Source organism: Cetorhinus maximus, chromosome 6 (genome assembly GCF_964194155.1).
Source record: "Cetorhinus maximus chromosome 6, sCetMax3.hap1.1, whole genome shotgun sequence".
In the NCBI taxonomy this organism is placed as follows: Eukaryota; Metazoa; Chordata; class Chondrichthyes; order Lamniformes; family Cetorhinidae; genus Cetorhinus; species Cetorhinus maximus.
The window spans coordinates 102,719,402-102,863,580 of record NC_135884.1 but is presented as its reverse complement, the minus strand read 5'-3'; positions in this window follow the sequence as shown (position 1 = coordinate 102,863,580).

The window sequence follows — 144,179 nt, the reverse complement described above, 5'->3', positions numbered from 1 at the left end:
ATGTCTGAGGTCCAGTGCCGAAGGAGACTCCGTCTCTCAAGGGAGACAGTCACCTCCATCTGTCAGATGATAGGCCCTGAGATCTCTGCAAACTGTGTGGGTGGACACCCCATGGCAGTGGCTCTAAAAGTCACAGTTGCCCTCAACTTCTATGCCTCAGGCTCTTTCCAGGGGTCGGTGGGTGATCTTTGTGGAGTCTCCCAATCAGTCTGTGCAAGGTACCCAGGCAGCTCCCACGACGCCTACATACTCAGACACTCCCAGGTGCCGAGGATCTTCAGTTCTCCAGCCCGGCTGGAGTACTGTGCACAGTTTTGGTCCCCTTACTTGAGGAAGGATGTAGTTGCACTGGAGGTGGTTCAGAGGAGATTCACTAGATTGATTCCAGAGATGCGGGGCTTGTCTTATGAGGAGAGATTGAGCAGTTTAGGCCTTTACTCGCTAGAGTTTAGAAGGATGAGAGGCGATCTAATTGAGGTATATAAGATGCTAAAGGAGATAGACGAAGTAGACGTGGAGCGGATGGTTCCCCTTCTGGGACATTCTAGAACGAGAGGCCATAGTTTTAGGATAAGGGGTGGTAGATTTAAATCAGAGATGAGGAGGAATTACTTTTCCCAAAGGGCCGTGAATCTGTGGAATTCACTACCTCAGAGTGCAGTGGATGCCGGGACACTGAATAAATTTATGGAGGAGATAGACAAATTTTTAATTAGTAACGGGTTGAAAGGTTATGGGGAGAGGGCGGGAAATTGGAGTTGAGGCCAAAATGAGATCAGCCATGATCGTATTGAATGGCGGGGCAGGCTCGAGGGGCTGAATTGCCTACTCCTGCTCCTAGTTCTTATGTTCTTATGATGGATGGGTGCTGGGTGACAAGGGCTATCCCCTCAAAAGGTGACTCATGATGCCTCTTTGCCATCCAAGAACAGAAGCTGAGCAGCGGTACAATAGGAGCTACGGCTCCACAAGGGCTGTGATGGAGAGAACCATTGGTCTTCTCAAGATGCGCTTCCGATGCCTGGACCGCTTGGGGGCGCACTCCAGTACCCACTAGATTGTATGTCGGTGATAGTGGTTGCATGCTGCACTCTCCACAATCTGGCGTTGGAAAGGGGCGACACAGTGGATGAGGAAGACGTAGACACAGTTGCTCCAGATGCACATGATGAGCCCAGCAGTGAGTCCGAGGATGAGCACGCACAGGAGAATGCTGAGGGGGCAGACGCTGACCTGGGCATACTCCAGGGAGGCAGGGACACCCAGGAGGCTTTAATCCAAAGAACCTTCAGCTAGCACACCACAGAGGGACCTTCAACACACGCCAGGGCTGCAGACTCCACGCCCAATACCTGAGTGCTAAATCAGCCTGGATACTAATATTAACTAAGGCCTTTGTCAATAAAGCTCAATATTAAACAACTCACTCATAACATCATGGCTCTCTGTCCACTTGCAGAAGTAAGGAATCACCTTGAGGCATGGCAACATGTCAAAATTTATTGAGTGAACAAATGTAACTTCATAAAGCAAAAAAAAACGGTGTTGGACATCACACCAAGTCTCCCAGAAACTACTGTGGGCCAACATAAAAGCACCAGTGAGAAACCCTCAGTGTGTCTAATTTGCCTTAAATTTATGCTAACAGGTGCTATGTCTAGGTGCTGTCCCCTCGCTGGCACTGGCATCTGAGACAGCCTGCTCACTGTGCTGTCCTGTTGGCCTCGGTGGATGTCCTCTGGCCCATGGAGCATTTGATGGCCCTGCCTGGGAGGGAGCGGCCAGTTCCACAGCTGGCTTCTCCCCAGTCGTTGCAGCCTCATTGGATACCACGGTCACTGGCAGAGGGGGGGAGGAGCTGCTGCCCTCATCCGGAGTGCCCTGAAAGGAGCCCGCAGAGACAACAGGCAGCTGCTGCGCTGATGTGAGGTCGCTTTGGACCTCCCTGCTCACCATAGATGGATGGGCACGGAGCTGGGATAGTTGGTGCCCCAACCATCTCCTGCACTGGCACTGACCAGCTGAGGTCATTGCTGCTGTGAGGGCTTGCAGGTCCCAGCGCAACCCCAGGAGGCCCTGATTGGTCCCTTGGAGGATCCTCTCCATGCAAGGCTCCACTCTCTCCATGGAGGAAGCATGGCACTCAGCCATGAGGCTCATTGCATTGGTGATGCTTCATGTGGACTCCTCAATCATGGGCACCATGCCACATATAGTCTCATGTATCTCTGCCAGATCATCCTGCATGCCCGGCTGCACTTCCATCGTTCGCTGCCTCACGGATAACTCCAGAGGCACACCATCAGCCACCGACCGAGCATGTGCCTGGTCCCCAGCAGTCCTCTGACTGCCGGTGCCCTTGGGCACTCTCTATCTCTGCCCGTTGCTCAAGCGAGTGTGCAATCCCCTCACCACTGTGCCCCAGGACACTAGCCAAAGATCTAATTCCCACCGAGGTGCTAGTATCTGTGCTGGTGCCTGCCTGGCAGAGATGGTGTGACGCTGGTGAGTGGATTTGCTCTGGGGTTTCTGGGGTGAGAGATGGGCCCTCTGCCTCCTCCTCCCAGCCCTGCTCTGGTGATGCTGAAAGGAAGAAAAATGACATTTGATTATTTCTAGTGCAGACAATGTCAACTTGCAAGCTGCTCCCCGGATCATTATGCGCTCATCCTTCCACAATCAATGAACAACCCATGTTGCTAACTTCAATCACTGAGCATTCAGCAGTGTCATGACTTCTATGTCACACATGGTGACCTGATTACTCGCCAAACTTACCTCCCCATGGCACGCCAGCCTCACCACTACCAGTGGACCTGGGGGTATGGTGCCTCTCCAGATCCATGGTCTGCTGCTCGTAAGCCATTAGGATGGCCAACTGAGCCTGCCCTCCGCCAGTCCACATTCGTTCTGCAGAATTGTGCACAGGCTTCTCCTGAAAAGGAGAGAGGAGCATTGATTAGTCCAGCCTGCACCTGAATTCCCATCGCATCCCTGCCACCCCAGCCAGAGTGAGACATTGCAGGACTCCAGCTCTTCGCAGCTGCTGCACACTCACCCAAAGAAGCCAGAGCTTACCCCCCCTCACCACCCGATTGCCCAAATGCTGCCTCCTTCACATGTGGGACCACAAGGTGTCATTTTGCTAAGCAAGGAGGCACAAGCACATGGAGCGCAAAGACCAGCAGATGGATTGGAGCTCCCCTCCCAGCATGTTAGCACCCTGACTATATCATGTTTCCCAGTACCAGCACTCTGCCTAGGTGCAGATCTTTGACTTTCACCCCTATTCTATACTCTGGGTGTCAGTGTCACACATGCTGCTGATGCTGAACACATCCTAGCTTAACCCTCTCAGGGTGAACTAGACGTGGGCATTATCTGCTGGCACACCCAGTGAGGGATACATGCCATGAAGGATTCAATGCCTTTACTGTGCTCAGAGTTGCCAGGGTGTGCGGGGGTTTGGGGGGAAAGGTTGAAGGCTGCATTAAGGTACTTGAGGCACCATGGTGATCACCCTTCCTGAGCGCAGGAGATGGTTGAATTTATTGCGGCACTGGACCCATGTGCACTGCACCACATCATGGGAGCTGACACTCTCGGCCACCTCCTCCCATACACGACCCTCCGGACTTGCGTCAGGCACATTACCCCTCTGATGTGCTCTTCTCCCAGCCATTGTGAGCAGCCTTGCAATGGCTGCCAGGCCTTTATTTAAACAGACTGCCAGGTCGCCATTGGACCCGGTGCTCTGTGCACGCCCACCGCCGCCCGTCCATCCCCGCTATCCACAGGAATCGTGAATTACGCTGGTCGGGTCTTAATTGACCTTGATCGCGGCGCTGATCGGGTCTGCACCCACCTGCGCCTGCTCCGGCACGGCCCGCCTGACAGGGGAAAATTTCTCCCCTAGGTGGCAGCCTTGACATCGTGTGTTGACATGTGCAGACACGAGGTGCTGAACAGCTGCTTTTGATGGTCTGCTATTCTATAATTCTATTAATGAGTAGGTTTGCACCAGGGCGAGTTTGACTTCAGCAGCGAGCGGGTGTGAAGCACAAAATATTTGGATCTTTTGGCTACAATTCAGGGGTCTACCTATACACAAGATATATGAAAAATGAATGTTTTTTTTGGACAAAAGTTGGGGGTCTACTTATACACAAGATTGACCATTACTTGAGTATATACAGTATATCACAGCAGTCTGAAAGAGGGGTTTTGATCGGAGGCGTGTGTCTCTGTGAATCAAAGCTTGTAAGTAAATAAAGACCAGCTCCAGTGTTCTATCCTTCACTGCCTGGCTATCCAGGTTTTGAAGCTGTTTTATTTGCAAACAGCAAGAATGGTCAGTTGAGAATAGCGTTTCAAAACTGGCCAACCGTACTAAAAATGTTTCTCTGCTCTTCCAGAAATGCAATATTGGACTTTAAAACTTTTATTAGCAAAGTAGCTTTACTGTAGAAATTGATGTGGGGTAGGCTTTCCTATTGGCTCAGGTCAGAAAGATTCTAGACTTGATCCTCACTTTGTGCTCAACTTGCCAATCTCAAGCAGGTTTGGAAGTTTAGCTAATCCCACTGGTTTTAATATGCCCCTTGGTCAGGGAGAGGACAGGTCTGCCAGTGGCCCTGCTCCAGGTCATTCTCCACTGGCCTTTGCTTGGCAGTGCACTAGTATGAGTATTTGATGAGGGCAGAATTGATGCCCATAGGCATTCACCACTTGGACCCGAACACATTGGGTGCTTGTTGGAGCGAGGTAGCCAAATCACAGTGTTCATGGAAACAGACACTGGTTTGACCAAGACTTCAGATCAGGAGGCGAAAAAATGGAAAATGACCATCACTGGACTTCTCGCCTTTGCCATGTTGTGTTATGAAATTAATAATATTGGTGGGACAGCAGTTTGGATTGTATTACCGAGACTGATATCAGGCTGTAACCCTTACCTCCTGTAGCAAGGCAAACATCCATAAAAGATGATTGAAGATTTTGCTATTCACAAGAAAAGGTTGCATTCCTTAGTAAATATGTGGGTTGAATGCAGATTGACAATTCTAATTTACATTTCCATGAAAAATTGTGGTTCTACATAGTAAAAAGTTAGAAATAAAAGATATTACCCCAAACATTTTAATGTGCTGACGTCCCCGTGTACACTGCAACCACTGACTGCACCTCAGCTGGACAGCCTGGCACACCTGGCACAAATCATTTGTGCCATGCTTTGCACTGCAGGCTAGCTACTGGCACTAAGCTATATCATGCCTGGGTAATTAGCTCGAATGGCTGACTCAATATTCTGAAATAGCGGTGACTACACCCTACAGCTGTATCGAACCAGTGCTGAGTTCACATCTCTGTCTTCCTTGCTCTCCCAAGATTATGTGACCGAGGGGATGAAAAGGAAGAGATTTCAAAAGAAAAACAGAGATAAATAGGAAATAGATCCCAATAACGCAACAAGAATTCTGTGGGAATTTGTGGCAAATTCAAAGTCTGTCCTAATTATTGTTATAGAACTTCATATTTTATAATATGCAAAATCCTTGGGAGAAAAGAATTGTTTAAACCTTTTCTCCGTGCTTCCCACATGAAAAATGCACACTTAAGCTTGTGTGAACGTAGCATGACTCAATGGTAGTACTCTCAACTCTGAGTCAGAGGGGTGTAGGTCAAGTCCCAGTCCAAAGGCCTGAACACAAAAAACTGCAGTACTGACAGCGTTCTGCCCTGTCAGAGATGTCATCTTTCATATGAGACATTGTACTGAAGCCCTGTCTGCCTTCTCATATAACATCCCATGGGATTATTTGAAGAAGAGCTGGGGAATTCTCCCCAGAATCCTGGTCAATATTTATCTTCCAACCAACATCATTAAAACAAACAATCTGGTTATTATCACAATGTCATTTGTGGGGCCTTGCTGTCTACAGATTGGCTGCTGCATTTCCTACATTGCAACAGTAACTACACCTCAGAGGTTCATTGGCTCAATAAAGCATTTTGGAACATCCTAAGATCATAGGAGGTGCTATATAAGTACAACTTCTTTCTATCTTTCTTCCTAACTGGTTAAATGAACAGGCTTATTTCTGTTAAAGGAAGGGAGGATAGAAATTGTGGATTTTCTGGCCATAATCTTTCAATCCTCCTTAGATAGAGGGGTGGTGCCAGAGGACTGGAGAATTGCAAATGTTACATCTTTGTTTAGATAAGGGTGTAAGGATAAAGCCAACAACTACACGCCAGTCAGTTTAACCTCAGTGGTGGGGAAGCTTTTAAAAATGATTATTCAGGACAAAATTAACAGTTACAAATTTGGATTAATTAAGGAAAGCCATCACAGATTTGTTAAGGGCAATGTTATGATTCCTATAGAGGCTGATCATTTTTAAAAAGAAATTCAAAGTTCCAGTGAAAGGAAAAGATCACACGTCAAGATTTGAAATGTTATGGCTTTCACTGTAACAAACAAACTAAAAGTAACATTAACTAAACACTATTTCAGTGGGCAATTTATGCTTGAGACTATATAAAGATTTCCCCATTTAACATTTAAAATGACTGAAAATTCCCGTCTGTGGCATAGAGTGTATTCAGGACAGTTTTCTAGAACAATATGTTGTGGATCCAACCAGGGATCAAGCTATTTTGGATCTGGTAATGTGTAATGAGGCAGGCTTAATAAATTATCTCAGAGCAAAAGATCCCCTAGGAAACAGTGACCATAACATGGTAAAATTTAACATTCAGTTTGAGAGCGAGAAACTTGGGGTTGGAAACATCTGTGCTAAACTTAAATAAGGGTAATTACAAAGGAATAAGGGCAGAGTTGGCTGGAGTGGGCTGGGAAAGGAGTTTAGCAGAAAAGACAGCTGATGAACAGTGGCAGGCCTTTCAGGAAATAGTTCATGACTCACAACAAAGATATATCCCAGTGAGGAAGAAGGATTCTAGGAAGAGGATAAACCAACCATGGTTAACCAAAGAAGTTAAGGATAGTATCAATTGAAAGAAAAAACATACAATGTGGCAAAGATTAGTGGTAAGACAGAGGATTGGGAAAGTTTTAAAAACCAACAAAAAATGACCAAAAATAATAAAGAGGGAGAAAAACTTTGAGGGTAAACTAGCAAGTAATATAAAAACAGACAGTAAGAGTTTCTTTGAATATATAAAAAAGGAAGAGAGAGGCCAAAGTGAGCATAAGCCCCTTAGAGAATGAGGCTAGGGAAATAATAATGGTGAGCCAGGAAATGGCAGAGGAGTTGAATAAATACTTTGCATCAGTCTTCACGGTAGTAGGGGCAAAAGTGGGGGGTGAGGGGGAGGAAATATATACAATAACTATCGTTAGAGAAAAAGTACTAGAGAAAGTAATGGGACTAGAGGCTGATAAGTCCCCTGGACTTGATGGATTGCATCCTAGATAATAAAGGAAGTAGCTACAGAGATAGTGGATGCACTGGTAGTAATCTTCCAAGAATCCTTAGATTCTGGAAAAGCCCCAGAGAATTAGAAAACTGCCAATGTAACACCCTTATTGAAAAAGGGAGGAGACAAAAAACAGGTAACTATAGGCCAGTTAGCTTAACATCTGTCATTGGGAAAATGTTGGAGTCTATTATAAAGGATGTAATAACAGAGCATTTAGAAATGCATAGTATAATCAAGCAGAGTCAGCATGGCTTCATAAAGGGGAAATCGTGCCTGACAAATTTACTAGAATTCTTTGAGGAGGTAACAAGCAGGATAGATAAAGGTTAACCAGTAGGTGTAATATATTTGGATTTCCGAAAGCTGTTCGATAAGGTACCACACATAAGGATACTTAATAAGATAAGAGCCCACGGCATTGGGGATAGTATACTAGAATGGATAGAAGGTTGGCTAACTAATAGAAGACAGAGAGTTAGGATAAGGGGGGCATTTTCGGGATGGCAACCTGTAACTAGTGGAGTGGCCACTGGGATCAGTGCTGAGGCCTCAATTATTTACAATACCTATTAATGATTTGGATGAGGGAAGTGAATGTACTATTGCCAAGTTTGAGGATGACACAAAATAGGTAGGTAGGCAATTGGTGAGGATGACACAAAGAGTCTGCAGAGGGACATAGACAGGTTAAGTGAGTAGGAAAAAATTTGGCAGATGGAATATAATGTGGGAAAATGTCAGGTTATGCACTTTGGCAGGAAGAATAGAGGAAGTGAATATTATTTAAATGGAGACAGACTGCAGAAATCTGTAGCACAGAGGGATTTGGGAGTCCTTGTGCATGAATCACAGAAAGCTAGCATATAAGTTCAGCAGGTAATAGGGGAGGCAAATGGAATGTTGGCCTTTATTTCAAAGAGAATGGAGTGTAAAAATAGGGAAGTATTGCTAAAACTATACAAGGCACTAGTTAGACCACACCTAGAATACTGTGAACAATTTTGGTCTCCTTACCTAAGGAAAGATATACTGGCATTGGAGGAAGTCCAGAGAAGGTTCACTAGGTTGATCCCGGGTATGGAGCGATTTTTTTTATGAGGAGAGGTTGAGTATGTTGGGCCTGTACTCATTAGAGTTTAGAAAAATGAGAGGCGACCTAATTGAAACATATGGGGCAGAATTTTTCCGTCGGCGTGCGGGGGGCGTGGGCCCCGTATGCCAACATGTAAAATGACGCACAGTGACATCGGACGTGTGTCCCGATGTCACTGTGCGCCATCGCGATATTTTGGTGGGCGGGCGCATGATGATGTCCACTGCGCGACCGCCATTACTTAACAGGCCACTTAAGACCCTTGAGGCTCCATTTGACCTGGGTTTTGCACGGGCAAAACGGGCAGGCGGGTATCAGAAATTTGCATGAAGCTCATCCACGGGCGGGAGAAGAGGGCTCAGTGGGTTCACGAATCCACGCATTTAAAAGTTACTGCTCAGAAGTTATTGAAACTTGCCTGTGTGAGGTGGAAAAGTTGCAAACGCATAGCAGCTACTTGGACTGGACTCATAACCTTCAGGTCAGCACTTTTCAGTGAGGATTTGTTTTGGGGCCTGTAGGTTTCAGGATGCCTCACTGATCCTGGGAAAGGGAGGTGATCTCTCCACTGGAGGCACCTCATCTGAGGAGGAATGGAGAACTAGAAGTGGGAGGAGGTCAGGAATGCACATTCAGCCTGCAGGGGGGGCCACCTTTGGGAGGACAGGCACAGGCACAAGGGTCGCAGGGCCAAGAGGTAGTCCAAGGTGCAAGGGGCCACAGAAGACGCCACTATCCTGCTGCCAGGGTGCCAGGGTATACAGAGCGCGAAGCACCTACCTCAATATGTCTGAGGTGCAGTGCCGAAGGAGGCTCCGTCTGCCAAGGGAGACAGTTGACACTATCTGTCGGATAATTGGTCCAGAGATCTCAGCTAACTGTGTGGGTGGACACCCCATGCTAGTGGCTCTGAAGGTCACAGCTGCCCTCAACTTCTATGCCTCTGGCTCCTTCCAGGGCTTGGTGAGTGATCTTCGCGGTGTCTCCCAATCAGCTGCCCACATTTGTGTCAAGCAGGTCGCAGACGCTCTGTTCAGGCATGGATTGACCTTCATCCATTACCTTTGGCACAAGGCCAGCCAGACAGAGTGAGCCAGAGGCTTCATGGCCATTGCTGGCTTCCCCCGCGTCCAGGGTGCTATAGACTGCACACATGTGGCCATCAAAGCGTCAGCAGGTGAGCCCAGTGCCTTCGTCAACAGGAAGGGCTTCCACTCCATGAATGTGCAGATAGTGTGTGGTCACAGGATGCTGATTTTACAAGTCTGTGCAAGGTACCCAGGCAGGTTGCATGTTCAGACACTCCCAGGTGCTGGGGCTCTTCGGTGCTCCAGCCCGGCTGGATGGATGGCTGCTGGGTGACAAGGGCTATCCCCTTAGCAGGTGGCTCATGACGCCTCTCCGCCATCCAAGAACAGAGGCTGAGCAGCGGTATAATAGAAGTCATGCCTCCACAAGGGCTGTGGTGGAGAGAGCCATTGGTCTTCTCAAAATGCGCTTCAGATGCCTGGCACGTTCCAGGGGCGCTCTCCAATACCCCCCAGATCGAGTGTTGCTTATAGTGGTTGCATACTGCGCTCTGCACATTCTAGCTCTGCAAAGGGGGGACGCTGTGGATGAAGAAGATGTAGACGGAGTGGCTACGGCTGAGCACGATGAGTCCAGCAGTGAGTCCGAGGATGAGCACACACAGGGAAATGATGAGGGGGCACAGGCTGACCCGGGCATGCTCCAGGGAGGCAGGGACACCCGGGAGGCTTTAATCCAAGAAACCTTCAGCTAGCACACCACATATGGACCTGCAACACAAGCTTGGCATGTATCCTCCATCCTGGAGACCTTAGTGCAAAATCAAGGAGCATTGATAATGGGCCCAGTCAATACTGGCATTGGAGGAAGTCCAGACACACAAATCACTCATCAAATCTCAGGAATCCATCCACCTGCCCAAGAGGGACTGCCAGCCATTTTAGACAACATAAATTTAATGCTATAACAAAAGCTTCTTGACATAACAGAAATAAAATGGTGTTGCACTTCACAGACAATCAGAAGGAACTCAAAGGAGGGCCAACAGAAAACCACCAGTGATGAACCCGGGGTATGCCTAAGGTGCCTTCATTTTACGTTTGCGGGTGCTACGTGTTTGTAGTGCCCCCTCGCTGGCACTGGCATCTGGAGCAGCCTCTCCATGAGAGTTACCGCTCTCTCAATGGAGGAAGCTTGGCGCTCAGCCATGATGCTCAATGCATCGGCTACAATCCACATCGACTCCTCCACCACTGACACCAAGCAAAGCAGAGCCTTATGTATTTCCACCAGATGTTCCCGCACACCCGGCTGCATCTCATCAGTTGGCTGCATTGCCGACAACTCCAGAGGCTCATCATCAGCGATGGCCTGAGCATGTGCTTGGGTCCCTGCAGTCCTCCGACTGCAGGCGTCATGGGCACTCTCTGTCTCCGCCAGCTGCTCTAGCGACTGTGAAGTGGCCTCACCGCTGTGACCCGGGACACTAGCCGAAGATATGATGCCCACTGAGGTGCCAGTATCTGCGAGGTGCCTGCCTGGCAGAGATGGTGTGATGCTTATGATGGTGACACTTCATGACCCTCAAGTGTCAGAGGGGACGCCTGCTGCTCCTGCTCCTGGCCGTGCACCGATGATGCTGAAAGGAAGAGTAAATTCGATCAGTTAGCCTGTGGGCAATGTCAATGTACATGCCTGTCCCCCAGATCATCATGCGCTCATCATTCCACACGCACTGGGCAAGCCATGTTGGTTACATCACTCACTCAACAATCAGCATTGGCATAGATGTTGGGAGACTACTGGGGACGTGAGCGCTGGCCATACATACCTGCCTGTGGAACACCAGCCTCTCCGGCTACAGTGGACCTGGGCGCATGCCGCCTCTCCAGGTTGAGGGCCTCCTGCTCAAAACGGCTAAGCAGCAAAATCTGGCCTGGCCCACCGCCAGTCCTCAGCAGCTCAGCGCTGCTATGAGAATTCTTCTCCTGGAAATGAAAAAAATAGCATTGCTAAGTGATACTTGTACCGTCAATCTCCTGACAGCCAGCCCACCCCAAGCCCAGTTGGCCATTGCAGGTCTGCAGTGCATCCTTCCCCCGCTGCTGGCCAGCACTCACACAAATATGCCTGGTGCGTCCTTCCTCCCAGCCCCCCCCACCCCACATGCTGCTTTCATCACAGTTGGGAACACACAGTTGTACCAGCCATTGCAAGGAGGCACAATGACGTGGAGCACAGAGGGCAGCAGATCCATCTGTGCCACAGCACCTTGAACATCCCCTCCCACCATGTCATCACCCTGACTTCCACATGCCCTGGACTTCGAGCAATGCACCTGGGTGCAGATCCTCCAGGTTTCCCCCCCCACAGTCATTGGGTGTCTGTCCACCACATGCTGCGGGTGCAGAACCCATCTCATCACCACCCTCTCTGGCTGACTAATGTATAAGGAATATCTTCTGGGCCGCCCAGCAAAGAACGCATGCTGCCAATGACTCAATGCACTCAGGCCACTCAGACATGGGTGGGGCGCCAGCGGGAGAGAAGCTTACGTGATGGGTGAAGTGAACAATGCCAACATGCTACTCACCCTTCCCGTGTGCAGCAGGTCGTTGAAATGCTTACGGTACTGGGTCCATGAGCGCTGCACCATGTCATGGGAGCTCACGACTTTCGCCAACTCCTCCCACGCACTTTTGGTCAAGTGAGGTGGTCTCCTCCTCCCGTCCTTGGGGACAGGCACATCCCACCATGCTGCCACCTCCTCAAGGAGGGCTGCAAGGCACTTGTCTGAAAACCTGGGCGCACATGGATGACCCGCCTTACCCTCCTGCACGGCTAGCCACAATGTGCCTTGGCCCCGTCCTCTGGCCATGCAAAGCAACCTGGGAGCGGCTGCAGCTTGGCCTTTAAACAGGCCACAGGGTTGTCATTCGACCTGGCGGCAATTGCCAACCTGCCTCCGCCTGCCCACTCCCGCCGTCCCCGGGAGTCGCCAAACACGCTGTTTTGAGCAGGAGGCCCTCGACCTGGAGAGGTGCCACACGTAAAATGGCGGTGCAGTTCCTATCACCAGCGGCGATCAGGTCCACGACCGCCCGCGCCCGCGCCCACTTCTGCACGCCCCGCCTGACATGGGGAAAATTCTCCCCATAAGATTCTTAGGGGGTTTGACAGGATAGATGCTGAGAGGTTGTTTCCCCTTGTGGGACCGTCTAGGACCAGGGAGCATAATCTCAGAGTAAGATGTCACCCGTTTAAGACAGAGATGAGGAGGAATTTCTTCTCTCAGAGGGTAGTCAATCTGTGGAATTCTTTACCACAGAGGGCTGTAGAGGCTGAGTCATTAAGTATATTCAAGGCTGAGATAGATAGATTTTTAATCAGTAAGGGAATGAAGGGTTCTGAGGAAAAGGCAGGAAAGTGGAGTTGAGGATTGTCAGATCAGCCATGATCTCATTGATTGGCGGAGCAGACTCGATAGACCTAATGGCCTACTTCTGCTCCTACGTCTTATGGTCTTATGGTTATACTTTACACTGTCCCTTCAGTGGACACTTCATTCTCCAGGAGCCAGTCCAAAGCTATTATCATCTCCCAATGACTTGCTTACTTTTTCCCTTTCCAGCTGGGTAGCTTCTAATCTCTGAGCTGACTTTCACGGTGACAGCGGCCCTGGAGATCCCGCTCTCTCACCAAAGCACTTCCAGTCTCATTTAAATCCTCACAAACTTGGTCTCTTCAATCTGAGCATGAGCTCTCACTTGCGTTCTGTGTAGTGAACAGTAGAGCCTGGCTGACTCTATACCTGCTCTCTCTCTCCCTCTCTCTCAGATTCTTGCAGACTGACCAGCTTGTGAGATTCAGGGATATCTTAAAAAAACTCTATAAGTCAGTGCTACATAGCCTTCTATAGCCTGTTCCCCTCTCTGAGCCCATCTCCATGACAAGGTGAATCACATGGGCTTTGTATCCAGGTAGAAATGCTGATTAACCATCTTCTAAACCCCCAACTTCATTCTATCTTGGAATTTAATAGGCCGTTTAAAGCATAACAATTTATAAAGCCTGACATTCCTAACACCTGCCCGTGAGTCTTGGAGATTAACAGTCTAACCAAAGTTAGCACAAATTGTCTTCCTATAGTCTACAGATGTGAACATCTTGCACCTTCTTCCCAGTAAAATAACCAGGCCCTCACTGTCCCCATAGCAACCAAGCTACCCAAGCTTGTTGTCAAACAGGATTTTGAGCAGATCACATGATGTCCTTTACTACTCTATTTTACATTAAATTAAATAAGACAGTGCTATAATATGACAAACTTGTAAACTTCATATTTGTAACAGCAAATCATGTTAACTAACTTGCTTGAGTTTTTTTGATGAAGTAACAGAGAGGGTAGATGAGGCTAAAGGATTTCACATGGTGTACATAGACTTCCAAAAGGAATTTGATAAAGTGATGCAAAACAGGCCTGTAAGCAAAATTCAAGGTCATTGAATAAACGGGACAGTAGCAACATGGATACAAAATTGGTTACGTGACAGGAAACACAGAGCACAGTTAATAGTTTTTTTTTGGACTGGAAGAAGGTTTAGAGCAGGATTCTTCAGGGATCAGTGTTAGGATCCCTGCTCTTCTTGATCTATATTAATGACCTAGACTTAGGTGTACAGTGCACAATTTCAAAATTTTCAGATGATACAAAGCTTGAAAATATTGTGAACTATGAGGAGGATAGTGCTAAGCTTCAATAGGTCATAGACTGATGAATGGTCGGAGAAGTAGCAGATGAAATTAAATGCAGAGAAGTGTGAAACGATTCATTTTGGTTGGAGGAATGAGGAGAGGAAATATAAAACAAAGGGTACAATTCTAGAGGGGGTTCAGGAACAGAGGGACCTGGGGGGCATATGCACACAAATCATTGAAGGTTGCAGGGTAGGTTGAGAGACCGGTTAATAAAGCATACAGGATCCTGGGCTTTGCAAATCAGGGCTTAGACTACAAAAGCAAGGTAGTTATGATTAACTTGTATAAAACACTGTTTCAGCTTCAACTGGAGTATTGCATCCAGTACCGGGCATCACACTTTAGGAAGGATATGAAAGCATTAGAGAAGATGCAGAAAAGATTCTCGAGAATGGTTCCCCAGATGAGGAACTTCAGTTACATAGATAGATTGGATAAGCTGGGGCTTTTCTCTGTGGAGAAGAAAAGATTGAGAGGAGATTTGATAGAGATGTTCAAAACCATGAAGGGTCTGGACAGAGTAGATGGGTAGAAACTGTTCCCATTGATGGAAGGATTGAGAACCAGAAGGCACAGGTTTAAGGTGATTGACAAAAGAAGCAATGGTGACATGAGGAAAATCTATTTTATGCTGTGAGTGGTTAAGATCTGAAATGCACTGTCTGAGAGTGCGGTCAAGGAAGATTCAATCATGGCTTTCAAAAGACAATTGGATCATTATCTGAAGAGGAAAAATTTTCAGGTCTGCAGGGAAAAGGCAGGGGAGTGGGACTAGGTGAAGAGCTGTTACACAGAGCCAGCAATTGGCCAAATGGCCTCCTTCTGTGTTGTAACCATTCTAAGATACTATGATTCCTTGAGATTCTGCAGAGGAAGATTACTTGCTTTATTCTGAATGTATTCAATTAAAGGCACTTGGATTTGAGTATGACATCTGAGTGGAATTCAGGTAACCACCATTTTTATTTTGCTGAGCTTTGTATGCTGTGGGTAGACATCATTTGGTTTTCTGCTTCTAAACCTTAAACTTCAAAGAAATCAAGCAATCACATCCTTCCTGAAGTGTGGTGCCCAGAACTGGATGCAATGCTCCAGTTGAGGTTGAACCAGCATTTATACAGGTTAAACATAACTTCCTTGCTTTTGTACTCTATACACCTATTAATAAAGGTCAGGATGCTGTATGCTTTATTTACTTCTCTCTCAATCTGTCCTTCAATGATTTGTGCACATATACACCCAGGTCCCTCTGCTCCTGCACTCTATTTAGAACTGCACCCTTTATTCTGTCTCTCTGCATTCTTCCTATCAAAATGAATCACTTCATGTAACTCTGCATTAAATTTCATCTGCCACTTGTCTGCCATTCCACCAACTGTCTATGTTCTTTGAAGTTCTCCACTAACCTCCTCATGGTTCACAATACTTGCAAGTTACATATCACAGAATCACAGAATTTTACTGGCACAGAAGGAGGCCATTTAGCCCATCATGTCTGCACCGGCTCTCAAAGTGAGCATTATGACATAGTGCCATTGCCCTGCCTTTTCCCCGTACTCCTGCACATTGTTTCTATTCAAATAATCATCTAATGCCCCCTTGAATGCCTCAATTGAACCTGCCTCCACGACACTTCCAGGCAGTACATTCCAGACCTGAACCACTTGTTGTTTGAAAAAGTTTCTTCTCACATCACATTTGCTTCTTTTGCAAATCACTTTAAATCTGTGCCCTCTTGTTCTTGATCCTTTTATGAGCGGGAACAACTTCTCCCGATCTACTCTGCCCAGTCTCCTCATGATTTTGAACATCTCTATCAAATCTCCTCTTAGCCTTCTTCTCTCCAAGGAGAACAGTCCCAACCTTTCCATTCAATCCTCATAGCTGAAGTTCCTCATCCCTGGAAAAATTCTTGTAAGCCTCTTCTGCACTCTCTCCAATGTATTCACATCCTTCCCATAATGTGGCACCCAGAACTGTACACAATACTCCAGCTGAGGTCTAATGAGTGTCTTATATAAATTCAGCATAACCTCTTTGTTCTTGTACTCTATGCCCCTATTAATAAAGCCCAGAATACTATATGCTTTATTAACTGCCCTCTCCACCTGTCCTGCCAGCTCCTATGATCTACGTATATATACACCCAAGTTTTTCTGCTCCTTCAAAATTTCACCCCTTATTTTATATTGTCTGTCCATGTTCTTTGCACCATAATGCATCACCTCACACGTCTCCACATTGAACTTCATCTGCCACCTATCTGCCCACTCCACCAACTTGTATATGTCCTTTTGAAGCTCTACGTTGTCCTCCTCACATTTTACAACACTCACAAGCTTCATATTATCCGCAAACTCTGAAATTGTCCCCTGTACACCAAGATCTAGATCATTAATATATATCAGGAAAAGCAAGGGTGCCAATACCGACCCTTGGGGAACTCCACTACAAACCTTCCTCCAGCCTGAAAAATATCCATTGACCATTACTCTCTGCTTCCCATTTTTTAGCCAATTTTGTATCCACGTTGCTACTGTCCCTTTTATTCCATGAGCAATAATTTTCTCACAAGTCTGTTGTGTGGCACTGTATCAAATGCCTTTTGAAAGTCCGTGTATACCACATCAACAGCATTACCCTCATCTACCCTTTCTGTTACCTCTTCAAAAATTCCTGCACGTTAGTTAAACACAATTTCTCCTTTAGAAATCTATGCTGGCTCTTCCTTCCATATTTTTCCATGTGCCTACTAATTCTATCCTGAATAATTGTCTCTAGAATCTTGCACACCACTGAAGTTAAACTGACTGGTCTGTAATTGCTGGGCTTATCCTTACAACCTTTTTGGAACAAGGGCGTGATGTTTACAATTCTGCAGTCTCTGGCACCTCCCCTGAGTCTAGGGAAGACTAAAAGATTATGGCCAGTGCCCCTTCAATTTCTACCCTCACTTCCTTCAATATCCTTGGATGCATCTCATCTGGTCCTGGTGCCTTGGCAACTTTAAGTACCGCCAGCCTATTCAACACTTTCTCCTTATCAATTTTGAACCCTTCTAGTGACAGAGTTTCCTCATCTGTCACCATGGCCTGGGTAGCATCTACCTCCTTGGTAAAGATGGATGCGAAGTATTTATTTAATACCTCAGCCATAGCCCCTTCATCCATGTGTAAATTCCCTTTTAGGTCACTAATTTTCTCTACTCCTCCTTTTACCACCGTTTTACTATTTATAGAAGACTTTGGGATTCCCCTTTGTGTTGGCTGCCAGTCTTTTCTCATAATCCCTCTTTGCTTCTCATCCTCAAATTTTGAAATTGTGCCCTGTACACCGAAGTCAAGGTTGTTAATATATATCCGGAAGAGCAGGATCCTACCACCAACCCCCTGGGGAACTATGACTACACTTAAAAAGTACTTCATTGGCTGTAAAGCACTTTGCAACATTCTGAGGTTATAGAAACGCAAGCTCTTTCTTTCTTATGTAAAGTCATATTCCGAACTGTAAGAGGCGAGGGTGATTTACTAGAGTGACCTTTGGCATTAGGCCCAAGGGAAATATTCTGTGAGAGTCTAAAATCATAAACCATGACTGTCATAACACAATGAGTATTCCAAGATGATGCTCATGATACCAAATTATACACACTAAAGAAACTTTAAATAGATTTCCTAGATCATGTGAAAAACCTGCAATTCTTGGCTAATACCATAAACAAAGTTCAATATGGTGCCTTCTATCACACAATTACATTATGGGTATGGTTAGAGAAGGGCCTACTTAGCTGAACTTATTGCTAACCCTGTAGTGTACCTGCCCTGGGAGCGTTTGATGGGACAGGGTAGAGGGATCTTTGCTCTGAGTCTAACCTTTGCTGTACCTGCCTTGGGAATGTTTGATGGGACAGCTTTGCTCTGAGTCTAACCTGTGCTGTACCTGTCCTGGGGTGCACATCAGAAATTTGAATATGCACTGCTCATGGTTTTCTGACCATAATGCCTACTATTGTCTGAATATATAATTCAGTATTATGATTAACAGACATTTGATCAATGTTTCTATTAGGACCAGACAGATATAATATTTCCAGTGTTATGTTACTTGTCACCTCCATTCTCCCTGATTGCTGGTGGCTTATGATAAAGCAGCTAAGTGTTACATTAGGAACCATTGTACCTTTTCTCTTTGGCTTGTGTTTGTTAAACAATATTGCTTTTTGAGTTTTTTTTCACACAGACACTGCAGTAAGCGTGTTCTTTCTCTGTAATACAAAGGCGCAGAGATAATTATAGAAAGTTCACTACATGATTTTAAACAACTCATAACTTTGTATCATGTTACACCAGGTACTGAGTAGCTCTGCGTGTTATGCATTCCTCCCTTTCCTCACATTTCTGCCAAAGGTTTTTGATAGGAAGCTACATTTTACATAGGTAACGTTGTGATTGAGAACAAGTTACCAGTGTTCCCAGGTTACAATAGTGCTGCATTATAATGCTCATGTTGGAACACATAAGCATAGTCTTAAAATTAGAGCAAAACTGTTCAGGAATAATGTTAGAAAACACTGCTTCACACAAAGGGTAGTGGAAATGTGGAGCTCTCTCCCCAAAAAGCTGTTGAGTCTGGGGGCCAATTGAAAAGTTCAAAACTGAGGAGGTTAGATTTTTATTCAGCAAGGGTATTAAAGTTTATGAGACCAAAATGGGTAGATGAAGTTAAGATGGATCGGCCATTATCTAATTGAATGGTGAGACAACCTTGAGGGGGCAAATAGCCAATTCCTATTCCTATGTTCCTATGAAGCCTGAAAATAAACTTGAACTAGGACAGAAATTAATTAGTGAAACGATGTTGACTTGATGGGCATGATGCTGGAGTATCTCAATGCCTGTCATACTGTTTTGGCTGCCAGTGGATTTTATTATTGGCTGAAATCTGAGGCCTGCTCAGCACATGACATTGCATGCTAGAAATGCTTTGAGCACTTAGAAACTATGCTTGGAGTGTGCAAGACTCATAAGTCTACCTAAATGAGGGAAAAGGACCATATGAGCCTGGTGCAGCTGACTAGCATTACAAACACTCTAAAGAAGCCATGTTAGGGAGCCCTGGTCAAAAATGGCACTCTTCATTGCTGTGGTATCACTAACAGCAGATTGACACCTGATTTATGAATGGTCCATTGTAGCCCGGGCAATTTTTAAAGAAAGAGTATTAGCGTGGCTTTAAGGGCAGTGAAATAAACCATGACCTCTTCTCACTTCCAGCATGCCTTGCAATAACTGTACCAATCCTCCATTAATACTCCCCTCTCCACTAGGGGCATCAGATATTCTACAGTTAAGACTTGGGTAGTTACGTCCTGTTTCAAGTGCATGCATCCGGATGTTTGCTGATGATAGTACTGGGGTTAGCTATGATTGTCCCCATGGTTGATTAACCTGGCACTTGGGCTTGGGGGGTAATTTTAACTAACCCAGCCAGCCGGAAATTGACACTATCAGATCCAAACCCTGTTTTACATTCTGCCACAATTTGCTTTCTATTCACTTCAGGAGAGAATGAAAAATTACTAAGTAACTTTGTTGTAATGGTTATAGCAGAGACAGCATTTCATCACTATCCACCTGCCATTATGGATTGAGGTGGCACATGGAAATGCTGGGAAAAACACACAGACAACAGTAAGAGTCAATGGAAGAGAAAACGCCGTCCATTTGTGAAATTTTGGGGAGAAACAGTAAGATATTCAGTAAGAAGCATGCAGAATCAGCGCTGTGCAACTGTTAAAACATGGATTCTTTTTTATTTTTTTCTAGACTCCATCTGCTGGTACATGTACGTATGTAGCCTTAAATGGACAAATTGCACAATGCAATTTTCAATACACTACACCCTTCCCCTTCAAACTAAGTGGGAGGCATAGCATGTTTCAATGGTTTGTTTCCAAAAGTGTAAATAATAAACTTAAGCAAAACTTGAACATAAAACTTCACCAGTAATACTATTATATATGCAAACTTTTGTATTAGTTTAACAATCCATTCAGTCATATACAATGAGATATAAGATTTGTTCACCAAATGAAAATTGTTCATTTCATAATGTAATCACTTAAATATGATGGACATTTTCTCTCAGGAGTAGGATATCATCTGACATCAGGTATAGTTTTATTTAACTCATGTTCTTCATCCGCGGCGTCAATGCCAGTATCGGATTCAATGCTTACAAATGGTGTTTTCAGTGCTTTGAAGAATGACGAGTTTCATGCAATGATTTGCAAACCGCGCTCAGCAGTCATCATTGATCCTTTTTGTGTTGGTCACACCAAATGTCTGGATGTCATGGGGGTTGTTTGCTTTCCAACATGACCATCATGTTTCACAAGCACTTTATCTCCTGGCTTTAGTGGTGCAGCTTTAAATTTCATGCCCTGAATTTTACGCTGGGTGTCTGTGCCAAGCTGGTGGGCCCGGAAGGGGACGTATACTCCGCTCCCAGACGAGATCACGTTTCCAACGTGATTTCATGCTGGGTGGCCAATTAAGGGCTGTCCAGCGTGAAACGCGCCTGCTCAATGGCCGAAAGGGCTGAGCGGGGGAGGGAGCATGTCAGGCGCCGGGTCCAATGGCGACCCAGTGGAGGATTTAAAAGCAGCAGAGGGCTGCCAGGGGATAATTTGTAGCTTTGGAGTTGTTTGGCGAAACATTTCCTTTGAACTGCAATGGCATCTGCACCTGCTGGACACGCCAGGTGGGAGGGCAAGTCCTTTCAGCACTCGGCCCCCTGGTTCTCGGATGAGTGCCTGGGAATCATTGTGGAAGAGGTCAGTGCTTGGCAGGGCATCCTCATCCCCAAGGATGGCAAGAGGAGGCCACCGCACCTGACCAAGAAAGCATGGGCAGAAGTGGCAGCCCAGGTCAGCGGCCATGATGCTGTGCGGCGCACATGGGTGCAGTGCCGCAAAAGGTTCAATGATTTGCTGCTCTCGGCAAGGGTGAGTACCGTGTTGACATGGATCTGTGTGGGGAAGTATTAATGGCTGGCCATCCCCCCATGGTGCACAGGGGCGTAAGAGTCTGAGTGCCAACTATCAATGACATCAGCAGCGGCCAAGGCAATGGCAATCTGGCAGCTTAGCCTAATTGATTTGCGGGCTGTGGGTTGAGGGCTATGACTCGAATGTGCTCTCGAATGTTCCTCAAGTGGGTTGACCAGGCTGCAATGGCACTGCAGGTAAAGAGTGGACTAATCAATGCTCCTCTGGAGAAGAGAAGCCATAACAACATTCAGAGGTCAAGGACAGGTGGAGGCCCCCCAAACCTGCTCATATTGTCAAAGTACGAGATAGATGCCTTAGAAATGGAGTGCCAGTGCCCAGCTCGGTCCACTGGTTGTGGAGAGGCAGGGGTCTCTGACAAATGTAAGAGTGCAGCGCACACATGCGAGAGTGTCGGAGTGTGCAAACATTGTTCTCTCCTCTGAAATGGAAACCTCAAAGCTAGGGTCCCCATTGTTCATTGAAAGACGATGGCACCACGATGCATGTCTCCATTGTCTCACCAGCCAGCCTAGCATGCACAGTGACAGTGTCTTGACTAATATTAATGTCATTTTTCTCTCCTAGAATTACCATCCAGCCAACGAGTGCATGACCCCGATGAGCATCTCCTTGACACCGGAGGACCAGTGGCCGTCAGACGCACCTGCATCACACCCACTCTCTCCACCAGGCACCAGCGCAGATACCAGCACCTTGGTGGGCATTAGATCGTTGGCTACAATGTCGGTGCACAGCGGTGAGGGCACAGCGCTCTCGCATGAGGAGCAGGCGGAGGCAGAGAGTGCCCAGGGCGCCGGCAGTCAGAGGACTGCTGGAGACCAGGACCATGTTGAATCCGAGGCAGATGATGAGCCTTTGGATTCCTCCATTAGGTGGCAGATGCTGGATGTCAGTGGGATGCACAGGAGGATCTGGTGGAGATCCATGAGGGTATGTGTGCAATGGTCTTTGTTGTGGAGGAGTCCATGTGGAGCATGAGTACTGCATTGGCCATCAGCACACTGCCTCTTCCATTGAGAGACTGGCGACTCTCATGGAGAGGCAGCTTCAGGAACAGAATCAGGGCTTCCTGGGGTTGCACTCAGACCTGAAAGCCCTCACACAGGCAATGACCTCAGAAGGTCTCTGCCATTGTGAGAGATGGATGAGGCACCTAGTATTTCTGCTAGGTCCCCGTCCAAGGTGGTCCACACCGACCTCACATTGGTGCACGAGCTGCTTGTTGTCTCTGTGGGCTCCTCTCAGGGTGCTCTGGATGATGGCCGTAGCTCCTCCGCCCCTCTGCCAGTGACTGTGGCATCTGTTGAAGCTGCGATGACTGGGGAGATGCCAGCCATGGCACTAGCTGCTCCCTCCCAGGCAGGGCCAGCACAGGCTCCATTGGCCAGAGGGCAACCACCAAGGTCATCAAGGCCAGCAGGACAGCAGAGTGAGCAGGCTGCCTCCCATGCCACTGCAGCGAGGGCGGAATCACCAAGATGCAGCATTCACATGCGTACGTTTAAGGCACCGTGAGCCCAAGAGGGACTGTTCATGAGTGATCTTCTGTTCTGTCATGTTTTGTTAATTTGTTTACTGGTGTGGCCATTAACACCATATATTGTTATGCTCATTTGATGTGAGTGTCAACATTATATAAATCCTGTTTTTGTGTTAATGGCCTGAATTGCTTCACTTGTTTTGTAGGTGCAGGGCACGCCAATATGTCATGCTGGATGTGAGTGGCTCTAAACGTTATTGCACAGGTAGTGAGTGAAATTTGGGTTCAATGGAATGGGTCATTTCAAACATCCGGTAAGGAGGCGGCACCCCTGGCATGAGATGAAAGCAGTGCCTTGGTGGCCAGCTGAAGGAGCGATGAATCAAGGCCTCCCTGGTGTCCCTGCCTCCCTGAACGTTCCAGAGTTCTGCTTCCACGTCCTCACCATGTTCTTCCCAGGCTCCTCTTCTGATCCACCACTGGAGTCATCATCTGTAGCCTGTGGAACTCCCTCAAGATCCTCTTCCTCCAGTGAGTCCCCCGTTGCCAGAGCCAGATTGTGGAGAATGCAGCATACAATCACTATCAGAGACACATGCTCTGGAGGGCAATGTAGTGCACGGTCCAGGCACCTGAATCACATCTTCAGCAGACCCATGGTCCTCTCAATCACCGCCCTTGTGGAGGCATGACTCCTATTATACCTCAGCTGTGGTTCTGTTCTTGGGTGCCAGAGGTGTCATAAGCGACCTTTTCAATGGATAGTCCTTGTCACCCAGCAGCCATCCACCCAGTCAAGCTGGAGCCATGAACAGCCTTGGCACCTGGGAGTGTCTGAGGATGCATGCATCATGGGAGCTGCCAGGGTACCTTGCACAGACTTGCAGAATCTGCATCCTGTGGTCACACACTATCTGCACGTTCATGGAGTGGAATCCCTTCCTGTTGACGAAGGCACCCAGCTGACCTGCTGGCGCCTTGATGGCCACATGTGTGCAGTCGATGGCACCCTGGATGGGGGGATCCCAGGAATCACTGCAAACCCTCTGGTTCGCTCTGCCTGGCTGGCCTCGTCCATATGGTAGTGAATGAAAGTCAATGCACACCTGAACAGAGCGTCTGTCACCAGCTTGACGCAACTGTGGACAGCTGATTGGGAGACTCCACACAGACCTTCCACTGAGCCCTGCAAAGAGCTGGAGGCATAGAAGTTGAGGGCCACTGTGACCAGAGCCACTGGCATGGGAAGTCCACCCACACAGTCGGAGCTGATCTCAGGCCCGATCATCTGACAAATGGAGGTCACTGTCTCCCTTGAGAGGCAGAGTCTCCTTCGGCATTGCACCTCAGACATATTGAGGTAGCTACATCACTGCCTGTAAACCCTGGCAGCAGGATAGTGGCGTCTTCTGCAGCCCCTTCTACCTTGGACTTCCTGCTGGTTCTGTGCCCCTTGTGCCTGCGCCTCTCCTCCCACAGGTCCCTCCCCTGGAAGCTGCATTGGGACACATGGGCTCCTCCCCCTTCTGCCCCTCTCTTCCTCCTCAGAGGAGGTGCCTTTAGTGGAGACCACAATTCCCACTACCAAGGTGAGGAGGGAAGGCTGTCCGATACCTGGAAGGGTCCACATTGTCTGAACCCTCAGGGGGCCTGGAAGACACCAATTAGCCCTGAAAAGAAGTCTGGAAGTGCTAAGAACGAAGCCCCGATTAGAGATTAAGCTGACAAGTACCAATAAGCCACCAGCAGCAAGTTATCTCCAAAACTCCTCACTACTCACATTGACAATGCTGCTGACCCTTTTTATCCCGCCCGTGGATGAGGTTTTGCAAATTGTGGGCTGCCTGCCTGCCCGTTTTGCCTGTGCAGCGAGCGAAAAATTCACACGGGCAATGTTAAATCACCGTCAGTTGGGTTGTCAAGGGCTTTAACTGGCCTCTTAATTTATGGGGGGCTCCCGACTCCTGCATGCGCCCGCTGACTGAAATATCGTGCAAGTGTGCGATGACGTCGGGACACTCGCACGATTTCATCATGTGTCATTTTACGCTTGTTCGGGTCGGGCAAGCCCCATCCGACGAGTAGGAAATCCTGCTCTATGTTAAACCAAGTTCCCCTTCAGCGGCCATGCTAAGTGAATGTTTTGCTGCTGAAACACAGTTCAGATACTCCATTAACTCCAAATGCAGCTAGACCTGGACAATATCCAGGCTTGGGCTGGCAAGTGGCAAGTAACATTCACACCACACAAGTGCCAGGCAATGACCATCTCCAACAAGAGAGAATCCATCGCCCCTTGATGTTCAATGGCATTACCATCACTGAATCCCCCACTGTCAACATCCTGGAGGTTACCATTAACCAGAAACTAAGCTGGACTAGCCATATAAATACAGTGGTTAAAAAAGAGCAGGTCAGAGGCTAGGAAGCCTGCGGCGAGTAACTCACCTCCTGACTCCCTGAAGCCTATCCACAAGGCACAAGTCAGGAGTGTAATGGCATACTCCCCACTTGCCTGGAAGTAGGAAGCTTGACACCATCCAGGACAAAGTGGCCCGCTTGATTGGCACCACATCCACAAACATTCACTTCCTCCACCACTGATGCACAGTAGCAGCAGTGTGTACCATCTATAAGATGCACTGCAGGTAATCACCAATGTTCCTTAGTCAGCGCCTTCCAAACCCACAATCACTACCATCTAGAAGGACAAGGGCAGCAGATAGATGGGAACACCACCACCTGGAAGTTCCCCTCCAAGTCGCTCACCATCCTGATTTGGAAATATATCACTGTTTCTTCACTGTCAGTGGGTCAAAATCCTGGAACCTTCCTAACAGCACTGTGGGTATACCTACACCACATGGACTGCAGCGGTTCAAATAGGCAGCTATTTGCTGTACTCCTTCAAAAGGACAACTAGGGATGGGCATTAAATGCTGGCCCAGCCAGCGAAGCCCACATCCCATGAATGAATAAAAAAAAGCTCTGAATATAAGTTGGGTACCAATGAGTTTCATGCATCAGCTGCCAACCCCTTTGCACTGGCTACTTTCAAGGATTTCCAGCATCTAGAACTAAAAGGCTCAATTGAACTGAGGCAGTCAGTCTGCTTGAGAATTATATAAGCAATTCTAAACTTTAAAGGACTCCTGTCTCTGTTCCAAGTGTTCGGCACAAGGCGGTTTTGCATGTTTGGTGTTAAAAAGGGAGCCCTGCTATATTCCCAGTTTTAAACACAGCCCTTATATTATCTGTTCAATTTGAGCAATATCCAACAGGGATATTGTATACTGACTTTTACACTTTTTACATTATTGGCTAGGATACCAGGGAGAACTTCCGTGCTCTTTTTTGAATAGTGCCATGGGATCTTTTAGGACCACCCGAGAGGGCAGACATGGCCCCGGTTTAATATCTCATCCAAAATGTGGCACTTCCAATAGTGTATCACTCTCTCAGTACTGCACTGAAGTGTCAGCCTAAGAATGTGTTCAAAATCCCTGGAGTGGGGCTTGAATCCACAGCCTTCTGACTCAAAGCAGAGTGTGCTGCTACTGAGCCATGGTCGACAATTCAAACACACCTCAAAAGGCAGGTGCCTGAGATTCATCCAAATAATCCAGAAACAATATATGTTAACCAAATGCATTCCCAAGAAGTGGATAAATCAAGGCTAAGTCTGTTATTCAGTTCTTCACAAGCCTCATGCAAGTAGCATTGGGAAAGATCTAAGGGCAAGGTCAATTGGCGTGCTTTCGAATAATATTGGGGTCCTTAAAATGCAGAAGGAAGTAAAAATTAACTTAGTATTGCAAAATGCATTAACCTAAATTGCAGGACATATTAACAGACAAATGATTCATGTATTTATCTGACATTTGTCTGTCTGTTTGTTTGGCAGAGGGTAAACCCGTTTAAGTTCAAAAACATGTTTATGGATCTATTAACACAACTAAATTTATTGTTACACAAGATTTATTGCGTCATGCATAGCTAGGTCCTCCCTGACACACCCAAAGACCAGTTAAACAAGCCCACCTTATTGCACATTTAAAGAATAGAGCTCAACCTTACAAGTTAATGTTCTAAACTGCTCCTTTAACCCTTTAGAATGCAGCAAACCCAGAAAGCACAAGAGATTCAGTAGTTTCTATTATTTTCACACAACAATATTGTTAAAATTAAATTAGATTTGGTTTATTTCAGATAAGGGGTGTGGAGAACAGATATACGGGGAAGGCACCTTGGCAATGCTCTTGAAACCACACGGAGATGATTGATGTTAATGTGGGAATACCACAGGAGTGTCACAGAGTAGTCACTGGGAAATAAATAGCTGACGGACATCTTTATCCACACATGATCCTGGTGGAACAGTACAGACCTAGAAACCTTGCAATGTTTGATGTATGCAAGTGGAGACTGTTAATAGTTTGTTGATTATGTTGTTAAAGATAAACAGGTGATGGGCTTTGTTTGATTAAGGACTGGAATCACATATAAAGAGAGTCAACTCTCTACGTGGGATTCTACCCCTTTTCCACTGGGGATTTGGCGTTGAGGATGTTGCATGCAGCAGGCCCGTACAACTGGAAATTAAGATGTTCACAGACTCCCAAGCCACCTATATTTTCTATGGCCTCAAGGAGTCCATATTCCATGTGTACAAAAATTGTGGGAGGTTGCACTCCCTTTTCAGTTACCTGAGGGACCTATTCCTCAAGCTTTGGCTGCCCTTCTTCCGCGGTTATGTTCACAGCCGGGTGTCCCTGGAGAAGGAGCACGCGGTGTATTCCGTGGCCAGTAGGCACCGTGGGGGCTGGAGTGCATTATCAGTCCCCAAAACGATATTTGATTTGGAAAGTTTCATTTAAATCCCTCCCTTAGCTATAGTCCCCCTTAGGGGCTGTCAATTTGATCAAATCAGTTTACTCTTTAGCTTAATTTGCTAATTGTTTTATTTTTCCCTTGTTAATTTGATCTACCAAAAGAGTATAAGGAGAGTCAACTCCCTATGTGGGAATCCACCCCTTTTCTATTGGGGATTTGGCATTGAGGATGTTGCATGCAGCAATCCTGTACAACTGTAGATTAAGATGTTCATGGACACCCAGGGTGCCTCTATTTTCTGAGATCTCAAGGAGTCCGTGTTCCATGTGTACATAGATTGTGGGAGGTCGCACTCCCATTCCAATTACCCAATGGACCTATTTCTCAAGTTCTATTTGCACTTCAGCCCCACGCTCCTGATTTTTGGCCACCCCGTGTGGAGGCGGGCAGGCAGTGAGGAGGACCTCTTTGTAAGCCTGCTCCTGGGCCTGGCCAAGTTGGCCAGGCAGCGGGTGGTCAAGGGAATTACCTGGCCTGACTGCCCCTTTTCTGTGGCTATGTTTGTGGCCAGGTGTCCTTGGAAAGGGAGCACGCGGTGTCAGCTGTCATGCTTCAGCCCTTCGGCGACTGGTGGGAATCGCAGGGACTGCAGTACATTATCAGCCCCCAAAATAACATTCCCATTCAATTATGTGAGATTCCTTTAAATTTTCTTTTAGTTACAGTGCCCATTAAAGGGCTAATAATTGATTTAATTGGCTTTTCTTTATTGGCTAATTAGTTTTTGTTTCCACCGGTATTCAAAAGAGTATAAAGAGAGTCAACTCTCTACATGGGAGTCCTCCCCTTTTCCATCGGGGATGTGATGTGGAGGATGTTGCATGCAGCAATCCTGTACAACTGTAAGATTAAGATGGTTCATGGACTCCCAGGCCACCTATATTTTCTGCAGCCTCAAAGAGTCTGTGTTCCATGTGTACAGAGATTGCTGAAGGTTGCACTCCCTTTTTAGTTATCTGAAGGAGTTGGTCTTCAGGTTTTGGCTGCACTTCAGCCCCACGCTCCTGACCTTCGGCTACCTGGTGAGGAAAGGAGGAGGACTTCCTTGTTAGCCTGCTCCTGGGCCTGACCAATGGGGCTATCAGTAGGTCCAGGCAGTGAGTGGTTGAGGAGTTCATCTGACCCGACTGTCTGTGTCATGAAAGTATAATAATTTTTATAATATTATTGTGATTTATTGTAAAAGTGGGTTAATAGTGGGGTTTGGATAATTTCTTTGTGTGTATGTGGGGGATTTAATTGAATTGGAGACAGCTGGTCTAGAGGCTTTGACATATCAAAAAGAAGCTAGGTTTGAAATGCTAAACATATAAACATGGCTGAAAGTTTTAGAATGTGAGGTGTTAGCAAAATTTGCAGTTTTAGATAAATTAGGTTAGTTTGAGTTTCAAAGGGATGGTCGGATGTTACCCCTAGTCAGAAGAAGCTAAGCCAAACAGTGTGTTTTCTCAAAGGTTACTGATAAAATTAGTACAAAAAGATTTATATTATGAGAAAAGTAAAGTTGCAAAAACATATCGGAACAATGGAATTTGCATTAAAAAGGGAAAACATGTATAAAGGAGAGAGGGCTATGTGTAAGAGGGGAAGGAATTCTAAGATCTAACAAGTGTGAAAAGCATCCAGCCTCTGTGCATCAAGTTGCTGTCTACAGGAACTGAAGCTGAGAAAACCCATTTGTGATTCTCCTTTCCAGGGTTTTGTGTTGCTTTGCCTGGGTCAGTTTAAATCTATCTGTTTTTACTGTTGCCTTAATGGATGCGTAACTGGAAGCCAGGTTAATTAGGGGTTTTAGGACTTATTATAATAGTAATTTGTAGACATATATATGCTTGAAATCTTTTCTTTTGTTAATAAATGTTTAATTTAGTTTTCTAAAAACCTCTGAAGTTATGGTGGTCTTATTACTTCTGAATTCAGGGCACACATCTCGAAATAAAATACAAATTGCAAAACAGTTGTGACCATGTGATTAAGTTTCCCTCGTGGATTTGATCTGCCTGCCACACATCAGCTGCCACTTCATAACAAATTGGGGGCTCTTTGCGGGATATATTTGAAATTCCTTGATTAGTTAGGAATTGGTGAATCTTAAGGTTATGAGTACAAGAAGCATTTTGAATTCAGGAGTTGGTGTGAGGTGTTTTTAAATGGGTGAGACTGCAAAAATGGCTGTATCCATGGCTAAAAGTTTTTTTGGAAGTAGAAGATATAACTCTGTTTGGGTCACAAAAGGTATCTAAGGTTAAGTTAACAGAGATAGCAGTAGAGGTTACCTGTGGGTGCAAAGAAAGCCGACATAGTTGAAGTGATAGCACAGCATTTGAAGTTGGAATGGATACCTGCCACTAGTGAGTCACAGCTGGAGGTAGTGAAACTTCAGTTAGAAATGAAGAGGCTTGAATTTGAATAAGCAATGGAAATAAAAAGACTTGAACTAGAGGCCACAGAAAAAGAAGGAGCAGAGAAAGGAAAAAAGAAAAGGAAAGAGAAAGGGCATTCCAAAGGGAACTGGCAGAAAGGCAGGAGAAAGGAAAAAGACAGGAAAGGGAATTTGAAATGGTGAAGTTAGAAAAGGAAGAAAGAGAGAAGGAAAGGAACAGAGAGTACTGGCTTAAAAAGCTGGATTTTAAGAAGGAGACATCAGATGCTGAGGAAATTTCTCATGATGAAAAAACCTTTAATCTAAAACCTGGTGGGGATATGTGTAAATTTGTGCAAAGAGATTTTGAGAACATTGAGAGCATTTGAGAAAAGAGATGTGGAGGGAGTTTTTATTTCATTTGAGAAGACAGCTAAACCAATGAAATGACAACAAGAAAACTAGACATTGTTGTTACAATCCAGGTTAGTGGGTAGGGCACATGAGGTTTATGCTTCCCTGTCAGAAGAAATGTCAGCGGACTACGATGTGGTTAAAAAAAACTATTTTGAGTGCATGTGAGTTGGTTTCTGAGGCATACAGGTGGAAATTTAGGAATATGAGAAAACAGCATGGGCAAACTTACATTGAGTTTGAGAGAGTAAAACCAAGTAACTTTGAATGGTAGATATGGGCATTTAAGATGGAGACGGCATATGCAGTTCTTAGCGAAATAGCTCTTTTAGAAGAATTTAAAGATTCAATTCCTTCAGTAGTGAGAACTCATGTGGAGGACCAGAAGGTTAAAATGGTAAGACAAGCAGCTGAGCTAGCTGATGGTTATGAGTTAGTTCATAGATCTAAACCTTTTTTTCATCACCCTTTTAAATCAGAGAAGGATAGAAAGTGGGAAAGTGAAAGGAAGATGGGTAGTCAGGGAAGAGAAGGAGTAGGTGGAAATTCCCAGCAAGTTTTTTTCTCAGGATAAAAAGGTGCTAGGGTAGAAGTGACACTCGAAAATTGAGGTGCTTTCATTGTAATTAAGTTGAACACAGGAAGTCAGTGTGTTGGAAATTACAGGGAAAATCTGTTGGGATTATTGAGATGCAGAAAAGTTCTGAAGGCAAAAGCACTGTGGGTTCTGAGGTTCAGGGGCAGGATAAAACAATGGTTTGTGTACAGGTAAAACAGGAAGAATTGGTGATAGGTAAAGAAGTGGGAATATGTTCACAATTTATTCAAGGGAATTCTGAGGAGCAGGTTGCAGGAATGTTTAAAGATTTTGTATGTGAAGGGAAAGTCTTTCCATGTGTACAGGGTGGAGTAGGTAAAGATATTAAATTTAAAGAGACACAGACGCTAGTCAATTCTTAATGTTGTGGGGTTAGTGATGTTTGTTGTTCAGATGGAGTATTGCAGGAACAGGTGATAATAAGTGGGGTTCATGTAGATTCTAAACCTATTCCATTGTGGAAGGTAAAATTAATGAGTAAGTGGAAAACAGGTGAGGTGATTGTTGGAGTAGTGGAAAAATACCCATTGCAGGGGTTCAATTTACTTTAGGTAATGAAATAGCTGGGTCACATTTGTGGGTGATGTCTATGGTAGTTGAGCTGTTTTCAACAGAAGTGTTGCAGAAAGAGCATCCTGGATTGTTTCCAGGTTGTGTGGTAATAAGATCACAAGCTCACATGTTGAAACAGAAAGAACAGGAAGTTAAAAGGCGGGAAGAAGTTGTTGAAGTTCAATTAGCTGACATTGTTTTTGATAAGATTGTTCAGGAAGAAAGAAGGGCAGATAATTCAGCTTAGGTATTTAGCTTAAGGCAGTTGGTAGAGTTACAGAAAAAGGATACGCAAATAAAACAGTTATATCAGACAGCTTAATAGGAAACAGAGGCAGAATGTATTCCAAAATGTTATTACCTTAAGGATAATGTTTTACTGAGAAAGTGGCGGCTGTATGATGTTTCAGCAGATGAGAATTGAAGGAAATTGCATCAGATTGTTATACAATTTGTATACAGAAATGAGATCCTGAGAATAGCTCATGAAATGTCCCATAGGGGGACATTTAGGAATTAGAAAGACAAAGGCGAAAATACAAAAACATTTTTATTGGCCTGGATTGCATAGAGATGTAGTCCAATTCTGTAGAACGTGTCACACATGTCAGGTAATAGGAAACTACAAGCAGTGATTAAGCCGGCACCTTTAATTCCAATTCAAGCATTTGAAGAACCTTTTACTAGGATCATGATTGATTGTGTAGTTCACCTCCCTAAGACTAAAAGTGGAAATCAGTACTTGCTGACAATAATGGATGTGTCTACAGGGTTTCCTGAAGCAATACCTTTGAGAAATATTACAACAAAGAGAATTGTGGGAGAGTTGACTAAATCTTTTACAAGATATGGTTTGCCAAAAGAAATACAATCAGATCAGGGGTCAAATTTTATGTCATGTCTGTTTAAGGAAGTAATGAACAGTTTAGGATAAAACAATTTAAGTCAACAGCTTATCATCCTGAATGACAAGGGACTTTGGAAAGATGGCATCAAACTTTAAAAACTATGATGGAGGCATGGGGGGCACGATTGGGAAATATGCAGATGACACAAAGATTGGCTGAGTAGTGGATAGTGTAGATGATAGCCATAATCTCCAAAACGATATAGATGGGTTGGTGGAGTGGGCGGTAAAGTGGCAGATGGATTTTAACATAGAGGTGTGAGGTCATACATTTAGGGAGGTCAAACAGTTACAGGGATTACACAATAAATGGGAATATACTAAGAGGGTAGATGAAGTGAGAGATCTTGGTGTACAAGTACACAGGTCCCTGAAGGCAGCAGTTCAAGTAGACAAGGTTGTAAAAATGCTCTCCTTCATTGGCAGAGGTATAGAATGTAAAAGTAAGGATATAATGTTGGAATTGTATAAAACATTGGTGAGGCCACAACTGGAGTATTGTGTGCAGTTCTGGTCACCACATTACAGGAAGGACGTAATAGCTCTGGAGAGAGTGCAGAGGAGGTTTACAAGAATGTTGCCAGGGTTAGAAAAGTGTAGCTACGATGAGAGATTGGATAAGTTGGGGTTATAATCATTTTGGAGATGATGGCTATCCTCTACACTATCCACTACTTGGCCAATCTTTCTGTCATCTGCAAATTTCCCAATCGTGCCCCCCATGCCTCCATCATAGTTATAAAAGTTTGATGCCATCTTTCTAAAGTCCCTTGTCATTCAGGATGATAAGCTGTTAACTTAAATTCTTTTATCCCTAAACTGTTTATTACTTCCTTAGAACAAAGAAGGCTGAGAGGTGACTTGATTGAGGTGTACAAAATTATGAGGGGAATAGATAGAGTGGACAGGATAAAATTATTTCCCTTGGTGGAGAATTCTAGAACCAGGGGACATAAATTCAAGATAAGTGGCAGAAGCTGTTGGGGGGACATGAAGAAGAACTTTTTTACGCAGAGGGTAGTGGGTGTCTGGAATTCGCTGCCCAAGTTGGTGGAAGAGGCAGAAATTCTAAACTCTTTCAAAAAGTACCTGGATCTGCACCTTAAGTGCTGTAAGCTGCAGGGCTATGGGCCGGGTGCAGGAAGGTGGGATTAGAAAGGGCACCTGGGTGTCCTCGGGCTGGCATGGACAAGATGGGCCGAATGGCCTCCTTCTGTGCTGTAACTTTTCTATGGTTCTATGGTTTGGTCAGGACTATCCACAGGATTGGGATAAAGCAATTCCATTCTTGTTATTTGCTATTAGGGATGCTCCTAAGGCATCGACTAGATTTAGTCCTTTCGAACTAGTCTATGGTCATGAGTAAGGGGACCACTGAAATTGATTCATGAGAAATTGGTGGGTCAAGATTCCTAAAGTGCTTTTCTGGACTACGTATCAAACTTCAGAGAAAGATTGGACAGAGCATATGAGTTGACTAGGGAGCATTTAAAGATATCACAGCAAGCGATGAAAATGAAAGCAGACAGGAAAGCTACAGCTCATAGTTTTGTTGCTGGAGAGGAAGTATTAGTTCTGTTACCAGTACTGGGTGACTCATTAAAGGCAAGGTTTAGTGGGCCTTACAGGATTGAAAAGAAACTGAGTGAAGTTATTTATTTAATAAATACTCCAGATAGAAGGAAGAAGCAGACAGTGTGTGTTGTAAATATGCTTAAAAAGTACTTTGACAAGGAAGCGGATGAAAAAAAGGTATTAGATTTGGTAGATAAGGAGAAAGAGGTAGAAATGCAGGATTCTGAAATTGATTTTCATCTAATCAAATTGGATAATAAGGGGGTACTTGAAAATTTAAATGTAATATTAAATTACCTTCCAGACAAGTATCAAAGTTAATTGGCGAAGCTATTGCAGTCACACAAAGTTATTTGTGGGAACAAGCTGGGGAGGACAAATTTAGCTATACATGATGTGTATGTACAAATTTCATCTTCAGTAAGGCAACACCCTTATAGATTAAATCGAGCAAAGTTATCACAAGTACAGAAAGAAATTGAATTCACGCTTCAAAATGACGCCATTGAGTCCAGTTGCAGTAACTGGAGTTTGCTTATTGTGATGGTACCGAAACCAGATAGAACACAAAGACTGTGGGCAGGATTTTCTCGTCGGCAAGAGGGCCCCATCCCCCGCATGCCAATGCGTAAAATGACATGCGGTGATGTCGGGCGGAACTCCCGTTGTCACCGCGCCCCATTTAAATTTTCCGGTAGGCGGGGGCGCAGTAAAATCAGCTGCGCGCTCACCGACCTGTCAATGGCCAATTGAGGCCATTGACAGAGTAATTAAACTAATTAGTGGACCTGCCCATCCAACCTTAAGGTTGGCAGGCATGCCAGGAGCCCCGGCGGGAATTAGAAAAAGCATGAGACCTCATCCACGGGTGGGATGAGGTTTCATGTAGGTTTTTAAAAATTTTAATAAAGTTTTTGTAAAAATTATGGACATGTCCCAACTCATGTGACAGTGTCCCATGAGGGGACATGTTAGGGAAATTTTATTTCTCTATTTTTAGCTTTTTTACATTTAGAGCTGATCTTTCTGAGGCAGCACTTAGCCTCAGGGATATGAGTGCGCTCTTTCGTGCATGTGCACGATCCCCCCCACCCGCACAGGGAGTGCACAGCACTTCTGTGTGGACGTCACGCTGGGCAGGCCTCAATTGTCCCACCCATGTAAAATGGCACCGCGCCCCCAATTGGGGGCACTGATCGGAAATGCACCTGTGCGCGCCCGCACTTCAACTTCGCCCCCAACGGGGGATGGGGGTGGGGGGGAATCCTGCCCTGTGTGTGTGAACAATTGAAAGCTGAATGAAATGATAAAAGCAGCTTCACATATGATACCATGGTTGGAAGAATGCATTGAGAAAGTGGGACAATCAAAATTTATCACAAAGATTGACTTGCTAAGAGGATATTGGCAAGTACCATTATCGGAGAGAACAAAGGAGATAGAGGCTTTTGTGAAGCCAAATGGGCTATATCAGTTTAAAGTCATGCCATTGGGTATGAAAAATGTACCTACAACATTTCAAAGACTGACAAACAAAATAATTGCAGGACTGAGCAATTGTGCTGTTTATATTGATGACTTGATAACTTTCAGTCAAACATGGGAGGAGCATTTACAACATCTGGAAGAATTATTTTGTTGACTACAAGGAGCTAATTTGGTGATGAACTTGGCTAAAAGTGAATTTGCAAAAGTGCAAGTTACATCTCTATCCCCTACCATTGGACATGGTAAGATGGCTCTGAGAGATGTGAAAGTCAAAGCTATCATGGATTTCCCTGTGCGTACAACAAAACAAGAAGTTTTGAGATTTCTGGGCATGAGTGGATTTTACTGGAAATTTGTACCAAATTTTAGTCAAGTGGTTGCTCCATTGACTGAACTAATAAAAAAGAACAAGAAGTTTCAATGGGCACAGGAGTGTCAGAAGGCATTTGACAATTTGAAAACTGTATTGACTACATCACCAGTTTTGGCAGCATCCAATTATGCCAGGCAATTTATGTTGGCCATTGACGTGAGCAATATCGGAATTGGGGCCGTATTGCTACAAGAAGATGAAATTGGAATTGAGGAATTGATAGGGTATTTTTCATGACAGCTGAATGTACAACAGAGAAGATATTCAACGATTGAAAAGGAAGCCCTGGGTCTGGTGTTAGCATTGCAGCATTTTGAGATTTTCATTGCAAACAATTCGTCAGAAACAATTGTTTATACAGACCAGAATCCTTTAAAGTTTCTGGACAAATTTTGAGACTGAAGTCCAAGACTATTCAGATGGAGTTTATTACTGGAACCATTTAACCTACAGATTATACATGTGGCTGAACAAGAAAATCTAATTGCAGGTGCATTGTCAAGAGTTGGAAGCTCAAAGGAAAAATTCGACATTTAAAAATCTGGACACTGGACTGGGATGATTTCTGTTGATACCAAGGATTTGTATATATATTGTTGTGTTAATGCATACATCTGTAATGTAATAGTATGAGTATATAGATAAGTATAGGAGATAGTGTAAGATGGGTTAAGAAAATGAAGCCGTATTTTTAAATTATGATGGTTCATTTTCACGTAAGGAGAGGGGTGTCATGAAAATATACTATTTTTTTATAATATTATTGTGATTTATTGTAAAGGTGGGTTAATAGTGGGGTTTGGATAGTTTCTCTGTGTGTGTGTTGGGGGGGGAGTGGGGGGGGGTGTTGGGGGGTGGATTTACTTGAATTGGAGATAGCTGGTCTGGAGGCTTTGTGGTGTTAAAAAGAAGCTAGGTTTGAAATGCTAAATACGTAAACATGACTGAAGTTTTAGAATGTGAGGTGCAAGGAAAATTTGTAGTCTTAGATAAATTAGGTTAGTTTGAATATCAAAGAGATGGTAAGATGTTATACCTAGCCAGAAGACACTAAGCCAAACAGTGTGGGTTTTTTTCCCAAAGGTTACTGATAAAATTGGTACTATAGAAGATTTATATTATGAGAAAAGTAAAGTTACAAAAACATATTGGAACAATGGAATTTGCATTAAAAAGGGAAAACATGTATAAAGGAGAGAAGGCTATGTGTAAGAGGAGAAAGCACTCTAAGATCTAACAAGCATGAAACACCTCCAGCCTCTATGCACCAAGTTGCCTGCAGGAACCAAAGCTGAGAAAACTCACTTTGAATTCTCCTATCCAGGGTATTGTGTTGCTTTGCCTGGGTCTGTTTCAATCTGTTTGTTTTTACTGTTGCTTTAACAGAGGTGTGACTGGGAGTCAGATTAATTAGGGGTTTTAGGAGTTATTATAATAGTAATTTGTAGACCAATGTATGTGATTGAAATCTTTTCTTTTGTTAATAAATGTTTAATTTAGTTTTCTAAAAACCTCTGAAGTTGTAGTGGTCTTATTACTTCTGAATTCAAGGCATGCATCTCGAAATAAAATACAAATTGCAAAACAGTCATGCCTGTATGATCAAGTTTTCCTCATGGATTTGATCTGCCTGGCACACATCATCTGCCATATCATAACAGTCTGCCCGTCTTCCACGGCTACATCTGCACCCGGGTGTCCCTGGAGAGGGAACATGCGGTGTCCACTGGTACATTTGAGGCCTTCTGTGACTGATGGGCACCACAGGGGGCTGGAGTGCTTCATCAAACCCCATAATGTAATTTTGATTTAGTTTGATAAGCTTCCTTTAAATTAAAAAGAAAGGACACTGGTGTAGTAGTTAGGAGGAGGGATCTGTAAGGTTGCATCCTGTGAATAAACTTACTATCAAGGAAAAGCTTTATGTGTCATTTTGTACTTCACCATCTGGCTTGGATCCATGTAACAGAGACATAATAGTGGCAATGGTATGATGATGAAAGCATCAAATACAAAGAGTTCTGTGCTTTACAGCCACAATTTTCCCTCTGCTAAAACAAGTGGGTGTAAAATCCTGATCAGGCAAGTTCATGTTGTGTTGTAATGTAATGATATAAAAGCACCAATCACTCATGAGGGTTTGGATAAGCACATTGCAAGTTCATTTATTGAGACTGGGCAAATGAGGGCAGATATACGTGGATATAAAGCTTGAAGACACATCTGCAGCAGGACTGTGTTTGTGTGTGCCTGCTCTAAAGCAAAGATGAAACTAAAACTGGCCACACTTCCTTTCTAGTGATGTCATGCTGCAATCCCTTAAAGGCATATTACAACAGTACGGAATCCTAATTTCTACCTGATCCTATGTTCTGCTACTGGATTAGGGAAAATCCCTGGCTATATTCCTAGCTGTTCCCCTAGCTATATCCCTAGCTAAAAATCAGAAAATGGAAGGGAAGGAGGAGCTCAGGAAAATTACAATCACTAGAAGTGGTATTAAGCAAATTGTTGTGGCTGCAGGCTGACAAATCCCCAGATCTTGATGGACTTCATCTTAGGATCTTGAAAGAAATGGCTAGTGAAACAGTTGATGCGTTGGTTTTAATTTTCCAAAATTCCCTAGATTCGGGGAAGGTTCCATTAGATTGGAAAATAGCAAATGTAACTCCTTTATTCAAAAAGGGAATGAGGCAGAAAGCAGGAAACTACAGGCTAGTTAGCTTAATATCTGTCATAGGAAAAATGTTAGAAGCTATTATTAAAGATGTTGTAGCAAGCACTTAGAAAAGTTTAAGGCAATCAGGCAGAGTCATCATGTGAAAGGGAAACCATGTTTAACCAATTTATTGGAATTCTTTGAATGAGTGATATGTGTTGTGGATAAAGGGAAACCAGTGGATGTACTGTACAGTACATAGATTTCCAGAAGGCATTCGATAAGGTGCCACATCAAAGATTATTGTGGAAAATAAAAGCATGGTTTAGGGGGTAGCAGATTTGCGTGGATAGAAGATTGGCTAGCTAACAGGAAACAGAGGGTAGCCATAAATGGGTCTTTTTCTGGCTGGCGGGATATAATGAGTGGTGTGCAACAGGGATCAGTGCTGGGGCCTCAACTTTTTACAATTTATGTAAATGATTTGGATGAAGGGACAGATGGTATGGTTGCTAAATTTGCTGACGACACAAAGATAGCTAGGAAAGTAAGTTGTGAGGAGGACGGAAGGAGCCTATAAAGTGACGTAGATAGGTTAAGTGAGTGGGCAAAAAACTGGCAAATGGAGTACACTGTAGGAAAATGCAAAATTGTCCATTTTGGCAGGAAGAGTAAAAAAGATGCATATTATCTGAATGGTGAGAGATTGCAGAGCTCGGAGATGCAGAGGAATATGGGTGTCTGAGTGCATTAATCACAAAATGTTAATATGCAGGTACAGCAAGTAATTAGGAAAGCTAATGGAATATTATTTATTGTGAGAGGAATTGCATACAAAAGTAGTGAGGTTATGCTACAGTTTTACAGGGCACCAGTGAGGGCACATCTGGAATACTGTGTAGAGTATTGGGCTCCTTATTTAAGGAAAATGTAAATGCGTTAGAAGCAGTTCAGAAAAAGTTTAGTAGGCTAATACCATGAATGGGCAGGTTTTCTTATGAGGAAAGGCTGAGCAGGTTAGGCTTGTATCCACTGGAGTTTAGAAGAGTAAGAGGCGACTTGATTGAAACCTTTAAGATCCTGAGGGGTCTTGTCAGAGTGGATATGGAGAGGATGTTTCCTCTTGCAGGAGAATCTAGAACTAGGGGTGACAGTTTAAAAATAAGGGGTTCCTCATTTGAGACAAAGGTGAGGAGAAATTTTTTCTCTCAAGAGGTTCATGAGTCTTTGGAACGCTCTTCCTCAAAAGGCAGTGGGAGCAGAATCTTTGAATATTTTTAAGGCAGAGCTAGATAAATCCTTGATTAACAAGGGGGTGAAAGGTTATTGGGAGGTAAGTGTAAGGATACAATCAGATCATCCATGATCTTATTGAATGGTGGAGCAGGCTTGAAGGGCTGAGAGGCCTACTCCTGCTCCTAGCTTGTATGTTTGCATGTTCGGCTGTGGTGATTTAACTAATGTAAGCTGGCAAGATGGTGGAGTTGCTAAAATTGTATTTAGTGATCCAATTGCTGGGAGGGAGAACCTGTGTGGTTACTGAATGAAAATAGCATTAGAGTTAAAGGAATGACCACCCAATACATGATATATAGCTAGATGGAAGAGGCACTGTAAAAGAGCATTCCAGCTCCATTCACTGCTTTCAAAAGTATATATATAAGGACAATTAGAATTTTAAAAAATCATTAAAAACTAATTGTGCTAAAATGCTGCATGTAGCTTGCATTGAGGTGCACTACCCAAGGAATGTCCTTTCCTACACTATACCTAATTATGAGAATCTGTTCCACTGAAATAAATATGGTCAACAGGGTAATCGTGTCTAAGCTAACCCAAAGACCACTGCTGATGCTATCATCAGTTGCATTAAAATATTTCAAATGCAGCTCTATTGAATTCTTTAGATCTACAGCATCCTAGAAGTATTTTGCTGCTTTCACCTACTCAACAGGGTAAGTATTAGGTTAATAATGCAGACGTTGTGCTCATTTTGCTGGCAGCTACAATCCATCAAAACCGATTGTTGCAATTACAGTCACACTAACTAGATATTTCCCAATCAACATCTCACGTGGAAAAGTTTGTTCTGTCAGCAAAACAAGATCAGCTACACCTAAGTTACTATGAAAAACAGTAGGTGTATTTTTCAAGGAAACATCAGACTTGGTTAAATATGAGGACAGCCAAAAGCCTCCAAATGTAAATGCAGGTGAGTTTTTTTCTTTCAAGGGACATAGGCATTGCTGGCGAGGCCAGCATTTTTATTGTCCATCCCTAATTGCCCTTGAGAAGGTAATGGTGAGCTGTCTTCTTGAACCTCTGCAGGCCATGTGGTGTAGGTACACCCACAGTGCTGTTAGGGAGGGATTTTCAGGATATTGACCCAGCAACAGTAAAGGAACGGTGATATAGTTCCAAGGCAGGGTGGTGAATGGCTTGGAGGGGAACTTGCAAGTGGTGGTGTTCCCATGCATCTGCTGCTCTTGCCCTTCTGGGTGGTAGAGGTCACAGGTTTGGTAGGCCCTGTTGAAGGAGCCTTAGTGAGTTACTGCAATGCATCTTGTAGATGGTACACACTGCTGCTACTGTGCTGTACTGTGATGGTGGAGGGAGTGGATGTTGGAGGTGGTGGATGGGGTGCCAATCAAGCGGGCTGCTTTGTCTTGGATGGTGTCAAGCTCCTTGAGTGTTGGTGGAGCTGCACTCATCCAGGCAAGTGGAGAGTATTCCATCACACTCCTGACTTGTGCCTTGTAGATGGTGGACAGGCTTTGGGGAGTCATGGCATGAGTTACCAGCCACAGAATTCCCAGTCTCTGACGTAGCTTGTAGCCACAGTATTTGTATGGCTGGCCCAATTCTGTTTCTGGTCAATGGTAACCTCCAGGATGTTGATAGTGGGGGATTCAGCAATGATAATGCCATTGAATGTTAAGGAGAAATGGATAAATTCTCTCTTGTTGGAGATGGTCATTGCCTGGCACTTGTCTGGTACAAATATTACTTGCCACTTATTAGCCCAAGCCTGAATGTCCATTGTGGGAAGATTTCCTCATTCTACATTGGAGGAAATAAGAAACTAAGATGACCCAGTCAGAATAAATCCACACGTTTCTTTTAACCAGTTGCCAACATGGATTGGTTTTAGCATATTGTGCCATTTATACATTGCTTCTTACAGAGTACAAACTGCTATTTTTGATTTGTGCATCTTCACATGGTGTAAGGTGTTAGGATCTAAACCGTCTAAACCATTACCGGAGTAATGAGAATCGCTCAAAATGGTGGTAGACTGACAGTCCACTGTGACTGAGAGAGTTTCAAAAATACATTTTAATTGGATAAATTTCTTCAAATTCCATTTTTCCACTAAACAGTCAGAAACTCAGACCTTTAAGTCTGGAAATTTTTGGCCATGGTATACCTTTCATTCATACTCTTTTCTCTTTACAGAGTTGATATTAGGAGAGCAACACTGTAGTGACATATTTGTATTCCTGATTTTTAAGTTTTACGGCAGCAATCTTGCCAGGACAACTGGCAAAAGATGTGATAAACTGACTGGACCTTTCAAAGCAAGGATACAGGCAGGACCAGCTTGTGCATTTAGTAGTGTGGTACTGGGGTAGCTAATCGATGGCAGATTACCACGCCCACAAAAAGAAGTGAGTGCCCGATACTCTTCGAGCTCTAGGAACAGGAGCCTTTACATTTGAAAGTGCCCTTGATGATGGCCAAACCACATGAATAGTTGACAGAACTCTCCAAAGGTAAATCTGCTGGTGTAGCACTTTCCTGACAGTGGGTTTTTTACACACAATATTATCCAAATGCTTATCATTATTTCAAAACTATGGACTCTGCATATGACTTCTATTAATTTGGGGATGACAGTGTACTCTCTGTGTCTCCATAAATAGTAAAAAACAAATGAATTATGAAATGTGATGTCAGAAGTATATGGTATTACACATAGGAAGAGAAAGAATAACATTGATGCTACATGGCTGGCACTGAAATTATGAATTATGACATGAAAAGAGATGTAAGGGTTACCAGTAGACTCGACGCTAAACTTGCCTAACTAATGCAGCACAGCAAACTAAACAAATAGAGTCCTGATCATTGGAGGTCAAATAATCGAGTGCAAGCCAGAGAATGTCACAAATCATACACAGGGTTCTGTTCAGGCCTTGAGTACTGCATCCATTTCTGGTGACAAAAGCACAACATACAAAACAAACCAGAGGGAGAGACTGTGGTGTAGTGGTAATGTCACTGGATCAGCAACCCATACAAATGTTCCGGAGACAAGGGTTCAAATCCTACCTTGCCAGCTGGTGGAATTTAAATTCAATTAATAAGCTGGAATATAAAGCTAGTCTCAGTAATGGTGACCATGAAGCTACTATTGATTTATGGTAAATCCATCTGGTTCACTAAGCACGTTAGAGAAGGAAATCTGTCATCCTTACTTGGTCTGGTCTACATGTGACTCCAGACCCACAGCAATATGGTTGACTCTTATTTTCCTCCTGAAATGGCCTAGCAATCCACTCAGTTCAAGGACGGGTAATAAATGCCTTGCCAGTGATGCCCACATCCCACGAAAGAATAAAGAAAAATAAAACTGACCTATGGGAAACCCAGAGATGATCTATGATGTATGTATTATATAAGGAAGGGTCAAAGAAGAATGGACTCTTTACCTTTAAAAGGAAGGAAACCAGGAGCTGATCATAGAGGCATGTAATTGTATATGGAAAAGGCAAATCCAGAATATTGCTTCAAACTAAATTGTAAGAATAGAACAAAGGGATGCAGGTTCAAACTAGTAGAAGGCAAATTCAGGACTGATGGTGGGAAGCCCTCCAAACAGAAAGTGGCCAATACATGGAATGTCCTTCCATTTAAGTATTGGAGGTTGTCTGATACTACCTAGGATATATTTTTTAAAAGCTATTTTGCACCTAAAGCACTTTGCTGCTCCAGTAACAAAGTACAATGCTTGTGAAAGACAGGCTCTGGAGGGAGCATTTCTGATATCACAGTGTTCATTCTCTGAGGGACAGACCATAGAGTTGGTGGGAAGATATTCTGCTCAAGCAGTGGGAGATGGGAAGCTTAGCAGGAAAATGCAGGTGACATAGAAATTCTTTGAGCAGGGTATGTCTAGAGCATATCTTCATAAATTTCTTTATTTGCTTTTTCCTGTACTAAATCTCTCTCTCCTTCCTCCCTCTTAAAATGGAAAACAAAGAAATGTCATTGGGAATTCCATTCCGACTACTCGGCATGTCTTACTGTGGGTGTTGGTCTCAGAGGCCCTCAGGTTGTAAATAAATAGTCACCTCTATCCTTGTAGCAGACAAAGAAAAATCCTTTACGAGCTTTTCTGTGATTCCAGCAACCATTGCTGAAAATCACAGCTCTGAGCCAGAAGGTTGTGGATTCAAGTCCCAGTCCAAAGATCACAGCACAAGATCTAGGTGGCACCTCGCTGCAGCACTGAGGGAATGCTGCACTGTTGAAAGTGCCACCTTTCAGGCAAAAGAAAGAAATGTTCAATTATTTAATGAATGTATCAAAATAAAGTTGGTTATGTGAAATAGAATTCTATGGGCCTGCAATTCTGGGGGTTTGGGGAAGATGTAGAACAAGCCAAATTTGAATCCATTTGTGCTTCCACCTCATATAAATATTGGGGAAGCAATCAAGACCTCCAAAAATGATCCTGACATCAAGGGTCAGCTTTGGGAGTGTGTCAGGGGACATTGCTGCACCAAGCCAGAATCTCTGCCCTTTCTATCTTCCTAAGGCTTAGCAGAAGCCATACCACCTAATAGGGTTGCCAACTCTGGCTGGACATATTCCGGGTGACGTCGGCAGAATTGTTGTCATGGAAATCCCGGTGGTGTGGCGCGAGTGGGTGAGCCCATCCAGGACACAGGCATGTGAACCTAGGTAATGAGTGCAGACAGTATGTGACCTTAAATTCTAACTGAACCTATTTCTCACCTGACATTTATACATGGGCTTTCCACCTCATCCCTTGATCATTAACCGCATTGAAAAACACTCTTTAAAAAAAAAATTATTTAAATCAGGCACTGCTGTGCTGGCTGCCCACTGGAACCATGATCAGGCGGCAGCCCATTAAAACAGCCACTGCTGAATCCTCATCCTGTCCCCAGCTCAGACCCCAGTCTCTCGGCCACTTGCCCACTCACCTCCACCCCATCCCCACACACACCCGGGTCTCCTGAAAGACAATCTCCCGAGTGCACACGTGAGCACACACACACACCGAGTGCTGACAAGCAGCCATCTTAGGTTCTACTCTCCATCCAGCGGTGGTCCTGGCCGGCTCCCTCCTGATGGTTACCAGTACTGTAACATTTACTGCTCCTGGTTACAATGTTACAGCAAATGGAACCCGAGCCCAGGCGCAGTGAGCCACCTGCATGCGCTCCATCACCAGGACCATGGCCTCACCCTGCGCCTGCTCCTGCAGAAGTGCCAATTCCCCCCCACCCATTCACACCGCACTCACCTCACAGGCCAGGGGCAGCTGTGGAGCAAACCAGCACCTCGAGACATGATGGTTGCCAGTCAGTTTGTTACAAGTTCAAAGACTACAGTCTATTAGTGTAATGTCTTTATTGAACTGAATGTAACATGGCTGCCCTCAGATATACCCTCATGGCAGAGGTCACATGACTATGGTAAGCCCGGTCGGGGGAGGGGGGGGGGGGGTGGGGGCGGGTTAGTGATGGTTGCATTTCAAGCTGAATATAGGGAGTTAGGGCATAAATTAAAATGTAGGATCTCAAAGGAGTACTACCAGTGCCATCTGCTAGCGAGTAGAAATAATAGGATATATCAGATGAATACATGGCTGAAGAAATGTTGTAGAGGGAGGGATTCAGATTCCTGGGACATTGAGACCCCATTCTGGGAAGGGTGGGACCAATACAAATAGGGTGGGTTGCATTTGGGCAGGATCAAGACCAATGTCTTCAGTGGGTAAAGTGGCGGGAGTGGGTTTTGCTAGTGCAAACCCTCGGGGCATTTGCAATAAGGTAGATGAATTAACAGCGCAAATAGATACAAATGGTTATGATATAGTTGCAATTACGGAGACATGGCTACAGGGTGACCAAGGATGGGAACTGAACATCAATATTTAGGAAGGACAGGCAATTAGGGAAAGAAGGTAGGGTAGCATTGCTGGCAAAGGAGGAAATCAATGCAATAGCGAGGAAGGATATTGGCTCAGAAAATTGTAATGTAGAATCTGTTTGGGTGGGGATAAGAAACACCAAGGGGCAGAAAACATTGGTGGGGGTTATCTATAGGCCCCCAAACAGTAATGGAGATGTAAGGGAAGGCATTAAGCAGGAAATTAGAGATGAATGCAATAGGGATACAACTATAACACAGGTGACTTTAATCTACATATAGATTGGACAAACCAAACTAGCAATATTACTGTGGAGGAGGATTTCCTGGAGTGTGTACGTGATGGGTTTTTAGACCAATACATTGAGGAACCAACTAGAGAGCAGGCTATCCTAGACTGGGTATTGTGCAATGAGAAATGATTAATTAACAAGCTTGTTGTGCGTGGTCCCTTGGTGAAGAGAGACCATAAAATGATAGAATTGTTCATTAGGATGGAGAGTGAAGAAGTTGAATCCAAAACTAGGGTCCTGAAACTAAATAAAGGGAACTACGAAGGTATGAGGCGCGAGTTAGTAATGATGGACTGGGGAACCTTACTAAAAGGGTTAACAGTGGGTAGGCAATGGCTAATATTTAAGGAACGTATGCTTGAATTACAACAATTATTCATTCCTGTCTGGTGCAAAAATAAAACAGGAAAGGTGGCTCAACCTTGGCTTACAAAAGAAATTAGAGATAGTATTAGACCCAAAGAGGAGACATATAAAATTGCCCAAAAAAGCAGCAGCCTGAGGATTGGGGGCAGTTTAGAATTCAGCAAAAGTAAACAAAAGGTTGATCAAGAAGGAGAAAATGGAGTATGAGAGTAAACTTGCAGGGAACATAAAAACTGACTATAAAAGCTTCTACAAATATGTGAAGAGAAAAAGATTAGCGCAAAGAGGACACAAATAATTTCCCAGAAATGTCAGGGAACCAAGGGTCTAGTGAAAGGGAAGAATTGAAGAAAATTAATATTAGTGAAAAAATGGTACTAGAGAAATTAATGGGGTTAAAGGCTGAAAATTCCCCAGGGCCTGATAATCTACATCCCAGAGTAGTAAAGGGAGTGGCCCTGGAAATATTGGATGCATTGGTGGCCATCTTCCAAAATTCTATAGACTCTGGAGCAGTTCCTACAGATTGGAAGGCGGCAAATGTAACCCCGCTATTTAAAAAAGGAGGGAGAGAAAACACAGAGAACTACAGGCCAGTTAGCCCAACATCAGTAGTGGGGAAAATGCTAACGTCTATTATAAAAGACGTGGTAACAAAACACTTGGAAAGCTTTAATGAGATTGATCAGCATGGATTTATGAAAGGGAAATCATGTTTAACTAATCTAATGGAGTTTTTTGAGGATGTAACTGGTAGAATAGATAAAGGAGAACCAGTGGATATGGTGTATTTGGATTTCAAGAAGGCTTTTGATAAGGTCCCACTTAAGAGGCTACTGGGCAAAATTAAAGCACATGGTGATTGGGGGTAATATACTGGCATGGATTGAGAATTGGTTGACAGACCAGAAACAGAGTGGGAACAAATGGGTCTTTTTCCGGGTGGCAGGCGGTGACTAGTGGTGTGCCACAGGGATCAGTGCTTGGGCTCCAGCTATTCATGCTATATATAAATGACCTGGATGAGGGAACCAAATGCAATATTTGCAAGTTTGCTGATGACACGAAACTGGGCCGGGTTTTGAGTTGTGAGGAAGAAGCAAGGAAGCTTCAGGGTAATTTAGACAAGTTCTGCGTGTGGGCAAACACATGGCAGATGCAGTATAATGTGGATAAATGTGAAGTCATACGCTTCGGTGTGAAAAACAGAAAGGCAGAGTATTATTTAAATGGTGATGTATTGGGAAATGTGGATGTACAAAGGGATCTGGATGTCCTTGTACACCAGTCAATGAAAGTAAATAGGCAGGTGCAACAAGCAATTAGGAGGCAAATGGTATGTTGGCCTTCATTGCATGAGGATTTGAGTTCAGAAGTTGGGATGTCTTACTACAGTTATACAAGGCCTTGGTGAGACCACACCTGGAGTATTACGTGCAGTTTTGGTCTCCCTACCTAAGAAAGGATATACCTGCCATACAGGGAGTGCAGCGAAGTTTCACTAGGCTGATAACAGGGATGGCAGGACTGTCGTATGAGGAGAGATTGGTTCGGCTGGGCCTGTATTCACTAGGGTTTAGAAGAATGAGAGGGGATCTGATTGAAATGTATAAAATTCTAACAGGGCTAGGCAGACTGGATGCAGGGAGGATGTTTCCCCTGGTTGGAGTCTAGAACCAGGGGCCACAGCCTCAGGGCATGAGGCAGGCCATTTAGGACTGAGATGAGGAAATGTTTCTTCACACAGAGGGTGGTCGACCTGTGGAATTCTCTACCACAGAAGGCTGAGTGTATTCAAGAACGAAATTGATAAATTTTTGGATATCAGGGGCTTCAAAGGGTATGGAGAGAAAGCAGAAATATGGTGTTGAGATAGAGGATCAGCCATGATCATATTGAATGGTGGAGCAGGCTGAAAAGGACAAATGGCCTACTCCTGCTCCTAGTTTCTATGTTTCTATGTTTCAATACCCAAACATCCTCCTTTCCATACTGAACAACTGACAACTTTGCATGCACTATCATGTGTATAACTGTGAATTACCCACTACACCACAACTGTTCAAGTATTAACAAACTGTTCGTTATTCTCATCAGCCCCTACACCTGCATTGAACACACAGGCATTTAATCGTATAGGTCTCTTAATAGTATGCATGCACATTGTCATTGGCTATGTTGGACTATGTTCCTTTTCCAGGGAGTGTCGTTCCTGTGGCACTTGTTGCCTTGGCAAATGATACTGTTATTCCATTTCTGTCGTTGGGTACTGGTGGACCTCTGGGAGAGATGGTTGTTCTATCCTCTGTGCAGCTGGTGAGATCTCATCGCATATACTTGTGGTTGAGCTGGTATATTTGGTCATTCACTTCCACCGTGTATGATCAAGATGACAACTGCTCTATGCATGTCCCAAGTTGCCATGTAGGCTGACTCTTTTTGAGAGAATTGAAGGTTGAAGCTTTGACGAGCTCTCCAATACTCAACTTTGGCAATGGCTTGGCAGTCCTGTCAAAATGAAATTTGACTTTCTGCCATTTCACCTTTTTTCACTCACGCCTGTTACTGCTTCTGATTTCAGTAGCATTTTTTCTATTGGAAGAGTAGTTCGGGTGTGACTTGACATTAGTCTTTGGAATGGACTACTTTCCATCAGTCAGTATGTTTCTCCACTCAAGGATTGCCTTTTATACATCTAGATTTATACATGCTAGATTTGCTCGATTTCTTGATGATTCCTTTGGCGATTTTCACTGCCGCCTCAGCCTTTCCATTTGACTGGGTATAGTGCGGAGATGTGTAGTGTTGAATTTCCCAATCCTTTGTGAAGCAGCTGAGTTCACTCGTGAACTGAGGGCCATTGTCATTCATCGCGATGTCTGGAATGACGTAACGACTAAAGTGTGCTTTCAGGCATTCTACCATCTCTCCTGTCGTTGAAGTCAGCTGGTCTACCTCCCAGCAGTCAGAATAGTAATCTACAGTGACAAGATAATCAGTTCCTGGTATAGTGAAGAGATCTACTCCCAGCTTCATCCATGGCCTGGGATGTCATGCATCATCAATGGCTCTCTAGCTTGTTTAGCTTGGTATTCATTACAAGCACTGTGCTGGCTGATGTGGTCTTTAATTTCATTGCTCATGTTTGGCCAGTAGAGCACTTTTCTTGCCTTCCTCAAGCTTGATTCAATTCCTTGATGGCTTGCATGTGTGCACTTCACCATCCCTCCTCTCATCTCCTTAGGGATGATGGCTCTATTTCCTTGTACAAGATTTCACCTTGGGCTGCAAATTCACCTCAGTATGCCCAATATGCTAATGACCACAGGTGTGTCTTTGATGCTTTCAGAACATCCTTTCATCAGTATTTCTTGAAGTACTTGGGAGAGTTGCATCTTGTTGAGTATTTTGCTTGATTTGAGCAAGGTGTTTTTATCTGTCAAATTCAATGTCTCTGCTGGGTTGAAGATTTCCAGATCATGTTGAGCTGCTGCCTTGCATTGAATCTGGAAGATTTCACATTCTGTTGTAGCATCCTTGACTTTCTTCATGGGGACCACTGCTTTCAATAGCATATTTGTGATATACATTTATTTCCCTTGCTTATATTTCAGATCCAGATGATATCTCAGTAAACGAAGTAACATTCTTTGCAGACGCTTTGGAGCAGATCGTTGCGATTTGAGAAAAATGCTTTGAAGTGGCTTATGGTTGGACTCCACTGTTACTTTGTCTCTCCCAAGCAGGTATTGATGAAAATGCTCATAAGCAAAAACAATAGTCAGGGACTCTTTCTCAATCTGTGCTTTTCCTTGTCTGTGTTTTTTTTCTCCTTCAGCAGCTTTGTGCAGTTTGGAACATTTCAGTGTTCCGCTGTGGCTCCTCTTCCAGCTTTTCAAAACTCAATCACAGCTCTACTCCTGACACCATGTTATGAGCACAAAGTCTTTCTAGTGTAATGTCTTTATTGAATATAATGTAACATGGCTGACACCAGACATTCCTTCATGGCAGATGTCACATGACTATGGCAAGCCATGTAGGACACTTAGTAATGATTGCATTTCAGAACCCAAGCACCATTACTCATATGTACTCTTCTCTACAACTAAAGCTTAGCCTTTAACCTTCCCAGTGGGGAGAAAAAAAACAGGCACCGATGTTTATAAGTACAGTATGCGTACATGACCCACGTCAGTACCAGTTCATGGCATATTAATTTATTTGCTAAAATAATGTTTCAAAATCTCCTGGATTGCTTTCAATAATCACTGGGAGATTGATTCTGACTCCAGGAGGCTCCCAGCCATTCTGGGAGGGTTGGCAACCCTACCAGGGATGAGCAGGCATGAGCTCCAAGTTGGCCTACCAAATGCCTGAAGCACTTCCCAGCCAGCTAATAAATCTCAAGAGGGGACCAATCAGTTTTGATGTGCTGTGCTATCAGGAACAAGTAATAAAAAAACTATTGTTGGCTTGATAAGGGCTTGGCTTCATTATCCCAGGCAGCTGTCAGGGTGGGTACCTCTGATGCACCTGTATGGGCTGCCCCACCCTGCTTCTATAAATATTATGCTCCTCTTGATTTGTGACAGGGTCAGCAGCCTTCTCTGCTGGCAGACAAAAGTCCCGCTCCACTGCAGTGCCAATGGCAAAGCACGATCCGTGGATTCTTCAGAGTCTTTCTAATTAAAGAAACCATGTAGATGTGAAATTAAGTACAAACAAATTCAGCACTTTAATCAGAAATGTACATACTGAACAGGTCCATAAATGTGTAATTTATAATGTACAATGATACACATAACCACTCAATACTGAAGAAAACAAGCTGAGAGTTAAACTGAATCCCACAACGTTCTGCTATTGATGCTGAACAAAATGAATGCCATCTTTCTGGTTGCACAGGGAGGCCTTGTAAATGCGATCATTGAAGAAAAATACTATTATATGGGCAAGAACCAGCAACATCACTGGCAACGTGCATACACAAATCAATCAGAAATACAAGTCTATACCTGTCCGAGTGCAGGCTTGTCGGTCAGGTTCTATGCAACTTAGGTGTGCACACTGCTTACAGCATTTTTTTTAAGGTTAATTTTATGAGGCCTTCCTTTTGAGATGATTGCAGATATCAGGTTTTGAAACTGCCAGCTACACGTCCTTAGCGCACACCATGTGCTGCTTGTGATAACAGCTAAGTGCCGCTTCCTTTCTCAGAATTGAAATCACACTATATGGTGCTAGTAATGGATTTTGGTGCATGTCTATGTGGAATTGCTATATATATTTTTTAAATAAAAGTACCAACTGTTTATCTCAACCAGCTAAAGAATCTTTTGTTTCATTCTTTCATGGGATGCGAGTGTTACAGGCTAGACCTGCAATTGCTGTTCATCCTTAATTGCCCTTGAGAAGGTGGTGCTTTGCTGCCTTCTTGAATGGCTGCTGTCCGTGTGCTGTAGGAACACCCACGGTGCCGTTAGGAAGGGAGTTCCAGGGTCTTGGCCCAGTGACAGTGAAGAAACAGCGATATAGTTCCAAGGCAGGATGGTGTGTGGCTTGGAGAGGAACTTTCAGGTGGTGTTCCCATGCATCTGCTGCCCTTGTCCTTCTAGGTGGTAGCAGTTGCAGGTTTAGAAGATGCTGTTGAAGGAATAACAACTCATGAATGCTGGCTATTAATGTTATTCGGCCCAGTTTGAAATCTGTGGTTTCCAATTGGCTTCATCAGGTTCTTTTAATACTTTCTCCAATTCGTTCCCCTCTCATGAAATGTGCAATTTTTGACTGCACAAAGGTATGGGCCCTGGTATTCAGGAGGTGGTGGGGTCAAGTCTACAACTCAGAAACTCTGGTGATACAGAATGACCCATCAATATTGACATCAGGACTTTATTAATGTTTTCTTCTTCTGTTTCTGCCCAGCTGCCAGCCAGATTGATAGGCTGGGTGGGAAGGGGCTGCTGCCGAGAACCTTTGGTGATGGACCTGGCAATCTGGAGAGATGAGGGTGTTGGGTTTGGAGTTTGGTAGTGAAGGGAAGAAAGTTTGATCAGAGGCCGGAAGGAAGCTCTTGGTTGGAGCTCAGTTGGGGTGCAGGTCCAAGCCCGGCAACAAGGAGTGATCACAATCAACAATATGACAGGAGGGAGGCTGAAGGCTTCATTTAGAAAATGAGAGTTGTTGAGGGGGGTGAGGTGCGGGCCGGTTGGTTGTGAGGTGGGGGTGGGGGTTGGTGGCCGAGGACTCCTGTTTCTCCTGGCCCACAAAGACTGCCTTCATTCTGCTGCTGGGTTTCCTGAGCACTGGCAAACCTGGATGGCAGCTGTTACATTTAAAGCAGCTTCCCAATTGTACCATGGGAGCCTGAATTAAAGAGGGTAGTAAAGTGTCCCACCTCTTCAAGCCACACATCCTGCCACCACAAAATACAGGAGGATACATGACAAGTTGGATATGCATTACCCGATTTTTAATTTTTATGCACCCGCTGGAAGTCATGATGGTTTAATATTGAAACCAAGTTTGACCAAAAAACAACTGTCCGCGTTCAATTGACATGTCAGTATCCACTATCCGAGAATGCATATTTTAATTATGTCCAACGGAAAGAGTGGGCCAAAAATTGCTGAGATCCTTTAGATTCACACTTCACGCAGAAACAGGAGGACAAGTTGTTCCCCTCAGGAGCTTGATACAGAGTAGTGCCTGGGTGATGGCAGATCACACATTCAATGTGCAGCCTACCTGATTTTCCATTCATTCAGTTAAATGGATGATAATCGTGCAGGCTCTGTTACAAGTGGATGGATTCGCTCTGCCTGACATCCCAACCACTGGAAGAGGAATCAGGATTGCTAAATCAAAGATTCTAATCTGGAAAGTGTTGTCAACCACATGCTACTGTGCTTAAGAATTGTGTACCTACTCTTTATAAAGTCAGAATTTGGCAGATGTCGTGAGTGGTTTGCAATTGGAAGGTGTAGAGCGGAGTGGAGTTTAGATTGGGTGGGCGGTGAATGTGGTGCCCACTTTAATAATGATGTCAGTGAGAGATCCATCCATTTTCCATGGACAGATTCCACTTAAATATAATCAGTGAGCTCCCAGTGCTAATTGTGGCCCTCTTAAACAGTATACATTTCACCACATTTCTACTTCTCTTTAGCTCTGAAGAAGAGTCATACGGACTCGAAACGTTAACTGTCTTTCTTTCCACAGATGCTGTCAGACCTGCTGAGTTTTTCCAGCATTTTTTGTTTTAGCTCCCAGTGCTAATTGTGCTTCCTACAGTCAGTTCACCAAGTGAGATGGCAAGAAAACTAGCTGGGCTGTCTCTAAATTTAAAGGCAATCTGCACTTTTCAATGGCTAGTTAGTGCTAGATTGTGGGAATTATAGGATTAACACAATATAAAAGCAGCATGTTAACTTTCAGGAAAGTGGACCAAGACCTGCCTTGATGCCCAATAACAGAGTGGAAGCCCTTGTAACTCATGAAGGCAACAAGGTGTTCTGAAGGAGCCTGCAGGGCGACATGGTTACAATCAATGAGATCCTGGATTTGGGAGAAGTCTGTAATCTGAGCAAATCCCAGAGCTTGATCCTGTTGCTATCCATGGGGATCATGATGAAAACATTTGTTTTATCAAGCATGGCATCAGTCACCTGCTTAATGCAATCATGAGCTGCTGATGGACTGATATTCTCCGCAGCAGCCTCAAAGGATCAGAGGCAAAGAAGCACAGGGCTGCAGTGACCTTGACTGCAACTGTACTAGTTGGTTGTAGATCCTGTTGTAGAGGTGTCACAAAGTTGTGAAAATCTCCCTAGAGAAGTGCAACTTCCTTCTGCATTAATCCTTAGAAAGTGCTGATATGTTGTCTTAGGCCTATAAACTCTTGTTCAATTACCTGCCATCATCTGAGGATCCTTTTTAAATAGCAGTTGCAATTTTCTTTTTCTTTATTCTTTCATTGCTGCTCATCCCTACTTGCCCTTGAACTGAGTGGCTGGCTAGGCCATTTCAGAGGGCAGTTAAGATTAAACCACACTGTTTTGCGGGTCTGGAGTCACATGTAGGCCAGGCCAGGTAAGGACAGCAGATTTCCTTCCCGCAAGGACATTAGTGAACCCGATGGGTTTTTTATGACAATCGTTTCGCCATTACTGAGGCTAGCTTTATTTTCCAGGTTTATTAAATGAATTGAAATTCCATTAGCTACCAAGGTGGGATTTGAACACATGTCCCCAAAGCAATAGCCTGGGCCTTTGGATTACCAGTCCAGCTATATTACCACTATGTCACCATCTCCCCATGCAACCTGCTGCCTTCCTGCACCACCTTCCCAGGCTTCCTACCTCCCACTTCCCAGTCCATCCCCAAAAGACTGGCAAAATCCAGCCCAAAGATATTTGGTGGAATTAAATGCCCCTCCACGCAATCAATCACAAGGCAGGAAAGGTGGAGGGCAACCTTCCCACCCGGAAGCCAATTGAGGCCCTTTACTAGCCATTTAAGGGCCTCATCCTGCCACCACTGATATCCAACCAGTGGTGGGTGGGGGCTCACCATATGGGGAAACAGCTCAGCAAACCCTATAGGTTTTCCTGTGGCCCCATAGGGTGGGTCCCTCATTTACAGGCACTTTGTGCCCAATCGAGGAACCTGGCATTGGGAAAGGGAGAGTGTTGCTGTGCTGCACCCCTCTGCCCTTTCTTCCGACCCCCTTCCTCACCATTGATGGCAAACCCCTCCCTGCAACCCCCATCCTGTCCAAACTCATCTCTATCTGGGAATCCATTGCCAATCCTTAAGGTAGGCCCGAATGTAATATGCTTGGTAGCACAGCCAGTACAGGAGAGCTGCCAGCCTCTGATTGGTCGGCAGATTTCGGGGTGGGTGGGATTTCCACCCTGCTTGGGTCTTGGTTGTGTGGGAGGCCTGATGCTTTCCAAATAAGTGTCTGATTACCTCGTAAAAGCATCAGGCCTTCCGAAGAGAAACGACACGGGGTCCCATCAGTGGGTGGGCCTCCTGTTACCACATTCCAACCTTTGAATGTGAATTTGACATCTACAGTAATGCCTGATGGTATTATGGTGGTATGTTGTAGATCAGGCTTAATTTAATATGTGGAAAATGCTGATTTTTGGAACTCCAAACTGTTGCTAATTTAGTGCTTCATTTGAATCAATCACATCCCCTACCCTGTGTCTGGAGTTGTGAAACTTTGAACCTTTCCTGTCTGTTAACCTCATTAACTTCAGGGCAGATCTGCAGCAAAAGATGCCTATTTAATTTGACGTAAGGTCCTCATTAATGAGCTAACTAAGCAAAAATAGTTCTTTCACTTCTTAAATGTTCATCTGCTCATTTTGGGGGATTAGGAACCATCAGAATAGCGCTAAACACAGATGGATAATACATTAGCACTTTCAACCCATGTTATGTCACTTGTTCAACATAAATTGTTGGAAAAACTCAGTAGGTCTGACAGCATCTGTGGAGAGGAAGACAGAGTTAACGTTTCGAGTCCGTATGACTTCTGAAGAAGAGTCATACGGACTCGATACGTTAATTCTGTCCTCCTCTCCACAGATGCTGTCAGACCTGCTGAGTTTTTCCAGCAATTTTTGTTTTTGTTTCAGATTTCCAGCATCCGCAGTTTTATGTCACTTATTCGTTGTGGCTACCTTTCAATTAATACTAACGGGCATGAGAATGTCAGGCCAGAATTTCCACCTTCCCCTTTCACCAGGTCAGTCTATGGGGGAAAATGCTTGGTTTTATTTACAAACCAGAAAGAAAAAATTGAAAATTGGATGGGTCTTCAGATTTAGTTGTCATGGTGCAATTAAAAAATAGAACAGCAAAGTCAATGTTGAACCGGATGATATGTTCATCAGACTCGGTAATTAGTGATAAATCATTTTAATTCATTAGATGACAATGGTAGCTTCATATATATTAACAAAGTTATCTTATTTATATCTTTGGGTCCCATTGGTATTCATTTTATTATCCATCATTTGGCTGAGATATTAAACCAAAATATCTCAAAAAGCCTTTTAGGTGGACATGAAAGATCCCATGGCACTATTTTGAAGAAGACTATGGGAGTTCTCCCTAATGTCCTGGCCAATATTTACCTCTGAACAAACAAACATCACTAAAAACATAGATTATATGACTATTATCTCATTGCTGTTTTGGGACCTTGCAATGTGCAAACTGGCTTTGGCATTTACTACATTACAAAATTGATTACAGTTTAAAAACTACACGATTGACTCTGGGACAGTCCGAGGTTGTGAAAGACCCAACTTCCTTCTTTATTTGGTTCCTTTCTTTAGGTGAGGGGTGCAAATCAATGGGGAAAAGAGACACCCTTCAATCAGCTGCAATGTTGTACACAGTCTACTTTCATCAAATTGATGGAATGTGAAATATATTATTCAAACCAAACCTGAAATGTGCATGAAGAATGAATATGTTAGTGATCACTGTGATTAGTACATTTATGATGATCTGCAACTCTGGCTATGTTTCGTATAATAAAATACATATAGAATTGTTACCTCACAGTAGGGTTTACGTGTTTCTATGCAATGTGGGAACAGGGTGGGCAAATATGATTAAAACCATTTGCTCTCATGGAGGGTAAATGTTAGCTAGGATTGAAACCCTGTTTGAATGGCCAATTTTGTGTTATGGGTCAGCACAGCCGAAGCACCTGGTTATTAATCTCTTCAAAATGTCAAATAAATTAAGTTTGTAGTTATTGTACCTATACTGTGGACTGTTTATTCACCTGTTTAATATTCATTAAATGTGTTAACTTTTTGTTTGCCTGAGCTTCAGTCTGATAGGTCTTCTGAAGATGAGGTGCACCTAGCGACACATGATGTCACAATTATTGATGAAGAAAGCCATTTGGCTCCTAATAGTTCATCTATCCAAAAAGACCTAAAGTTCTTCCATTGCAGCATCAAAATGGTTCTTAAATTATTCTAGCATTTCAAGCTGGAATTTTCCAGAATTGGATCAAATCCTGCCTCGGGGGCCGAAAGTGGAACTGACCTGCTCAGGCAGGACCCTGGAGTAGAAGTTTGCTGATGGCCAAATAAGCGGCTGCAGCCAGGGTTGCTGTCCAATTGAGAATCCCCCTCCCCACCCCCTAAAACTTCCAGCCCAATGAGTGAGCTAGCAGCCTTGGTAGCACCACAGCTAGCATTAACCACTGCTGAGGCTGCAGCACAAAGGAGTGGGCACTTCAATGATGAGGCGCCCAAGGCGAGAAGACAGGTAAGTTTTTTTGGGGAGTCCAGCGATCCAGGAAGGGAGGAGGGGCTACTCCAGCAGCGCTGTCATGGGCTATGGCCTTCTGTTGGCCATAGAGCAACCGCCAAGGAGGCCCTCTGGGGAATCCGCTGAAAGGCCGTCAGAGTTTACCTGGAGGTTTCCCCATGCAGCAGTGGCCACTCCTAATGCCAGTAAAACATTGGCATGGTGGGAGGTACCCTTAATTAGGCAGTCAATTGTCTCAGATGGCCAATCAACAGGCAGCCATACTACTAAGGTTTTTGCTGTTGGCAATATGCCATAATGGCACAAAGACATTGGGCTCCCCTCCCAATGCCTTGTCCCACCAAATTACCAGCCTCCCACCAGCTCTCAGCCCATCTCCAAAGCGCTGGGAATATTCAACCCTTAGTTTCCAAACAAACGTCTATTCCAAGTGCTGAAGAATTTTGTTTTTGTTTATCAATTACTGGGATGTGAGCGGTGCTGACAGGCCAGCATTAGTTGCCCTTGATATCAGTTCTAAATTTGCTTTTTATTAATTTGAAGTTTTCTTATTTATCTGATTAATAAGGTTACCCACTCAGACTTGGTTAAAGATTAAAAAGCCTAAGTATCTCCAGTTTTCCTCCTAATGCAGACTTTAGAAATTAATCTTATGTCTCTTTGCATTGACTGCAATGCTTGGATGTCTCTTGCGTTTCAATGAGCAGGACAAGATGCAGTATTCAAAATGTTACCTTCCCAAAGCACTGTGCACTTTGGACAGGGCTTCTTCTGACTTGCGTTCTGCTGCTTTGGTTATGTAGTTCAACATTCTATTGACTTTGTTGAGTCCTGTTTTGTACTGGTTAAACATTGCACAGTCCTTGTGGAGACAAAGTCCTGTCTTCACATTGGATGGTATCCTCATTGTGTTGTGTGGCACTACCACCATGCTAAGTGGGATAAATTTCAAACAGATCTAGCAACTCAAGACTGGGGCAACCATGAGGCACAACCGTGGGCCACCAGCAGCAGCAGCAGAATTGTATATGACCACAATCTGTAACCTCATGGCCTAGCATATCCCCCAATTTACCATTACCATCAAGCCAGGGGGTCAACCCTGGTTGAATGAAGAGTGCAGGATGGTATGCCAGGAGCAGCCCCAGGCATACCCAATAATGAGATGCTAACCTGGTGAAGCTACGACACAGGACTACTTGTGTCAAACAGCGTAAGCAGCAAGTGCTTTTTGTGGACAGGACATACCTGTGCAATTTTCCACATTGCCAGGTAGATGCCAGTATTGTAGCTGTACTGGAACAGCTTGGCTAGGGGCGTGGCAAGTTCTGGAGCACAAGTCTACAGGGCTATCGCCAGAATACTGTCAGGGTCCATAACCTTTGCAGTATCCAGTACCTTCAGCTGTTCCTTGATATCTCATGGAGTGAATCAAATTAACTGAAGCACCTGTGATGCTGGGGACCTCCATAGGAGGCCGAGATGGATCATCAACTCAGCACTTCTGGCTGAAGATTGTTGCAAATGCTTCAGTCTTACTTTTTGCACTGATGTGCTGGGCTCCCCCATCTTTGAAGATGGGGATATTTGTGGAGACTCTTCCTCCAGGTGAGTTGTTTAATTGTCCACCACCATTCATGACTGGATGTGGCATGACTGCAGAGCTTAGATCTGACCTGTTGATTGTGGGATTGCTTAACTCTGTCCATCGCTTACTGCTTATGTTGTTTGGCACACAAGTAGTCCTGTGTTATAGTTTTGTCAGATTGGCACCTTATTTTTAGGTATGCTTTGTGCAGCTCCTGGCATGCCCTCCTACACTCTTCATCGAACCAGGGTTGATCCCCTGGCTTGATGGTAATGGTTGAGTGGGGGATATGCTGGGCCATGAGGTTACAGATTGTGGTTGAATACAATTCTGCTGCTTCTGATGGCCCACAGCATCTCATGGTTGCCCAACCTTGAGTTGCTAGATGTGTTTGAAATCTATCCCATTTAGCACAGTAGTAGTGCCACACAACATGATGGAGGATATCCTCAATGTGAAGACGGGACTTCGTCTCCACAAGAACTATGCGGTGATCACTCCCACCAATACTCTCATGGACAGATGCATCTGCAGCAGGCAGGTTGGTGAGGATGAAGTCAAGTATGTTTTTGAAGCCCCCCTGCCACCCTCAATGCTTCCTCCAAGTGGTGTTCAACATGGAGGGAGCACTGATTCATCAGCTGAGGGAGGGCAGTAAGTGGTAATCAGCAGGAGGTTTCCTTGCCCATGTTTGACCTGATGCCATGAGACTTCATGGGGTCTGGAGTCAATGTTGAGGACTCCCAGGGCAACTCCCTCCCAACTGTATACCACTGTGCCGCCACCTCTGCTGGGTCTGTCCTGCTGGTGGGACAGGATATATCCAGGGATGGTGATGGTAGTGTCTGGGACATTGTCTGCAAGGTATGATCCGGTGAGTATGACTATGTCAGGCTATTGCTTGACTAGTCTGTGAGACAGTTCTCCCAATTTTGGCACTAGCCCCCAGATGTTAGTAAGGAGGACAAAAACAAAAATACCTGGAAAAACTCAGCAGGTCTGACAGCATCTGCTGAGAGGGATACAGTTGACGTTTCGAGTCCGTATGACCCTTCATCAAAACTAAGACATATAGAAATGAGATGAAATATATGCTGGTAGGAGGGGGTGGGACAGGAGAACTTGACAGAGGGCCAGTGATAGGTCGAGGCCAAGAAGAGACTGCCAAATATGTCATAGACAAAAGGACAAAGGGGTGTTGATGGTGGTGATACTATCTAAAAGATGTCCTAATGTGTTAGTAAGGAGGAATTTGCACGGTTGACAGGGCCAAGTTTACCATTGTCGTTTCCGGTGCCTAGGTCAATGCCAGGTGATCCGTCCGATTCCTTATCGACTTGTTTTTAGCAATGTGGTACAACTGAGTGGCCATTTCAGAGGCATTTTAAGAGTCACTGGTCTGGAGTCACAGTTTAGGCCAGACCAGGTAAGGACAGCAGATTTCCTCCCCTAAAGAACATTAGTGAGCCAAGTGGGTTTTTATGACAATCGACATGGTTTCATGGTCATCATTAGATTCTTGATTCCAGATATTTTATTGAATTCAAATTCCACTATCTGCCATTTGAACCCAGACCCCCAGAGCATTACCCTGGGTGTCTGGATTACTAGCCTAACGACAATACAAATACGCCACCGCCTCCCCCAACCTCATGGATAATATTGAAAATACGCGGAAATGGAAATAAACCCACCAAGCATAAACTCCACTGTCCATTAATGACACTCTCCAGAAAGTGAACCCTGATACCTCCAGCACCTGTTTCCATTCATTTCAAAACTAAATCATGAACTTTTTTTAAAGAGACTGAAACAGGTGCCAAACAAATAAGTTTACGCATCACTATTAATGGGGAGTTGATGTTATTTAATGGTAAAGATGTTGTTCTTTTCAGATCCTTTAGAAACAACACCTTAATTATCAATATCCAAATACCAACAATGTTAGGTTTAATATCTATAGTTTACTGCAACATATAAGTCCTGAATTATGGTAAAATTCTGTTTTGAACTCAAAGCCTTTTCAAGTTGAAACTTGACAATTCTTCAGTTTTCATTTACTTACCACCTCAGGCAGGTACTGTTGGCACTAACTGTACATTGTATATCCTTCAATTATGTGCCCACACCCATTTCAATCCTGAGGCAAAATTTCATCATCTCCATCCATGCACTCAGATTATTTTAATAAATTTGTCCTTCCCCACTGACACTGAATGGAAGCTTATCATGATTTCACGTATTTTCTATATTTTTCTAAGGGATTTGCAAGTTTGAAATTGTTCTACTCAACAGTATAAAAACATACTCATTTACAATATTTATATCTGTGCAGAGAGAGACCAATGACAATAGATGGACAGGAAAAATCTAAGTCTCTCTCCATACATATTCATCCATGCATTAAGCACATTGGCTGATGTTTCTGTTGTTTGGTGTAATACGCCACACTATATTTAATATGTGTTTAACTGGATAACCACTAAGTCACCATTCTTTTACACATCTTTATTTTAACTTATTATATGAGGAAAGAAATCAAATCCAGAATAATGTATTCAGAATGCAGGAGTGCTGGAGGCCCAATTAGGAAATCTGAGTTTATAAGTAAGCCTTCATTTACATTCACCCTCACAATTCCCTCAGAGGTTACATTTACCCACTCTCAGATGACTTCTTTGTGGGAACTCAAACAAGACTATCCAAAAGGCACTTTCACCTGCTCTGCTGAAAATTTCCTTCTGATTCTTCAAAATGACCTCGCCACCATTCCCACCACCTTCCTTAGTTGTTGTCTCAAACCAAACCATGCTGTTCTCAAACTCAGCATCCTGCTCAACACTGAGCGGAGCTTCGATCTGACATTCTATCCATAACAAAGACCACCTACTTCCATCTCTGCAATGCAAGTCATCCATTGTCAGAATGCCTTACAAACTTCCCTCGTACCTCCACCCTACCTCGCACCATCTCCTGCTGAAACTCTCACCCATACTTTGATCACCTCCAAGCTTGGCTATTCCAATGCTGTCCTGGCCTATACCCTTAGCAGGTTCAAAACCTGCTGCCAATTCCTTCTGAACCTCTTTTTCTATTCATTCATTGGATTTAGATGTCCCTGGCAAAGCCAGCATTTATTGATGCCCCTATTGATCCCTAATGCCCCTTTGGGAAGGTGGTGATGAGCCACCTTCTTGACAACCAAGTGGCATGTTAGGCCAGTTAAGAGTTTACCACATTGCTGTGGGTCTGGAGTCACAAATGTATGACAAACCAAGAATGGACAGCAGACATCCTTCCCTAAATGACATTAATGAACCAGGTAGGGTTTAATGACAATATTATAGTCACATTAAGTTCACTGTTACTGATATTTTTTTCTAGATTTATTTAATTAACTGTATTTCAATTCCTCCACTATTGTGGTGGGATTTGAACTCAGGTCCCTTGATCCTATGCCTTCTAAACGTAACCATTTCAACATACTCCTGGTTGGTCTCGCACATTCTCCTCTCCATAAACTTGAGCTCATCCAAACCTTTGCTTCCCATATTCTTACTCACAACAAGTCCCACTCACCCATCGCCCCTTTACTCACTGATCTACATTGGCTCCTGGTTAAGCAACACCTTGATTCTCACCCTTGTTTTTAAATCCCTCTATGGTCTTACCACTCTCTTTCTCTGTAATCACTTCAGCCATACAACCCTCTGAGGTATCTGTATTCCTCCAATCCTGGCATTTGTAGCATCCCTTTCTTTTAATCGCTCCACCATTATGGCTGTGCCTTCAGCTGCCAAATCCTAAACTCTGGATCTCCTCCCCTAAATTTCTCCTTTCTACCTTGATTTCCTCCTTTAAGATGCTCCTTCAAACCTACTTCTTGTGTCCTAATATCTCCTTATGGCTTGGTTCCACATAATATACAGCACCTTGGGACGTTTTAATTCATTAAAAGATGCTATATAAACAAAAGTTGTTGTTGTTGATCAAGAGTCCAGGCCTTCTGATTACTAGCCCTGTAATGTAACTACTATGTTCCTGTTCCCATTGATCTATCACCCCCTGGCTTTGTTGAACAACGTTGGTTCCTGGTTCCCACAATGTCTTTCCAGATTATAACCCTCACCTTTAAATCCATTCATGGTCTCCCAGCTCCTTATCTTAGTAATCTTCTCCAGGCCTAAAACTTCCTTTTGCTGGAGAAATTTCTGTTCCTAGGCTGTCCTTTAGTTTAGCCCCTTCTCTTCATCCCACCATTGCCTGTCATACCTTTAGCTAATTTGGTCCTAGGATAGGGAATTTCCTCCCTAAACCACAGCACTTCTTCACTTCCCCATCCTCTACCTGCTTCTTTGACCAAGCTTTTTGTCAGGCCTCCTAACATCTCCTTCTTTTGCTCAAGATCCTTTTCTGTCCTGATCATATGCCATTGTCAAGCACCTTGGGACATTTTACGTTAAAGGCACTATATAAATACACATTGTTGCTGTTCTGGTTCCAGAAGAAGCACTTTGATTTAATGTATGGAGATGCATGTAGGCTCAAACATCCAGTCCTTGCAATCAAATATAATATGTGTGTGGAGCTAACAAAATAAGAGAAATTGGGTAACTTCAAAGAGGGACCCTCACTCCACTGCATTTCAGAGGTAAATCAGACTCTGAATTTAGGTTGCATTCACACTATATAGATACATACAAAGCTACTACTTCACACAGCTGCTAAAGTTATAAAGTTCGAACAGAGGCCTGAACAATCCCCATCCACCACTACTCTCCTCCATCTGGCTGAACTTGTTCTCTCACTGAACAACTTCTCCTTAAACTCCTCTCACTTCCTCCAAATAAAAGGTGTGGCTATGGGTACCTGCATGGGCCCCAGTTATGCCTGTCTCTTTATGGGGTATGTGGAACATTCCTTGTTCCAGTCCTACTCCGGCCCCTTCCCACAATTCTTTCTCCGGTACATCGATGATTGCTTCAGTGCTGCTTCATGCTCTCATCTGGACCTGGAAAAATTTATTAATTTTGCTTCCAATTTCCACCCCTCCATCATTTTCACATGGTCCATCTCTGACATTTCCCTTCCCTTCCTTGACCTCTCTGTCTCAATTTCTGGTGATAGACTGTCCACCAATATTCATTACAAGCCTACCGACTCCCACAGCTACCTCGACTACAGCTCCTCACACCCCGCTTCCTGTAAGGACACCATCCCATTCTCTCAGTTCCTTCGCCTCCGTCGCATCTGTTCTGATGATGCCACTTTCAAAAACAGTTCCTCTGACATGCCTTCCTTCTTCCTTAACCGAGGTTTTCCACCCACGGCGGTTGACAGGGCCCTCAACCGTGTCTGGCCCATCTCCCGCACATCCGCCTTCACACCTTCCTTTCCCTCCCAGAACCATGATAGGGTCCCCCTTGTCTTCACTTATCACCCCACCAGCCTCCACATTCAAAGGATCATCCTCCGCCATTTCTGCCAACTCCAGCATGATGTCACCACCAAACACGTCTTCCCTTCACCCCCCCTGGCGGTATTCCGCAGGGATCGTTCCCACCGTGACACCCTGGTCCACTCCTCCATCACCCCCTACACCTCAACCCCCTCCCATGGCATCTTCCCATGCAACCGCAGAAGGTGCAACACCTGCCCCTTTACTTCCCCTCTCCTCACCGTCCAAGGGCCCAAACACTCCTTTCAAGTGATGAAGCATTTCACTTGCACTTCCCTCAATTTAGTCTACTGCATTCGCTGCTCCCAATGTGGTTTCCACTACATTGGAGAGACCAAACGCAGACTGGGTGACTGCTTTGCGGAACACCTTCGGTCTGACCGCAAGCATGACCCAGACCTCCCTGTCGCCTGCCATTTCAACACTCCACCCTGCTCTCATGCCCACATGTCCATACTTGGCCTGCTGCAATGTTCCAGTGAAGCTGAACGCAAACTGGAGGAACAGTACCTCATCTTCCAACTAGGCACTTTACAGCCTTCCAGACTGAATATTGAGTTCAACAATTTTAGATCATGAACTCTCTCCTCCATCCCCACCCCCTTTCCGATCCCCCTTTTTTCCAATAATTTATTTTTCTTTTCCCACCTATTTCCAATATTTTTAATGTATTTCCATCCATTGTTTTATCTCTACCTTTTAGCCTATTTCGATCCCTTCCCCCCACCCCACCCCCACTAGGGCTATCTGTACCTTGCTCGTCCTGCTTTCTACCCTTAATGTCACCTATTAGCACATTCCTTAGATAATATCACCACCATCAACACCTCTTTGTCCTTTTGTCTATGACATATTTTGGTTATCTCCACCTATCACTGGCCCTCTATCCAGCTCTACTAGTCCCACCCCACCCTTAAACCAGCTTATATTTCACCTCTCTTCTATTTTTCCTTAGTTCTGTTGAAGAGTCATACGGACTCAAAACATTAACTGTGTTCCTCTCCGCAGATACTGTCAGACCTGCTGAGTTTTGCCAGATATTTTTATTTTTGTTTTTGTTTTGGATTTCCAGCATTCGCAGTTTTTTGCTTTTATTTTATGCTAAAGTTATAATTTGAATTCATCACAAAGCTCTTAGATTTGTTATAGAATGTTGTACAGACCTTCCACACAGTGTAATATACAATGAACATTTACCACAGAATGTCCCCAAATTGAATTTGGAATCCAATGTGATATAATTTGTCTGATTTTAATTAATGTGATGTAATTTGTCTGATTTTAATTAATTCAAACTGCTATTCAAGTGGCTGCCAAAATATGTCAGAGAATCCTTTAACAAGGTGCTAATTGTTAATTACTGACGACGTACCTCTGACACTGAAAATTACCTATTACAATTGGAGAGTGTCATTCCTTCAGGTTTTAATTGTTGCTGGATATTTTTTAAATGTGGAATTTAAAATTAAAAACCTTTTTAAAAAGTGTTCCTTTCTGTCTCTTATTTTTCTTAATCCAATCTTTCTTTCCATCTCATCATTTTTCACTATGTACTTGATTTGACATTGCACTGAATTTGACAATGCACTCAGCCACTCTCCATCCTTGTGCTGCCTTTTTCACAATCCTTCAATTTGATTGGTTAAGGAGATGCTAAGTTGCTTGCCCTGCTCCCTCAGGTCCCAAACATCCAGTTTCCCTCCCCGTCAGACTTTCAGCTCACACTTCCAAGAACTTGCCGCACAAAATATCATCACAATTAAAACAGGCAAGAGCAAATCCAGCAAACAGCAGATGCCTTTAGGCTCACTCACAGCAAATTATGGGCCAGCATAGTATTTTTCAGGTGTTATCAGTGTTATAATGTAATAAAACACAGCAGTCAATTTACACACACCAAACAGCAAAAAGATAAATGCTGAGATAATCTGTTTCAGTTATGTCAGTTGAGGGATAAATGTTGGCCAGGACATTAAAGTGTCAGTAAGCTTCTTAACTTGTGAGAAGCAACAAGGCAGTCATGGCTGATTTTGTTCCCATTTGTCACCACACATGTGAAGGTATCAATAGATAATGATCAGGAGCAGGGGTGCTGCCTGAATGTCCTCTTTTTAATCCAGTACTAATGGGATCCCACCCCTAATTTATTGCTGAAATTAGTTAACTCTGCATAGATGAGGGAATGAACTGTCCTGACGAAATATCATCATCCTGGAACGGTAACCTTGTCTCGCTCCATAGATGCTGCCTGACCTGCTGGGTATTTCCAGCATTTTCTATTTTTATTTCTGATTGCAGCATCTGTAGTATTTTATTTATGTGTTTTTGTGAGGGAATGAGTTTTCTCATCTATAAGATAAAAACTACTGGGTGCTATGTGTATTAGCATAGTTAATACATTTATGGTGATTTCCTCTGGCTGTTATTTCTTGTGAAATGGTAAACAGTATATACATTCTAACATGAAACATTCATCATGTACTTACACAAAGCAAAGCAACATGACAAAATTAAACTCAGCTCCAGGGACATCTTTGGCTAGTTATCAAAACACCACTACAGCAGCACAGAACTAGAAGGATTGTGAAGTTTCCATTATGATGGATATTAGACATAGCTTATCAGCTCTGGTTTCACGATACATAACAATTACACAGAGAGATATGAAAGTGATTGGCCAAGTGGTGATTCCCATCATTAAGTTAGCCATGTTTATACTACCTGCTCTCTGTTCATCCATGATGTCTTCATAAAGGAGGAATACTCTGGAACAAACCTTGATTGTTGAAGTAATAAGATACCAAATCAAAGGAGTGCGGGTCTAATAATATTCATGGGCTCACACTTCCTCATTAATTAATTGATTAATTAATGTTTGATTAATGTTGTAAAAGAAGTAAATTAGTGAAACGATATAAAGGTTGTTCACACATTTAGACGTATTAAGTATCCTAAGCTGTAAGGCATGTGACTAATTACACAGAAAACATCAGGTGGAAAAGTAACCATCTTATGGGCCTTATTATTCAGCATAACAGTTGCATCAGGTTTGCTGTGTTGGTTGAAACAACAGTTGTCTCTTACACGATTGTTCTTTTTATTAATAAGCCTTCAATGTAACATTTCAATGTTGACAAAAAATGTTTGTACTTTGAATGTCTAGTTGGGAATTAGGCAAAATATCAAAACCCATTCAAAGCAGCCTAGTTATAAATTGTAATATAATTTTGTAAGCGTTCCAGCGGTTAACATTTGAACTGTGACTGGAACAAGGAGAACAAACTGGTATAGAATCATTTAGACTAATAAGAGTGGTTACTAGAAAAGGCAAACTTATGACTCTGGGCTATTTTAATAGTGCAGAAATAAAACTGTGTCGAACAGGAGGGTTGTTTGAATGAAAGGAATGCATTTGATGAGCTGTTTCCAGATTATTGTCTAAGACTCCAGGAGAGCTTTAATTGTTATTGCAAACCGAGAAGATGGCATTTGTTATACAATATAGAGGTGAAATTGGTCTTGGGCTGTGGTAAACTGACATTCCATTTGTGCTCAATGGAAAAGAGAATCTATCAGGGTGTAAAATGGGCTGCTGATTTGCACTCACCTGTTTTGCATTATCAGACAAGATCAATTTCACCCACAGTGTTTCTGTAGTATGCAAATGTGTTATATTCTATCCTTCTTTTCGGCCCTCCCCAGAAACATAGCACACGACATTTGTGCCATGTCATCACAGTGGAGCCCAGTGGTCAATATTCATTTCAATATTTAGGTGGAGCATCAATTTCTGATACCTTTGAATGATGTGCTATCACATTTACTGCCATGAAGGACAAGTGCAGCAGACTCTTGGGAAAACCACCTCCTGCAAGTTCCCACCCATGTTGGACACCATCCTGACTTGGAACCATATTCCCGTTCCTTCACTGTCACTGGGTCAAAATACTGGAACTCCCTCCCTAGCAGCACTGTGGGTGTTTGTGCGCTACACAGACCACAAGGGTTCAAGATGGCAGCTCACCACCACCTTCTCAACAGCAAATAGGGATGGGCAATAAATGCTGGTGTTGCCAGCAATGCCTACATCATATGAACAAGTAACAAAAAAAATTACAGAGAAACATTGAATGAGCAGTTCTCTTGCCAGCCCTTACACCCAGCTAAGCTGCTGTCACTTGTATTGCACTTCAAATTTGTGGCTGTTTTGGAACCAAAGAATTGACCCACTTAACATTCCTGCAACGCAGAAAACCATTTGATCCTGGTGCCCAGAAATAATTCATGTGCAGTTGGCATAAAAAGTGACACGTGTAAATGTGTTACTTTAGCACTGTTAAACAGGACTTTGACCCATTAAATCTATTTGTGCTTCCCTCACTGAAAAACCTATGTACACAGGAGTAGATGCACAAGGAGGAAATAAAATTCAGAAACTGGAGCAAGACATCAGTGAAGGTGCCACATTAGATTTGGCTGTGAATCAAAAACAATCAGTTCAAGGTGGAACAATATTTTAGCTCAGCATGACATTATTCGACTGGACACATTGAGAGATTAGTTCAAGAAAAGGGTGTAAATTGTCATAATCCACAGGAGTTACACATCCACATTTGAGACACTGGGAAAAGAGGAAATTATTAGGAAAATAGCTCAAGAGCGGTGTGAAGGTTAGAGAGAGAGAAGTATGATGTTCACTGATAAACAGAAGGATAATTAGGCTTAGTCCAAAATAACAAGAGAAAATGGGAAAAATGGAAACAATGTAAAAGAGTTCAAAGTGATTGAAAAGTAAAGAGAGAAATATGAATATAAAAACAAAATGGAATGTATTAAAATCTAAATTAGGAAAAACATAAATGAATTAGAAAAATGAATTACAATCAGCACTCAGATTAAATTATATTCAATGTCAGGGAAAGACAGAACAAGCTCCAACAGAATTCCTATATTTCTTTGTTACATAGTGTGGATATTTACACTCTTTTATTGGCAGCTCTGCATCGCTTTCTGCCAAAAACACTTCTAAGTCAGTTCCTAGAAGGTGTGACGACCTGGAATGATTGACACTCTGATTATTCCTAATGAAATGCATGAGATTGCAATCAATAAAGCAAATACAATATTAGGTGCAATGGAAAAAGCATGCAGTATAAATCTAACAGTAATTCATTACCTGGGCAGGAAGGTTGATGTGAATTACAGACCTAAAATAACTTGAACTAGGTCATTTTATGGCTATTTACAGAATTTTAGATCAATTTGGATGCTTTGTTTTTAAGCTATGTCTATTCCTAATGCCCATTTTCTTACCCTAGCTCATGTGTTTCAACAGTCATGCATGGTCACTGCAGGGGAAACAGGAACTGTATGTAGTACAGTAATATATACAAAGAAAGGAGAACCACATGCCTACTACATCAGAAACAAGTGTAGACTCTTTTGTTTACATTGGAAAACATTAGTCACATTAATAAAGCAATTTATTTAATTAAGAGATCTCATGACTCCATCTGGAGTACTGTGTACATTACTGGTCTCCTTATTTAAAGAAAGATGTAAATGCATTAGAAGCAGTTCAGAGAAGGTTTACTAGACTGATGCCAGGAATGGACAGATTGTCTTATGACAAAAGGTTGGACAGGTTAGGCTTGTATCCACTGGAATTTAGAAGAGTAAGAGGCAACTTAATTGAAACCTTTAAGATCCTGAGGGGTCTTGACAGGGTGCATGTGGAAAGGATGTTTCCTCTTGTGGGAGAATCTAGAACTAGGGGTCACTTCAAAAATAAGGGGTTGCTCATTTAAGACAGAGATGAGGAGAATTTTTTTCTCTCAGAGGATTGTGAGTCTTTGGAATTCTCTTTCCTCAAAAGGCAGTGGAAGCAGAGTCTTTGAATATTTTTAAGGCAGAGCTAGATAGATTCTTGATTAACAAGAGGGTGAAAGGTTATTGGGGGTAGGCAGGAATGTGGGGTTGAGGTTACAATCAGATCAGCCATGATCTTATTGAATGGTGGAGCAGGCTCGAGGAGCCGAGTGGCCTACCCCTGCTCCTAATTCATATGTTTGTATGACTTATTGCCTGATCCATCCATCCATTTCCACAGTTTTCACTGATTACCCATGAGTTCATTCCATTTCAGCTATTTATATTCAAAATAGTTATTTTGAATCACTGTTATTAGAATCTATTTTGCCTATTTGTATTGTAGACTTTGCTGTGGATATTGGTGCTAGGTTCTTTCTAAATGTGTAAGCAGGTGGAACTGCATCTGGTGAGGAATCTAATCACAGATGTGCTTGAGAAGCTCCTGAATGAGGAGCTCAGGGAGAATGCTATCATTTGTTGATGTTGTTTAGCACCAGAACATTGAAACGGTTTGGTTTGAGAGGAGATAAAGCACTTATGGCCAATAGTGTGTTTGATTGGTCAGTGTACTTACTGGTAGCTTTGACCTAGTCCCAAGATCAATCCACCATGGTGCAGATGGATTTTGCTGCAAGTTCGGGTCTTCCTTATACTAAGTCACCATCCAGGCCAATAGCAAACTGTGAGAATCTTTTTGCACATAAGTTAAGTAGCTAACAATATTGTTCAGTGTGGATAGAAGGCATCAATTATTTAATTTGTTGGCAAGAAGTGGACTCCTCATTATATTGCCTGGAAAATGGGAGTGTAACACAAATGGACAATTCATGCTGCATTCCTAACATCTGCTCTAGATGAGGGAGTGGCATGGGAGGGGGGAGCAATAATAGCCATATATATCAATAGGGATGATCAACTTGCCTCAGCCGTACACTGCTTATGCTGCAAATAGAGTTCTGTTTGAGGCATATTTACCTGTTTATGTTTCTATGTGCAAGAAGGGGATCCAGGTCCACCTGAGAATTACCAAGGAATATGGTGATATGGGCAACTCTAAAAATTTACTTGATGCTTTGGAGACACATGGGGCAGGATTTTACACATCGGCGAGGGGGGCAGGGCCCGCTCGCCGACACGTAAAATGACGTGAAGTGACGTCGGGTGGATCTCCCAACGTCACCGCGCCTCATTTAAATTTTCAGGCCGGCGGGGGTGCAGCGAAATCAGCTGCGCACCCGCCAACCTGTCAATGGCCAACTGAGGCCATTGACAGAGTCAATTAAGTAATTAAAGGACCTGCCCGTCCAACCTTAAGGTTAGTGGGCAGGCCAGGAGCCCCGGCGCGAATTAGAAAAAGCATGAAACCTCATCCATGGGGAGGATGAGATTTCATGTAGGTTTCAAAAAATTTTAATAAAGTTTTCGTAAAAATTATGGACACATCCCAACTCATGTGACATTGTCACATGAGGGGACATGTTAAGGAAATTTTATTTTTCTATTTTTAGGTTTTTTACATTTAGAGCCGATCTCCCTGAGGCTGCACTTAGCCTCAGGGAGATGAGTGCGCTCTTTCGTGTGCATGCCACACTCTCGATTTTGGGATTCCCTACCCCCCCCCCACCCCCGCCTGCACAGGAAGCGTATAGCGCATCTGTGCGGACGTCACGCTGGGTGGGCCTTAATTGGCCTGCCCACGCAAAATGGTGCTGCGCCCCCAATTGGGGGCACCGATTAGAAGCACGCCTGTGCCCGCCCTTCGACTTTGCCCCCGATGGGGGGAAAATCCTGCCCATGGAGAAATCAGAGAGAAACAGCCTGAATTTTACTTTTGTAAGGAATGTCTAGGCAGGAGAAGAATCCTTAACTTCCTTCTAAAGATTTTCATGGTTTTCAAAGTGATGTCTTAGACAGTCTTCTTGTTGGAATGGCCACATCGTGGATTTTATCAGGAATGTGTATTCCAGCTCTAGGATCCATGAAGGTTAGACAGGAGAAGAAAGAGGTTAGGTTGTTAACTAGCATGCATCCATACCTTTTAATTTTTTTTTATATCATTATGGGGGATGGTACAGGAAAGTCTCATCTTGCCATTTCTGAAACAATTAGGACTTTTAGAAAATCATACCTAGGATGTAGATGCTACTGGATAGGTGTAGTAATTAGAGTTTTGATAAACGTAGGACTGTAGCTTTAAGAATAATCCTGTGTTGTAAAATGACATGATCTGTGTAAACCGATGAGCTAACAGTATGAAATTGATTTATGAGAAATTGATGGGTCAAAATTCTGAAACTACTCTTCTGGATTAGGTATCAAATTTCGGAGAGAGATTAGACAGAGCATGTGAGTTGGCTAGGGAACATTTAAAGATATCACAGCAAGTGATGAAAGTGAAAGCAGATAGGAAAGCTACAACTCAGAATTTTATTGCCGGAGAGAAAGCTCTAGTTCTATTACCAGTACTAGATGATTTCTTAAAGACAAGGTTTAGTGGGCCTTACAGGATTGAAAAGAAACTGAGTGAAATAAATAATTTAATAAACACTTCAGAAAAAAGAAAGAAGCAGAGGGTGTGCCACATAAATATGCTTAAAATGCACTTTGACAGGGAAGAGGATCAAAAAGAGGTGTTAGTGGTGATAGATAATGAGAAAGTAGAAATGCAGGATCTGGAAATTGATTTTTCTCTAAATAAATTGGATAATGAGGGAGTTCTTCAAAATTTAAATGTAATATTGAGTTACCTTCCAGACAAGTGTCAAAGTGATTTGGAAAAGCTAATGCTGTCACACAAAGCTGTTTGTGGAAATAAGTTGGGGAGGGCGGGTTTAGCTATGCATGATGTGTCTGTAGAGGTTTCATCTATGGTAAGGCTAGATCCTTAAAGATTAAATCCAGAAAAGTTATCACAAGTACAGAAAGAAATTGACTTCATGTTTCAAAATGATATCGTTGAGTCTAGTTGAGTGACTGGAGTTTGCCTGTTGTACTGGTACCGAAACCAGATGGAACACAAAGACTGTGCATGGACTATCAAAAGGTGAATGCAGTGACAAAAGTGAATCATTTCCTATATCAAGATTGGAAGATTGCATGAGAAAGTGGGACAATCAAAATTTATCACAAAGATTGATTTGCTAAAAGGATATTGGCAAGTACCGTTATCAGGCAGAGCAAAGGAGGTATCGGCTTTTGTGACACGAAATGGACTATATTAGTTTAAAGTCATGCCATTTGGTATGAAGAATGCACCTGTGACATTTCAAAGACTGACGAACTAAATAATTGCAGGTCTGAACAATTGTGCTGTTTGTATTGATGACTTAATAGTTTTCAGTCCTACATGGGAGGAGCATTTACAACATCTGGAAAAATTGTTTGCTGGATTACAAGAAGCTAATTTGATAATGAAGTTGGCTAAAAATGAATTTGCAAAAGCGCAAGTTACGCATCTAGGCAATACCATGGACATGGTAGGGTGGCTCTGAGAGATGTGAATGTCAAGGCTATCGTGGATTTCGCAGTGCCTACAACAAAATGAGAAGTTTTGAGATTTCTGGGCATGAGTGGGTTTTATTGGAAATTTGTACCAAATTTTAGAGTGTGGTTGCTCCACTGACTGAACTATCAAAAAAGAACAAGAGGTTTCAATGGATGCAGGAGTATCAGAAGGCATTCGACAAATTGAAAACTGTATTAACTATGATATCAGTTTTAGCAGTATCCAATTATGCCAAGCAATATAAATTGGCCTTTGAGGCAAGTGATATAGGCAGTGGGGCCATACTGTTACAGGAAGATAACACTGGAATTGAAAAACCAATAGGGTATTTTTCATGGAAGCTTGGTGATGAAGTTGGCTAAACGTGAATTTGCAAAAGCGCAAGTTACGTATGGAACATGGAAACTGAACGCAAATTAGAGAAGATATTCAACGATCAAAAAGGAAACTTTGGGTTTGGTGTTAGCATTGCAGCATTTTGAAATTTATGTGGTAAACAATTCATCAGAAACAATTATTTATACAGGCCACAATCCTTTAAAGTTTCTGGACAAATTTTGAGACAGAAGTGCAAGGCTATTCAGATAGAGGTTATTACTGCAACCATTTAATCTACAGATTATACATGTCCCTGGATGAGAAAATCTGATTGCAGATACTTTATCAAGAGTTTGAAGCTTAAAGGGATAATTGGACATTTAAAAATCTGAACTCTGAATTGGAATGATTTCTGTTGATATGAAGGATTTGTATATATAGTGTTATGTTAATGCATGCATCTGGTAATGTAATGGTATAAGTATATAGATAAGTATAGGAGATAGTATAAGATGGGTTCATAAAAATGAAGCCATCTTTTTAAGTTAAGACGGTTCATTTTTCAATATGGAGGGGGATGTCATTGAATTAGTGGGCAGCTAGCTTGGGTGCTTTGATGTAGGAGGAGAAGTTAGGTTTGAAATGTTAATTAGGTAAACATGGGGAAGTTTAGAAACATAGGTGCCAATGGAACATTTGCGTTTTTAAATAAAGCAGACTAGATTGTTTTCAAAGGAGGGGTGAAATGTGTCACTTAGCCAGGTGAAGTTTAGAAACAGTGTGTTTATTTACCCCAAAGATTACTGGTTAAACTTAGTGCTATGAGAGGTTTTTATTATCAGGAAGATAAAGCCCAAAGACATTGTGATACAATAGGTATTTGCATTCAAAAGGGAAAATATGTATAAAGGAGCAAAGGCTGGATATAAGGGTAGGCCTTTTAAGATCTTACAAGTGTGAAAAAACCTTCAGCATCTATGCCTCAAGCTGCTGTCTTCAAAGGACCGAAGTTATGAAAACTCACTTTGAAATCAACTTGTTCAGGGTATCATATTTCCTTGCCTACATCGATTAAAATCTATGTGTCTTACTGTTGCCTTAATGAAAGTATATCTGGGGGTTAGGTTGATTAGGGGATTTAGAAGTTATCATAGTAGTAATTTGTAGATCCATGTATGTATTTAAAATCATTTCTCTTATTAATAAATGTTTAATCCAGTTTTGTAAAAACCTATAAAACTTGGTGGTCATATTACTGCTGAATTCAACGCCTGCATCTCGAAATTTATACAAATTGAAAATTAGTTGTGACAGTTATTTCAAGTTTCTGTCTGGGATTCGAACAGCTCAGCATTTACCGTCTGCTGTGTCATAACAATATGGTGTGAAAGAGGATGCTATTCAGCGAAGAATCCTGGCTGGAGTGGATCTTGATTTTAAGAAAGCGTTAGAAACAGTGCTCGCATTGGAAAGCGCTGTAAGGGATTCACAAGCAACTCAAAGGGCATAAAATGGCACCGCCCTCCTAGTTGGACAGGAACAGTCAGCCGAAAGTGGTGCGAAAAGCCGGGACTTCGCCATGAAGCAGGAGACAGCCCCCGCTAAATGAAAATTTACAGGAAACAGCTTAGCAGCAAAGTCAAAAACTAATTTTTATCGACATAGGAACATTCATACTCCTAACGATTGGCAATGTAAAAAGGTAGTGTCATTTGTGTCACAAAAGAGGACACATATTGAAACATTGCAAAGCGAGAGTTAAACAGGCTTCCAGACAACAAACGAAATCCAATGAAACATATAGTGTGGAAGAGCCAGAAGCAACCAATTCTCACATTTATTCCTTATTCAACATTAAAGTTGGGAAGACAGAGCCAATTATTGTCACAATGCAAGTGAATGGTAAACCCTTAAAAATGCAAGTAAACACAGGTGCTTCTATCACTGAAGTATGAGAACACACTTTCAGATATTTAAATAAAGATGCTCAACAATTACATTTGGAACAAACATCTGCCAAGTTGAAAACATACACAGGCGAAGAAATCTAGATAAAAGTTATCACCAGAGTAACGGTTCATTGTAGACACCAAAGCACATCTAACAGTGATGGTGGTAGGAGGTGAAGGAGCAAGCCTTCTAGGTTGTGATTGGTTAAAGGAGATTAAATTAAACTGGTCCGATATCTTCCAGTCGAGAGCAGGTGGACTACCAGAGCTGTTTAAAAAAATGACACCGTCTTCAAGGATGAACTGGGAAAAATCCAAGGCCTACATGCCAAGATATAGATGGACCCAAAAGCAACTCCTTGCTTTTTGAAAGCAAGACCGGTGTCATTTGCTCTGAGGGGGAAGGTTGACGCTGAGTTGAACTAGCTAGAGAGGCTGGGTGTCTAAAAGCGGTTCAATTCTCAGAATGGGTAGCACCCATAACCCCTGTCCTTAAACTGGACCAGACCCTCCGGATCTGTGGTGACTATAAATTAATGGTCAACAAAGCAGCCAAACTGGACAGATACCCTATTCCCAAAATTGAAGACCTCTATGCCAAACTAGCAGGAGGGACAACGTATACAAAACTTGATATGAGTCGCACATATCAGCAACTGGAACTAGATGATGCCTCCCAAGATTTTGTGATCATAAACACCTACAAAGGGTTATACCAATGTACACGCCTGCCCTTCAGTGTTTCCTCAGCCTGTGCCATTTTTCAGAGGACAATTGAGAGCTCACTACAAGGACTTCCTCAACTTGTGGTCTACCTGGATGATGTATTGATAACTGGATTCACAGAAAAGAAACATTTGGCTAATCTAGAGGAAGCCCTGAAACGATTTCTAGAAGCAGGAGTTGCCTAAAGAAGGAAAAATGCACTTTTCAGGCAAATGAGGTCATTTACTTGGGCCACCGGATAGATGCCGAATGGTTACACTCTGTTGAAGGGAATGTTAGAGCAATCAGAGAGGCACCAGCAACTAAGAACATCTCTGAACTTAAATCATTTTTAGGAATGGTAAATTATTATGGCCTATTTCCATCAAATTTATCAAGGGCTCTGGCCCCTCTACCTTCTCTGCTAAAGGAAAACCAGCGTTGGGTTTAGAAACCACCTTAAGAAGAAGCCTTCATGGAAGTAAAACGGCTCTTGCACTCTTCAAATTTGTTAGTGCATTATGACCCGGCAAAGGAATTGGTACTAACCTGCGATGCGTCCCCCATGGAGTGGGAATGGTACTATCTCATAAAATGGACAACGGCTATGTATACAGGACACTTACCACAGCTGAAAAAGGATATTCTCAGATCGAGAATATTGTTTTGGTGTGAAAAACTTCCACCAATGTGTGCATGGGCAACATTTCATGATAGTATCAGACCACAAACCACTCTTGAGCCTGTTTAGCGAGGAAAAGGCTTTACTTCCCATAGCTTCTGCCTGAATACAAAGGTGGGCCCTAATTTTGGCAGCATGTGAATACACCTTTGTGCATCAACCAGGGATTCATATAGCAAATCCTGATGCCCTAAGTCACCTTCCTTTGCAAGAAAACAATGACCATGTCCTAATTCCCCAAAAGCTCATATTAGTGATGAATTTCCTGGATCCCTCACCAGACTGTGCCAGGCAGATAAGAAACTGGATGAATTGTGATCCAGTCCTGTCTCGAGTGAGAGACCTGGTGTTACATGGTTGGTGCCAGGAACCAGTCTCTGATGAATTAAAGTCATTTTTCAACCGAAGACACGAGATGAGCAGTGAAGATGGTAATCTATGATGGAGTGCATGGGTAGTAGTTCCTTCACAAGGAAGGGAGCCGCTCTTAGTAGAGTTACACAGTGCCCATCCAGGAATCTCATGAATGCAGACGATAGCGCAAAGTTGTGGCCGGGGATGGACGGTGATATTGAAACGATGGTAAAACACTGTGTGCAATGTCAACAGCTAGAACAGTTGCCGGTGGCAGCTCCATTACACCCATGGAATGGCCTGGTAGACTCTGAGTGAGATTGCACATGGATTATGTTGGTCCTTTCCTTGGCACCATGTTTCTACTTATCATAGATACTCATTCCAAGTGGTTGGATGTTTATGAGGTAAAGTTGCCAACATCAGGCGCTCCTATGGAAAAACAATGCCAAAGCTTCACTATCTATGGATTGCCAGAGGAATCATTTCAGATAATGATGCTGCGTTTAACAGCGCTGAATTTCAATGGTTTGTCAGCCCGAATGTTATCAACCATGTGAAGACTACATTGTACCATCTAATGGACTGGTGTAAAGGGCAGTACAAACTTTTAAGGTGGGAATGAAAAAGTTAACAGGTGATTCGTTGGCGAGTAAACTTGCTCGTTTTCTATTTCACTACAGAATGACCCCCCCACACTACGACAGGAGCAACACCTGCAGAATTACTGATGAGGCACCGTCTTTGAACAAGACTAAGCCTAATACTTCCCAATTTGGAGGGGAAGGTGGAGAAAAGTCAAGGGAACCAAATAAGCGACTCACGATTTGCATAGTCATGAGAGGTTCAGTTTACTGTTGGAGAAGCAGTATATGTAAGGAATTTCGGTGGAGGACCGAAGTGGTTACCTGGTAAAGTGAGTTCAGTGACCGGACCATTGTCTCACCACGGGGAAGTGGGGGAGCGGATCACCCATAAGCATGTGGATCATTTAAGAAAAAGGGAGATACCCCAACAAAATGATGTTCCACCTGTAACCATTGCTGAACCTGTGGTTCCTGTTGAAGTTGCTTGATCAAGGGTAGACATGCCCGGTGTCTCTGTTGGAGTGGACGTCACTGAACTGCCTGTGCCTAATGAGGTACCTGGAGCAGAATTTTGCCCTCATCAGGTGGGTGGCTCGGGAGTGGCCACAAAAGCAACCGCCACCTGCAATCGGGGCCTGACACTGGAGGGCCAATTAAGACCTACCCAGCATGCAACACACGCTGCAGTGCTCAACACTGCCTGTGTTGGGGCAGGGGGGTGGGGGCAAGTGTGCAAGTTGGCGTGTGCGTGCAGGAACAGCTCCCTGAGGCACGGAGCTTCCTCAGGGAAATGAAGATTTTTGAAAACAAAAAAGAAAGGTTTTAAAAATGTTAATAACATGTCCCCTCATGTGAGCAGGGACATGTTAGAAATGAGTTTGAAAATGTTTTATCTTTTTTTAATGACAGATCAAACCTCATCACGCCCATGGGTGAGGTTTCGCAAAAAACCCAAAGGCCGCTTGGCCTTTTCGCCTGCCCACCAACCATAAGGTAGGACGGGCAGCGAAAAATGTCATTTAATTAGATCTTTAATGGCCTTAATAGGCCTGTTAATTGTTGGCGGGTGTGCTGCTGACTCCCGCGCCTGCTGGCCGACATAAATATCACGTGATAGCGCGACAATGTTGGGGCGCTCGCTCGATGTCATCGCGCGTCATTTTATGCTCGTTCGGGTTGGGCGGGTGCCTGCCTGACAAGCGCAACATTCTGCCCCTGATGTTAATGTGGTTCCAGAGAATATGTTTCCTGTAAAAGAATCAGACGTTGTGGAGCTATGACATTCCACACGGATCAGGAAACCACCTGAAAGACTGCACTTGTAATTTCATGACCTGTGTAAATATTGTAATGTCATGAGATAAATATCCTTGTAAATACGAAATGTACAGAAAAATTAAAGGAGGAGAAATGTAGTAATTATAGTTTTGATAAAGGTAGGACTGTAGCTTTAAGAATAACCCTGTGTTGTAAGATCACATGATCTGTGTAAACCAATGAGTTAGCAGTGCTGGGAACCTCTAGGAGAGAGTTCTTCTTTAGTTCTAGAGTTTGATGCACGTATATTGTTGCTACTGTTATCTTGTAAATAAAGTTAAATGTGTCCACCAAGAAAAGTTGCCTGGAAAATCAACTCTATAACAATAGGTCAGAATGCATTCCCCATTCCTAATTGACCTTGAGAAGGTGGTAATGAGCTGCTTTCTTGAATTGCTGATCTCCATGTGGTGAAGGTGTACCTACAGTGCTCTTAGTTTGATGACCTTTGATCCTGAAGCAGCACAGTAAGGAAAATTTATAATTTCTTTATATGTCTGTGGAATCTATATATTTTTTTTAGGAAGTCTTGAAAAGGACTTTTAAGAGTTTGCAACAATTGTAAATGGATCAATTATAGTTTCCTTGGATAATAAAAAAATACTCTTGCATGTGACCTGGCAAAACTTGACCTGGAAACAGTACCAGCAGGAAGGAAGTTACAGAAGATGCCATGTGGCTGGTAGACACAAAGGAGAGCTATAAGCAGAGGAGCTGGAGGGTGGAGGCGATCAGCGTGGCTGCAGACACAATGAGAAAGCAGACAGAGACAGAAAGAGGGACACAGAGAATTCTTGTTGAGGAGAAGAAGCACATCTCTCTCAGGAAGGTACCAGGTTTTCTGTTTAGCAGAAAAGGAAACAGGAGTTCTTGAAGGTACTGTGTGAGCCGGCTAAAAAGGTCTAAAACCTGGAAAGCTGTGTGAATAGCTCAAAGATGCTAAATATCTTGCTGTTTTCCCAGCAGTGGTCAAACCATGAGCCAGGGTATTATTGGTTGGTCTGTTGAAAAGGAACGCTGGAAAGTTATACCTTCAGGACTGTTGTGATATGAGAGAGAGAGGGTTCATAGAAGTGTACCTTACTGATAATAATCATACCCATGAAACTCGAAAGTGAAAGCTGTTGTGGGATAGAACTCCTGACCTATGCTGCATGAATAAAGAATAGCATATTGTGAAACTGTGTAGCTACATAATGCCACATTTGTGCAGGGAGTGAAGCGAACACTTGTGGTTGCATAAAGACGCATCTTTGTGGTATAGACTATTTCAAGTGAAATATAGCTTTTTATTTGAAGTATCATTTGCCTGTTAATTCATGTGTAATTTGTGTTGGTCCTGATTCATGTTAAAGTAGAAGCTACAAAAATTGGAATCTTTTTGATGATTTCTTCGTTTGGTGATCATTCAGTGATTTCGTTATTTTGGGTTATGGTTTCTCCACAGGTATCATAATTCAGGCAGTTCCTGAATTTTGACCCAGTAACTGGCAATAAATTTCCAAGGCAAGATGGTGTGATGTCTTGGAGGGGAACATGCAAGTGTTGTTGTTCATATGCTCCTGCTGCCCTTGCCCTTCTAGGGGTTAGAGGTTGTGGGTTTCAGCAGTACTGTTGAAGAAGTCTTGGTGAGTTGCTGCAGTATGTATTGTAGATGGTATACGCTGCAAACATCATGTACAATTGGTGGAGGTGGGCAATGTTTAAGTTGTGGATTGGGTGCCAAACAAGTGAGCTGCTTTACCCTGGATGGTGTCAAGCTTCTTGAGTGTTGTTGAACCTTCACTCATCCTGTGGGGTGGGGAGTATTGCACCACACTCCTGACTTGTGCTCTGTAGATAGTGGAAAGTCTTTGGGGAGTTAGGAGGTGAGTTAGTTACCACTGCCCTGTTTTTGTAGCCACCATATTTATTTGACTTGTCCAGTTAAACTTATGATCAAAATTGCTCTTCACAAACTTACCTGGGATCTTATGTGCTCTACTCACCACCTTAAAAAAGGAACTAACCAGTGTGATATGGTGAAGTATCAGATTATTGCTTTGCATGCCTTGAGGGTATCTCAAGGACATCAAATGTTGATTCGGGCCTCAGGCATTCTTGGGGTGGAAATAGTAGTGCCCAGCTACAGCTCTTTAGGACTACACTTGGAAGCGGTGAGAGCACTTTTCCCTTTCTCATCTTTATTTTTCAATGACAGCATACTCCCAATATACATTAAGCTTGTGGCTGATAAGATATTTGCCCCAAACAGTTACTTCATGGTTCAGAACTCCTAGCCAAGCAATAGAAGGAATTCCTTAAACCTATGTGTGAGATTCAGGACACAGCATTGAATTGCATTTATGACAAAAACAGTTGAAGGAAGAGAGACTGCAGATTGATTAGACCAGTTGCTCAGCAAACTGGAATAGGGGGCAGCCTCATGTTGGGTATGATTCTTTACCAAAGCCTGTCACATTGGGTTGAAATTTCCCAGCCCTGGGGTGGCAGAATTGGAGGCGGAGGGCCAGAAAAGTAGTGAAAAGCCATGTCGGGAGAGCATCCCGATGCTTTCCCGCTGCCAGGGAAGTATCCCAGGAGTGGGCCAGGATACAGATACTGAATGGAAGAGGACAGCTAATTTGAATAATTAGGGCCCCAATTATGGGTGATTTTATTCAGCTTATCAGTATTTTGACACCAGTGGAGCAGATCCCCATCATGTGGGGAGGGCACTATCTCAATGGAAGTAGTCTCACTGCAGCAGGCTGTGGAGGTTCCATCCCCCAAAGAGGGGGCCGCTGGCAGCAGAAGCCTCAACCGCGGCCCAAACGCTGCTGCCGGATGGGTTTCCTCTCTCCTCTGAAGGTCCTGCCTGCTTGGCCATTCTGAATTTATAGTTTAAATTTATGCCTCCCTGGGCTCCTCCATTTTGAGACCCGCTTAATGTCTCCTACCTGCCTCAGCAGTGCCCACCTCTCCCAATGGGAATTTTGAGGCTTTAGAGCTGCTGGCTTTGATTGGTTAGGATTGTGGAGGTGACCAATTAGGAGGCCACCTCCAGGCCTGGCTCCCAGAAAGTGTGGACTCGGGGCCCTCATTTGGTCCCAATGTTGGGGTCCTGAAGCCCACAGGAAAATCATACCATTTAAGTCTAACTATTGGTTATAAATATGTTTAAGATGCGACAGTAGATTTGGATATCTAGAACAGCAGTGGCTGGTATATCATAAGTACCTCTGTGTAGCACTTCCAACATGCTGAAGTTGAATGTCCATCCATTACCTTTCAGGAGCTCTGAGGTTTGGGATGGTAGTTCATAGAGACATAAAATCATCACAGCACAGAAGGTGGCCATTCAACCCATCAATTTCATGTTGGCTCTCAGTTGAGCGATTCATTCCTCAGCTCTATCCCCGTAACCCTGTAAGTTTATTTCTGTCAAGTGCAGCTGCCAGATGGCTTTTGAGAATGTGTGCTCCTGGTTTTCTCCCATTGAGTAGGCAACCCGTTGCTGCTGGTATTTGAGATCTCCAAATAAAGGAACAACAGTTTGATGGCTATGGTATATGTCCATGTTGTGGTAGCATTTTATAGTGAGTTGTATTGCTCACCATGTGCTTTACTAGAAGAATCTGACATCTACTGTCCATCTACTGAGGGCTCAAACCAAAAAACTAGTGTCTACCCACATTGGTTTGAAGATGACACATTTGATGCTGATGATTGAAGCTGAGTCAACCACTTTTGACAGGCTCACTAACCTAATACCCGAGCTAAGCAGTTCTGCAGTATTCCAGGGTACTGTTGATGAGTGAACGGCCAGTCTGTTTCCTTAACGGGACCACTCGGTGGACCGGTCATTGGGAATTGGACTTCTTTCCACCTGACTCCAGATAGCTCTAAAAGCCAAAGCTTTAATAACCCTACTTGACCAAGTAGAGGAAAGCTTACCAGTTGCTTTCTAATGCTCCCCTAGAACTAGAGGACATAATTTAAAGATAAGGGGTCTCCTTTTTAAGATGGAGATGAGAAGAAATGTTTTCTCCCAGAGGGTTGTGAGTCTTTGGAACTCTCTTCCATGGAGGGCAGTGAAGTCGGGGCCATTGAATATTTTTAAGGCAGAGATGGATAGATTCTTGACTAACAAGGGAATCAAAGGTTATTGGGGGTAAGCGGAATGTGGAGTTGAGGCCACAATCAGATCAGCCATGATCTTATTGAATGGCAGAGCAGGCTTGAGGGGCCGAATGGCCTACCCTCGCTCCTAATTTATTTCTTCGTATGCTTTTGTTGCTAAGCTCTAGGTAAAGAGTGCACAAGCAAAGAAAAACTCTGTCCATATGGATTTCTCATTAGTGTCATTTGGAAACAATGATAATTGTGCAAATCTAGCGCTCAGCTGATCAAACAAAAGAACTGTTTTTCTCAAGATCATATTTATTGTACTTCCTCCACTGAAACTTAACTGGGGATATATAATCTAGAAATGGGTCTTCTCTGTTTGAGACCCAGCATGTACTTCCCCAACACCTCCCGAGAACTATACATTTTGAATATTCTCCACCCTTAGATAATGTGGTGTTTGATTTATTTCCTCGTCTCTCCAATTTTATTTTATTAACCCCTCTGCTCCTGAAGGCAGGGACTCATGATACAGCATAGTACCAGGTGGCAATCATCTGGTCACTCATCAAATTCAGATGGACAATGAGCATCAACAGACAACTGATTTTCAACACAGAATGGGATTGATCTTGGGATCTTCCTGATCTGTGTAGCTCAGTACTGTGCAGCACATTTAATAAGTGAACTGTGTAATTTGATTTCAGTTAGTCTGGCCGAATATTTTATTTCACGGTAACTTCCAATTAAATGATAGGCATGAGAGTTACTGGGGAGTTTCCTAATTGATATTTACGTTAAATAATTACCAGCTTGTAATCAAAAGTTCTTCACCCCAGTTAGTAGCAGCTACCTGTAATTATAATTAACATGCAGAGGGAGGAAGATTCCTTCCAGTTAGTTCACAGAATTATTAAAAATAAAGAGGTAGAACACTGATGATAGTGTTGAACCTGGTATCTTGCTGATCTGTATGTTATAGCAATATATCATTCACACACCAACCCACTAAATCACTGGGCAGCCCCATGAATTTGGGTATAAAGAGCACTGTTCAAAAGCCTTTGGCAAATCATTTATGCTGACAAAATGATCCAATTAATTTATGTTCTTAAAGGTAACAATGGTAATAATAATGCACAGTTGTTCTCCCTTCTACTCAGAAAGAGAGAAACACAAAATTACATAGAATCTGTAGCGCAGAAACAGACCATTCTGCCCAATTTGTCTGTGTTGGTGTTGATAAGTCGCATGAGTCTCACCCACTCTAATTATCTCTACACACCCTGGCTCTGCTTCCATATCCCTCTATTCCCTTCTTCCTCATGGGCGCATCAAGCCTCCCCTTAAATGCATCGATGTTATCTGCTTCTACCATTCCATGTAGCACCAAGTTCTTCATTCTCACTGCTCTGTGATTTTAAAATAAGTCTTCATAAATAATTGAGGGATACAGGCTCTCACTAAACAACACTTAAAACATACACTGATAAATATCAGGCATTCCCACAATCAATGAAAAGAAAAAGGACAATATAGTGCCTTGATGAGTAGCATTGAAGCGAATTGACTGTTGTGGAACCAACGCCCTTCTAAAATAATGTGAAGAAACTGAAAACAGGATGAACAAGTGAGCTTTCATTGAAACTGAACCCCGTGTTGGGTTTAGTGAATCAAAGCATTGCAAGAACTGGTGTCAGCCCTTATTCTCAGGGAGGCCAGTCATCCACTGTCTGTTCTGGTTTTTAAGAGAAGATATTACATCAGTAAGGCTGGGCTGGTTCTTCCAGACTGTTGCTGAGAAACAAGAACCAAATCAGTTCCCATCATGCAAGTTGGTGCTTGATTGTCTAATCTAAAATTGTGCTGTGGTCAGGCATGGTTTGAGGCAGCAATTTATCATACTTTTGATCTGTCAAGAAACATCTTCAAGCTCTGCACATATATTAAAAAGATGAAGCGATCTCTATAAATCCTTCTATGAAGTTGAGCAAGGAAGCATAATTTTGTGTGGAACTTGTGAAGCATATAAAAGAACATTATCTTAATTTACTTCCACTGAACGCTGCCCAGATGTTAAAGTTGGTAAACACAATGTAATAAACTCCTGTGAACTGTCAGCTGTTCAATATTTTACAGGAGATTGAAAGCATCCAAGGAAATTCTCTCACTCATAATGTTAGTACAAATCTTCCAATATTGAGGTTTTGTATTGATTGTATTCTGCTTTTCAATTTAACGTTTATAATGCAGGTAGATCCGGGAGAATGACACCACCCCCTGGGCTGGCCTATATAGCAACTTGCTGAGGTCACAGTTCACCTGTATTTTAATTATACTGGCTCTGTCTCCGCAATACTGTTTCCTTTCTTTCATTCCTGGGGTTAGTTTAGCTTTTACTTCTTTCCATCTACAGTAACATTATCTATCAAAAGTAACTTTAAAAAATAATCAGAAAACCCTTGACTTAATCATTTTCTTCTTCTGATTCACACCTTTTAGCAATGGCCGGTTTTCCAGCAGTAAAATTGATGTGGTCAAAGGATCAATATGACTAGGTCAATATCAAATGGATAAAAATTCATCAGTACACAAATAGATTTTGCCAAAAGAATGTATTTGTTAGCAGCTCGTGAAGCCTGCATCCCCAGATGTGTAAACTCAGCTGTGGTGCTCTGAGGGCTAATACTTCAGTCCACTATATGAGAGTTGATAACCAGAAGACACAGGTTTAAGGTAATCAGTAAAAGTATTAGGGGGAAGGTGAGGAGGTTTTTTTTTCATGCAGTGAGTTGTTATGATGTGGAATGCACCGCCTGAAAGGATGTTGCAAGCAAGTTCAGTGGTAACTTTCAAGACTAAAGTGGATGCATATTTGAAAAAGAAAAAAAATGTCAGACTGTAAGAGTGGGGCACTGGGCTAATTGTATACTTCTTTCAAAGATCTGGCATGGGCACATAGAGCCAAAGGATTCCTTCTGTGCTGTCTGTCTCTATGCTTAAAGTAAATTCTTACAACTATTTAAGGACTGCATACCAATGGAAAAAATACTAAATTTCTTAAATATTTATTGGGAAAATTCAACGGGGCAGTGCCAGAAAACTGGAGAATTGCGAATGTTACACTCTTGTTCAAAAAGGTGTGCAAGGATAAAGCTGGCAACTACAGGCCAGTCAGTTTGACTTCAGTGGCAGAGTGTGAAAAGAGCGCACAGATCTCCCTGAGGCAAAATGCTGCCTCAGGGAGATCGACTCAGGTTTGAAACACTAAATAAAGATGAGAAAAAAATTTCGCTGCCATGTCCCCTCGTGTGACGCTGTCACGTGAGTTGGGACATATCCATAACATTTATTTTAAAATATTCTGAAATTTTTTAATCCCTTATGAAATCTCATGCCGCCCATGGATGAGCTTCATGTTTCTTCAGAAGCCCGCCAGGGCTTCCAGCCTGCCCGCCAACCCTAATTTTGGACAGGCAGGTCCATTAATGATTTCAATTACTTTTTTCATGGCCTTAATAGGCCAACCTGAAAATGTAAATGATGCGGGGTGATGTTGGGATGCCCGTCCGATGTCACCCCACATCATTTTACGCATCGGTGAGCGGGCCCTCCCCCCGCCAACCGGAAGATGGAGCCATATAGTTCAGGACAAAATAAATAGTCACTTGGACAAGTACAGGATAATTATGGAAAGCCAGCTTGGATTAATTAAGGGAAAATCATGTTTAACTAACTTGCTGGAGTTTTTTGAGGAGGTAAAAGAGAAGGTTGATAAGGGCAACACTGTTGATGTGGTGTATGTGGATTTTCAAAAGGCATTTTATACAGTGCCACACATCAGACTTGTGAGCAAAATTCTAGCTCATGGAATAAAAGGAAAAGTAGGCACTTGGATAAGGAATTGGTTGAGTGACAGGAAACAGAGTAGTGATAAATGGTTGTTTTTCAGACTGGAGGAAGGTTTGTAGTGGAGTTCCCCAGGGGTCACTGTTTGGACCCTTGCTCTTCCTGATATATATTAATGAACTAGACTGTGGTATTCAGGACATGATTTCAAAATTTTCAGATGATACGAAGATTGGAAACATTGTCAACTGTGATGAGGATAGTCATGAACTTCAAAAGGACATAGACGTGCTGGTGGAATGACAGACAAGTGGCAGATGAAGTTCAATGCAGAGAAGTGAGAGGCAATTCATTTTGGCAGGAAGCATATGGAGAGACAGTACAAAATAAAGGGAAAAGCTCTAAAGGAGGTGAAGGAACAAAGGGACCTCGGTATAAATGCACATAAGTCATTGCAGATAGCAGGTATGTTGAGAGAGCAATTAATAAAACATATAGTATCTTAAGCTTTATTAATAGGGGTATTGAGTACAAGAATAAGGAGGTCACATTGAATTTGTATAAGACACTAGTTAGGTTTCATCTGGAGTATTGCGTCCAGTTCTGGGCATCATACTTGAGGAATGATGTAAAGGAAATTTGAGAGAGTACAGAGGAAATTCACAAGAATGGTTTCAGGGATAAAGAGCTTGTGGAGACACGCTCTTGGAGGCTTCTTAGTCAAAGAAAACAAACTTTATTTACATGAGAGCTTCCATGACTACTTGTATTCAGCCAGCCCCTCATACAGCCATCTTTTCCAAGAAAACTCCTCCCTAGAATTTATTCCCCCGCGCTAGCCGCACCTTGGTTGAACAAATCATGTGACCCCTACTCAGTTGAACTGCTCTTAAAGTGACAGTCATCACAGAACTGTAGCTATGAGGATAGATGGAGAGGTCGGGACTGCTTTCCTTGGAGAACAGAATTGCAATTCTTGGCAATTTCAAAATTTGCAGATGATATCAAACCAACATCACAAAGAGTGAGCAGAATAGTGGGAGACTAGGTAGAGATATTCAAGATCCTGAGGGGTATGGACAGGGCGAACTGCTCCCACTCAGGAAAGCAACAAGAACTAGAGGGCACAGATTCAAAATAATTGGCAAATGGAGTAATAGCGATGTGAGGAAGTTATTTTTCACCCAGAGGGTGGTTGGATCCTGGAACGAACTTCCTGAGAGGGTGGTGGAGGCAGATTCGATTGAAGTATTCAAAAAGGAATTCTATTGCTATTTGAAAAGAAAAAAACAAGGTTACATGGGTGAGGCAGGGGAGTGGGACTAGGTAGAATGCTCTTTTAGAGAGCCAGTACAGACTTGATGGGCTGAATGGCCTCCTTCTGCACTGTAAAGATTCTGTGATTCTGGGTTATTTCTATTGAACAGGGACAATGGATATGGGAATATTGCCAGAGGACTGGATGATTGCAAATGACCACCATTATTCAAAAAAAGGGGAGAGAACTAAACCTGGTAACTATAGGCCAATCAGTTTAATGTCAGAGGTGGGAAAGTTACTAGAGACCACTGTCAAGGAAAAAATGAATTTTCAGTTGGAGAAGCACACTTTAATAAGGGGAAGCCAGCATTGATTTGTTAAAGACAAATCATATCTGGTTAACCAGACTGAGTTCTTTGCTGAAGTAAAGGAGAGGGATGATAAAGTAATGCAGTGGATAGTGTATATAAAGACTTTCAAAAGGCATTGATAAGGTACCACTTAGCAGACCTATTTAGAAAATGGCAGTACATGATATTAAAAGGATGGTGGTAACTTGAGTACATAATTGACTAAGGGATAGGGGTCAGAGAGTAGTGGTCATTGGATGAGTCCCCAGAGGGTTGGTATTTGGACCATTGCTTTTCTTATTACATATAATTGATCTGGAATTCTCTTTTTTTATTATTTATTCATTCACAGGATGTCAGCGTCCAGCATTTATCGCCATCCGTGATTGCCTTTGAGAAGATGTTGATGAGCTGCCTTCTTGAAGTGCTGCAGTCTAAATGGCAAAAGTACTCCCACAGTGCTGTATATTAGGGAGTTTGGCCCAAAAGATTTTGACCCAGCAATGATGAATGGATGACATCATATTTCCAAATCAAGGTGGCGTGTGATGTGGAGGGAATCTTGCAGGTGGTGATGTTCCTTTGTGTCTGCTGCCCTTGTTACTCTAGGTGTTTAGGTCGCAGGTTTGGAAGGTGCTGCCAAAGGAGTCTTGGTAAGTTACTACAGTGCATCTTTTAGTAATGGTGCACACTGCAGCCACTATGTGCTGGTGGTAGAGGGAGTGAATACTCACGTTGGTGGATGGGGTGCTGATCAAGCAGGCTGCTTTGTCCTGGTTTATGTCAAGCTTCTGTTGTTGGAGCTACACGCATCCAGGCAAGTAAAGAATATTCCATCATGTTACTGACTAGTGCCTTGTAAATGGTGGAAAGGCATTGGGGAATCAGGAGGTGAATCACCTGCAGAATAGTCAGCCCCCAACTTGCTCTTGTGGCCACAGTATTATGTGTCTGGTCAATGAAAACCCCCAGGATAATAATGGTGGGAGATTCAGTGATGATAATTTTATTGACTGTTAAAGGGAGGTGTTTGGCTCTCTTGTTAGAGATGGTCATTGCCTGACATCTGTTTGGTGCACATGTTACTCACTACTTATTGACCCAAGTGTGAATCTTGGTTTTGAAATCCAGGTTTTCCTACATGCATGACTTCAATTTTACACAGGTGCCTTGATGTACTCCCTATGCCTAGTGGCAATTTCAAAGTTTGCAGATGATATCAAACTAACATCACAAATAATGAACAGAATAGTGGTAGACATCAGGAGGACATAGACTAGTGAAATGGGCAAACACATGCCACATGCAATTTAATATAAGTGTGGATAACTGTGAAGTGATGCACTTGGGAAAAACAATGGTAATAAATGGTAAATGGTAGTTGAGGGGTGTTCAAGAGCAGAGGGACCTGGGGGTGCATTTTCACAAATCTTTGAAGGTGGAAGGGCAAGTTAAGACAGTGTATTGGAAACCTGACTTTGTAAATAGGTGCATTGAATACAAAACAAAGAAGTCATGTTAAACTTATACAAATCTCTGGTTAGACCTCAACTTGAGTGTAGTGTACAATTCTGGGCACCACACTTTAGAAAGGAGGTCAAAGCATCAGTGAGGGCACAGAATGGGTTCACCAGCATGATACCAGGGATGAGGGGCTTCAGTTATGTGGAGAGATTGAAGAAGCTGGGATTGTTCTCCTCAGAGCAGAGAAGGTTAAGGGGAGACCTAACAGAAGTATTCAAAGACATAAGGGATTTTGATAGAGCAAATTGGGGGAACCTGTTTCCTCCAAGCGGGTTGGCCATTAAAGGTCATGGAATTAAAATATTTGGCAAAAGAACGAGAGGGGTAATGAAGAGAAATTTCTTCATGCAGAGGGCTGTTAGGATCTGGAATGCACTACCTGAAAGGGTGGTGGAATCAAATTCCATTGGAACTCTCAAAAAGCAATTGGATAAATACTTATGAGGATTAATTTATAGGTCTATGGGGAAAAACCTGGGTGTGGAACTAAACTGGACAGCTCTTCAAAAGTACCAGCACACACAGAACAGGCCGAATGGCACCCATCTGTGCTGTAAGAGTTGATGATTCTGATGATCAACAGTAATTGGGACTCTATCCACTACTTGGTTAGAGGAACCTAGTTGTCAGGAAAGCACACAACTGAGACTTTCTGGAGATTTGGGTTCCAACTGTTTCCAGGAGTTAAATAGAACTAAAATTAAAATTCTTGCAATGGTGATTAATGCTTGTTCTAAGTTGATGTAACTACATGAGGAAAACCAGGAATGAGCAACAGTACCAGCTACCTGCCCCCCACCTACAGGTGTATTAAGTTATTTGAGTGCTGTTGAATAAGGCTATGCTGACAGTGAGTCCTTACAATCTGGCACTAATGGGACACAAAACTCATCACTTATGCTGAAGACAGACCAAAGTTGTTCATTAGACCAAAGCCATTTATCAGCATAACCCAGTGTGACACTGAAACAAATTGAAATGTTACAGTTATAAAGCTATTTAAAAATTCAGAAGAGCTTTATTACTGGAAGATTAACCATGAACAACAAAATAAGGCACCTAAAACTGAATTAAATAGTTAACAGTGCTTTAATTGCACAGCCACTGAGAAACTAAGGTCAATGGGGGATCAGGGGAAAAAAAAACTTTCAGTGTTTGTAGACATACCTGACATCCAGGAGGATGGCCATGGCTGTTGAAGGCCAATTATCACAGCCCTAGGACACCCTCGCAAGGGTTCCTTTGTCCAACCATCTTCAGCTACTGTATGAATAACCTTGCCTCTGCCATAAGGTTAAAAGGGTGGTTGTTTGCCAATAATTCCATAGTATTCAGCTTCTCCAACAATGTTGTTGCTTATGCCAGGCCACTTCTGGACAGTGTTGAGTGAATCATCCTGGGCTGAGCTGTCAAGTGACAGGTACCACTCACGGCATATGCAATGCAATGACCATCTTCAAAAAGAAAAGGCCCAACCATTTGCCCTGACCTTCAGCAATACCCAACTTCAATTTCTCTACCATGATAATCTTGGAGTCACTGATGATCAGAAGCTTAGCTGAACCAGCCACATCAAGCTGTGACTATAAGGGCAGTCAGAGGCTGGGCATTCTGCAGACTGTCTCACTTCCGGACTCCAAGTGTGATGAAATACTTGCCCAGTTGGGTGCAACCAAATCTGCTGGATTCCTGGCCCTGAGCTATCCATCCTCTACACTGCTGACACGCCATGGTTACAGAGTGTACTATGCCGATTGCAGCAGCATAGAAAGCTTACCTTGACAGCACCTCTCAGCCCTGCGTATCCTTTACTACCCTAAAGGGTAAGAATAGTAAGGTTATAGGAACATCATCTCCAGGTTTTCCTTCCAAATTGGTTCCACTCAACCCGCTAGAATTCCCAAACACCATCATGACAGCAACATCTACACAAGGACTATAGCAGGAGAAAACGTTTTGCCTTCTCAGGGCAATTATGGATAGGCCTTACCACCCTTTATATGCATTCCAAGAAAAATTAAAAACCCTGCTTCCAGAGACTGTCCTGAACCCAACTACACTGCTGCAATATAAGTGAGGTGGAGCGAGTGCCGACAGAAGCAAGACAACCCACTTTGAGATGTACTTTATCCATGTGCCAAGTGGTAGCAAAGGCAAAAATATGCTGCTGTCAGCAATGAACACTGAACACTGTCATGGTGTAGTCTAGGCCCTGTCCACAAAGGCCAGCAATATGATTTTGTCATCACTTGTCTGCATCTGAACCTCCCCTAAAACTGGGAAGGTCCACTTCCAGGAAATGAAAATGACAATTGCAGGTTTTTAGTCGCTGGTTGCATGGGGGCTGGCACCGAACATTTCTTTTTTCTAAAAAAGAGAAGGCCCAGCCATTTGCCCTGACCTTCAACAATACCACCATTTCAATTCCTCTACAGTGATAATCTTGGAGCCACCAATGATCAGAAGCTTAGCTGGACCAGCCATATCAAGCTGTGACTAGGAGAGCAGTCCCATTGCTTCTCTGAAACCTCGCTGCAATGTAGAGGCAGATTCAAGGGCATTGGGTCCCTCAGCACATTGTGTAATGTAATATAATGATGGCAGCTGAAGTTTATTACATTGATGTTAGGAGACATATTATCAAATCATGTAGTCATACCACCCAAAAGGAGGCCATTCCACCCGTCATGCCTGTGCTGGCTCTCTGACGGAGCTGCAATTAGCCCCGCTTCCCTGCTCTTTCTCCATAGCCCTATAAATTGCTACTTTTTAAAATGCTTCCTTGCACCCAGCCTTGCAGGCAGTGCATTCCAAATCCTGACAACTTTCTGAGTACAAAAAAATCCTTATCTGCACCAACTCCGGCCCCCCACTTCCCCACCCACCCACGCGCCACCTCCCCCCCGCCCCCCCAAACGCCCCAGCACTTTTCACACCTAGGGATGGACCCCCGATGAACAACCCATTGCGGAGGCGCCCTGCCCCTGGCCCCTGGCCTGGCACCAAGACTTGCCAGGTTTTACTGGGTGGGCTGGTGACCAGGTTTGGACATCTCCCGCCACAGATAAAATCCCAATGAGAGCAGGAGTGGGTGGGCCCCAAGACCAGTGCCACTGGCATGGCATTGGGTGGATGGACCCCAAGACCAGCACCACTGGCATGGTGACCAATTCAAGGCCCGACCTGCCTGCCATCCTGCCCCAGCGGAGCCCGTAAAATTCTGGGCAATGAAGAAGCTTTAATGTACTTAGCTCTTCACGGGCCCACATGTTCCCAGCTTAGATACTTCCAGCGAGCCCAACAGCCCTTAGGTTTCGTGCTGTAATTCATCTTCATGGGAAGCCTAGACTTTCTCACCGTCTTGAATTGGAAATGTTGATCCACTTGATGTCTGGGAACTGGGCACAAAAAGAACACCTATGTTACACTGTTACAGGATTTTTAAAAATTATGCTCAAATATCGTGGGACTTTACATAATTAACTAATTTTTGAATTCTGAAACCTGAAAGGGTTAAATAAAAGCAGACTTGTGGTGGGTTCCTTGATTGACCACGTGGTATGGCACTGAGCCATATAGATCAGGAAGACCTCAGGTTCCATCCCGGGTTCAGATATTACTGATGGTAAAGGTTACTGTGATAGCACAAAGTCCAGGAAGTAATTGATTAAATTGGGTGTATGATTAATTTCTTCTCTGATGTTTACACCAGAGTTGTCACCTCCCCTTAGCCCGCATGAGACTTCAATTTAAAGTAACTTCTCATGTAAACTTCATTGGTTTCCTTGCCATTGAAATCCAGGGGCTGGATTTTGACTCCAACTTAAATCTGGTGGCATGGCAGAAAAGGGAACAAATTTGGGTGGAAAGGTCTGCCCCAAGCTAAATTACAATGCCCCTGCCAGCATTGCTGCTGGCTGCCCCTTCCTCACCCGCTGCTTATTAAGGCCATAGTGGAAGCAGAGCCTGGCTTCTCATTCCCTTTTTTTTTGCCTCTTCACTTCTCTTACCAGAGTTTGCAGTACCACTTGGTGAAAGAAGGCAGTTAGCGCAAAAAGTGGTGGTGCTATTGGCCAGATGTGGGAGGGAGATAGCCTTTCCGAGGCATCCCCTGCCCCTTTTGGCATAGGCCTGTAAATGAGTTTTGCTCTTTCCTCTTCTGGTGTTGCCTCTTCAGTCACATTGCAGCATTGCGGCCAATTACCTTTTGATGGCACAGATACCGCTGGCGGTCTGTCCTACATGACAAATAACCCTCAAGGCAGAAAACTGCTAAGGTTACAGCCAGGTCAGAGGGATGGTGAAAGCTCCCTCAGTCACTGAAAGGAAAATCCAGCCCAGTTTCTCTGGACTTGGGTAATCAGGAGAGGTGCTGAACTGATAAATAGTTCCACATTTTTGTCGTGAGTTTGGAAGATGAATTAGGCAACATTTGTAGAGATACTGGAAACACTTGTTTGACGGGGTCTTTTGAGTGCTTGAGAGTATACAAAGGAATTTAGACCCAAGTGATCAGCAATCAAGTAGTTCACCTTTTTCTGGTTAGTGCAATTTCAATAACAAAAATCCACTGAATGATGTGGCATTCGATGCATATAAGATTCAGTCAGTAAATGCAGTTTTCTGAGTCATACAAACCAAAGGAAAAACAAATTACCGTGTGCAAAACTAAGCAAACTCTTCTTTTACACTATATGATGCAATAGAAGACAAGGTTAGCCAATACGATGATCGTTCAGCCACTTCCAGATCCACAGCTGCTGTCACCTCCTCTACAACCCCACCCTAGCATCTTACCTTCAGAAGAACCAACTCAAAAGCACCTACTCGTGAGGACAGAGACAATTAAATACGCTCTCACTAGATGAGTCGCTGACCGTTAGTGAGATTGAGGATCTGGAAGTGGAAGAGAAGGAGAAAGTTATTTTTCATTTCTTTACAGAGGGTGCAGAAACAGCTGCGGAGTATAAGGATCCAGATCTCAAGGATTCAATCTTCAAGAGAGCACTGACTCGGAAGCATCAATCCCACATTTCCATGTACGGAATTGAGATGATGGATATGTGGTGAGGAAGAGCTTCTAAGGGCTTCCAGAATGGGAGCTACCAATGCTTCAGTAGAAGTTTTGAGCACAACAAGCACATGGCTTTTGTCCTCCTGAGAAGGCACAAAGAAAAAATAATCTAAAAAAATTTGTTTTATCTTCCATATTCTCCTGTTTAAATTCTGTTTTATTTTAAAAGTACAAATGGCTGGACTGATAAACTGGCTGCAGCTGCCCAAATGATTGTAGTTCTGGAGGTTTCTGAGCAGTTTAAAAATGGACAAAGGCTAACTCATCAAATTCCTGGAATACTCCTTGCATTGTATAAACATTCCAGCCTAGCCAACACAAAGGATTAGCAGACAAGACATCTGCACCAGCCAGTTCTGGACAAAGGCAGAGCTATTGGGACTCCTCATTTCCAACGTTGTGCTAATGGCTCTACAGTTACCTGCTCAAAACACAATGGGTTTTAACAAGGTAGCCTCATTGGCTGAATGGCTCGACCCAAAACCACCCTGTCACATGACTGAGACTTGAGCTGTTTGAGTTGCTTTAATTATACAGCTTTTGAATTCTGTCTTCAGTTGCAGTTTAACTTCCAAAGAGAAAACTGGACTCCAGACTAGCAGCCTGCCTCAGTCTACCATCTTACATCAACCAAGCAGTAGCAGAAACAGAGCTCTGTCCAGGTTTAAATTGCCTGGCCCTCATTTACACTGTTTTCTAGTGTAACATCTGAACATCTGCACCAGGGCCTACTGTAAAACTGATTCATCTCTATGTTCTTCTCCCATCATGAAAGTCAGCACTACTGAAAAAGTGGATTGCCAGCCCCCCACCCCCACCCCCCCATCAGTTTTAACCTTTCTGAAGGAGCACACTATTGGACTTTTGATTCTGGACTCTGGACTCAAATGAAACAACAATTCTTATTTTGTCTGTGGTCTTTGCCCTGTGCCTCTTTCTTTCCCTAGTCCCTCTTTTATTGTTTGAATGTACCGGGGTTGCTTAATGACAAGCCCTCCATGCATTTTGAGTGTGTGTAAAATAAACTAATCCTCTGATTTTACTCTATATCGTGTTTGCTGTGGGTTTAATGATAGAGGATTGGATAACTGCAAAAACTGAAGGGTTGGGGAAAATTCGTCACTACTTAAAAAGGGGAAATCAAAAATCAAAAACACCTTTCTGTTTATGGGCGGGTGATGAGAGGAGTAAGCAGGCTGTTTTAAATTAAACCCTTGCTGTCCATAACACTATCAAGACAAATGGGATTGTGAAGACACTGGCCAGTAACATCTCTGAGCTTGCACCCAGCAAGGAGTGGACACAATTGTCACCGTCTCAACAGAGAAGGACAGTAAACCCACTTCTTGGTGGCTTTTTTCAATGCCTTCACATTAGAGAACTTCACAAATGACACCGCACCGCACACCACCCCCCCCTCCCCCCCCACCACCCCTCATCCCACCTTGCTACAGTAAACGCAGAGCTGTCAACAAGACAGCAACTACCCTGAGGTGAGAGTCAGTTCAGGTCTAAATCTAATGTCTTTGTAAGACGAGTAGGTTAAGAACTAGATTGAGTAAGTTAGTTGGCACAAAGGCTGTTCATGGTGTTAATATATAGTTGCAGAAAGAGAAAATATATATTCTTTGCACTTCCTGATGAATGTTGTTTTAAGTTTGGTCACATAGAATTGCCAGCCATATCTGTGCCTTCTTATAACTTTTGACAGTTAGATGATTTGGGGGGAAATTTTGACTTCTGCCTTATGAAGGGCTTTGGCAGAAGTCTTTTTGTGAGGATGTCTAAGTAAAATCTTTTTGACCTGCATACTCCGGTGAGTGGCTATACATAGGCAAGAGACACTTTGGGTAATGCCTAACTTAGAGCCTTCAATGTGACCTCTTGTTCATCCTCCTCAATAACATCAAAATAAATATATTTCCAATTAGAAAACCATGCATCAGATGCAAATTGGGAGTTTGAGCAGAACTGAATAAAAGTAGCAGCAAAAGTCCTGACCAATCCCCGAACTCCCAAAAGGATCACTATGGAGGCAAGGAAGTGCCATTTTTCAGTTGTTGCCCACAGAATGTCCCCCTCAGTGTGATATCCATCTCAGAGATACCTTGCTGCAGCTCTTACTGCCACACTTCTATTTAAATGTGGTTGAATGGTGTTTAAAGGGAACAGATACATTTTTGGGAGAAGAATTCAGGCCATTTTTTTTTGTCATGGTGTATTAGAGGCAGCAATCTTTCAATATATAGTTTTCTCTGTTTACCACCCCAAATAAGGCAGTGATTCAGAGGGGAATCCATGCCATTTTTTAAGTTCATAAATGCAAAAACATAAGTAATTTAGGTGGGATACCATGAACACAATCTAATATGAGCCTTTGCCTTAGCAGAGGAATAGTGGGAATAGTGTAGGGAGAAAACTGGAAGAGTGGAACAAAGATTCTCAGCAAAACCCTATCATAGCATTTCTTATTGATTTCTCAGAATTATTTAATGATTTGTTTGAGAATTTCTCAGAAGAAAGTGCAAAGTGAACCTTGGGTTGACTAAAAGCAGAGCTCAAATTGCTCCATTAAGATGTGCCATCTCAAATGGCTCAATTGTGAAACAGGGAGATCAGAAAATAAGAATGAGAATGCTCTTTCCACACCCCCTACACAATCTCCCTTGTGATGGACTCTACCTCACACACTTAATGATCTGAAGAAAATCTTTTCAAAACATCTCTTGAAATAAGGTTCAGAAATGAGTTATTGAGAGTACTTTTGTTTATCAGCACAAGGAACAGTACAAAACAGACTCTGCATCCAACCGATTTGTACATGGCCATTCATGCACTAACTTCTGGGCCTGAATTCTGCGCTCGTCATGCAGCATGCGATCAGCAGACCCGGAAGTGGACACAATATGTGTTTCAGGCCGCGATCGCAACTGACACATGATTTCATGCTGACTGGCCAATTAACTGGCGGCCAGCATGAAACGCGCACAGAGATTGGCTCGACGCTGCCAGAGGGGCGGGAAAAGGTCGAGGGCTGAGACAAGTGAGGTAACGATTGGGCAGTTTACAATGAGCACCTTGAAGGCTGACACCTGCTGTGGAGCTGCCTCAGGGAGCTGCAGTATTATTCAAAGTATATTTGCGCACAAAAAATGCCACAAACTATCTCGAATGCAACTACAAACAACTGACAGCAGCACTCATAACTCCTCAGTCTTCAAACATCTTCTGGGCATTTTATGCCGCCCTGGATCGAGAATGATGCAAAAACATGAAGGCTGCCTGGCTGATTGGCCCATGCGCCAAGTGCAAAAACACATGGGCCACTAAAAATTCAGGTTGATTGGGGCTTTAATTGGCTTAATTAGAACTTTGGCTCTCAGCGGGCATGCTTCCAACTCCCGCACATGCCCGCCGAGCTTGATATAGTGCGATGTCACTATGACATTGGGACGCCCGCCCGAAGTTTTCTCGTATGGTTTCGCGCTAGTTCAGGTCGCCATGCATCCGATTGTGGCATGTAAAATTCCAGCCCTGGTTTCCTACCTTATTAAACACTTAAGACATGCTCCCACCAGGGAATCTACTTTTCATCCAAAGCTTGCTGAATCAAGAGCAGAATATTAGGCATTGCTGTGCCTATTTAAAGGGCTGCAGTAACTGTTTTAATATAAGGGCTTTGTTTTGCAAGCAAACACTATGGCGATGTTGTAATATGTTGCTGAATGCTTGCCACTATACTTAGGGTTATATGACCACATCATATGCTTGTAATAACATTTTGTGTATCCTCATATACCTGAAATATTTTGCAGATGCTCTGCTTTTTATCCTGCTCCAGTTCTGACGGTAAGTTTAACAGATGTATGTCCCAGTTCTAGTAACTAATTTGGCTATCTCTGAGGTGGAATCTCACTTTGATCTGTGGTAGAGGGATTTGACTGATTGAAAACGTGCACTGATGTTTGAAGAATATTTTAACTCCTGTGGATTCACTTTAAATAAATGCTGGATTGCCAGGGAAATAAAAGCCTGTTCTTCTTTGAAAGATCTTCGACTTTTTTCAGAATTGGAAATGTTGCCATATTTGTGGCTTTCACTTTGGCAGCCATTCCACTTCCAAATGAAAACCTCTCAGCCGCACACACTGATCAACAAATGTTTTGAAGCTTCTCCAAAGAAAAGAGCTCATTTTGGATTAATATAAAAAGCTTTATCCCCTCCCCACCCCCCCCCCAAATAACACTTGGTATGTGTCAGAGAAACTTTTCACCTGTTGGTGGCTGCGGGGGACCCAGGAAAAATACTTGTGTTTCATCTTCATTCACAACTGTAGCTTTAGTGTTATTTGCAGTGCTGCTAAAATTTTGACTTTGTTAACAATAAAAATGTTGCAGTCAATCAATACCCTCCAGTGTTAAAGATCCTTTGGCACATCTCAAGCAGCTACCAAACCACACAAGTGGTTTAAATGCTGAAACATTCGTTTATCCAGCGGTAGAATGTTGACGTTTGTAAGGGAAATATTCAATAATAATTATGAGAAGCCTGTTTACAAGCCAAGCCCTCCATGTACAGGAGAGATCATAATTCCATATAAACCATATTCTGGTTCCATTCATACTATTCAAGAAAGAATACCAAAGGCACAGGGCCTGCAGAAACCGAAGGGTGCACAGAAAAATTGCACCATATCATATTCAAAGATTTGCATTACATGAAGGGCTATATATTAAGTCTGGAGCAGCAACAAGGTACTTTGTCTAGCACGAGTACATCTTCATGGTTTTCTGATATAAGTTGGAGACAGTTACAATCTTGTGTTGCCCTGGAAATGTGGGCTATTCCACCATCATGTCCATACATATTGATTAAGTACAAGCCTAAAGGTGCAAACCATCACACTCATTTAAAACTGAAATGCAAAGGAATTTCTTCTCTCAGAGGGTAGTGAATGTCTGGAATTCTCTACCCCAGAGAGTTGTGGAGGCTAAATCACTGAAAGTATTTAAAGAGGAGGTAGATAGATTTTTGAAATATTTGAGAGTTGACGGCTGTGAGGAGCTGGCATGAAAGAGGAGTTGAGGCCTGGGACAGATCAGCCATGATCTTACTGAATGGCAGGGAAGGCTTTAGGGGCCAAATGCCTTACTCCTGCTCCCATTTCTTATGTTCTTATGTTCTAACGAGAATAACACCTAAATAGATAAGTGTGTCTATATAATCAGAATGCCTTGTCTCCTCTGTTTACACAAGGAGATCCTGATGACCTATACAGCACACCCAAAGAGCACACCACCTGAGCACCAACCACGCAATATTCCCCACTTGGAGAAAGCATTAGAAGAAATATACACACACAACAGGAACAAATCACACTAATGTAGAACAGGAAGCACAGAATGAGGCATCAAGGACTGTAATTCCCCCAAAGATTATTTAGGAGGTATGTCAGTTATTGGCTGGGAACCTGGAACCCACTTCCATGAAGAGAACAGCATTGTTTGCACTAGTCAAGCTCTCCACCATCTTGAGTTTCTGTGTCTGGAGTCTTTTAAATATTATGGACAATTTCTCGGATGAGAAGAAGAGCAACAGTTCCGTGGGGCTGGGAAGATTCCGCCCTCAGTTTCTTGGCCTCCTGTTATCAGGGTAATTCATGTCTGCAAATGGCAATCTCTGCAAACACTCAAGAACCTTCTTTCCTGAAAAACCACTCTGGCAACTCACATTTTATGACACAAAGATTATCTTAACTGAACTGAACTTTTGATTGGCTGCCTTTCGGAAGATTACAGTGATGTGTCAACGCTCCAAGTTTTTAAAAATTCATTCAAGGGATGTGGGCTTCACTGGCTGGGCCAGCATTTATTGCCCATCCCTAATTGCCCTTGAGAAGGTGATTGTGAGCTGCCTTCTTGAACCGCTGCAGTCCATTGGTGTAGGTACACCCACGGTGCTGTTGGAAATGGAGTTCCAGGATTTTGACCCAGCGACAGTGAAGGAATGGCAATATATTTCCAAGTCAGGGTGGTGAGTGGCTTGGAGAGGAACTTCCAACTGATGGTGTTCCCAAGTATGATCTAAATTTGATCCTGACAGCGGACACATTTCAGAGGTGGTAAGATTCTGCCCAAAATAGACTCATAGACTCATAGGCGTTTACAGCCCAGAAGGAGCCATTTGGCCCATCATGTCAACAAAGATCTGACTACACTAATGCCATTTTCCAGCACTTGGCCCATAGCCCTGGAGGCTATGGCAACACAAGTGAATATCTAAATACTTCTTAAATGTTACGAGAGTTTCTGACTCAACCATCCTTTCAGGCAGTGAGTTCTAGACTCCCAACTCCCCTCTTAGCCTTCTACCTTTTACCTTAAATCTATGCCTCCTAGTTATTGACCCCCTCCACTAATGGAAAAAGTGCCTCCCTGTCCACCCTATCTATGCCCCTCATAATCTTATGCACCTCTATCAGGTCCCCTCTCAACTTTCACTGCTCCAAAGAAAACAATACCAGATGTAAAGAGGTGAAAGCTGAATGAGCGATAGAGGCCATGTAGACCATAGAGGACAATGGTGGTTAGACTTCCTTTAACTATCACTTTGTAAGCATTGAACCTCTGCTGGTATGGCAGTTTTGAGGCGGTGGAGATTACATTGACTGCCTCTGCTACCTCCCTCTAGATAGCCTGCACATCTGAGACAGCCGCTCAATCTGCAGGGACACTGAGCCATCTGCAATGCATTATAAGTGGTAGCAAAGGTCACAAACTTCCAGAGGAGCCTGAGACTCCTCATTATCTTTTTTTTGCCAAGCTTAGATAATAAACATTGTTGTGCATCTGTTCTTGGGGAAAATACCTTTAACAGGGTCTGTGGCTCCCATACCCTCTGGTCCTCTATTCCTGGCCCACCCTCTGCTCCTTCTCCTGCTTCATTTTAATACTCCTGCCAGAGGAAGCTCAGATGGGGGTTACATTTAGAAGAAGTAAATTATGTGGGATGCTGTATTTGCTTAGAAGAAATCAAAGAAGAAAGTTCGGAGGAATAATGACAAGCTTTTACTTGCATGGAATAATTAGAAATCTAATTCATTATTTCCAACCCTGGAGCCAGCTCCGTTCATTGACAGTACTATTTTCTTTAAATAAAATCAATGGAAGAAGGAAATTAGTCAGGGAGCACACTGTAGCAATGTTTTTCTTGGCTTAAAACAGGTGTTATTCTGCTGCTGGCTGGAGCTGTCTCCCTTTAAGGCCACAAAATCCAATTGTTAAATAAACGGCCTCAGGTTAATTGGAGTGTAATTGGTGAGGGCACATGGACGGATAGAAAAATGCTTGTAAATTGCAAGTCAGAAGCACTCAGCATTAAGTGACTCATTTTGTTTCTTTTTTAAAATGATTGTTTTGTATTTATAACAATGTGTGATGTTCAGAGTCTGAAACATATGTACAAAAATAAAAGCAAAATACTGTAGATGCTGGAAATTGGAAGCTGGAATTACTCAGCAGGTCAGGCAGTATCTGTGAGGAGAGAAACAGAGTTAACGTTTCAAATCATTGTCATTTCATCTCTCCTGCCCTCTACCCTATCCCAGGCCTTTCCCTTTGTGCTTCTTCCCCGTTATCTTAGTTTCTCTCTACAGATATGTTGCTAGGCCTGCTGAATATCACCAGCACTTTCTGTTTTTATTACATATGTACAGTTGCATGTATATGTATTTATGTATATATACACATACATACATACATACATACGTGTATGTTAACCCAATTTTCCCATTCTATATGGTGGACAGTAAAACCAAAAAGCCAAGTAACCAACACATTTTTAAAAACAGGAACTCTCTCCTTAACCTCTAGTAATTCCGAGCAATTGCATCTGAATTGAAATCAATGCATCAGTGAGGTAACTGAGGTGCCTGTTCTTTGACACTGGCACTGTCCCAACAAGACCAGTAAATTGGGTTGGAGCACTCACATCGGTCTTTAAGATATAATAGAGCAGCCCATTATCCAGTCTTCTGTTGGATAGCTGCTGAAGTTGAGGTCACACTGCATAAGGCATTTGCAAGGAAAGTTTCCCTCTGTGCCATTCTATGTCACACTATGTCACATGCTTGCAGGAGCTTGCTTACAAGTTTCAGGCTACAGCTGACTGTTATTGCCCTTGCATGTGCCAAGCCTAACCTGCACGATATGTTCAAGTGTCCTTGCAGCACTCGGCATAGCTCTGAGAAGACAGGTCTCATTGCCAAGTAGGTATGTCTGGAGAAATTGTGGGAGACATCTTAATCGGGCTGTGTCCAGCATTCAGAATAAAAGGAATTATGACATAAACAGCAGGTAAAATCAAATTGGTTATCACTTCCTGAGAATGCCTTTAAATCAATCCTCATTCTATTCAAACTTAACACTTTCATCATGAAAGTCTATTTCCTTGCCATATGCTTTTGTACCATGAAACAAGTGTATAGACCTCAGTGGTCGGGAAGCTTCTAGAAACAATCATTCTGGACAAGATTAATAGTCACTTTGGCATATGAGGGTTAATTGCAGAAAAGCAGCTTTGTTCAGGATAAATTATGTTTAACTAATTTGCTGGAGTTTTTTTGATGATGTAACACAGAAGTTTGATGAGGGTGATGCTGTTGATGTGGTGTACCTGGAATCCCAGAAGGCTTTTGATAAAGTGCTGCACAACAGACTTCTGGGCAAAGCTATAGCTCATGAAATAAAAGGGACAGTAGCAACATGGATACAAAATTGGCTGAGTGACAGGAAACAGTGTAGTGGTTAATGGATGTTTTTCAGACTAGAGGAAGATATGTAGTGGAGTTTCCCAGGGGTCAGGTTTGGGACCCTTGCTTTTCTTAATATATATTAATGATATCAACCTTGGTGTACAGGGCACAATTTTAAAATCTGCGGATGATAGAAATTTGAAAACTTTGTGAACTGTGAGAAGGATAGTGCAGAACTTCAAAAGGACATAGTCAGGTTGGTGAAGTGGGCTGACAAGTGGCAGATGAAAGTTAATGCAGAGAAGTGTGAAGTTATTCATTTTCGTAAGAAGAACATAGAGAAACAATATAAAATAGAGGGTACAATTCTAAAGGGGGTGCAGGAACAGAGGGACCTTGGTGCATATGTGCATAAATTATTAAATGTGGCAGGACAAGCTGACAGAGCTGTTAGTAAAGCACAGAGCATCCTCAGCTTTATTAATCGAGGCATAGAATATAAAGGCAAAGAAGTTATGTTAAATAAAAGCAAAATAAAGCAGATGCTGGAAATCTGAAATAAAAACAGAAAGTGCTAGAAAAACTCAGCAGGTCTGGTAGCATCAGTAGCGAGAGAAACGGAGTTGATCTTTCAAGTGAGGTCAGTTCGAAAGAAGAGTCATATAGGACTCGAAATATTAATTCTGTTTCTCTCTTCACAGGTGCTTCCAGACCTGCTGAATTTTTCCCACACTTTCTGAAGTTACACTAAATGCAGGTAGAACACTGGTTCAGCCTCAACTAGAGTACTGCGTCCAGTTCTGAGCGCCACACTTTAGGAAAGATGTGGAGGCACTAGAGCGAGTGCAGAAACAATTCATAAGAATGGACCCAGGAATGAAGAATATCAGTTACCTGGATAGATTGGAGAAGTTGTGACTGTTTTCTTTGGAGAAGAGGAGGTTGAGAAGAGATTTGATAGAGGTATTCAAAATCATGAGGGGTCTGGACAGAGTAGATAGGGAGAAACTGTTCCCATTGGTGGGAGGATCGAGAACCAGAGGGCACAGATTTAAGGTAATTGGCAAAAGAAGCAATGGCGATATGAGGAAAAACATTTACATGCAGCAAATGATTAGGATTTGGAATGCACGGCCTGGGAGTTTGTTGGAGGTGGGTTCAATTGAGGCATTCAAGATGGAATTGGATTATTATCTGAAAAGGTAGAATGTGCAGGGCTACCGGGAGAAGTCAGAGGAGTGGTCTTATGTAAATTGCTCCTATGGAGAACCAGCACAGACATGATGGGCTGAATGGCCTCCCTCAGTGCTGTTACAATTCTGTGAATTCTGTGATTGACCTCACCTGTCATCATTCACTGCAAGTTTTGGCCTCTGTAATCTGTCCCATGTATGACCTATATGTTTTGGTTTTTATTTTATGTGACACAATTTCATCGTTTCCATTAAAACTCTGCATTTATGCAGGATCTTATTTGGCCCATCACGCTTGTGCCATCTCTTTGAAAGAGCTATCCAATTAGTCGCCACTCCCCCGATTCATGGAATCGAAGGTTGAAGTTTTCAGTCCCATTACTAGCAGAATATCTCTGTATACTCTAAGGTCCACGCATTAACATTTTAACGTTGTGAGTTGGCCAATCTCGTGCAGCGGTGGTTTTGAAGGGTCTGCTGGCATGTGCTAAAGGGGAACTGAACAGTTTTAAAAGGAGAAATAATTTGGGGTAAAAATATACTGAATGAAATACTGACATGACTAGAGGAAATGGCAGCTGTTCCCGTCACTGAGACAGCCTTGGCGGGGATGTTAATGAAGGTTCACCCAAGAAACGTTGCAATTTTGGAATCTGAGGGGATCAGTGCCCCAAAAGTCTACATGTGGGAAGCTCAGATTAAATCAAAGTGTCGGATAACATTCTACAGGGAGGTTACCAAAGTAAGCGTAGCGTGCATCATGCATAATGATGTGGCAAATATTTTTACCTCAATGTGAATGACAATCGAGTGGCTACCGTAACGTGGCATCAATCCACAATATCCAAATCTACCTCATGACTGTCACTTGGAAAGATTTCAGTGTCTTTGCCACAGCCATAAGCAGGTCCATTTCAATGCAAGGCACTGCTTTCAGAGGTTAATTCCATATGGCTAGGGAAGCAGTTGTAGGGTAGAACTTTTTGGCTCCATCGTGGTGGAGCGGGGCAGTAAAATGAAGGGAGCTGTTCAAAAGTCAGTTGACTTTGATGGGACCGGAAAACCCTGTCGATGGGAGGGGATATAAAATTCCACCCTATAGTTTAATGTTGAGGATAACAATCCATTCAATGGCTTCAACTGATGGAGTGTGAATGGTTGTGATGCCAGCATGAATGGATCTCTCAGCGCAGGAGCTCAGTCTACGGGCGATGGTCTGACTTACATGACTTAGGTTGGAGCTGTTCCTCATGGTCCACTTATGGAGCACACGTCTTCCCAGGCCCTTCCTCAAATGGTACAGAGTTGTCCAGAATTTTCATGGAAGGTTGTAACCTGGGATTTCACCGCTTGGGTCAGTTACTAGGTTGCAGTTGGTGATGTTTGCAATCAGCCAAGGGGTGCACTATTGAGAAGTGGGGCTGTCATCAGTTTACCAGGTGGGGAATGTGTTCCAGTAGAGGCTACGTGATTTCAGATGGGCGCATAGACTTTTACTTGGAGTCCTGTGTTTGTGGGAGTGCTTTGTTAGCTGTCAGCCAATGGTGATCTTTGAGGAGGATGTTGTCCCAGTGGACATCAGAAGGCTCAATTGTCTAATATTCCAGAAATAATCCTCATGACTTCCTGTAGGAGGATATCTACATTTATGTAGCAGCTCCTGTGTCAGGCTGAGCAGTAGTATTCTGCTGTTGAGTAGACTATGTGTGTGAAGTAGTGTGTAGCGTGCTGGCTCTGTTTCCATATGAGATTCACTTTCATCTTGACCTTGGCTCCAGTGTTCTTGAGGTATTGCCGGTTAGTCAACGCATGGCCAAAAGTGATGTCAAGGTATTTTGGCATTGGGTTGTGGGTGAGTGGTTAACCATAGAACTGGACATAAAGTTCTTCCCTGGCCTTCAAGTTGTTCAGGTTGTTGAAGGGAGGTCACTGGTATATATGTTGAAGAGGGTTGATGTGAGGACTAATCTCTATGGACGCATGGGCGCCTGATTTGATCTCCAAGGTGCAGATGGAACTGTTGGTAGCTGATCGTGGAGTTGATTGCTTGTAAGGTTTTCACACAATTAGTGATTGTGGAGATATTCAGCAGCATGTTTGTGCACTACACTGTGTCATAGACATAGAATAAGGCTGGGAGACAACAACCTTCACATGGTCATCATGTTAAAGCAAGTGTTTCTTACTTGAAAATCTGCGAACTTGTGCTGTTAAGAAGATGACCAAATCCCAGCTTCCAGGCTCCTGGTCCAGACAGTAAAATCCCACTGGGAAATGGATTCTCAGTCAAAGGAATTGTCAAATAATCTGGTGCCTGTAACTGAAAAGTGGCACAGGAACATAATTTACAATAACAGCTACTTAATGCTTCATGTGTACTTTCTCATACATATTTTGGGAGGCAGGGTGTTCATTTGCATTTTAATGTCTGAGCTTTGCAAACTTCCACTAGGAAATAGATGGGAACAGACAAGGATTGATGATGGTCCTTCCAACCTGAAACCACGTACGGGCAGGAGGAAAGGATTCTGTTGAAAAAACTAAAACTAAAACAAGCCAAGAGGCATCTTTGGTGCTTATTTTTTTCTCCCCCTCCTCAGTCACATATTCAGGCACCCTCTCCTTCCTAAACTTGACACACCTCACATTACCACATCAACAATGTTCGACAGCTTGTGTTACTGGTGCAATTATGAAACCTGTTTATCTTGCGTTACTGCTGATGTCCCTGAGGTAGCAGCGACCCAGTTCCAAATCCCAGCTCAGCATTTCACTGCAAGCAAGGTCACTGACTCCAGCTTTCACAAGCACCAGAACTTACATCGACATTCGCCCTGGTACCCTTCCCCCAAACTGAACGCGACGTGAAATCTTTGTTTCATTAGGGCGATTGCTTGCTCCAATGTGTATCCATATAAAGATATGTGCCTTGTGATATATTTTTTCTGCTGTATTTCTTGGGTTCCACACTGGTGTCATCAGCCACAGCTTGAGCAGGCATCCCTAGCTTGTCGAAGGTTGGAAATGCCTTGAAATGATGTTAGCCTGTAAACCTCCATGGAATAAATGCACGTGGTTATATCTGGGGTACATGGCATCTCTCTGTATGATATAGTTCTGATCATCACATCCAAGCTGCACATTGATAGAGTGTGTCTTTAATTTAATGTAAAACGAATGGGGTCATGTGACCTGTTCTGAAGACTGACAGCAAGCCTGGGTGGTTTAATTGTTAGAGATTAAAGGGTTCCCAGGTGGTTGTACTGCAAAGGCATTGCAGAGTGTTCACACTTGGAGACAATGGCAGCAGCCTGTGCGCGAACAGTAGTGTTGAGGGTGGTTAGTTGTGCTTTAAACTGTCCAATTATTTCCAAGATAAAAGCGAGTTGGCATCTCAAGGATAACTAATCAGTATCTCTGCCTGGATACAAGGTCCATGTGGTATACGTTGACATGGTGATGAGCTTTGAAATGGGTAAGGTGCAGAGGAATTCATTGTGATTTTGGGTTACAGGCTTTACTAAACTAACACTGAACATTCCAGGGAGGTGGGTTAGTCTGCCAGGGTCTAGGAGAGAGATAGCAGCTAGAGGCCAAAAGTCTCGATGGCTCACCGCACTGTAATGGGGGTCAGATTGAAAAGAACAGTTCATGAGGAGTTCAAACAAAGTTGGAAGATTTGCCTAGTTTGCGCTAGAGGGAGGATGTCTAGTAATACTCTTACCATGAAGGACAGTTCTGGAGTTAGAAGTTACCAGGTTGAGAAAGGAGAAGCTCAGAAGTCAACCCTCAGGATCTCAGAATTGTTTTGGACCAATTCTGGGAGAATTGAATGTCCACTTAAAGAACGTGTGACATATACCTGATGGTGTGGTTTATCAATTGTGTTAAAAGCTCTGATCTGTAGCTTAAAGTATAAGTGCCTACAAAAATTATATTTAGTCAATAGCGCTTTTAGCCTGTGATACTTCAGTGCAGTACTGAAGGAGTCCTGCATTGTTGGAAATGCCATTGCTCAGATGAGAAGTTAAGTTGAGGTCCAGCCTGCTGGATTTAGTTAGATGTAAAAGGTCTCATGGCCCTATTCAAAGAGAAGCAGGGAGCTATCCTGGTTACTTGGTCAATATTCTTTCCACAACCAAAAAGCAAAGATCTGCTTTTCACACCCACCAGATGCCTCAACGTGCTTCACAGCCAATGAATACTTTTGAGGTGCAGGCTGGGATTTTAGGGGACGGCAGTGGCTCGTCCACTGGCCAGAGGTTCATGACAATCCTACCTCCGCTGGTCATGGAAGACCCGATTGCATGTTATGTTCCTCAGGCAATTGACTGCCTGCAGTCGGGGCTTGTGTCCCTTTAAGAGAGGGGGTCCAACACCCAAGAATTATAACCAATCAGATAGCTGCATCTCTGCGATGCCACCCAGAGCGATAGTCCCTGCTGGTTTTGCAGGTGGCCTGGAAAGATGGAGGAGGCACCGGATTTAGAACACCTTGCATCAGGTTCAGCAGAGCTAATCAGGTAGGCCCAATTGAGGTGGAAGCGTTTGGTCACGAGGTCCAGGGGGATCCTTCAGAGCGGTGGGCCTTGCCACTGAGTGGATCTCCTTAGGCCACAGGGTGCCCGATTACGTGGGCCCCACATCCTGAGTCCACAGGGAGACCACCAAGGTATACCTGGCTGTCTCTCCATAAGGTCATAAGACCATAAGATATAGGAGCAGAAGTAGGCCATTCGACCCAGCGAGTCTGCTCTGCCATTCAATGAGATCATGGCTGATCTGATAATCCTCGACTCCACTTTCCTACCTTTTCCCCATAATCCTTGCTTCCCTTACTGATTAAAAATCTGTCTATCTCAGCCTTGAACATACTTAACAACTCAGCCTCTACAGCCCTCTATGGTAAAGAATTCCACAGATTCACTACCCTCTGAGAGAAGAAATTCTTCCTCATCTCTGTCTTAAATGGGGGAGGGGTTCCTTACTCTGAGATTATGCCCTCTGGTCCTAAACTCTCCCACAAGGGGAAACAACCTCTCCGCATCTACCCTATCAAGCCCCCTAAGAATCTTGTATGTTTCAATAAGGTTACCTCTCATTCTTCCAAATTCCAATGAGTACATGCCCAACCTACTCAACCTCTCCTCAAAAGAAAATCCCTCCATACCCGGAATCAACCTAGTGAACCTTCTCTGGACTTCGTCCAATGCCAATATATCTTTCCTTGGATAAGGGGACCAAAATTGTTCACAGTATTCTAGGTGAGGTCCAACTAGTGCCTTGTATAGTTTTAGCAAGGCTTTCCTATTTTTATACTCCATTCCCTTTGAAATAAAGGCCAATATTCCATTTTACCTTCCCTATTACCTGTTGAACTTGTATGTTAGCTTTTTGGGATTCATGCACAAGGACTCCCAAACCCCTCTGTGTTGCAGCCTTATGCAGTCTTTCTCCATTTACATAATGTTCAGCTCCTCTATTCTTCCTTCCAAAGTGCATAACCTGACATTTTCCCACATTATATTCCATCTGCCAAGTTTTTGACTTAACCTGTCTATATCCCTCTGTAGACTCCTTGTGTCATCCTCACCGCTTGCCTTCCCATCTATTTTTGTGCCATCCGCAAACTTGGCAATAGTACATTCACTTCCCTCATCTAAGTCATTAATATATATAGTAAATAATTGAGGCCCAGCACTGATCCCTGTGGCACTCCACTAGTTACAGATTGCCATCCTGAAAATGCCCCCCTTATCCCATGGCGAAGTGCACACCTGCCACTGGTAAAATACCAGAAGAATGGGGAAGAGGCCCTCAATTGGCCACTTAAGGTCCTCAATTGGCCTCAGGGTGGGAGGGCCTTTTGCCACCTTTCCTCCCACCTGTAACGTGCCAGCAGTAACAGGAAGATGACAGGCATGCCACTTTCCACCATCCCACATGTTTTTACGCTACTCCCTGCTTCCCAGCGCAGTTCCTGGGGCCCCGTAAAATCCCAGTCATAGTCACTGTTGAAATTTGGGAACTAGAGGAGCTAATCTACACACAGCAAATTCCCACAAAGAATTGTGAATAAGAACTAGACAATCTATTTCTTTGTGATGCTAGTTGAGATTTTAATATTGGCCATAACACCAGTGCACTCATTAAGACTGCCAGCCTTTTCAGTGGAGGTCTTTGTGGCACAGTGGCTAGGGTCCCTGCCTCTGGGCCAGAAGCTCTGTGTTCAAGTCCCACTTCAGGAATTGATGTGTTCTTGAGATGGCCAAGCAGGTTGATTACATTCCAATATGCCTGATGGCAGGAGGTAGGAATGGGAGAGCCTCCTGGTCAGCCATACAAACCACTGCAACACTTTGCCAAGCAGAATCATGGACCAATCCAATCCATGAAGGAGTCTTTCCAACAAGTGTTGCTTACTTTGAGTACAAAGGTCTTCTACCACCACAGCAATACTACCCCAAAGGCTTACGTAGTTAAACTGGTCAATATTTGCACCATACAGACTGGGACTGCCCCAGCTTTGATCTCTAGTCTATGCTGAATCGGAAGCAGGGATGAAGCTGCTGCATTGGCCCTCAGCACTGCTGGTTTATGAATGGCCAAACAGCCTGGATTCCCACTTCTGAAACACTAGCCAGCAAACCTTGCTGGAAATCCAGATCAGGTTTGACTATGGTGCTGTGCAGGACATGCAGAATAGTGAGTTTAGCCATAATATGAGAGGGTGCGGCTGGGAGATCTACAACACTTCCAGGAGAGAAAGGAATGAGGTATATATTCAGACGTTTTACCTAAAAAATTAAATGTTCAGCATGGTCCTAAAGTGGGAAAGCAAGCAGCTTTTGGCAATGAGCAATGCTTCTAACCATAGTAACAGCACCTGCTTAAATTTCCCCTCAGTGCCACTCATGCACTCAATCAAATAAAATTATAAACATACAATGGTGCAATTTAAACACAAAATTACACAAATACTTTTGGTAACTTTGATAAATATTAGGAAGAGAAAAATACCCAAAAGCATTTTGGTTGTAAAGAGCACAAAGAGCAGGCTTCCTCGCTTAGTGACAATGATGTACAAACTGGCTGCTGCTCTGGACAGGGGAGTGCAATATGTTCAAACACTGTGCACTCAAAAAGGGTCGTAGTGGATTCCAACTTGCTCTCCGTGGGTCCCCTATAGAAACCCCCTGTGGTCCCCTTATAGAAACCCCCCTGTGGCCCCCTTTCAGAAACCACTCGTGGGCCCCTATAGCAACCCCTCATGGATCCCCTTTAGGAACTGCTGATGGGCCCCCAATAGAAACTGCCAATGGCCCCCTATAGAAAACCCCTGTGGGCCTTCAATAGAAACCCTCTGTGGGCCTCCTATAGAAATTGCCTGTGGGCTCCCTTATAGAAACTGCCTGTGAGCCCCCTATATAAACCGCCTCTGTGCCACCTTTATAAACCACCCATGAGCTCCCCCACTGCTGTGCGCCCCCAATAGAAACCACCTGTGGACACCCTCTAGAAACATCCTATGGGCCCCCCTATAGAAACCACCCATGGGCCCACCTATATAAATCTCCTTGTAGAAACTGCCCATGTCCCCCCTATAGAAACCCCCTGTGGGCCTCGAATAAAAACCCTGTGGGCCGGCCTATACAAACCGCCCATGGGCTCCCTATAGAAACTGCCCGGCTTTCATTTCTGTTGATTTCTAATACAGTAACCAGTTTTACATTAGGAGCAATAAGTAGAAGATCTATCTGAATAATTCAATTAAACACCAGCTGGAAGGTTTAGAGTCTGAACCAACCTTCCCTCTAACTTTTGTTAAGAATGCGCGAGCAACTTATTTTTGTGCATGTCACCTTTAAATTTGTTGTGCTGTCGCGTACGTGTGGTGCAGTAATTTAAAGGGACTGACTTGTATGTGGCTTGTGTGGGGGATTATTCTGGTGGGAACATTGGTCTAATCTTTTTATTTGAAAAATATACTTTATTCATAAAATATCTGGAAGAACATTCCAAACCATTTCTAAATCACCGTCACAAAAGTCCAATCAGATTCAACTTTTACAACATGTATCACAAGGTGCATCAATACAATCAATGAATATTACAATCATTTCAGTCTGGTCAATGCAGACAATCAGACAATGGTATTGGAGTTGTCAACATACATCATGTTGCACTCTGAGGTGCTTCAATACATTTATAATACAATTAGCATGGAATGCAGACACTCATTTTGAGCTGTACAGCCCGAGGAGCTCTCAACAGTTCCTAGCCCCTCGGTGCACTGTGGCAGAAAGGTCTTAGACAGCGACCCTTCCCCATTGCGCCTTTGCGGCGGCTGCCCCAAGCTTTAGTGCGTCCCTCAGCACGTAGTCCTGGACTTTGGAATGTGCCAGTCTGCAAAACTCGGTCGGGGACAACTCTTTGCGCTGGAAGACCAATAAGTTTCGGGCAGACCAAAGAACGTCTTTCACCGAGTTGATGATCCTCCAGCTGCAGTTGATGTTTGTCTCACTATGTGTCCCTGGGAACAGCCCGTAGAGCACAGAGTCCTGTGTCACAGAACTGCTTGGGATGAACCTCGACAGAAACCACTGCATCTCTCTCCAGACCTTCTTTGCAAAGGCACAATCCACAAGGAGGTGAACAACGGTCTCGTCCCCACCACAGCCACCTCGAGGGCAACGTGCAGAGGGGGTGAGACTCCTGGCGTGTTGGAAGGATCTGACGGGGAGGGCCTTTCTCACCACCAGCCAAGCTACGTCTTGATGCTTGTTGGAAAGTTCTGGCGATGAGGCATTCTGCCAAATGACTTTGACAGTCTGCTTGGGGAACAATCCCCCAGGATTCACCCTCTCCTTTTCCCGCAGGGCCTCTAAGACGTTACGTGCCGACCACTGTCTGATGGACTTGTGGTCAAAGGTGTTTCTCTGCATAAATTTTTCCACAAGGGACAGGTGGTACGGCACGGTCCAACTACTTGGAGCGTTCCGCGACAGCGTGGCCAGACCCATCCTTCGCAACACTGGGGACAGGTAGAACCTCAGCACGTAGTGACACTTGGTGTTTGCGTACCGAGGGTCTACGCACAGCTTGATGCAGCCACACACAAAGGTGACCATCAGTATGAGGGCGATGTTGGGCACGTTTTTTCCCCCTTTATCTAGAGGCTTGTACATCGCGTCCCTGTGGACACGATCCATTTTCGACCTCCAGATAAAGCGAAAGATGGTTCGGGTGATCGCCATCGCGCAGGAGTATGGAATGAGTCAGACCTGCGCCACGTACAGCAACAGCGAGAGTGCCTCACACCTGATGACCAGGTTCTTACCCGCAATGGAGAGGGAGCCTCGCTCCCACATGCCCAGTTTTCTTTTCACCATAGACACTCGCTCCTTCCAGTTTCTAACACATACCCCAGTCCCTCCGAACCATATCCCCAGCACCTTCAGGCCGTCAGCCCTGACGGTGAAGGGGACAAAGGATCGGTCAGCCCAGTTCCCGAAGAACATCGCCTCGCTCTTCCCACGATTTACCTTGGCTCCCGAGGCCAGTTCGAACTGGTCGCAGATGTGGATCAGTCTGCGCACCGACAGCGGATCTGAGCAGAAGATGGCAACATCGTCCATGTACAGGGAGGCTTTGACCTGAGTGGCTCCATTGCCTGGGATCGTCACTCCTCTTATGCCTGGATCCTTCCTGATGGACTCAGCAAAGGGTTCTATGCAACACACAAAAAGGACAGGCGAGAGAGGGCAGCACTGCCTGACTCCAGATTTAATAGGAAAGCTATCTGATTCCCACCCATTGATTGAGACTGCGCTACTGATGTTAGTGTAGAGCAGTTGGATCCAATTGCGAATTCCCTCCCCAAACCCCATTTTGGAGAGCACATCCACCATGTAGGTGTATGATATTCTGTCAAAGGCCTTCTCCTGATCCAGGCTGATGAGGCAGGTGTCCACACCCCTGTCTTGCACATAGGCAATCGTATCCCTGAGCAGCGCTAGGCTGTCAGAGATCTTCCTGCCTGGCACAGTGCAGGTCTGGTCAGGGTGGATCACCAATTCCAGAGCAGACTTGACCCGATTGGCGATGACCTTGGACAGAATCTTATAGTCCACATTCTCCAGAAAAACATGCAGAATCTGCTCTGGCTGCAGTCGATGGGAGTCAATGTCAAGGAGGAACTCCAAGAGGTGAAGAGCCAGCAAGTCTCGCTCTTTGCCTCGGAGGCCTCCAAGATCATCTTCCGGTCCAGAGTCCACTCCATGGAGCAGGATGAGACGTGCTCACGTTTCTTCTTCCAAAAGGTACACAGAGAGAGCTCTGTGATCAGCAGCCTGAAGGAAGAAGACGGCTCAGTAAAGTCATCGCAGTCCGACATTTTGAGGATCAGCAAATCCTTTTATGCCAGATTGTATGACGTGAAGCCCACAGACAGCACGACTTCCCAGTCCTTCCTGTCCTCTACCATGGAGGTCTTAGACAACAGTACACAGGAGAGCCTGGACAAACTGCTAACTCATGATGAACTGACTAAGGCCCTTGAGTCCTTCGAGAAAAGTAGAACTCCCGGAAGCGACGGCTTGCTGGCGGAGTTGTTTTCGGCTCTGTGGGACTGGATGGGCCCAGACCTGCTACAAGTGTTCGAGAGTATGCTTCTGGCTGGCAGCATGTCAGAATCCATGAGGAAAGGCATCATCACCCTCATCTACAAGCACAAGGGGGAAAGGGAGGAAATTAGAAATTGGCAACTCATTTCACTGTTGAATGTGGACTATAGGATTCTGTTCAAGGTCATCGTCAATCGGGTCAAGTCCGCTCTGGAAATGTCTAATCTATGGTGTAGTGCAAACAGGGCTAAGTTCGGCGCTAAAGTCAAAGGAGGCAAAGAAGCTTCCCTGAGACAGCCTACACTTACTCCACTTACACCACACATTGTCTATCTTAACTTTGTAAGACCTTTTTACACTAACCAGTTTGTTTTCAGTCTTGGTATTCAGTCAACGTTTCCCTCAGTTATTAGTTATAACTCACACAAGGTTGAAGCCAAATGACTTGTAAAAATCCTAGGGGACACTATGCTAATTCTTCAAATTCGCATGTGGTGAGTAGATGTGTTCTCAGTGTTCCTACCAATTAACAACAAGAGATATTCACTCGGGAGGACAAGGTGTGTAACAGCTGGCTGATGATTTCTGAGCTTAGTCTGTTTGCTTGAGTCATCAAGAGCATAAAAGTCATTGTTTACAGCAATGGCTGTTTTTTTCAGTTCCAGACTCCAATAACCCAAGCTGCTGTTTACTTCCCTGTGAATCTGGGAGTATGCTATTACCCACTGCATACATCATTTCCATTTGTTACTAGTACTATTGCTGTAGAACTGGCACCATGCCAATTACAGTGAGCTTATCTGCAAATGTGATCAATCGATGTTTGATGATTTTAATATTGATAGTTTGAATATCTGGATTCAAAAGGTGACAGGTAATACTATTTTATCTCCTTGGATGAATTCATCTAAAACATTGAGTTAATGATTATGGTTAGTTGTGGCAATAGACAATTACTCCCAACCACTTGTGAGCCCTTTTTGCAACAGCATAAAACCTATCACATTTCTACCTCTCATCAGTTCCAAAGAAGAGGCAGATTGGACTCGAAACATGAACTCTGTTTCTCTCTCCACAGATACTGCCAGACCTGTTGGGCTGAATTTTACGCTGATCGGGCGGGCGCGCGCCTGACCCAATCAGACATGAAATCGCGCAAGATAACATCGGGACAGGCGAGCGTCCTGTCATCCAGCACTCGCGCGATATTTTGGTCAGCGGGCACGCGCAGGTGTCGGAGCCACGCCTGCCATCAATTAAAAGGCCAGTTATGGCCATTAAAAAGACAACTGACCAAGATTTCACATTGCCCGTGCGGCGAGCACTCATCGCACGGGCAAAATGAGCAGGCAGGCAGTGGACGTTTTGCAAAACCTCATCCAAGGGTGGGATAAAAAGGGTTAGCAGCATTACCAGTGTGAATAGTGAGGAGTTTGATAGATAGTTTGCTGCTGGGGACTTATTGGTATCTGTAAGCGTCATCTCTGTTCAGGGGTTCATTGTTATCATTTCCAGACTTCATTTCAGGTCTCATTGGTGTTGCCAAGGCCCCCGGAGGATTTTGACTGTCCAGGCATCCTTCCAGGTATTAGACAGCCTCCTGTTACCCTGGTAATGGGGATTGTAGCCTCCGCTGGTGGCACCTCCTCTGAGGGGGTAGGGAGGGGCAGAAGGGAGAGGAGGCCAGGTGTCCCTATGCAGCTTCCTGTGGGAGGAGAGGCGTAGGCACAAGGGGTGTAGGGCTAGCAGGGAGTCCAAAGCGGAAGGGGCTGCAGAAGATGCCACTATCCTGTCACTAGGGTTTACAGGCGGCGATGCAGCTGCCTCAATATGTCCGAGGTGCAATGACGAAGGATGGTCCACCTCTCGAGGTATACAGTGACCTCCATTTGTCAGATGATTGGGCCTGAGATCAGCTCTGACTGTGTGGGTGGACCGCCCCATGCCAGTGGCTCTGAAGGTCACAGTGGCCCTCAGCTTCTATGCCTCCGGCTCTTTCCAGGGGTCAGTGGGGGATCTGTGTGGAGTCTCCCAATCAGCTGTCCACAGTTACGTCAAGCTCGTGACAGAAGCTCTGTTCAGGCGGGTATTGACATTTATTCATTTCCGCATGGACGATGCAAGCCAGGCTGAGCGAGCCAGAGCCTTTGCAGCAATTGCTGGGTTCCCCCGCATCCAGGGTGCTATAGATTGCACACATGTGGCCATCAAGGCTCCAGTGGGTAAGCTGGGTGCCTTTGTCAACAGGAAGGGATTCCACTCTATAAATGTGGAGATATTGTGTGACCACAGGATGCAGATTCTGCAAGTGAGTGCAAGGTACCCTAGTAGCTCCCATGACGATTACATCCTCAGACACTCCCAGGTGCCGAGGCTCTTCAGTGCTCCAGCCCAGGCGGACGGATGGCTGCTGGGTGACAAGGGCTATCCATTGAAAAGGTGGCTTATGATGCCTCTCCGCCATCCAAGAACAGAGGCAGAGCAGCATTACAATAGGATTCATACCTCCACAAGGGCTGTGATAGAAAGGTTCATAGGCCTTCTGAAAATGTGTTTCTGATGCCTGGACCATTCAGAGGGAGCACCAAAATACCCTGCAGAGCAGGTGTCATTAATTGTGGTTGCATGCTGCGCTCTCCACAATCTGGCTCTGACAAGGGGTGACCCACTGGAGGGTTAGGATCTTGAGGCTGCTGCACAGGCCACAGAGGATGAATCCAGTAGTGAGCCAGAAGAGGAGCATGGTGAGGAGAATGCTGAGGGCATGGAGGCAGACCTCTGCAACCTTCAGGGAAACAGGAACATGAGGAACACCTTGATCCAATGCTCCTTCAGCTAGACTGCCAAAGAACTGCTCCCACCTCATGCCAGGGCTGCCGCCTCTATCCAGGATGTCCAAAACGCCCCTGTCATGTGAACCCAAAGTCCACTCAGTGCCTGTGCAGTAAAGTTTAGAGCCACTCATTGTGTACTGGAGTACCCTGCACTAAAAATAAAAGGTGAAGCATAGGCCATCACAACAAAAGCAAATTTAATGTTATTGTCACATTCAAATCACATTGACATGACCATCACTGGTGTTGATGTCCACACCAGTAGACATATAAATCAAACATAACTGAACAGAAGATCACCCGTGAACTGTCCCTCTTGTGCTCATGATGCCTTAAACTTAGTGCTGCGTCTTGATGTGCCCCCCCCACACCCCCACCTCGCTGACAGCGGCATTGGAGACAGCCTGTTGACTCTCTGGTGCCTTGTTGGCCTTGATGACCTTGGCGGTCATCCTCTGGCCAGTAGAGCCTGTGCTGGCCCTGCCTGGGAGGGAGCGGCCAGTACCATGGCTGGCATCTCCCCAGTCATCACAGCCTCATCAGATGCCACGGACACTAGCAGAGGGGTGGAGAAGCTGCTGCCATCATCTAAGCTCCCTGGGAGGAGCCTGCGGAGACAACAAGCAAGTCATGCACCAACATGAGGTCGCTCTGGTCCTCCCTGCTCGCCATTGATGGACGGGCACCTAGCTGGGATACTAGATGCCTCATCCATCTCCCACACTGGCACTGACCACCTGAGGTCATTGCCTGTGTGAGGGCTTGTAGGTCTAAGCACAACCTCAAGGACCCCTTATTCTGTCCCTGGAGCTGCCTCTCCAAAGAGAGTCACCACTCTCTCAATGGAGGAGGCAGTATGCTCGACCACAAGAGTCAACACCGTGCTTATGCTTCACATGGACTCCTCCACAACAGAAGCCATGGCACACACACCCTCATGGATCTCTGCCAGATCCTCCTGCACATCCTGCTGGGCGTCCAGCATCTGCCACTGATCGCGCCCGCCTGCCGAGCTGAAAATTCAGGCCATTGAGTTTTTCTAGCACCTTCTGTTTTTTTTTCCAGATCTCCAGCATCCGCAGTATCTTGCTTTTTCCACTTGTGAGTCTTTTTGTGGTACAAATGAGATGACTTGGGTTTTGACTTTGGCTTGAGTTCAATTCAAAGTGAATTCAACCCATGAAACTCAATGTAAATCTGAATGACTGAAATTGCCAGATCACAGACTGCTCTTCAGGTAGTAACTGGGAGCAGCTTCAACTAACTTTGTTTTGGATGGTGTCAGGATGGTGAGTGGCTTGGAGAGGAACTTCTAGATACTGGTGTTCCCATGTGTCTGCTGCCCTTGCCCTTCTAGATGGTAGCAGTCGTGGGTTTGGAAGGTGCTGCCTATAAGGAGCCTTGTTGAATTCCTGCAGTGCATCTTCTACATGGACTTCTGCTACTGTGTGTGGAGGGAGTGAATGTTTGTGGATAGGGTGCCAATCAATCGGGCTGCTTTGTCCTGGATGGTGTCAAGCTTCTTGAGTGTTTTTGAAGCTGCACTCATCCAGGCAAGTGGGGAGTGTTCCAAACATTCCTGACTTGCACCTTTTAAATGGTGGACAGGCTTTGGGGAGTCAGCAGGTGAGTTACTTGCCGCAACATTCCTAGCCTCTGACCTGCTCTTTTTTAGCCACAGTATTTATATGACTAGTCCAGTTCAGTTTCTGGTAAATGGTAACTCCCAGGATCTGATAATGGGGGCTTCAGCGATGGTAATGCCATTTAATGTCAAGGGGTGATGGGTGGATTCTCTCTTGTAGATAGTCATTGCCTGGCACTTGTGTGGCATGAATGTTACTCACCATTTGTCAGCCCAAGCCTGGATATTGTCCCGGTCTTGCTGCATTTGGAAATGGACTGCTTCAGTATCTGAGGAGTCACGAATGGTGCTGAACATTGTGCAATCATCAGCGAACATCCCCACTTCTGACCTTATGATGGAAGGAAAGTCAATGATGAAGCAGCTGAAGATGGCTGGGCCTAGGGCACTACCCTGAGGAACCCCTGCAGTGATGTCCTGGAACTGAGATGACTGACCTCTAACAACCACAACCATCTTATTTGTGCTAAGTATGACTTCAGTGGAGAGTTTTCCCTCTGATCTCCATTGATTCCAGTTTTGCTAGGGCTCCTTGATGCCACACTTGGTCAAATGTGGCCTTGACTTTAAGGGCAGTCACTTTCACCTCACCTCTGGAGTTCAGCTCTTTTGTCCGTGTTTGAACCAAGGCTGTAATGAGGTCAAGAGCTGAGTGACCCTGGCAGAGCCCAAACTGAGCATCAGTGAGCAGGTTATTGCTAAGCAAATGCCGCTTGATAGCACTGTTGATGATCCCTGCCAGCACTTTACTGATGACCGAGAGTAGACTGATGGGGCGGTGATTGGCCAGATTAGATTTGTCCTGTATTTTGGTGTACAGGTCATACCTGGGCAATTATCCACATAGCCAAGTAGGTGCCAGTGTTGTAGCTGTACTGGAACAGCCTGGCTAAGGATGCAGCTAGTTCTGGAGTAGAAGTCTTCAGTACTATTGCTGGAATGTTGTCAGAGCCCATAGCCTTTGTGGCACCCAGTGCCTTCAGCTGTTTCTTGATATCACGTGGAGTGAATTGAATTGGCTGAAGACTGGCATCTGTGATGCTGGGGACCTCCAGAGGAGGCCGAGATGGATCATCCATCCAGCACAACTGGCTGAAGATTGTTGCAAATGCTTCAGCCTTATCTTTTGCATTTAATATGAAATTGCTGAGTTTAAAGGGATGAAACATTGCTCCTTACTTGCACCTAGTGCTGAATGTACCGACACTAGGTGGCCTCAGCATTGGTCAAAAATTAAATATAGCCGGACATGACAGCCTTGGATTATCTGTAAAATATCAGTGTTTTACTATTGTGTTACTCACCCTCCAGCCTGCCAATCAGTTTACTCATAGCAGGAGACAACAGCCTTCCACAATATTTGTTTCAATCGAGTATGTGTCACATATTCTAGATTTCGGTAGAAGTGAGTAAGCTCTGAAGATGCATTATATTCAGCCAAAATAAACAGCCTGCTTACTGCTGAGCTCCCCGAAGCCACATTAAATAAGTACAGAGATTTGATTTCAGACCCACTTGAGTTAACTGATGTCTGCTGTGTTGTGGTTATATTTGCCTGGATGACCAGAAGCTAGGAAGAGAGGAGAAACATACCACTCAGGGTTCCTGTTAATTACTGTCTAGCAGCCACTGTTGAAAACAGTGTGTGTGAATGTGAAATGCATGGACATCAAGGCCTAGATTTTCCTCCACTAAATGACTCTAAATTGTATAATATAACTGTGGAAAATATGGGGAAATTGTAAGAAAGGCTTATCATCACATTCTCACATCATTCTCTAATTCCCTCCCCCATTTAGATAGGGAAGGCTGCTAGCTGCCTCTTCACTTTCTGTGCGACTGTAAATGATAGCAGGGAGGAGTATTATAAAAAGCCACCTGATTTCCTTGCTGTCCACCAACACTACAGGCAACCCTAGGGACCACTGGGAGAAGGGTGATGGTGACTCCCCTGGTAGCATTGAAAGGCACATTAATCCCTTTTTTAGAGTGAGGGGAACCAGCAGTGGGATCTTGCCCTTCCCGAAAAACATACTTGGTTTTAGGCTTAGGTACCCAAAACATCATTTGGAGCTGGACTGTCAGGGCTCTTCTGGCCTTTTTAATGTGGCTCCCATTCTTTCAGGTGCTGAAGCAACTCTTCCCGGTGCAGCCCTGCTCACAGTTTCCTGGTTGGCACTGATAGGCTAACTATTGCTGGCAAGAATCCTGCCAGAAGCTTGGGCTGGGCTGGGATGGGTTGGACTAGCTTCAAAAGAGGACAGGATTGGCGTTGGCTTTGAACAACATCATCACTGAGGTTAGCCCATGGTAAGTGGTCAACAAGAGTTAGACACAGATATGTGCTGGCAGCTGTGACTGTACCCCAACACCTCAGGGAAAGAGATTAGGGGAAAAAAATTGGAGGAGGGAAGAAAGAGAGATCTCTTTACGTGTTTAATAGTGCATTAAGTAAAATAGATTTAGATGTCACAGAGTTTTGATTCTCGCTCTAATCTTTCAAATATTCCATTATTATTCAAAGTAAAGCTATTCACACTTTTATCCACTGATAATGATTACCAGCTTAATAAACAGTTTAATATATTTTACTGTTCACTCTTATTGATGCAAACCTGCTTTTAGTATGTGTTGTGTAGCCTTATATTAATGGAAATAAAACTAGGGATGACCAATAAAGGACAAAAATAGAAATTATTTTCATATAATCGTCTCCAAACATTTGAATGTCTGGCATACCAAGAGAAAGGAAGCAATAAGAAGTTGAAATAGTTTTCCTACACTCGCCACGTCCCAATGCATCACAATACAGCTGACAGAACATGCTCAAACAACTTATGTAAATAGTTTTGCTTTTGCATGTAAATTAAGCAATTGAACCTTAACTGTATATGTTCTGTTCTGCAATTCTGCACCTGAGCCACATGCTATATACATAACAGTTGCTCAATAAAGCTACATATCAAGGGAAAGATAACAGCATCCTGTTGTGTTGCAACATATTCTAGAGCACATTCATTTGAAGATAAGCTATTGATTTACTTATTCATATCAAAGTAATGGGCTAAATTTTCCTGGTCCCATAATGGTGGACTTGGAGGCGGAGGAGGGCTGGAAAAATAGTAGGGAGCCACGACGAGATGGCTCTCTGACACAATCCTGCTGCTGGGGAAGTTGGGTGGACAGGTCATGGAGGCTGACAGTCTCTTAAACTGGTTATGCTGGTGCACTGCATTTTGCCACCGGCAGAGCAGCTCTTCACCACAAGTGGAGGTCACCAGTTCAATGGAGGAGGCAATCCGCCTGTTGCTGGCTGGAGGCCATTGGCGCAGGAGGCTCCAAGCTACAGAAAGGTGAACGCTGATACAAAAAGCAGCAACCGTGGCACGAAGGATTCACCCAATGGGGGTTCCCTCCACTTTAAGGGGCCGAACAGCTTTTTCCCCTTTTACTTTTCACTTTAATTAAATGCCTCCAAAGGTTCCTCCATGTTGAGGCAACCTTGCGATTACTGACCTGCTTCAGCAGTGCCCACATCTCCTGGTTGGCCTGTCGAGAATCCAGAGCTGCCAGTCCTCTGATTGGCCCAGCTGCATTGGGAGCTCACTCACCATCCTTAATAGGATGGCGGGCATAGAGCTGGTTAATCAGGAGGCTGCCGCCTGGAAGATTGTGTTGTCAAGCACACTGCCAGTGAATGCAGGCCCATTTGGTCCCGACTTTGGGATCCTGAAGCCCGTGTGAAAACCCAGCCTAATATGTTAGAAATTCTTCATCAATTTAAAAAGACTGCCAGCTACAATGAGCCATTACTAAATGTAGGGAAACTGCACCCTGGAAGATTCCTGCATCTTAATTCATATAAGGGGATCTGTTACATTGCTTCTTGTAAATTTGGCAGCCTTTCCTGGTCCCATAAATTAGATAACATTGGTGAAAAACATGTTCAAAAAATTGGTTTGCACTTTAACCATCTTGATATATTAAGGTTTGAACAAACAATGCATTCTACTTAATTTAAAAAGTGAGAAAGACTTCCATTTATATTGCACTTTTTACAATCACCGAATGTCCCAAGTGCCCAACAGCCAATGAAGTACTTTCAAATTGTAGTCACTGTTGTAATGTAGGAAACGTGGCAGGCAATTTGCAAACAGCAAGCTCCCACAAAGAGCAACGTGACAATGACCAGATCATCTGTTTTTGTGATGTTGATTGGGGATAAGTATTAGCCAGGACATCAGGGATAACTCCCCTACTCTTCTTCAAAATAGTGCCATTGGATCTTTCACATCCACCTGAGCAGGTAACTGGAGCCACAGTTTAACGTCTCATCTGAAAGATGGCACCTCCCACAGTGCAGCACTCCCTCAGTACTGCACTGGAGGGTCAGCCTTGACTTTTGTGTTCAAACCCTGAGTGGGACTTGAACGTTTGTGACTCAAAAGTGAGTGACTTAACCACAGCTGACACTCAAGTCAGAACCTTACAAAATGGAAGGGACAACATTTCCTGGAGAGAGTAAGAATGCATCCGTTTATTCCTCTCCTCGATGAAATGGCAGAGACAAAGAGTTTAACTATGGTGAAAAGTGGAGGGATAGCTATGTTCTAACACCCCTAGACACTAGAAGCACTTTTAGCACAGTGTATTGTGTCTCTTCATTCAGTTTTTCCATTTTTCTATTTTTTCCCCATCGTTCCTCTATCTCTCTGTCTTACTCCCTTTCTGTTCTTCCTCACTCTGTGCTTCCTTTATCCCATTGTTAGATGTGGGATGTTACAAGATGTTAGAAATCACCAAGAGATTTTATGACTAACTGAATTGTATTGAACAATAAGTTGTATTCATACTATATTTGCAATTTGCTAACATGACATTCTATGATCCAAACCTAAAACAAGGGAAAATGGATGGATAAGGTGAAACAGCACAAAAAGAAACTTTTTATTTGCTAATATTTTAATGAGTACAAATTATTTAAATTTAGATGTACCATATGGGGGAAGCAGAGAGAGCAGAAGAACAACAATTCAATTTATGGCCTAATTTGCGTTTTTATCTCTGTATACAGTATACATTGCCGGATTTTCCTTTCCGCAAATAAGAAATGCCTTTTGCCATTCCCCTCATGTACAGTTGACTTTTTTGCAGACTTTGTCAGCAGGGATTTCCACTAATCAGATATCTGATCCAACATTGTGCCCTCTACAGGGGATCTACAGCATCAGTAAACAGGACAAATAAGAGCACAGCTCTTGAAGCAATCAGATTGAAGTATCTTCACTGAGACTCGCAGACTACAAACCAGGAAGTAAAAACCAGGGAATATAAATTGCAAACAAATCATGGGTAGGAAGCAAAATAAAGATTGGGACATACAGAGGAGATTAAGGGAGAGATACAAGAGAGATAAAAGAGAATCTTTTCTTATTTAATTAAATATCTGCAACATTAATTTTCTTCTGAGAGAATGAAACTTCACAATTATAAAACTTTTTGGGGGGGCTAAAGAGTTTGTTCAGAAGTAATTAACACTGATTGCACCATTGAAAACTCATTTATTCTTGAATGCATGAGCTCTAACTTTTTCAGCCTTCTTTCGGGTGGATCTAGTGGGTAAGTACACCAAGTTCACTCCATGACAGCGACTTCAATATTGAGTGTATCGGCAAGAACTGCAACAACACATCTTGGGGAGGAGCAGGGTATCTCCTTAAGCCACTCTGGATTTCCACATATAACTGTGCATATGCAGAGATTGGAAATTTACCCTGTAATAACAGCCAGTATTGATAGTCTCACTGCCAATTACAGAAAACCCAGGACCTTTCATGCTTTTACCATCAATATACAGGTCTTGCTTAAGTGCTAGTAATTGTCATCAAGAGCAGGAATACACATTTCTGATGTTTTTGATGATTTTGAAGACCAGTGGTAGAAAGAGAAGAAATTTCTTCTGCTCCCTATATGCAGTACAATCCTAAATACATTCTTTACAAACAGATTTATGGTTTTAATGCAATTTCATGAATGTATTGTCATTAAAATATTTATTCAGAAAACACCCTGTTACTTTATTGCCAATGGATAATTTGACCAACTTTTGCAAAAAATGAGTGGTACTGTAATTACAAAGTGTGCGACTGATATCTATTGACAGAATATTGGGGTTAGAGTTCATTCATCTTTGTCCATCTTCTTTTAAATCTCAAACCAAACTTGAGCTAAAAAGTTGGATTGACTCAAGGATGTAACATTGGTAATTGCTTATAAATGGAAACTCAGAAAATAATGGAAATTTTAGAACCCTTTAAGCTGCTACATTATGGTGCTGTTTTTACAGCATTAGGGTACAGCAGTTACATTCCAATGGCAACCTGAGAGGCAGATACATTATCGGTATTCCAAAAAACAAGTCTGCCCAAATAAGGTTCTCCTCTGAGGAAGACTGGGCTAATTTTATGGGACAGTTTAACTGTTTAGCCCAAGGTTTCTGTATAGAATTTCTAAAGTGCTCCATTTTCAGAGAGGTTTGTTAAGTGAGTCACTCAGCAGCTGTTTGACAGGGATAATTATCACTAAGGCCTCGCCCAGTTTTCATAGGTGGGTCCCAGTGCTGGTCACCCTCATAGGGCTGCCATCGATTAAAGATTAACCATCAACATTCATTTCATCTCGTGGCTGAGGGTAGTTCTCTTGACTGATTAATTTTTTAAAAAGATGTTCAATGATAAGCTTTTTGAAAATGAAACATTTAATATACATAGCTCTTCAACTACACAAACTTCTCAAATCAGTTCTTTTTTTCTGATTCAACCTGCTTCAAAACCTGGAAAATACAATAAAGAAAATAAACAAAATTTAGATGGTACCTTTCACAATTTCAGAGTGTCTCAAATCACTGTGCAGCCACTGAGGTACTTCTGAAGTGTAGAAAAATGGCAATTTGCAAGGTTCCACAATGAGATAACTGCCCACTCACTTGTGAACGAGACATTTTTGCCAACTATGAGCTTACTCTGGATGATTGCATCAACATCGTACCCTTGATGGAAACTTGGCTGACATTCCCCACCTGCCCCTACATTCTAACACTTGTCCCACGCAGACCACCATGGTGACAATGTGGCCCATATCGTCAAATCACGCCTTGCTCTGGATACCAATTGTCTGGCACTTTCTCTCCTTTGAGCATCTCATTTTATTCCACCGCTCCCCTGTAAAATCCTTGTCTACAGCCCACACAATTACCATGCCTAGTTTCTCACCGAGATATCTTCACTGCTTTCCTTCTTCATCTTCTGCACTGAGCGACTTGGTGAATTCTACCTCCATCTCAACCTTCATGCTCTCTTTTCTATGAGTTCGCTGCCCTCCCATTCTCCCTTAATCTCTCCCCTCTGATAAATTTGCCTCCCCATATTCTCGGCCACACCCTTGACTTTGCCATCTCATGTGGCCTTTCTACTTTCATCGTGTTAGTGACAGCTAAGGCCATCTCTGATCACTTGCTTGTATCACTGTCCCCTTACATCCCCCCTTCCTCCTCACAACCCACTTCACTCTGTATCTGTACTTTCCCTCAAGTCACTTACAACAAAACTTTCATATTCCCAACTGTCGAGCTGGTGGCTCTACATTCACCACAATGTTTCTGCAGCTACTGATCTGCTCAGTCATACCCTCACCTCCACCTTTGATGCCTTTGTCCTATAAAACCATTACTCTTTTTCTCATTGCCCCCATGTTGCTGACATTTTTAACAGTTCTCTCTCCTCAGGTTCTGTCCCTCACATCTCCAAATCTGCTGTTATCATCCCTCCCCTCAAAAAACGCCATAAATTCGGTCCTCGCAAACTTCCAGCACATCCTTAAACTCCCTTTCTTCTCCAAAGTCTTTGAATGTGTTTTTGTCTCCCAAATTCGTGCCCATCTTTTGCCCAATTCCATGTTTGATTCTCTCCAATCAGGTTTCCATCCCTGCCACAGCACTGAAACAACCCTTAACAAAGTCACAAATGACATCCTATGTGACTGTGGCCATAATAAACTCTCCATCCTCATCCTTCTCGACCTGTCTGCAGTTTTTGACACAGTTGATCACTCTATCTTCCATCAATGCCTCTTCACTGTTGTGGTGGGAGGGGTTACCCTTCACTAGTTCGTTTTTACCTAACCAATCATAGCCAGAGAATTGTCATCGTAGGCTGTCCCTTGATTCGAGGATGATATCTACTCAGGGTCGCAAGTTTCTGCCATGGGTCTTCATGTGACTGAACAAGCCAATTCTCAACCTGCAGATCTTTGGGCACATGGAACAGGACATCCCATGAGGTAGTGGGATCCAGAGTGCAGGATTCTCTTCCTTTCCTTTCTTTCTCTGCAGCCACTCTGCCTCATCATTAATATATTTGGACTCGAAGAGTGATACAGCTTGATGGACACATTGTCGCTATTTTGAACGATTGGTATCAAGCTCCTCCCAGTCATTAATGTCAATGCTGCCACACTTCAAAGAGAGCTTCAGTGTGTCTTTGAAGCATTTTCTTTGTCCTGCCCTAGAACACTGGTCATTTGAGAGTTGAGGAAGCAGGGCCTGGGCAGGGGTGGGGAGACACTTTTCGGCTGCCTGGATACAGTGTCCAGTCCATCAAAGTTGATTTTGCAGGAGTTTTTCCTGAATGCCTGTGAAGCTGGCTTCAAGAAGGGCACTAGCATTTATTCAATGGCCCTTCCGCTGAATCTGGAGGAGTTGTCAGAGGCACTGATGATGGGATTTCTCTAGTGCTCTTATGGGTCACATAACATGTGTCACTGCTACACAGTCCAGGCCTCACTGCAGTACAGGAGTGTGGTGATGACAACTGCTACATTTGGACTTTTGTTGATTTGCGGAGATCTTTGCCGTCAAACACTCGCTGCTGTAGTTTGTAGAAGGCTGAACTGGCGCAGCTGATCCGGTGTTGGATCTCCTCCTCCTATTGAGAGAGGCAGCTGCCAAGGAAGTGTTCAACATATTCCAGAGGCTCTCCCTCAAAATATATAGGAGGTGGAATATTTGGCTGACCAGGTGTGGGTTGATAGATGAGTTTTGTTTTGGCAATGATCAAGGACAGGCTGAGTTTCTTGTATGCAGAATTGAAGAGATTGAGAGTGCCATGCAAATCAGCACCACTGCAGTCATGTACGTCTATGGTAGTCAGTTTAGTTTTGGCACAGAGGCAAAAGAGTTACCCATCTATGTGGCAATTAGTACTCATACCAGAGGCCAGTTGTTTTGTGATTTTCTTTTATTCATTCATGGGATGTGGGTGTCACTTACTAAACCAGCATTTATTGCCTGTCCACTAATCTGTTCAGAGGGCATTTAAGAGTCAACCACATTGCTGTGGCTCTGAAATCACACATAGGCCAGAATGGTGGATTTCCTTCCTAGTGAAGAAAGCTTTTTAATTCTATATTTTATTTATTGAATTCAAATTTCACCATCTGCCATGGTGGGAGTTGAACCTGCCTCCCCAGAACATTACCCTGGATCTCTAGTCCAGTGACAGTGCCACTATGCCACCACCTCCCCCTTAAATCAGGTGAATAGCCACTGTCAGGTAAATTGTAAATAGTATGGGGACTACCACATAGCCTTGCTTGACACCGGTCCAGATTTTGAAAGGGACCGTTTCAGATCTATCACTCAAGACTGTTACAGTCATATCATCATGAAGCTGTTGCAGGGTTGCGGTGAAGCCTCTTGGACATCCAAATCTCTGGAATGTCAGGAAGATATCCAGGGTGTGTGTGTGTGTGTGTGTGTGTGTGTCTTAATTGGATTAAAGGCAGCTGGTCTGAAGGCTTTGATGTAAATATGGGGGAAGTTTAGAATGTATGGTAAAAGGACATTTGCATTTTTAAATAAACCAGGCTAGATTGTTTTCAAAGGAGGGGTGAAATGTATCTCCTAGCCAGGTGAAGTTTGGAAACAGTGGGCAGAATTTTCTGCCTTTCAGGTGGGCGGAGCAGGAGCAGGAGCGGCCACAGGCAGGCGCGGTCCCGACCGGCACCCACATTCAGGTCCGCGCCATCATTTAGCATGGGCGAGCCATTTAAGGCCCGCCCAGCGCATTCCCAACTCCCGTGTATGGCTGGAGTGTGCGGGCTGCGGCAGGCGTGCACAGACCACCGGGTCCAATGACAACCTGGCGGCCTGTTTAAAGGAAGGCCTGGCAGTCTCCTGTAGGCTGCTCACAATGGCCACTTCCAGGTCCTGCCGCAGGGGGTCGGCTGAGCAGGGAATGCTGGAGGGAAGCGCAGATGAGCAGGGCAGGCTGCAGGGTCTGCCACAGGAGCAGGGCAGGCTGCAGGGTAGGCCAGCGGGGGGCCAATGCACCCCTCGCTTTTCTGATGACTGCCTTGCTGCCCTACTTGAGGAGGTGGCAGCACGGCGGGGGGTATTGGTCCCCCAGGATAGGAGGAGGAGGCCCCCCCCACATGACAAACATGCCTGGGAGGAGATGTCGGAGGTGGTGAGCTCCCGTGACATGGTGCGGCGCGCCTGGATACAGTGCCGTAAGCACTTCAACAATTTATTGCACTCTAGCAGGGTGAGTACCATGTTGACATTGGGCATTTAACCCAGCAGGTAGCCTTAGCCTTTGAGGGCCCCCCTCCCAAGTCTTACTGTCGTGACTGTATTGAATCATGTTGGGAATTTCTCATACACTGGGTGGGCAAGCAGATAGTGCCCATGCTTACATCAGCCTGAGTGGTTCATGAGGAGATGAGTTCTCCTCCGCACCATGTGTTGCTCTTAGTCGCACATGACTAGTCTGGGGGCAACCTGCAAGAGATGCAGCTAGGCGCATACTCAGAAGTCCAACACATATCCTATTCACGGTGATGAGATTGTGGAAGGGGAGCCTCAAGGTCTCATGGCCAAGAGCCATCTGCTGCCCTCAACGCTGCCCGTAGTTGCGCCTCCTTGCTATGGGAGCAAAGACTGTGTGTGTCCTAAAGTGATGTATGCAGAATGTGTCCAAGGTGGCCGAAGAGGGGCGTTGGGAACAGGCGTACTATCTTTGTGCGACTGATCAGCAGTAGCGGGGAGAGGAGGCACTGGAGGCCTGAGATGGGCCACTGTGGTTGGGTGTGGCGTGCGTGTGCAGAGTCCATGTGCAAATTGCCTCAATGAATGGTCTTCTCTGTTTTCAGGAGAAGAATGCTCACAATGCATCTGAGCGTTCGCGGACTGGAGGCGGCCAGGCCCAGCTGCTGATGTTAAGCCATTTCGAACAGGAGACCCTGGAGCTTGAGAGGCACCATGCGCCCAGGTCAACTGGTGTCAGTGAGGCTGGGGTGGAACGGCCAGGTATTTAAGGCCAACAGTGAGATCCGCTATGCCCTCCCAACATCCATAGCACTGATGATTGTTTGATTTGTTATTGTTGCAACATTGCTCGATCACAGAATGATAGAGTCAGAGGTGTGGATCATAGAAAAAGGTCCCTCGGCCTTTCGAAGATGCGCATGTCAAACACCTTCCAAAGTCGCCTTATCCCATTTCCCAGCACTATGCCTTGTATGCCATGGCATCGCAACTGCACATCCAAAAACTTACTACATGTTAGGAGGGTTTCTGCCTCCACCACCCTTTCAGGCAGTGCGTCCCACATTCCCAACACACTCTGTGTGCAAAGGTTGCTTATCACAACACCTGTCAACTTCATGCCCCTAACCTTAAATCTATGCCACCTGGTTACTGATCCCTCCGCCAAGGGAAGAAGTTCCTTTCTGTCGACTCTATCTATGTCCCTCATAATGTTATAAATCTCAATAATGTCACCCCTCAATCTCCTCTGCTCCAGGGGAAATAACCCCAGTCTATGCTATGTTTCCTCATAAGTCAAACTCTCCAGCCCAGCCAGCATCCTGGTCAGCGACCTCTGCACTCTCTCCACTCCAATCACAGCCCTCCCGGGAAGCGCATTTCACAACTGCATGCAGAACTATAGCTGTGGCCTAGGCAGCGTTTTCTGCACTTGGAAAATGACCTCCCTGTTCCTATATTTATTCCTCAGCTAATAAAGGCAGGTATGGCATTTACCTTAAATGCCTTATGTACCTGTCCCGCTACCTTAACGGGCCTGTCGACATATACAGCAAGGTCCCTCTGATCTTCCTTACTTTCCACGGTCCTACCATTCATCGTGTATTCCCGTGCCTTGTTTGTCCTGCCCAAGTGCATCACCTCACACTTATCCACATAACATTCAATTTGGCATTTCTTAGGCCATCTGACCAGCCCATCTACATCCGCCTGTAATGTAAGGGTGTCATCCTCACCATTTGCCACCCAACCAATATTCGTCTCCATAGGTTCTGGAAGGTTGAGCGCATAATGAGCCAGGGGGAAAGGGAAGAAGTGTGTCACTGTGTGAACGCTAACTGATCCACTGTCCTTGTTGTTAATTTCAGCATCATCAGAGCCTGTCCACCAGGAGGAATTCCTGATGCCCCCTCTCACACCTGAGGGCCCTCACGTGTCACCTGCGTCACACCATTTCTGCGAGGCAGGCACCAGCGCAGATACTAGCACCTCGGTGGGAATTGCAACATCGGCTAGCGTCCCGGGACACAGTCACTGGAGGAGCTAGCAGAGACAGAGAGTGCCGATGGCGCCAGCAGTCGGAGGACTGCAGGGGACTAGGCACATGCTGAGTCGGTGCCTGATGATGTGCCTCTGGAGTCGTCCGTGATGCAGCAGCTGCAGGAAATGCGCCCGGGTGTGCGAGAGCATCTGGGGGAGATACATAAGGCTATGCTTCGCATAGTGTCCATGGTGGAGGAGTCCACACAGAGCATCACTGATGCAATGAGCCTCATGGCAAAGCGTCATGCTTCCTCCATGGAGAGAGTGGCGACTCTCGTGGAGAGGCACCTCCAGGAGAACAATCAGACTCTCCTGGGATTACACTTGGACCTGCAAGCCCTCACAGCGCCAGTGGCCACAGCAGGTAATTGCCAATGTGGGAGATGGTGAGGGCTTCAAGCTTCCCATCCATCGACAGTGAGCAGGGAGGTCTGGGGCGACCTCATGCCAGCGCAGCAGCTGCCTGTCGCATCTGCAGGCTCCTCTCACGGTGCTCCGGATGAAGGCACTGACTGCTCTGCCCCTCTCCTAGTGACTGCTTCATCGGGTGAGGTTGCGTCGACTGGGGTGATGCCAGCTGTGGACCTGGCAGATCCCTCCCAGGCGGGGCCAGCACAGGCTCCATGGACCAGGGGACGGCTGCCAAGATCACCGAGGCCAACAGCACAGCAGAGTCAGCAGGCTGTTTCAGAAGCCACTCTGAGCAATGGGGCAGCACCAAAACGTAGCACCCGTAAATGTAAGCATAAGGCACATTAGGCACTCCACGGGTTTATCAATGGTGCTTTTGTGTTGGCCCTAGATTAGGTCCTTATTATTTGTTTCTGCTTGATTAACGTTTTGTTTTGAATTTGTGAGAACTTCTGATGGTGAAAATTAAATCCAGATGTGTTACCATGGCTGAGGGTGGCTCCTTTGTTCTGCATTTGTATGTTTTAGATACATGTCATGAGTGTTTGAGTCGACATTGAAGTTTATGTCCAAAGCCCTTAGCTGTAGCTGATGACCTGGCAGATTTAGCACTTAAGTGCTGAGTAAGGAAGTGCCAGGCAAAGGCTGCTCCTGCAGATCTATTTGTGTTAAGCTAGCTGAATGTTCGTTGGATTAAAGTCTCCCGGGTGTCGCTGCCTCCTTGGTGTAGTCCTGGGTCAGCGTATAGCCCCTCATCATTTCCCCTGTGCTCCCTCATCCTCAGAATCAGTGCTGGACTCATTGTGTGCAGCTGCAGCCACTGCATCAACATCTTCATTGTCTACTGTGTCCCCCCCTTTCCAGCGCTAGATTGTGGAGAGCGCAGCATGCAACCACTATCACTGACACATGATCTGGGGGGTACTGGAGTGCGCCCCCTGAGTGGTCCAGGCATCGGAAGCGAAGCGCATCTTGAGGAGACTGATGGCTCTCTCCACCACAGCCCTTGTGGAGGCGTGGCTCCTATTGTACCGCTGCTCAGCTTCTGTTCTTGGATGGCGGAGAGGCATCATGAACCACCTTCTGATGGGATAGCCCTTGTCACCCAGCAGCCATCCATCCAGCCGGGCTGGAGCACTGAAGAGCCCCGGCACCTGGGAGTGTCTGAGGATGTAGGCGTCGTGGGAGCTGCCTGGGTACCTCACACAGACTTGTAGAATCAGCATCCTGTGATCACACACTATCTGCACGTTAATGGAGTGGAAGCCTTTCCTGTTGACGAAGGCACCGGGCTCACCCGCTGGCGCCTTGATAGCCACATGTGTGCAGTCTATTGCACCCTGGACACGGGGGATGCCAGCAATGGCCGCAAAGCCTCAGTCTCGCTGTGCCTGGCTTGCCTGGACCCAATGGAAATGGATGAAGGTCAATGAACACTTGAACAGAGCAAAGATCACCCACCGAGCCCTGGAAGGAGCCAGATGCATAGAAGTGGAGGGCAACTGTGACCTTCAAAGCCACTGGCATGGGGTGGCCACCCACACAGTTAGGAGAGATCTTAGGACCAATCATCTGACAGATGTAGTTGATTGTCTCCCTTGACAGTTGGAGCATCCTTCGGCACTGCACCTCTGTCATATTGAGGTCGCTGCTTCGCTGCCTGTATATCCTAGCAGCAGGATAGTGGCGTCTTCTGCGGCCCCTTCCACCTTGGACTACCTCTTGGCCCTGCACCTCTTTTGCATGTGCCTGTGCTCCCAAAGGTGGCTCCGCTGGAGGCTGATTGTGCACTCCTGGCCTCCTCCTTATTCTAGCCCTCCCTTCCTCCTCAGAGGAGCTGCCTCCAGTGGACATGTCTGAACCCATACCCAGGCTAAAGGGAGGCCTCCGGAAAGCTGCAGGCCTGATTAAGATTACTGACTGCAGGGTGCTGACCTGAAAGTTCAAAATACACAGAAAGCTGCTGGAATTCGTTCTGAACTGCTACAGATCACACAGGCAAGTTTAAAGAACTTTCTGCAATAAAGACTCACAGATCAGATTGATGACCCCACTGAGCCCCCTTATCCTGCCCATGGATGAGTTTCATTAAAATGTCTATTACCTGCCTGCCCGTTGCACCCATGCGCCAACCCGAAGATTGCACGGGCGCCTGAAAATCGCTGTTGATTGACAATTTAAAGCCCTTAACTAACCCGTTAATTAATGGTGGGCATGCGTTGGACTTCATCGCACACCCGCCCAGCGAAATATCGTGATGGCACGCAGTGATGTCAGGATGCTCGCCCGACATCACTGCGTGTCATTTTACGTGCTGAGGTGTGGGGCCCGCCCCCTGCATGTCAAGCAGAAAATTCTGCCCAGTGTGTTTATTTTTCCCAAGGATTACTGGTAAAACTTATCAGGAAGAAAAAGTCCAAAGACATAGAGAAACAATGGGAATTTGCATTCAAACAGGAAAATATGTATAAAGGAGTGAAGGCTATGTGTAAGGGTAGGCATTTTAAGATCTTACAAATATAAAAAGCCTTCAGCATCTATGCCTCAAGCTTCTGTCTTCAAAGGATTGAAGTTAAGAAAACTCGCTTTGAATTAGACTTGTTCAGGGTATCATGTTTCTTTTCCTGGATCTTTTAAAATTTGTGTCTTACTGTTGCCTTAATGAAGGTGTAACTGGGAGTTAGATTGATTAGGGGATTTAGAAGTTAACATAGTAGTAATTTGTAGATCTATGTATGTATTTAAACATAATTTCTCTTATAAATAAATGTTTAATCTAGTTTTGTAAAACCTATAAGACTTGGTGGTCTTATTACTACTGAATTCAAGGCACGCATCTAAAAATTTATGCAAACTGCAATCAAGTTGTGAAACAGTTGTTTCAAGTTTCCCTTTGAGATTTGAACAACTCAGCATTTACCATTGGCTATGCCATAACAGGAGCACAATCCACAAAGCCTCAAAATTTACTGAATCAAATGCTTTGGTCAGGTCAATGAATGAAATAAAGAGTTCCTGGTTTTGTTCCTGACATTTTTTTTGGATTTTTCTGGCAACAAAGACCATGTCAGAGGTTCCTTTGGAAGGTCTAAAGTGTCGCTGGGAGGATTTCCTCAGCCACAGGAAGTTGGTGATACAGGAGAATGCATGTCAGGATTTTCCCTGTTGTGGACCAGTGAAAAATATCTCATTAATTTCTACAGCGTGATTTCTCTCCCATCTTGAAGATAGTTACAATTGTTGCAATCCTGAAGGGAGGAGGGATGGGGGGAGGTGAGCTCTTTTTCCTCCAAAATCCGTAGGATGAGTGCATGAGTCTTGATGTGAACAAAAGTTCAGCAGCTTTGAAGACCTCAGCAGGAACACCAAAGGGCCACAGGCTTTGTTGTTTTCCACCCATTTGATTGCTTGTTGCAGTTCTTCCATCAACAGTGGTTCACCCCTGGATTCTACCACAGGACACTGGGGGATGGCTTGGACAGTATTAGCTGCCACTTCACGGTTGAGAAGTTGTAGAAAATGTTCTTTTCAGCATTGATGTATGGCATTGTCATCCTTAAGAAGAGAGACACCATCCTGTGAGCGACCTTGGGTTGTTCTGCCAGGCAATGAAGGCTGCTCGTTTTTGTTCCAGGAGGTCACATATTTCATTTTTGTTGAAATAGGTCCTAGGTGATGATTCTCAAACCTAATGGTCTGGACACAGGAGTCCAGTACAGCTGATTTTATTTGATCCCAGTGTTCTGAACTTGAGTTGGATATGTAATGATTTTCCAGATTGGTTGTGAGCTGCACTTGGAATTCCTCTCTTTGGTCAGGCTGCTTTAGAGCTGAGACATTGATCTTATTCCTCTTGGACTTTTGGCTCTTGCAATGCCTTGGTGCTAGGTGGATGTTCATCACCAATCGAACAAATGGGTAACCTTGAGCATTGCTGAAAAAAGAGACTCGCTATCAAAGCTTTTCATCTTGTACTCATCAGGATCACTTGCAAGAAATTACCAACTGTAACAGGGCAAACAACAGTTTGTACCTCATGAGAAGATAGTGCTGATTGGTTGGCAAGTTTACTCTGATTAGTGAAGGCATTTTAATGGAGAATGCAGCATGGAACAGTTAACTGCCCAGCTTTGTTCAAATTCAAACTGGGAATGGCCTATTTTTTCAGCAATACTGAAGTTCTGTACTATTAAATGACTAATTGGATGATCTGTCCAGCAGACATCAATCCCCTGCTGGGAGCTGAACAGAAGCAGTCGGGAGTGGCATAAATAGAGCCCGGGGATCGGAGCATGCCCTTTCCTATCTGGGGGCTGAACTGAGGCAGTCGGGAGTGGCATAAATAGAGCCCAGGGATCAGAGTGTGGCCTTTCCTCCCTGGGAGCTGAACAAAGGCAGTCGGGGAGTCAGGAACGGCATCTCAGCTGCTGAAGAAACTGAGTTAAAAATAACCAACTGTGACATCACAGGAAACTAGTAAGTTGATTGGTCCTTAAGTGCTTGGTGTAAGGGACACTGTGTTCATCACCAGCTTAGGGCACAAGAGTTAAGGTAGATCTATAAGTAAAAATAACTAAAGCTACAATAAAATAAAAATAAATGTAAACTAAAATAGTTAAATTAAGTGTTAAATAAATAATTAAAACAAATACCCAAAACACATAACAGTGCAATGAAGAATCGTATAACCTTTAGTTCTATTTGTGGATGGGTCTAGCAATTAGTAAGCACAATAAATTGCAGTATACATAGGAATTATTCTAAATTAATTAAGAAAGAAACAAAATAACATATGCAACAATGACAGGGCAGGAGTTAGGTTGCAGCTGTGGAATGTGGGTCCTCTTGGATACTAAGGCGATCCAGGACAAACACATCTGCGGGAACTTAAGCAGCTAGAGAAATTCTGGATCAGGATTATTGATCTGGAAGCTGAACTGCAGACACAGCGCAACATAAAAGAGGGGGAGAAATACCTGGTCCCTTTGTTCCAGAAGACGGTCACACCTCTTAGAATAGGGGCGTCTATTTTGATCAGCAGTGAGGGACAGGAGGATGTGACTGCAACTGAAACAGATAAAGGGACTGAACAGAAAGGAGTGAAGGAGGCTCAGGCTTTGCAATTGTCAAACAGGTTGACAATTGCAGGTGCTCAAAACTTGTGTGGACGAAATTGAGGTCTGCAAGGTGGATGAGGAGGCTGGCCATGGTACCCAAGGTACAGGAAGCCATTCAAGTGGGGGGAGCAAATAGGAATGTAGTGGTAGTAGAGAACAGTATAGTGAGGGGGATTAACACTGTTCTCTGCAGCAAAGAGCGAGAGTCCAAATGGCTGTATTACCTGCCCGGTGCCAAGGTTCGGGACACTTCCTTAGGACTGGAGAGGAACTTGGAGTGGGGGAGGAGGATCCAGTTGTTGTGGTCCATGTGGGCTTCAATGACACAGGTAGAAGTAGGAAAGAGGTTCTGCATAGTCAGAATGAGGAGCTAAGCATCAAACTAAGAAGCAAAACCTCAAAGGTAATAATCTCTGGATTATTACCTGAGCTATGTGAAAATTGGCATAGGGAAAATAAGATTAGAGAGATGAATGTGTGGGTCAAAGACTGGTGTAGGAGAAATGGGTTCCAGGTTGTTGGGCACTGGAATCAGTACTGGCGAAAGTGGGGGCTGTGCAGTTGGGACAGCCTACACCTGAGCCACGCTGGGACCAGTATTCTAGTGAGCCGCTTAACTAGGGGAGGTAGGAAGGGCTTTAAATAAAAAAGGCGGGGGTGAGGGATCAAGCTTGTGTAGATGTTGCAAATCATGGGGTAGAGTCAAAGCAGGAGAGCAAAATAGTAATATGGGAAATGAGGGTCAGAGAATGGCAGGAAGGGAAAGATAAAAAACCTAAGAATGCACCAACAGTCAAAATTAAATGCTACAAAGATAACAAAAAGGCAAAACTGAAAGCTCTGTATCTGATTGCGTGTAGCATTCATAACAAAGTAAATGAATTGATAGCACACATTGAAGTAAATAAATATGATCTGATAGACATTACAGAGATATGGCTGCAGGATGAGAAGGATTGGGTCCTGAATATTGAGGGGTATATGACATTCAAGAAGAATAGGAAGCTCGGTAAAGGTGGAAGGGTAGCATTGTTAATCAACGGTAGCATTCGTGCAATATTTAAAGATGACATTGGTTCAGGAGATCAGGATGTAGAATTGGTTTGGGTGGAGATGAGGAATAGTAGGGGAAAGAAGTCACTAGTGGGAGTGGTCAACAGGCCCCTTAACAAGAATCACAATGTAGGACAAAGTATACAAGAAGGCATATTGAGTGCTTGCGATAAAGGGACAGCAGTAATCATGGGTAACTTTGATTGGCAGTAGTAGCCGGGATGAAGAGATCATAGAATGTTTTCATGATAGTTTCTTAGAGCAGCACGTTCTGGAACCAAGCAGAGAGCAATTTATATTAGACTTGGTATTGTGTAATGTGACAGGATTAATTAATGACCTCAGAGTAAAGGCATCCCTAGGTAGCAGTGACCACAATATGATTGAATTTTACATCCAGCTTGAAAGAGAAAAGTGTGGGCTTAAGACTAATATTTTAAATTTAAATAAGGGCAACTATGTGGGCATGAGAGCTGAGCTAGCTGAAGTGAACTGGGATGCTAGGCAAGAGAATAGGTCAATAGAGGAGCAATGGGAGGCATTTAAGGGGATATTTCAGAATATTCAGAATAAGTATATTCCTTCTATAAAGACATATTCTAAGGGGAGGACCCACCATCCTTGGTTAACTGAAGAAGTTAAGGAAAGTACCAAACTTAAAGAAAAAGCATATCATTGTGCAAAGATGAGTGGCAGGTCAGACGATTAGTCAGAATATAAAGAACAGCAGAGAATGATTAAGCTGTTAATCAGGAGAAAGGAATTAGAGTATGAGAGGAAGTTAGCAGAATGATTAAGCTGTTAATCAGGAGAAAGGATTTAGAGTATGAGAGGAAGTTAGCTAGAAATGTAAATATGGACAGCAAGACCTTCTGCAGGTAAAGAATAAGCAAAGTGAGTGTTGGTCCTCTAGAGAGTGAGAATGTAAGAATAAGCCCAGCAACGACAGGCCAGTCAGTTTAGTCAGTTAGCCTCAGTAGTGGAAAATCTTTTAGAAACAATAATCTTGGGCAAAATCAACAGTTACCTGGAGAAGTGTGATTGATTTAAGGAAAGCCAGTGGCTAGCATGTGTTAAAGGTAACTTGTGTTTAACTAAGTTGACAGAATTTTCAGTGAGGTAACAGAGAGGGTTGATGAAGCCGAATTGATCTATGTGGTGTTTATGGACTTCTCAAAGACATTTGATAAAGTGTCAAATAGGCTTGTGACCCAGGGGAGTAAATAGGACAGTGGTGGCATGGACATAAAATTGGCTGAATGATAGAAAGCAGAGAGCATTGGTAAGTGATTGTTTTTCAGGCTGGACAAAGATATCCAGTTGTGTTACCAGGGGTCAATATTAGGGCCACTGCTTTTTTGATCCCGAGGAATGACTTGGGTGTACAGGGTACAATTTCAAAATTTGCATGTGACACAAAACTTGGAAGTAGTGTGAACTGTGAGGAGGATAGGGATAGACTTCAAGAGGACATAAATATGTTGGTGGAAAGGGCAGATGGCAGATGAAATTTAATGCAGAGGAATGCGAAGTGATACATTTTGGTAGGAAGAAAGAGGAGAGGCAGTGTAAACTAAAGTGTACAATTCCAAAGGGAGTTCAGGAACAGAGACCTGGGGGTATAAGTGCACAAATTGTTGAAGGTAACAGAACAGGCTGAGAACGTGCTTAAAAAGTCTAACGGATCCTGAGTTTTATAAATCAAAGCATAGGGTACAAAAGGGAAGTTATGATGAACCTTTATAAAACACTGGTTCAGCCTCATCTGGTGTATTGTGTCCAATTCTGGGCACCACGTTTAGGAACAATGTGAAGGCTTTAGTGAGGGTGCAGAAAAGATTCACAAGGATGGTTCCAGGAATGAGGGACTTCAGTTACGAGGACAGATTGGAGAAGCCAGTGTTGTTCTCTTCAGAAAAGAGAAGATTGAAAGGAAATTTGAAAGAGGTATTCAAAATCATGAGGGGGCTAGACTGAGTAGACAGGGAAAAACTATAAGAAACTATTCCCATTGACAGGAGAGTCAAAATCCAGAGGGCACAGATTTACGGTGATTGGCAAAAGAACCAAAGGTGACATGAGAAAACATTTTTTTACATAGTGAGAGGTTAGTATCTGGAATGCAGTGCCTGACACTGTGCTGGAGGCTAATGGGGAGTGGGACTAGCTAAATTGCTCTTGCAGAGCGCTGACATGGACTTGACAGGCCAAATGGCCTCCTTCTGTGCTGTAACCATTCTATGATTCTATGGTTCTATATTTGTGCTCCTCCAATGCTGGCGTCTTGCACATCCTCAATTTCCTCCCCTGCCAGTTTTGGAATTCTCTCCCTAAACCTCTCTGCCTCTCTACCTCTCACCACCTCCTTTTAAGATTTTCCTTAAACCTTATTTCTTTGCCCAAACTTCTGCTCATTTGCCCTAATATCTCCCTATGTGGCTTACTGTCAGCATGGATTTATGAAAGGGAAATCATGCTTGACAAATCTACTGGAATTTTTCGCGGATGTAACTAGTAGAGTTGATGAGGGTGAGCCAGTGGATGTGGTTTATTTGGACTTTCAGAAGGCTTTCGACAAAATCCCACATAAGAGATTGGCGTATAAAATTAAAGTGCATGGGATTGGGGTAGTGTATTGAGATGGATAGAAAACTGTTTGGCAAGCAGGAAACAAAGAGTAGGAATAAACGGGTCTTTTTCTGAATGGCAGGCAGTGACTAGTGGGGTACTGCAGGGATCGGTGCTGGGACCCCAGTTATTCACAATATATATTAATGATTTAGATGAGGGAATTAAATGTAATACCTCTAAATTTGCAGATGACACAAAGCTGGCTGGGAGGGTGAGCTGTGAGGAGGATGCAGAGATGCTTCAGTGTGATTTGGACAAGCTGAGTGAGTGGGCAAATGCATGGCAGATGCAGTATAACGTGGATAAATGTGAGGTTATCCACTTTGGTAGCAAAAACAGGAAGACAGATTATTATCTGAATGGCTATAAATTGAGAGAGGGGAATGTGCAACGAGACCTGGGTGTCCTTGTACACTAGTCGCTGAAGGTAAGCATGCAGGTGCAGCAGGCGGTAAAGAAGGCAAATGGTATGTTGGCCTTCATAGCCAGAGGATTCGAGTACAGGAACAGGGATGTCTTGCTGCAATTGCACAGGGCCTTGGTGAGACCACATCTGGAATATTGTGTGCAGTTTTGGTCTCCTTATCTGAGGAAGGATGTACTTGCTATAGAGGGAGTGCAGAGAAGGTTTACCCGACTGATTCCTGGCATAGCGGGACTGACATATGAGGAGAGATTGAATCGATTAGGATTATATTCGCTGGAGTTCAGAAGAATGAGGGGGGATCTCATAGAAACCTATAAAATTCTAACAGGACTAGACAAAGTAGATGCAGGAAGGATGTTCCCGATGGTGGGGGAGTCCAGAACCAGGGGTCACAGTCTGAGGAAATGGGGTAGACCATTTAGGACTGAGATGAGAAGTTTCTTCACCCAGGGAGTGGTGAGCCTGTGGAATTCGTTACCACAAAAAGTAGT